This window comes from Primulina eburnea, chromosome 6 (genome assembly GCF_022965805.1).
Source record: "Primulina eburnea isolate SZY01 chromosome 6, ASM2296580v1, whole genome shotgun sequence".
Taxonomy (NCBI): domain Eukaryota; kingdom Viridiplantae; phylum Streptophyta; class Magnoliopsida; order Lamiales; family Gesneriaceae; genus Primulina; species Primulina eburnea.
Window position 1 is genome coordinate 28,115,136 of NC_133106.1, and position 144,179 is coordinate 28,259,314.

The 144,179-nt window shown below is 35.4% G+C and overlaps 5 protein-coding genes, 3 long non-coding RNA genes and 1 pseudogene across 16 annotated transcripts; 4 read left to right on the top strand and 5 right to left on the bottom strand.

The window, feature by feature from the left end:
• The first annotated feature begins 11,228 nt into the window (after nucleotides 1-11,228).
• On the top strand, nucleotides 11,229-14,485 carry LOC140834053 (uncharacterized). 5 transcript variants are annotated; one of them, XR_012118649.1, is made up of 7 exons: nucleotides 11,229-11,361; nucleotides 11,537-11,572; nucleotides 12,347-13,405; nucleotides 13,498-13,563; nucleotides 13,658-13,856; nucleotides 13,940-14,073; nucleotides 14,157-14,485. XR_012118649.1 is itself a non-coding variant. In XM_073198660.1 (6 exons), exons 2-6 carry the CDS (start codon nucleotides 11,570-11,572, stop codon nucleotides 14,002-14,004), a joined length of 1,392 nt encoding a protein of 463 aa, XP_073054761.1. In that variant the 5' UTR covers nucleotides 11,229-11,361; nucleotides 11,537-11,569; the 3' UTR covers nucleotides 14,005-14,485. The 5 variants fall into 5 exon arrangements, 3 of the variants coding, with proteins under 3 accessions (XP_073054761.1, XP_073054762.1, XP_073054763.1); XR_012118650.1 differs by having other exon boundaries at nucleotides 14,393-14,485; XM_073198660.1 differs by having other exon boundaries at nucleotides 13,940-14,485.
• A 1,713-nt stretch (nucleotides 14,486-16,198) lies between these two features.
• Nucleotides 16,199-22,857, bottom strand: LOC140834054 (ras-related protein RABE1c-like). 3 transcript variants are annotated; one of them, XM_073198663.1, is made up of 9 exons: nucleotides 22,701-22,857; nucleotides 22,392-22,567; nucleotides 21,212-21,284; nucleotides 21,035-21,135; nucleotides 20,361-20,426; nucleotides 17,505-17,602; nucleotides 16,934-16,996; nucleotides 16,756-16,848; nucleotides 16,199-16,582 (listed from the first exon to the last, which is right to left on the bottom strand). In XM_073198663.1, exons 2-9 carry the CDS (start codon nucleotides 22,462-22,464, stop codon nucleotides 16,499-16,501), a joined length of 651 nt encoding a protein of 216 aa, XP_073054764.1. In that variant the 5' UTR covers nucleotides 22,465-22,567; nucleotides 22,701-22,857; the 3' UTR covers nucleotides 16,199-16,498. The 3 variants fall into 3 exon arrangements, with proteins under 3 accessions (XP_073054764.1, XP_073054766.1, XP_073054765.1); XM_073198665.1 differs by lacking the exon at nucleotides 22,701-22,857 and adding an exon at nucleotides 22,663-22,677; XM_073198664.1 differs by lacking the exon at nucleotides 22,701-22,857 and having other exon boundaries at nucleotides 22,392-22,643.
• A 4,044-nt stretch (nucleotides 22,858-26,901) lies between these two features.
• On the top strand, nucleotides 26,902-28,429 carry LOC140834055 (SUN domain-containing protein 1-like). Its single transcript, XM_073198667.1, is given in 2 exon segments — nucleotides 26,902-27,125; nucleotides 27,128-28,429. Coding segments are annotated over 2 exon segments (1,263 nt in total). The 5' UTR covers nucleotides 26,902-26,995; the 3' UTR covers nucleotides 28,261-28,429.
• Nucleotides 28,430-36,997: 8,568 nt separating this feature from the next.
• Nucleotides 36,998-54,994, bottom strand: LOC140834056 (phototropin-1-like). Of its 2 annotated transcripts, XM_073198668.1 has the most exons (24): nucleotides 54,389-54,994; nucleotides 53,828-53,890; nucleotides 52,819-52,993; nucleotides 51,743-51,925; nucleotides 49,151-49,242; nucleotides 48,769-49,054; nucleotides 48,246-48,495; nucleotides 48,090-48,160; nucleotides 47,855-48,011; nucleotides 47,657-47,761; nucleotides 47,455-47,514; nucleotides 47,272-47,361; nucleotides 47,083-47,159; nucleotides 46,902-46,986; nucleotides 46,724-46,804; nucleotides 46,516-46,619; nucleotides 46,337-46,386; nucleotides 46,136-46,242; nucleotides 45,907-46,029; nucleotides 45,210-45,261; nucleotides 42,270-42,382; nucleotides 40,407-40,547; nucleotides 38,706-38,798; nucleotides 36,998-38,038 (listed from the first exon to the last, which is right to left on the bottom strand). In XM_073198668.1, the coding sequence occupies exons 1-23, from the start codon at nucleotides 54,918-54,920 to the stop codon at nucleotides 38,709-38,711; spliced, it is 3,087 nt and encodes a 1,028-aa protein (XP_073054769.1). In that variant the 5' UTR covers nucleotides 54,921-54,994; the 3' UTR covers nucleotides 36,998-38,038; nucleotides 38,706-38,708. The 2 variants fall into 2 exon arrangements, with proteins under 2 accessions (XP_073054769.1, XP_073054770.1); XM_073198669.1 differs by lacking the exon at nucleotides 53,828-53,890 and having other exon boundaries at nucleotides 54,389-54,992.
• A 3,578-nt stretch (nucleotides 54,995-58,572) lies between these two features.
• On the top strand, nucleotides 58,573-65,577 carry LOC140834057 (uncharacterized). Its single transcript, XR_012118651.1, has 3 exons — nucleotides 58,573-64,460; nucleotides 64,991-65,186; nucleotides 65,445-65,577. It is a non-coding gene; the product is annotated as an uncharacterized lncRNA (long non-coding RNA).
• A 1,426-nt stretch (nucleotides 65,578-67,003) lies between these two features.
• On the bottom strand, nucleotides 67,004-82,272 carry LOC140834058 (uncharacterized). Of its 2 annotated transcripts, none has more exons than XM_073198672.1 (14): nucleotides 82,128-82,272; nucleotides 81,433-81,531; nucleotides 79,923-80,050; nucleotides 79,674-79,827; nucleotides 79,452-79,561; nucleotides 78,917-79,000; nucleotides 78,796-78,844; nucleotides 78,556-78,647; nucleotides 71,375-71,507; nucleotides 70,948-71,030; nucleotides 69,495-70,876; nucleotides 68,899-69,009; nucleotides 67,980-68,799; nucleotides 67,004-67,037 (listed from the first exon to the last, which is right to left on the bottom strand). In XM_073198672.1, exons 2-13 carry the CDS (start codon nucleotides 81,523-81,525, stop codon nucleotides 68,231-68,233), a joined length of 2,988 nt encoding a protein of 995 aa, XP_073054773.1. In that variant the 5' UTR covers nucleotides 81,526-81,531; nucleotides 82,128-82,272; the 3' UTR covers nucleotides 67,004-67,037; nucleotides 67,980-68,230. The 2 variants fall into 2 exon arrangements, with proteins under 2 accessions (XP_073054773.1, XP_073054772.1); XM_073198671.1 differs by having other exon boundaries at nucleotides 71,375-71,513.
• Nucleotides 82,273-116,394: 34,122 nt separating this feature from the next.
• On the bottom strand, nucleotides 116,395-118,071 carry LOC140833415 (uncharacterized). The gene is made up of 4 exons (XR_012118467.1): nucleotides 118,010-118,071; nucleotides 116,769-116,852; nucleotides 116,541-116,648; nucleotides 116,395-116,461 (listed from the first exon to the last, which is right to left on the bottom strand). It is a non-coding gene; the product is annotated as an uncharacterized lncRNA (long non-coding RNA).
• Nucleotides 118,072-120,381: 2,310 nt separating this feature from the next.
• On the top strand, nucleotides 120,382-121,984 carry LOC140833416 (uncharacterized). The gene is made up of 5 exons (XR_012118468.1): nucleotides 120,382-120,595; nucleotides 120,681-120,771; nucleotides 120,870-120,996; nucleotides 121,106-121,184; nucleotides 121,856-121,984. It is a non-coding gene; the product is annotated as an uncharacterized lncRNA (long non-coding RNA).
• A 4,198-nt stretch (nucleotides 121,985-126,182) lies between these two features.
• Nucleotides 126,183-129,706, bottom strand: LOC140835445 (polygalacturonase At1g48100-like; annotated as a pseudogene).
• Between the last annotated feature and the right edge of the window lie 14,473 nt (nucleotides 129,707-144,179).

Genomic DNA, 144,179 nt, shown 5'->3' on the forward strand with positions numbered 1-144,179 from the left:
TCTCTTCTCCATTCAACCTCCATTTCCTCCTCTCTCCCCCTAGAGTTTTAAAAATTTTCTATCAAGAGTTCAAGGAGAGTTTTGGCTACTTCGCATAATCCAAGGCGAGAATAGTTTTTCCCTAGTTAAGACTATCCCCTACCGACAAAACGAGGCCAGTTTTATGAACTTCTTGACATTCCAGCAAAGTGACAAGTTTACATTTTCATTCTTATTTTAATACCTCAAAACTTTGAGGCAAAATTTAAAATAATAATGATAACAATAATGCTAATAATAATTCAATAAATTATAAAAACAATATATATAATAGAAAAACATTAAATCTACTTATTAAAATTAATTCAAATTTTTTATTAATAATTAATTAATGGATAATTAAATGTGACTAATTTAATGAAAGAATGTTGTTGGGTTAAGCGTGTATGAGTGAGAGTAGTATTGAGATGAGTGACATCCTGAGAAGTTTTCTCATGTGTCAAGCTGGTGACGTTACGCCACTTGATCTTGTTGGCTAAGTGGGCCGTAAAAAAGTGACATCAGATCTAACGGGTAATACTTTCTCTGCTGGGACAGGTCCGATTGTAAGAAAAGGATAAGAATGATCTCTAATGGATATGAAACAGCCATCAGCAGATAGACAAACGCACCTCCCCGAACTCATGGACCTACACCAGCCCGACCCTTTAGCACCCAAGTAGGTGCACTATATGCTGCCACAAGTATAAGGAAATAAAGTTAGAAACATGAGGTTTTTCTACCGTGAGTATTATACTGAAGTTTCTGCAAGTTTATTCAATAATAGAGGTAGGCAATTTTCCTGGAATTTACAGTAAAGTTTCATAAGCTACTGCTTGATTCATATATTGCATCACATTTTCCATTTCTTACTTTATTGGTCATATTGGATTTCAGGATTTGTTGTTTCTTGATTGGTTATCGATTTGATATTATTGATTGAATGACTGAATGAATTGAGTCTGGACAACATTATATGTACCCCGGATTGATAGTCCCACCAAAATACGATTTTGGCATGGAATGTGAGTCTAATGAATAACTTGTTTAAAACCTGGTATATGATTCATCTGAACGGTCCGGAAATGTTTGTTCACCTTAGCTCGTAAATGATAGTTTATTCGATCCTACTTTAGTACGTGTGAATAAACGTTGATAGGATCCACTTCTTTAGTCTATGATATTCAATTCAGATCTTGAATTGTCGCTGCATTTCACTTGACATGATATTTCACAACGATAAGTTATTGCTGATATGTTAGGATCGAAAATAAATTTAGGGGGGTGAATAAATTTATCTCAAATATTTCGGTTGGGTTAACAACACTGAAATTTGTTGTTCTTGTCAGTTGGGTTCTCAGTAAGTCAATCAGTGTGAACTCTGCAGAAGTAGGCTTGTTGAAACTTGTTTAACAAATCGTTTATTCAAGAAATTAGTTGGGGTGTTTTGAAGAGTAGTAAGGTAGGTAGAATGAAAAGTAAATAAGCACAAGGTTGTTTCTGGATGTTTGGAGATTTCAAAACTCCTACGTCACATCTTCTTCCTCACGGAAGATTTGCACTAAAAGACTTTGGTAATTACAAGTAATTTGAAATCACTCACTTCAGTAGGACTTAACACGTTGCGTAACTGAAATTCTTAGTAAAACTTCAATCTAAATACTTTGAGATGTAATACTTTTTGCTCTCAATTACACAGATTTCACAGAATAATTTTAAACATAAATTTTATTAAAAAAAAGTATCAGATAATGATTTATTAGTGTGTGTTGGTTATTTCAATTTGGATCTCGGAAAGCTTCTTCAGAGAAGAACAATTTGTTTTTATAATCCAAACATAGATTATGTAACTGTCTCACATTTAGAGTTTGTTCAATTGATATATTTATATCTTTATTTGGAATGTTAATCATTTCAAAATATATCTATTTCCAAATGCAGATGTCGTTGTTGCCATGTAATCAGCCTTTCTGACATGTTCTGGTAGTGCGTCGAAATCTAACATTCTGTTAAGGTTCAGTGACTGTTAGGACGGAGAGCTTTATTCGCTATTTCAGCTGGGATCTTATCCTTATTCACTTATTATACATGTTCTTCAGGAAATATATGGATTTAGACGAACTTATCAACTAGATAGACTATCGGTTTGAAATCGCTTTGGCTACCAATATCTTTTTTACTGTCAGCATAATTCTTTTGTTTTATCAGTCTGACTTTGTAATCAGTTAAGCTTCTTCTTATGAAATTCCAGTTTTCCTCCTTGAATTCAATTCGGTTAGGTTATGTAATTATCTGTTAGATCAGCAACCTCGTTCAATCACCCAAACTTAAATTTTTCAAAAATTATACATGTCATCTCATATTGAATTATTGTATTGTTATATTATTGTTTGATTTGTTAACTATATATAAGCTCAATTTATTCCCTCACTAAGTCACCAAATACTTAACCTTTATTTTATTTATGTTTATCGTAAATTCCTGATACATGATTTCACGACTCCAAATAGGATAAAAATTGAGAAAATGGAAATATTGTCTTAGCAATACCCTGAATTTTCCATTGATTTTTTATTTTTGTTATCTTTTGTAAAGTCGAGAATTATACATGTTTCCGCTACTCTAATTAAAATGATAATGAGAATATTATGATTCATGTTCGCACTTAAAATGCGTATGTCTTTAAATTTTTATAAGAATTATGCAAGATTTTTTCCTTCCTACAACTTTTATGCATATTCATGAAAAATTAATTTAAGTATGAAAACCATGAATTATTTTCTATCAAAGCAACGAACATAACTTTTACTCATTGAAGCATGGATGATTTTATTAGAATGAAAAAAATTATGAAAAGTATGAATGATATTTTGATGTTTTATGTGTGTGTGGTGATAATACATGATTAGTGCCCTGGGACGAGCTCCACGAAGGGCTTTTCCGAACTTACACGAATGAAGTGTATTAGCTTCGGCTAGTGCGGGATGTATCAAGCCATATTTCATCTACCAAGGAAAGGAATGTATGTTCGAAGTATTACATATAAACATGTCCTATGCAAGTCAGATTGTTTTCATATATATTTGTTAATATTTTGTATACCCTTGTTGAGTTTTTAGGCTCGCTATGCTTATATGGTACATGTGAGGATGTCGATGTTAATGATGTTGATGATGGGCAAGCGTCTCAATAGTTCGAAGAAGCAAGAGAATTGTGTGGCATGCACTCATCCGAGAACACTCCCCCCTCCTTATGAATTTTTAAGAATGAATGTATTTTTTTGTCATTGTTATATGTTTTGCATTTTTATGTTGGTTAGACGTTTCCCTTATATGTCGGCAGGAACATTTAGACATGCAATAAATGAGATGGGGCCAAGAAATGTTTATAAAAAAAATAAAACGTGGGCTGAACGTGGGCTGCTCAAAAATAATGCGAGGAATTTGAATACGCGTTTTTAACGCGTGTTCACACGGTCAAGGGGCTCTATAAATAGAGCTCCTCCCTTCATTTGGAAATTATCCCTTCTTCGAGTTTTCTCTCATCTTATAAGCATTTGAGTGCTTAGTTCTATAATATTTGTGAGGTGTTTGTTCTCCTGTATTAAGAGAGTGTGTGTTCTCTTTGGAAACACAGTGAGTGAGTTGTACACCACAAAATATTATAGTGGAATTCTTTTCATCTTGCCCGTGGTTTTTACCCTAATAATTTTTAGGGGTTTTCCACGTAAATCTCGGTGTCCAGTTTATTCTTTATTTTCGGGTTTTACTATCTCAAATTCCGCACGTGGGACCAACAAGTGGTATCAGAGTTGGTTTAAAATTTCTTAAAATTCTGAGTATGCTCTGTGGTTGCAGCCTAGACTGATCTTCCACATCAGAAAAGATTTTTTGAGATTTTTTATTTAAGGCAGGATTATTTTGTCCGGTCTACTAAAATTGTTGTAGACATAATGGCGGGAAGGTACGAGATAGCAAAGTTCAACGAAAGCAATTTTATGCTGTGGAAAATAAAGATACAAGCAGTTTTAAGAAAAGAGAATTGCTTGGCGGCTATTGGAGATAGACCGGTGGAGATTGCGGATGATGGAAAGTGGAATGAGATGAATGACAACGCTGTTGCCAATTTACACTTGGCTATAGCTGACGAAGTTTTGTCAAGTATCTCTGAGATAAAAACAGCAAAAATTATCTGGGATACTCTAACAAAGATGTACGAGATAAAGTCCCTACACAATACGATTTTCCTAAAGAGAAGGCTTTATACTCTTCGGATGGCAGAATCTTCATCGATGACCGACCATATCAATACACTAAATACTCTATTTGCCCAATTCACTTCCATGGGGCATAAAATAGGGGAAAATGAACGTGCGGAGCTTCTACTTCAAAGTCTACCAGATTCATACGATCAACTTATCATCAACATTACCAACAATATTCTTATGGGCTTTCTAAGATTCGACGATGTCTTAACTGCGGTTCTCGGAGAAGAAAGCCGGCGCAAGAATAAGGAAGACAGGTTGGTAACTTCGAAGCAGGCAGAGGCTTTGCCGATGATAAGAGGAAGATTCATGGACCGTGACTCCAGTGGGAGCCAAAGACGAGGTAGATCAAAGTCAAGAAGTAAGAAGAAAAATATTTAGTGCTTTAAATGTGGCGGTAAAAGGCACTTCAAGAAAGAGTGTACGAGTATTGATAAAAGTTTTCAAGGAAATGTGGCCAGTACTTCAGGCAGTGGTGAAATATTATTCAGCGAAGCAGCAACTGTTGCAGAAGGCAGACACAAATTTTGTGACACATGGATTATGGATTGAGGAGCGACGTGGCACATGACGTCTCGTAGAGAATGGTTTGATCATTTTGAACCAGTCTCAGGAGGATCTGTATTCATGGGAAATGATCATGCCTTGGAAATCGCTTGGGTCGGTACTATCAAAATAAAAATGTTTGATGGAACCATTCGCACCATACAGGAGGTACGGCATGTGAAAGGATTGACGAAAAATCTTTTGTCCTTGGGGCAATTGGATGACATCGGGTGCAAAACTCGGATCGAAAACGGGATCATGAAAATTGTGAAAGGAGCGCTTGTGGTTATGAAGGCGGAAAAAGTTGCTGCAAATCTGTATGTACTTTTGGGAGAAACACACAAAGAGGCAGAACTCGCTGTTGCATCAATTGGTTCAGGAGAAGAATTAACAGTGTTATGGCATAGAAAGCTCGGGCATATGTCAGAACGAGGGTTGAAAATTCTCTCAGAACGGAAGCTGCTGTCGGGACTTACAAAAGTGTCACTACCCTTTTGTGAGCATTGTGTTACCAGTAAACAACACAGATTAAAGTTTGGCACTTCTACTGCCAGGAGCAAAAGCATATTGGAGCTGATTCATTCGGATGTTTGGCAAACACCGGTTGTATCCCTAGGAGGAACGAGATACTTTGTCTCGTTCATTGATGATTTCTCTAGGAGATGTTGGGTGTATCCAATCAAGAAGAAATCAGATGTTTTCCAGGTCTTCAAAGATTTCAAAGCGCGGGTTGAACTTGATTCTGAAAAGAAAATCAAGTGTCTGAGGACTGACAATGGAGGAGAATATACCAGTGACGAGTTTGATGCATTTTGTCAACATGAGGGCATCAAAAGACGGCGGAGCGGATGAATAGGACCTTGTTGGACAAAACAAGAGCTATGTTGAGGACTGCGGGTCTAGAAAAGTCATTTTGGGCGGAAGCAGTCAAAACCGCTTGTTATATTATCAATCGTTCTCCTTCAGTGGCGATTGATCTGAAGACTCCGATGGAGATGTGGACTGGGAAGCCGACAGATTATTCTCATTTGCATACATTTGGAAGTCCGGTGTACGTTCTGTAAAATGAGCAAGAAAGATCAAAGTTGGATTCGAAATCCAAAAAATGTATCTTCTTGGGCTATGCTGATGGAGTTAAGGGGTTTCGCTTGTGGGATCCTACTGTTCACAAGCTTGTCATCAGCAGGGATGTTATCTTCGAGGAAGATAAAGTAAAGGGAGACAAAGGCACACCGAATTCAGAAACTACTATTATTCAGGTGGAAAATAAGACGGATGAAAGTCAAGTTTCTTGTGAAGCAGTACCAGAGCACGAAGAACAAGAACATGTTGAGTTTGAGGTTTCCAATGTGAGGCAGTCAACTCGAGACAGAAGATCACCAGGTTGGCTTTCAGATTATGTCACTGAAAGCAACATTGCATATTGTCTATTATCAGAGGATGGTGAGCCATCGAGTTTCCACGAGGCTACTCAGAGCTCGGATGTATCTTTTTGGATGATAGCAATGCAAGAAGAGTTGGAGGCATTAGACAAGAATAAAACTTGGGATCTTGTTACACTACCACGAGGGAGGAAAGCCATCGGAAACAGATGGGTCTATAAGATCAAGCGTGATGGCAATAACCAAGTGGAGTGGTATCGTGCTAGATTGGTGGTAAAAGGGTATGCTCAGAAAGAAGGCATTGACTTCAATGAGATATTTTCTCCTGTAGTTCGACTTACAACAGTCAGAGTAGTGTTGGCATTGTGTGCGGTGTTTGACCTACATCTAGAACAGCTAGAAGTGAAAACAGCGTTTCTTCATGGAGATTTTGAAGAAGAAATCTATATGCTGCAGCCAGAAGGTTTTGCAGAAATAGGCAAAGAGAACTTGGTTTGCAGGTTGAACAAATCTATGTACGGTCTCAAACAGGCGCCGAGGTGTTGGTACAAGAGATTTGATTCCTATATCATGAGCCTTGGATACAACAGACTGAGTGCAGACCCTTGTACGTATTTCAAGAGGTCTGGTGATGATTATATCATTTTGCTATTGTATGTGGACGACATGTTGGTAGCAGGCCCCAACAAAGATCAGGTCCAAGGATTGAAGGCACAGTTGGCTAAGGAATTTGATATGAAGGACTTGGGACCGGCAAACAAGATTCTAGGGATGCAAGTTCACCGAGACAAAAGTAACAGAAAGATTTGGCTTTCCCAGAAAACATATTTGAAGAAAATCTTGCAACGCTTCAACATGCAAGATAGTAAGCCAATATTGACCCATCTTCCTGTTAACTTCAAGTTATCCTCTGAGATGTGTCCTAGCAGTGAAGCAGAGAGGGTGGAGATGTCTCGAGTACCGTATGCATCAGCAGTGGGAAGTTTGATGTTCGCTATGATCTGTACAAGACCGGACATTGCTCAAGCAGTGGGAGCAGTTAGTCGGTATATGGTGAATCCTGGACGAGAGCATTGGAGCACTGTTAAGAGGATCCTTAGATACATTAAGGGTACCTCGAATGCTGCATTATGTTATGGAGGATCGGATTTTACACTCAAGGGCTATGTCGATTCAGATTATGCAGGTGATCTTGATAAGAGAAAATCTACTACTGGTTATGTGTTTACACTTGCAGGAGGAGCAGTAAGCTGGGTTTCAAAACTGCAGACAGTTGTGGCGTTATCTACAACAGAGGCAGAATACATGGCAGCTACTCAAGGTTGCAAGGAGGCAATATGGATTAAAAGGTTATTGGAGGAGATCGGGCACAAACAAGAAAATGTTTCTTTGTTTTGTGACAGTCAGAGTGCCTTGCACATCGCAAGGAATCCAGCCTTTCATTCCAGAACGAAACACATTAGAGTACAATTTCACTTTTTGCGGGAAGTAGTAGAAGAAGGAATCGTGGATATGCAGAAGATCCATACGAAAGAAAACATAGCTGATTTTCTGACCAAGCGAGTGAACATTGATAAGTTTGAGTGGTGTAGATCTTCAAGTGGCCTAGCAGAAACGTAAGCAGCAGGGAATGACAAGATTGAAATGATGTGTGGAGATGTGTTTGATTCTCAATCAAATCTCCAAGTGGGAGAAACGACGGCAGGAACATTTAGACATGCAATAAATGAGATGGGCCAAGAAATGTTTATAAAAAAAAAAATAAAACGTGGGCTGAACGTGAGCTGCTCAAAAATAATGCGAGGAATTTGAATACGCGTTTTTAACGCGTGTTCACACGGTCAAGGGGCTCTATAAATAGAGCTCCTCCCTTCATTTGGAAATTATTCCTTCTTCGAGTTTTCTCTCATCTTATAAGCATTTGAGTGCTTAGTTCTATAATATTTGTGAGGTGTTTGTTCTCCTGTATTAAGAGAGTGTGTGTTCTCTTTGGAAACACAGTGAGTGAGTTGTACACCACAAAATATTATAGTGGAATTCTTTTCATCTTGCCCGTGGGTTTTACCCTAATAATTTTTAGGGGTTTTCCACGTAAATCTCGGTGTCCAATTTATTCTTTATTTTCGGGTTTTACTATCTCAAATTTCGCACGTGGGACCAACATTATACGTAATGATATGTTTTCTATGAATGTTTGACATTGTGTATCCATGAAAAATCGAAGTTTTGTCACATGGAATAGTTTTGAGGTTGCCCTGAGTAAAAAATATATATATTTGTTTGTTTTGTTTGAAATGGTAGATATATTGTTTTTATGTTTCAAATTTTATTTTATTGAATTTTTTTCCACATTTATTTAAATGAATATATTGAACAGAGAAGTATGATATGTCACAGATAGGTACAGTGAGGACAATCTCTAAATCTAAGGCTTTACACATATCCCCAAATCTTCCCCATTTCGATTTTCCCCACAGGGACCGAACACGTTCGGAAAATTGTCATCTCTATAAATTCAGATGTACTAAACTAATTGTTAGGATCAAAAGAGTGTTTAGAAAAAGTTATGGTTTTAAAAACTCACAAGTGACTTCAGTTGAATTAGCAACCAAAGCCTGGTTTTCAATTAGCTAGGTGAAACAAACAATGAATACATAATTAGGATCTATGGAATATCTGTTCTTGTTTGTTGTTAGCTGATGAAGCCTGATGTAACTTAATAGAGATTATCAGCAACCACTTATGCATCCAACAGGATATTCAAACAACAAATAAACATCTAGAAAATAAATCTAACAACCAGCAATCATCGTTATCATCGAAACTAAGACAATTTTAACTCTATAAAATTTTAAAAAAGTTTTCGCGTTGAAAAAATCGCTAGAAAAACGTTAAAAAAATTGTAATTATTGATTTCATATGAATTACTCTATGACGAGGACAAAATCGTGGTACAAATTAAGCATATATTCATAATTAGGGGCTATGGACTATCTATTCGACTAAATATGGTGGTTCTGATAGTCATCACACTTATATGGTGGGATTTTTGTACAACGATAGTAGCAAATTATAACATACTTTTGAATCAGGTCGACATTACATGTAAATGAAGCAAACAAACGTTAAGGATATCAACTTGTATTGGCTTTTTATCAGACATGAGTCATCGTTTGGTGTGAAAGATATAAAATATTTATTTTTTCATGTTTATAAAAAAGTTGAAATTACTAACTTTCACTCTCAATTATTTAGTAATATTTATTTAAATGAATTCATTTATGTTTTGTGGAAGTTGAAACTATAACATGTACAAGGATCCTAGGAGTTGTTTTATGTTGGTTGTCTTAGGTACTAGTGTTTGGTTAATGATTTCAAAATTTAAATTAAATATAATTTTACTCTCATAATACATGAATTTGGTGTGTGAATGAAGGTAAAGGGAATTTGGAACCAATTGTTGTACTAGAACATGAAAATTATTATTTAATTTGTAATATGGAGCTTATGCTATATAATTGAATTATCTTTTCAATGGTGGCAAAAACTATCACTTCAAATCTTAGCACGTGAGTTTGGATTTTTTGATTTGAGAAAATTGGCATATCTTGAGATTTTTGAGTTGACATTTTCCTGCCAATGTTATCTCTTTCTTGTGAAAGTGAAAAATATCTATTATTGTTGTTTGTGATTTACTATTGTGGAAATTGAATTCTATTACTTTTCCCACTATAAATTATGTAAGAAGTATTGGAAGGACCACAAAAAACAGAATACCATCTTCTCAATGGCAAAAACTTGTGTGAGACGGTCTCACGGGTCATATTTGTGAGACGGATCTCTTATTTGGGTCACCCATGAAAAAGTATTACTTTTTATGCTAAGAGTATCACTTTTTATTGTGAATATGGGTAGGGTTGACCCGTCTCACGGATTATGATCCGTGAGACGGTCTCACATGAGACTCACTCCTTTTCAATAACCCAAAAGCTCTTTTAATTAAATTACGATTACAACAATGTTTTCCGTTGAAGCACTCTTTGTAATTCTGGGGAACAATGAGACCAGTACCCCAATATGCTAGATGATAATGAGTTCTCATGTACGGCGTTAGAAATCCTTCGACGTTTACATAACCGTTTTCACACAAATAATATCATCCAGTCAAGTAACATACACATTAAATTTGAAAGCATAAGGATTATGCAATGTAGTAACAACAAAATAATAATGCACTAATCTCTAGGGACCTTTAGTCCATTATGTTGATGCACATCATCTCATAGAACACGATCATCAGCTAGAGATCCTTTCTCAGCAAGTTAGGGCATAAATGAAATTCATATCACGGTCGCAGACGCCTAAAACATTTATCGAAATCGTGCTCTTTCTGATTCCGAATTTTGGTTTATTTTTGTTTAGGACATTGTTGGGTGCAATAATTGTCCCTGCTTGGTAGAGCGATCGAACCGTGGTGCTTGAGTTGTTGTGCGGTTTAAAAGATTTGAGTTGCACCATTACCACTAGTTATAACTATTGGTAAAGCGGTAAGCACTCGGTCATACAATTGGTATCAGAGCCAAGGTCACGGGTTCGATTCTCATTGATTGCAAGGAGTGCAATTATTGGGAGGGAGATTGTTGGGTGCAATAATTGTCCCTGCTTGGTAGAGCGATCGAACCGTGGTGCCTGAGTTGTTGTGCGGTTTAAAAGATTTGAGTTGCACCATTACCACTAGTTATAGCTATTGATAAAGCGGTAAGCACTCGGTCCTACAATCATGTACACTCACATATGTTCCATCTAATGCTCTAGACAACCCTATTTTATGTTGTGTGTAGTGGCATAAAATGAGACATTTATAAGTAGCAAAGATTTATTTTGTGTTACTTCATTTTGGTATTGTGATAGTAAAAGTGAAATTCTAATTTTGTTTGGGCTTAAAAAAAACCTTATAAAATTAAATTAAATAAAATTATATAATATAAATAAATAAATAATGTGCTCCATCTCCCATATCACCTCCTTTTGTCATCTACGCCTCAATCAATCAGACAAAAACCCTAACAGATTACTGACAAAGAAATAGATTAATGATCCTTGCCGAAGAGATCGCTGTAGCATTGACCAAGATTTTCAGTAGCTTCACAGGTGCGGCAATCGCTTTGTACCGACTGGAATCTGAGGAATCACGTTTCCTTTGTTGAATTTTGTTTTTTTTTTTTGTTAGTTTGTTTCAGTCTCCTGTTGTGGAGTGGAAGTAACTAATGAATTACATATGATGAATTTAATTAAATTTTTTATTGACTATCTTCTCCGATTGTAGGGACATAGCCCTTAGCCAAGAGGAAGCCACCAGATGGTACGCTTTTGTTTATTTTTTTCTTTGAATTTTTAGTGATATTTAATGCAGAGTGTGTGTGGATCGTGGTTGATTTTTTCTTTAATTTTCGACCTTCCTTTGTTTTAGAACGTGGGATGTTATTACATTATTTAATTGCGGATTTTTAGTGCAGGAACTAAATTTTCTGATATGACATCAAAATGCAAAATGCATTTAGTAGCTATTTAGTTTGTAAACATTTGACCTTGGCTTCATTGATAAAGTGGATCATTTGAGAAAGCGTGAATGGGGCTCGATTATTTTCACCGTTGAGTTGGGGTTGTTTCTTCAGCATCAGAAGTGGACTGGACAGTTTTGAATTTCATGATGTCATATGATTCTTGATCTGTGGCACCTTTAGGATATACCGGGTTTTAGAAAAATTGATGCAATTCTTTGATTCTACTAATGGCCAAAAATAGAAACAACCATGGAATCTGATTAAGTTGAATGTATTTTGGCATTTGCAAGGTTACTTTTGTAGTTTGGTGAATGTAAAAGATTAGTATGACAACAAACATGACCTTTCTTTGGTTATGAATTACCATAGACTTTATGGTATGCAAATTAGAAGAAGGATTTTTTGATGATGTTAATAACAAATGCGAGATACCATCAACCCAGATTTTTGTATTTTTGCTAGCGTTCGTAATGTGCCTGGATAACTTCTTCTTGCTTCAAAGTTTTTGTTCTTGCTTTCTAGTGTGGTTTTATTGAGTGGATGATCTGGGGATATTTTAATGTGATTTCCAGTCTTTCCAGGAGAAAGGTTTATGGGCTTCCAAGGGTGATGGGCATGTGAATGATGAAGATGTGATGTTCGATAGCTCATCTAAAATGGAACCCAAGCGATCTCTCCAATGTTTCTTTGATACCGAGCCAGCATTCTTTCCCATCAAAAAGCAGGCCGTGGAAGCTCCAGTTAGTAAGCCAGAATCAGGAATCACCATATCGAATGCAATTCCATGGGAAAATTCTACTGAATTTCAGTCAGTACCAAACCAATTCATGGATCGGCTGTTTGGGTCTGAGATATCTAGTCATGTTGACTTGTCTAGGAGAAGTGTTTCTAATATTGGCACGGATGCCGTAAATATGAGGAATAAAATTGATAGTGAACAATTTGAGAATGATTCATCTGATGGATTATCAATTTCCTATGTAATGGAAGATCAAGAAGCAGGAGTAAGTTACGGAGGAATCAGAAAAGTCAAAGTTAATCAAGTTAAGGACCCTGTTAATATATTGCATGGATCTTTGGAACATGATATAGGGATGTCCACAGGCCAGACTGACAATCATCAAAATGAAGACACCTTCATATCCATGTTGCAGCCATATGGTAAAGAAGATGGAAATGTCACATTAATCCGCCATTCCTTTGACCTAGGTGATGCAAATATTAGATTGATGGGTTCGATTTTTGGTAAAGGTGACGACAATAACATATCCATGAATCACTCCTATAGTAAAGGGGACACTAATACCATATCTTTTGGGGGTTATCAAGATGATTCTATTATTGAAGCCCTGACAAGGCCAACTGGTAGTTATAGCTTATTATGTGAACAATCCTCAGTTCTAACATCAGAAACACACAACAAAAAGGAAGTGAATTTCCCAAATATTGATCCTACCCTGACCACTTCCCAGCTGTTTAAATCTCGTCTGGACTCTACATCTAAGAACAAGATGGATACAAGACCTGGCAGGAAAGAAGCTCCAAACAGTTTTCCATCTAATGTTCGAAGTTTGATAGCGACTGGTATGCTTGATGGTGTGCCTGTACGGTACATTTCTGTCTCTCGGGAGGTGAGTATTTCTTAAGTTTGATCTTCTCTTATTTTCATAAATTTTATTATTATTTTTAGATGATTTATGGGAAGTATTCTCCCATGTAAAAGGAGCTTCCTGGAACTATAAAAGGCTCGGGCTATCTTTGCGGCTGCAAATCTTGTAATTTCTCCAAGGTAAGGTAACCATCTATGTATTTGTCCTTCCAAACAGACAGTAGCTATCTTCAATTTTCTAACATGTTTACAATATTTCCTCCTTCCATCAAAGGCGCTTAATGCATACGAATTCGAACGTCATGCAAATTGCAAAACCAAGCACCCAAACAACCATATATACTTTGAAAATGGGAAGACGATCTATCAGATAGTTCAGGAGTTGAGAAGCACACCAGAAAGTATGTTGTTTGATGCTGTTCAGACTGTGACTGGCTCTCCTATCAATCAGAAAGCCTTCCGCATCTGGAAAGGTAGTGACACTGTCATATTATGAAAAACTTCCTCATTTCCCAATCCACCTTCCTTATTGCTTATTCCTTCTTCCTGGCACTAGAATCATTCCAAGCTGCAACGCGTGAGCTTCAGCGTATTTATGGGAAGGAAGAGCTAAATCTATGACTGTCTTTTGGCATGGCAAGTAGGTCTAAATGTAAGATGGGATGTAATATGTTATTCATGTGTGCAGAGGTTAGTACTAAACCTTGGTAAGTTGGGGAAATTATAGAATTTGTTCTATATTGATTGCCAACTTGCATTTATTTATATCCCAGTGACTTTCCTTCCATAGCTCGAAGCCAAAATGTGACGTCTTTGTGTTGTCTGACGGTCATATTTATGGTAAGTAGGGAATTGTCTCGTGCAAAACTTGTGTTGCTCCATTGTAAGACATTTTTTTCCCGATGGCTACGAATATGATGCATGAACAATCAGCTGACCACATTTGTGTCTTGTTTTGTTATTACTTTTGAAATAGTTCATGTTCTTATTTTTGTTTTGATGCACGAAGTGGAAGAATGTATATGTTCTTGGTGGGCGGTGGCCTATGCTGTATGAATATTTGAAGTGCAAAAGTGCAGATTATTGATGATCTTTCTGGGAATTTTCGGGTGGTATTATCAATCAAAAAGAATTCTAGATTTGTCACGTCACTTGCATGGCTTCAAAATCCCCAGTACTTTAGAATTTTTATCAATTTCTAAGTTATTCTTCAAAAAGCATGTATACAATAATTTCAATATATAGTTTTATTTAAATTGTCAAATCTTTAAGAAATTACAATCGAAATTTGGCAATATCTCATATCTGTGGAAAATTTTATCCAAAGGAGACGAATGATTTTTGTAAAAGTGGACATTTAGGGCACCCACATTGGTGGGTTAATAATGGGTGTTAATAACACCCATTAATTTTCATGCACTAATGTGGGTGCATGTGTTAATAATCTTGGCTGACATAGCAGCCAAGAAATTCATCAGAATGAACGGCATTATTTCGAAATTTGCGACTGTTTTTCGTAAACCGTCGCAAACTGAAAAGCGACGATTTTTAAAAAACCGTCGCTATTTGCGACGGTTTTTCAAAAACTGTCGCTAGTTATGGGAAAGAGCTCTTTTCAATTATCGTAATTCGTTTTCAATGTATTTTGTGTTTTTTTAAAAAAAATTGTGTTGTATATTATTTTAAATAAAAGAGTCCAACATTTTTTTCATTTCTTAATAATATTTTAATGAATATTGGAATTAAGTTAATTTTAAAATAATAATACTATTTATTTTTAGTAATATTTGTTGTAAAATAAAAAAATATGAGTAAGTGGACAGTGGGACCCATAAATAATGAAACTTGATATTAAATGAATGTGGATGTGTGTTAATAATGGGAAAGTGTTAATGTAATGAATATGTGGCTCGTGGATCCCATAATTTTTGATGAGATGGAGAGTTATTAACATGAATTAATTCGAACGGATACGGATGCCCTTATTCTCATATTTGGGATCCATTAAGAAAAATGTGGACTCCACATTTATTGATAAAAGTTCATCATTGAATTCAGCATTAAGACTGTGCTAAGTGTAACGGTCTAACTCATTTGTGATAATTGTCCACATTGTCAAATAACGGGAGAGATAATGAACATTTAAATGAGCATGTGACAAATTCTTGTAACGTGTTTTGAAGTCATGAGGTCACGGGTCAGAATAGACAAAATCATAGGTGGGTTGGGTCGTTAAATTTGGTATCAAAATGACTCCGCGTGAGGTTGGGATGGTGGGACAATTCACAGCAAAGACGCTGAAACCCGAAAGGGAGTGAGAGGGTTCTTAAGCGAAATCTCACGTCGTCAAATCACGTGAGATATACTGGACATTTAAATAGGCGTGTGACAATCTCTTGTGACGTGTTTTAAAATTTTGAAGTAACGAGCCAAAGTGGACAATATCACAAGTGAGTTGAACCGTTAAATTTAGTATCAAAGCGATTCCGCATGAGCTTAAGATTGTTGGACAAACTTCATTGATGACGTTAAATCCCGAAAGATAGAGGTGAGACTTAGACGAAATTCCATATCTCCAACCCACGGGAAAATTGTTGGACATTTAAATGAATGTGTTATAACTCCTTGTGTGACGTTACACAAAGTGTAGCATCTCATTATATATATATATATATATATATATATATATATATATATATATATATATATATAAACTTCTTCCCTTGGTGTTGAAGTTAAAGCGTCCGTTTGTCTTCCACGCTTATTTATTTTATTACTTTTGACTTCGTGGGAATCACCAGTCAGATGCGATATATATTCACAAATATGAGTCTTCCAAGTCAATTAAAACTTAGTTGAAGGGTTACATTGTACCAAAATACACTAAAAGTAAGAAGACCACATTTAACGGTCCCTTGAAACTTTACAAAACATGCACTATCAGATTAACTGAATCGCAGCGCGGATGAGCATTTAAACGAAATCAAAAGCTAGAAACTGAATTCCGAATTCCTGAGGACAAGAACCTATTCATTCCAGAGCAGGCCACGTTACAGAGGAGAGAATTGCACTTTTCCACTACAACTAGCTTCTCTTTTTTCTTCTTTCATTCGTTTCAAGAACTACAGCAAGCTGATCTCTGGGCTAGTTGACCAGCTCCAGCAGAAGGGTCTGCCTGATTAATCTTGATTGCTGTAGGCTGCAGCATGTAATCAAAATATATAAAAGTTTTAACAATGACATTTGAACAATCTTTCAAAAAAATATAAAGTTTGCTCCAAAAATACATGAAATCAGCCATCTGCTGAATTTAAGGTTCATTCCTTAACTCTTGATTTTAAGAATTAAATCAAACCAAGCAAAGAAATTCACCTCAGTTCTGGAATCATTGTCTGAAAGCCTTTGTTTTATATCTCTTGCTATCGAAAAGAAAACTTGTTCCACGTTGAGATTTGTTTTCGCACTCTGCAGCAATGCAATACAAATTTCATTTAAATCTTCATTAACTGCATTTTTAAAGCATTCATGTAGAGGACATAGGGATGCTTACAGTTTCGAAGAATTGGATCCCATATTCGTCAGCGAGTGCTTGGCCCTTGGACGTAGGTACAGCCTAAAAGATATTCAATCATAGAATAATCAATTTAGTAAAATACAAAATCCAGGCTAAATTAGTTCAGTGCATAAGAAACTTATGTTAGACACTCTTTTAATACGGTTTCGTAGTACAAGGTAATCGTGACGTCTCTTATTTTTTCATTGAAATATCCAAAAATATCTTAAAACTTTAAAGCTCATTGTGGTCATATCCAAAGACTTTTGCCTAGAAAGCTGCAAAAGTCCCTTGTGTTTGAAAAATAGGTCAGAACATTCTCAAATATGAGAGATTTAGAAACCAGTAAATCACTTTATCGGTGATTTTAATACGCCTTTCTAATTCCTAGCGAGGAGGATTGTTTTACACAGACAAATGGATTCATCAAAATTGTTTTTTTTATGTCCCTTTTGTGTAATACAGTAGTATCGACAAACAAGGAATCATAAGTAAAAGCTGACATTGAGAACAAGGAAAATTACCGGAATCATTAGTAAACACTGAAATTGGGAACAAGGAAAATTACCCTTTTGCTTTCATCCATATCTGCTTTGTTCCCTACCAGTATCTTGTTGACATTATCAGAAGCATGTTGTTCAATGTTCCTTATCCAGTTCCTAATGTCTGAAGACAGAACCAAACATGGGTTAAGAAACCAGGAAACCACCAAATCAAGCAAAAAAATCTACATAATCATTTGGGAATAAATTTTCAACGAGTAAAATAATGTTGAATCTATTAATGTAAAACCTATAATATCTCTACTATATTCTAAGTTAGAGCACCTTATTGCTGCATTTTTGGTGACGCACCAGAGAGACTACTCTTCAATGCTCTTGATACACATTAAAAATCAATTATTAATTATTAGACGAACAAATTTTTGTATGTGAAATATGTGTTTTACAGAATATTCCTCTACTAAAACTATCTATTGTCTGTCCTTATTATATATAAAAAAAAGTATACAATGCAAATTAGTATTAACTAAGTGAAGGTAAAGACATAAGCAGTCTAGACTGTTCACAAAATCCATGTAAGTTAATTTTATATAGTCATAGTTTAAATTGCTTTTTATAATAGTTATCAATTAACTTTATAATAAAACGTATTATTCCAAAAAATCTAATTATGCACAAGAAAATTCATTCAATCAGATTTGTCAAAGTTGAGCGCCTCACGCCTCTTTCGCCTTAAGGCGAAGGCACCACCAGGCAAGGACCATGTGCCTAGGGTCCCAGGCGCAACGTTCATTAAAGCGAGCTCAGATGCTTGCCTGGACAAGCCTTGGAAGTAAGCGCTTCTGAGTGAATTTTTTTTTAATTACTTGATTAAAACAAAAAGCTCAAACCCAAACCTAGCAAACCAACGCCCCAACGCCAGAATCAGAAGAAGAGAACTCTGAACAGAAGAACGGGGTCACATCTTTTGGATGAAGAGGAAGAAAAAATTGATGTTGATCAAGAAAATGACGAAGACCAAGAAGAATAAAGTCCGAAAGCTCTGGGGACTTTGATGATTCGATGGAAGAAGATGAACTTGATGTAGATGATTGAAGAATCTTAATCAAGTTACTAATATTACTATGAACTTATTAATTAATTTTTGTTTTGTGTGACATTGTTACCTAATTATTTCATATTTATTATATTATTATAAGATAAATATATTTTTTACAAAAAATAAAAAATGTGCGCCTTGCTTCGGTAAGACGCACGCCTCGTGCCTCAGGCTCCATGGCCCTTGTGCGCCTTGCACCCTTGACAACTATGCATTCAACAAGAAGCTACTAAATAACTTTATAACAAAAATATGAAAATACAATTTGTCATGTATGCACATCATTTGTGTCATGTCGACAAATAGACATGAAGGAAAAACAAAACACAAAGGAGTGACATGATATTTTTTTGAGAGACCTTGCATTCCTCCTGTGATTCCATACACAATTACCTGGAATGTTTAGAGAATTAGAATACTACTTTCAAGATATTTAGGATAGCATGAAAATTTACCGTTTTGACAAGTCACGGTGGGCCATAGTTGTCAATTGCGTGTATCACAAAGGTTGCTCGTGGCTATAGCGAATAGCGTAGCGAAGGCTATTTGAAAGTAAAGCGCCGCAAGTATATAACTATATAATATATACCATATAGCAAAATCAATTCAACAGTTCATGCTTAATTAAAAAATATATAAGTTCAAAGCATATAAATCCTCAATTCTAAAAATAGAAAAACATAATCTAAAATTCATCTTCATCTTCTTCATCAAGATCGAGACAATCTTCTTCATTTAAAATTGCATACCGCTCGGCATCACTCTCTTCTTCACTTTCTTCATCAAAGTCAAATTCAACATTTTCATCTACAAGATTAAGTGCAGTAGATGTTCCTATTGGCCTTTTCCCTCTAGACTTAGATATGGCCACCTTCGAGCTTTCTGTATGTGTAGATGTGGTCTCCTTTGAGGCCCGCATAGATGTAGAGGTCGCCTTCGAGGCCCCTTCGGATTTCCTCAATGTATAAGGAGCTTCATCTACTCCAACAATTCATTGCCATCATCTACTTCACTTGATAAGATAGGATTGATGGTATCACGACCATCGTACCTACGCCTCAGAGCTTTGTTGTATTAATGAACACCAAATCATTCAGCCGTTTTTGCTGCAATCTATTCCTTTTCTTGGAATGAAGATGCAATTATTTATATAAGTCTGACGGCGGACAACCCGAAGTCTGGCGAACCACAAGCAACAGAAGAGGAGAAGCAGTAGAGAAACGTGAGGTTTATGTTAGGGTTGATTGGGATAAGCGGAAAAGATTGATATAGAAGAGGAAAAGCAATGTTGAATAGAAATAGATTTGGGCCTAAAAATTGATAAAAATGGCCTACAAAACATGCGTTAATTTAAAAAAAAATGTTATTTAGTTTTGTTTTACGATAGCGACGGCTATCGCCTCAAACACTATCGCGATCATAGCGACGATACCGCTCGCTACTTCGAAGTGCAGTGCGCGTAGCGTCCTGTAGCCATAGGGCTTCGCTTCGCGTCGCTACGCTTGGGCCTAGAGAACAAAAGGCAAGGAGGAGGGGGGATGATATACAAATACTTAAGTTGTTTGATTAAAATATGGCAGGCAACGTGAAAGAAACAGGGAAAGGAGGTCATTCTTGTCTACACAATGCCAGATATATTTTATGTTAGATCACATCATTTCGATTAAGCCATATCAACTAAAAGCTAAAATTCACAAGAGAATAAGGTTGATATGTCTTAAAACAGACCATTTGTACCAAGATATGTTTAAATTTTCCATAGGGAAGGAGGGAAGTGCATAGAAACTCATGTCAAATGGATAATATAAAAATAAAACCTTACTGTTAAAGGATGATTCATCTGTAACATCGTAAACCAACAATATGCCCATAGCTCCACGATAGTAAGCTGGAGAAAATAATGGGATTGAGAACAACAACATGAATAAATGTCTGCATGACTTATTAGTTTGGGATTGAGAATAACAAACATGAATAAATGTCTGCATGACTTAATATAATAATGAGACTGACAAAATGCTGAAATTTCACATGAACACAGATTCAATGAATGATTTCTACTAAGTTTTTGGAAGCTGAAAATAAAGTAACTCCATTCGAGTACTGCATGCACTTTAGAATTTTGATAGCATGCTATGCTGACCAGCTGAAGTTTCTTGGTCAATAAAATGCCTCAGTTGTCCTGATTCATCCCTTACATAGGTCTACATGCAAACCAAAGGAAATTGTTTTTTTTTTCTAAACGTTAATGTTAAAAATCAGTTGATAGGCATACAGCCTTTACTTTATTGTTAATCGTGAAGAAAACAGTAATATGGCAGATAACAGGTGAGGAGACACTTAAAACAGAATAAATCTTTTTTCCTCAGACGTAATTATAGAGGATAAAATGGTTTTATTTTAGTGTCTCTAAATTTCTTCTAATCCCACTGCCTGAAAAATAAAGAAAATGCATTAAGGTTTTTCAAGTGAAATAAGGCCCAGAAATGAGCTTACCTGTAGTGATTGTACGGAATCGTTCTTGACCCGCCGTATCCCAAATTTGGAGCTTGATCCGCTTGCCATCAAGTTCAACAGTTCTTATTTTAAAATCAATTCTGTGGAAATAATTATGAACACTAGATTATAACCACAAACAATAGGTTATAGTATGTTCAGCAACAAAGAACTCACCCAATGGTGGTGATGAAACTAGTTGTAAAAGAACCATCAGAGAACCGTAAAAGAAGACAACTCTTACCCACACCTGCCAGATAGAGCAAAACAGTAAATAAAAAATTGGCACAGATTCGAAATATTCTTTTGATATAAGAGTGTGAACTCGTGCAAATAACATTATACATAGATACTGGTCATGTAGTCCTTTGTGCTCAAGTATGACAAGGTTGACAACTGGAAGGGACATAAGATATACATTGTTCCACAATCAATGGTACATATGCGAAACATGACCTTGAATTTATTTCCCTAATTCTTGTTTACATGTTAATAAATGTCTTGGGCAATGAGCATTGCGTACACTAAATTATGAAATTCACCAAACACGATACATATTTAAATTGAGACAGTCCTGTTCTAAGTTCCAATTTAGTAAAGACAAATGATCTCTTAGTTCATAAACCATATCAAAACCGGATGATGTTCTCCGACCATGATAATTCTAAAATTGCTATTTCCAACTGATGCTGCCTGACAGGATGCCAGATCAATAACAAAGGTCATTCAATTATACGAAGATGAAAGCTGACATGCAAGCACAAATACAATTGTCACTTTAGTATTTCTGCTCTCGTCAAATGCAAAAATACAACCTGATTCTTAACACCCCATGAATTATATTTAAACCAATACAACTGATAAAAAATAGAAGAACACTCCGTTTAGTACCACTTGTTGCAGCTCTTGCGTTCAAGCACACGACATATCCTCACAAAGCAATTTTAACTGATTACGCAAGTTTTCTGATCGGATTTATATCAACTATAAATAAGCTCAAGGCAAGAAACTCTGCCAACAACCCACCATAATCCTAACACGATAGAAAAGTTCCACCCTTAAATTTATCTGATAATCAAGCATAAGTTAAAAAAATCTTATTTTCACAGTAAAGGAGGATTTAACCAACTAACAAAGGTCTTGTTACAAAATCAATTTAAAATTCTACCATAGAAGTACTTTCAACGCATTATTCCAACATTTTTCAACACAGTAACAACGAAAATACCATGAAGCAAGATCCCATAAAATCACTAGCTACAGATCCGAAAACAGACAACCTTTTCCGAACAAATAAGCTTATCAAACATTGGAAAAAAAATCCCAAAAGTAAAACTGAAGAACCAACAGCACTAACCGCTATCACCTATGAGAAGAAGCTTAATGAGGCAATCATAATCTGCTCGAGCCCTCGCCGGTGTAGCGGCCATTAACCCAGCAAATCAAATTCCGTAAAGTCGCAAAAAATCCTTTCTCAAAACTTCATCTCTCACAACTCTTGAATATTCATCTAAACATCAATTAAATATACCACTGGAAACAACTATGCATGAGTAAAATCGAAAAATTACCACAAAAAAACCTTAAAATGAGATCAAATTTTACGTATTTTTATACGTATACAATACGAATGTGCAAGATTGTCGAAGGGTAGAGAGAGAGTAACCAGGTGATGGCGACACGGATTTGACAGATGCGCACCGTCCGATGAGTGGTGCCGATTATGCGCACCAATAACAATGTTGAATTAAATTGGCTGTCATCTTATAAATAAATAAATCGACAAAAATATTCCAATTTGGTAAATTAACTTAAAATGTTGATTGCCAGTTCAAATGTCAGATTGTATTTGTTCAAGCTGAGTTGTTTCAAGTATTTTTCAATCAATTTATATCATTTTAAAAAATATATATTATTGATTTTGAGTTTAGATATGATATAAAGATATTTTAGAAAAATACGAAAATAAACAAAAAAAATTAGATATTTAGATTAAAAAAAAAACGATGAACCGCCCCGCTCACCAATGAAAAACTAACAACACCCATTTGTTTCGTTCGTCTTAAAGTCATCATTTTTGTCTATAATTATATAAATTTATGATTTCGTGTCTCTTGTAACTAATAGTTTATTAGTTGTATGATGAAGATAATATATTGTTTTAAATGATAACATGTACCAATTTTTTAAAGTATTTGATTTTTTATAAAATTTTGAACCTGAATTGTTTTGAGTTATCCTCCTCTTTTCCTAGACAAATAAAAAATCTATAGAGAATGTGAAGCTGTAAAATAATTTTTTTTTTATCTTAGTTTGTGATTGAAATAGTTTCTTTTATCTAAGAACAATTATAGACTATTTTTGAGATTGCAACACTAGCAAAGTTTATTCATTATGCTGATTTGGTGATTATTGTTGCATTGTCAATGCAATTAACATGCTGTAAAATATTTACTATAGTGTGACAGAAGTTATTACATCATGGATAATCAAGATCGGGACATCTAAGTGTTGCTAGTGTTACATCAAATACTTAAGCATACATTTGTGTTTTTACTGTTTTAATATGAGTGTTTACAAAGTACGTACTATGTCGGAAACTTAGGCTTCGTTTAGAGGACTTTTTTTACAATATTATATGAAGAATTCATTCCCAAATAAATTACTTGCATATTATTATTTAATTAAGAGATACACATTGTATTGTCAATTTGAGGATGGATCATAACGCATTTGCACGACTATGTTGCTTGATTACACATGTTGGAGGGCTTGTAGAATGTATGTTAGGGTTGAGCAGAAGGTGGTTATGTTCTTGTCCATACCAGTCCATCATAAAAAAAAAAATTAGAATCATAAGTCATGACTACATACATAGTGAACACACTGTCAGTACTCATTTTCACGAAGTTCTAAAACTAGTCTTAAAGTTGTACCCAATACTTCTCGTGAGGCTTGTCTTTGTTGATGAAAATTGTACTAATGAAATGTGAAAATGGTATGTTTATTCATATTTTGAACATCATTGTAAATCTGTGATAACAAACATATTTTTGAAAGTAACCTATAACTATTGTACGTAGAACTGTCTTGGAGCCTTGGATGGAACATATATAAATGTGCGTAGATAAAACTCTTACGTCACTCTTTCTTCGGAGATAAAAACTCATACGTCACTCCTTCCTCTTTAAGAAGGATTCCACTAAAAAACTTTGACTTTAAAAATTTATTGCAACAGCCCACTCCAATCATGTAGGGATGGCAATGGGCCGGGGCGGGGGCGGGTTTGCCATTCCCATCCCCATCCCCGAATTTCATCCCCACCCACATCCCCGTCCCGATCCCCGCTTTTTCAGGTTCGGGGAATCCCCATACCCGAAACTTCGGGGATCAACTTCCCATCCCGTTTCAAAAATATTAATATAGTAAGACAATGACGAATCTGGAGATTTTCTCAAAACAAAAGTTATTATTAGAGATAATATTAATATTAATATCAATATCAATATTAATACTAATAAGATTATTAATATTTTAAAAAATGATATTATTATTATATTATTAATTTAATAATACTATTATTTTATTATTGATATTATTTTTGGGGCGGGTTCGGGGATTTCGGGGATGGGGATAGTAATCTCATATCCGTCTCGAAATACATCGGGGATTTAAAAAAATCCCCATCCCCAAACCCAAACCCGAAAAATTGGGGATCCCCATCCCCGTTTCGGGTTTTCTCCGCGGGGCCCCAAACCCGTGGGGAAAGTTGACATCCCTACAATCAGGACTTATCACATTGATTGTTTTGAAACTCTTATTGATCACTTTACAATTCTGGATTTTAAGAACCCTCATTTCACCAGACAACGTGTACAATCAATCAAATAACCAAAAGGTTACCGATAAAATAAAATTGTATGTTTTGAGTAGCACAAAATTGATCCTTAAATGATCAGATATCTTTCTGCTGAGTGCGTGCTTAATGAGCGATGAAGTATATAAAATTTAAGAGCGCTCAGATCTTTGAGTGTACAAGCTTCAGTAGTGTGTCAATCGCGTGGTTGAAAAGCTTAAAATGATCGAAATTGTATCTGCATTCTTCAACTCTTTTTTATAAGATATCATTTCAATGGTCGGAAAAAGATGAATAACGTAAACCTGTATCGTTGGAATGATGTGTCACTATCAGGTGCAACTACAATATATGTTCTTCAGCAAACATTTAATGTTCTCTTTTCTTGTGTAGCTTTGAATCTCGTTCCTTGAAGAGTTGTTGTTGAGCATCTTTTTGTGGTGATTGTTATCTCCATCAGAACTTGAAGGATGTATAAGCAATCTTTCTATTTTGGGATAGTGACATTAATGCAAATCTTTATTGAGACTTGTGTGGGATATGATTGACTTGTAGTAGTGCAAAACCATTGAATATCCTGAGCCGGTCAAAGTGAGCAATAAATAGCTCTTTAATGAAGCGTTCGAAATATGTCCTGGAACATCCGGTTGGAATTCTTCTAGCGGTTGATGTTCTTATGCTTTCTGATGGTTGAAGAGTAGGCGGTTTGAAGATCAAGCAGTCAAAGACCAAGTGGTTGAAATGATTCCTGTCATACAAGGAAGATTGCAGCTGTTTCCTAAAATAGTTAAGTGCTCTTTCGATATTGTCAATCACCAAAACTCTACGGTAATAAGAATTTCTTAACATTAAGCCTACTGCTTTGAATATGTAGATGTTTTGATTTAGCAATGTTGATGCCATACATTTTATTCCTCAAACACGTGTTTTTTTCTTGGCTTTGAATGTGGATCTTCGGTCTCCCATTATTTTTCCATGAATGTATTATTTTTTTATTATTTGTGATTTGTCATTTTTTTTTACTTTGTTTTATTATTATTTTTGTTAGGGTTAAATCATTTTGCTTAGATAGTGACCATTTTTTTCCTTCTTTTTGTGGTAGGAATGGAGTTTAGAACAAGTAACAACAAAGGACATTACAAGGGAAAAAAATAGAGAAGACTAGGCGGGTGTGGATAACAAGAGAGGAAGAAATTCTCTTTCAAGCATTTGAAGGCAGCTATGAGTCACGGTTGGAAGAGAGCGAATGAATTTCGAATTGGTTATTTCAATTTTTCAGAAGATGTCATGAAAAAGAACCTTCCTGAATGCATATCAATTCAAAATTCATGTAATGACAGAAAAGTCTCATGATACATTGATGACATCGCTAAGCAATCGCAGAATAGGTTGAAATCAAATTGGAAAAATGATTGACCCCACGAATGAAGCATGAGAACTCTTTGAGAAAAGTATATACGAAAGACAATATGTACCTCATATATTCACTATTTTGTTTCTTTTATATGCATCAAAATATGTAAATTGACCTAAAGTAGGGATGACTAAATTACAAGAAATTTTAAACCATCCACATATATGTGATTAATTGTTAATGAGTAGGTTTTTTGTGAGACGGTCTCATAAATCTTTATCTGTAAGACGAGCGAGTCAACCCTACCGATATTCACAATATAAAGTAATAATCTTAGCATAAAAAGTAATGTTTTTTCATTGATGACCCAAATAAGAGATTTGTCTCACAAAATACGACCCGTGAGATCGTCTCACACAAATTTTTATCTTTTTTAATACGTTTGTCAAAACTTATAAAAATGTAATCTTAAATTAAATATATTAATTTCTTTCAATAATTTTTTATCCTATTAAAACAGTAATTAAATTAAGGTAAAATGATTTTTTTTGTAAAATTTATTTTTTTATGAATTTTTTTTAAATTTATGAAAAAACATTGTATAAGTTTATATATATTGGACGGTGGTAGTGTTTTTTTTTTTTTTAAAAAAATAGATTAAAATTTCAATTTCGTTTTCCCTCGTTCTAGGCGGTTCTAGGTCTAGGTTTCCTACGTTATTGGTTCCAATCATTCAATACCAACGATTCAAATGCCGGGATCCACCGTCTCCACTTCGAATCAAGTATCCACTGCTCGCCGGCGAGCATTAGAGAAGGATTTACTCACGCCCAATACCGATTTGGGAGACACGGAACCCGCGATCCAACAGACAGCAGAAAAATTCCACAAACCCAATCCCGAAAGTCTAACCTGACGCGGAGGTCATCAAAGCCACGTTGGCTAACCCTGGTAAGCATTCTCACTAAAATAACAGCATTGATGGTTGTTATGGTGGGTTTAATCCAGATGTCTGGATGGTCTGTCTTGAATTCCGGCCACAACACCGAGGGCTTTGAAGTAGTTTTAGGGGATTTTGAGGGGAGGTTCGCGGAGGTGCATAGCTTCGTTAAGACGGCCGTGAAGGCAATGCAGGTGCAGATGCATGCTATTGATCGGAAAATGGAGGATGGCGTTGGTTTGGTGAGGAAGGAGTTTGGCCAGAGAATGGAGAAGAATGAGGAAGAAATAGAGTTGAAGTTGAAGGCTTTGGACGTAAGAAGTGATGCTTTCGAGAAGTTTATTGATGGGTTACGATCGAAGAGCTTGCTTTCAAAGGAAGAGTTTGATGAGTTCTTTCAGGAGTTCATGAAGAGCAAGGATAATGAGGTAAGTAGTGATGTGGGTTTGGATGAAATTAAGGAGTATGCGAGGGAGATAGTGGAAAAGGAGATTGAGAAGCATGCAGCCGATGGATTGGGGATGTTGGATTATGCATTAGCGTCAGGAGGGGGGAGAGTAATAAAGCATTCTGAAGCATATGGTGTTGGAAAAGTTGGTGGGTTGTTAAATCGAAATAGGGTAGCTACGGGTTCGCAGAAGATGCTTATGCCTAGCTTTGGAGAACCTGGACGATGTTTTCCACTCAAGGGTGGTAATGGATTTGTCGTGATTCGGCTTAGGACTTCCATAGTGCCTGTGGCTGTGACACTAGAACATGTTGCTAAGAGTGTAGCTTATGATAGGTCCAGTGCTCCAAAGAATTGTAGGGTATCTGGATGGTTGGCAGATCAAGAATCGATTGACATGGGATTTGATACCAAAAAGAGGTTCCTACTGGTTGAGTTCACTTATGATCTTGCTAAGAGCAATGCTCAAACTTTTAAGGTGTTGGACTCTGTGAAGTCCATGGTTGTCAATACTGTTAGGCTCGATTTTGAATCCAACCATGGGAGTCCTTCTCATACTTGCATTTACCGGTTGAGGGTTCACGGTCTTGAAGCCAAGTCTTTACCATTGCAGGAAATGCAGTCTTGAATCCGCTAGTGAGTAGTGCCTTTTGTTTTGTGATATATCAAATGTGTTTTTTGTTACTGTTGGTTGTCTAGTTAGCTTGTTACTCTTGACATGTTTTCGTCATGCAATTTCTTCTCTTGATGTGCCATTGCCGTTTCGTATCTTCTATTACATTGGGTTTTCGTCTTTAGCAGAATGCACGAATAATTAGTTAAGATATCAGATGATAAGAGTATCAGGTGTAACACATGGTTTTCATTGAGTATAAACAGAACGTAAACATGGTTGAATGAAAAGGGCAAACACACAAGAAATTTGGAGTATACATCACAAATATGTAGTTCTAGGGGAAACTTGTGATTTTTGCGTGTTCGACTCATGTTTTAATTCTGCTTTATTAGTTTGTAAAACGAATAATTTTTTTCCCCTTTTTGAACAAAAATAATGTGTCGATAAATTTGAATCGGATATCAATTATTATTGAAATGATAAATTGTTAACTTTGATTAATTGAACGGAAAATGTTATTTTTAATAATTATTTCATGTTTTAGTGATGAACAGATGAACGAGCTTCATATTTTTCTGGTTGATAGAATTAATGAGAAATTACTTTTAGCAGTTTTCGATGTAAGATATAATGATTTTTTGTTGCTCTTGAAAAATTTTATTATTTCAAATGGCTTTTGGATTTTGGAATGATGTTCGAACATAAGCTGTAAACTGTAGTTATCTGTGAAAAATGTTTACTATATAGTATACTTTTTCAAACTTCTCGGCTGAACTTTTTTTTTTTTAAAAAAACCAACCCCGTGTTATTAAAAGAGTATGTTTTTTATAAGACGGTCTCACGGACTTTTATTATTTGGGAGATGGTTCATTCATGTCTATATTTATAATATAGATCGGAATATAATTTTTTAAATAATGAGTTTGATTCCTTTCTTAAGTCAGTCAAACTAGAATTATGGAAAATTGTATTGAAAAATTGTAGCAATTTGAGGTCCGAACTTAATAATCGTATTTATTATAGGCTAGAAAACACTTTCGCAAGATTTTGGATTGTGGTATTATTTAAAATTCATAACTTAGAAATTAATATTGCATCGATTTATGATATTCATCGAATTTAAAAAATAAAATCGTTCAGATAATATATAAAGACGAAATCAAATTGTGTGGTCCATCAAGTGACGTGAAAATGTTGGATTCCTTCCATTGTTTTTAATATATTTTATGGAAAAATTCTCTTAGAAATCCACTAAGCTAATTTAGTATATTTATATCTTATCTATAATTACTTTTTAAAATTTAAATTACATATAATATAAAAATTATTATTAAAAATTTAATTATAATACACAAAATCATTCAAAGTGATCGAACTTTGAAATCATTAAATACAATAATTCTTGCACTTAAATAAATTCAAGAATTCAATCAAATAATAATAATCAAATCATAAGTTCAAACAATAGACCCCTAATATCGATAACAACAAACTCGCTCAATTTAGACAATGAAAATTATATGATGAAGTGAATACAAGATACATTAGTTTTTTAACCATAAACCAAACCTGATATTTATAGAGAGAGCATAATCTTAATACCGACAAAACTAGGGGGTCGACACCCAAGATCGAGAACCGATCCCCTTAATTCGAGTAAGTCCACCGCTCTATGAGATACTCTTGCTGTCTTGCATCAGGACGAATATTCATTTTCTTATCATAGGTTCGATCGACCCTGGCAGCAAGGGTAATGCTCTGAACCAGTCAATGGATGACACATCACAAGTATTTTCTGTTAGTTAGGTTGGTCAAAACTTAAATAAAAAAATATTGACACATGTCAAAATTTGGATGGGATCAGGACAGTGCCCACAAAAATAGCGTGGAATAAATATGGAGTTGGGCTTTATGTGACGTACTAGACCTCTAATTCATACTTAATATATATATATATATTAAATAGGCAAAAACTTGTGTGAGACGGTCTCACGGGTCGTATTTGTGAGATGAATATCTTATTTGCGTCATCCATGAAAAAGTATTACTTTTTATGCTAGCAACATTACTTTTTATTGTGAATATGGATATGGTTGACCCGTTTCACATATTAATATCCGTTAGACGGTCTCACATGAGACCCACTCTATTAAATAAGGAAGAATGCTAATTTTTTTGGTATAAACATGTGTCGCTCGTAAGTGAGATTATCCAGACTATCTAAAGTTTTGTGTGATGATTAAATCCTTATGTACAAATATTCATGGAATTCGAAACTTGATGATAAGCCTATATTTTGAGTTTTTTTAGGATAAATATATAGGCCTAGATCCAAAAATTAAATATAAAGAGATATGTGATATTAAAATGTGTATTTCGAAAGTTGTGGGATATAATTGCGAAAATTTGGGAATAAAAACAAGATTATTGATATATATATGGATCAAGATGAAAAGGAGATCGAACAAGAGGATAATGCAATATTAAATTTTTGAAATTTTCATGTGTATATTATATATATAAATATAATTTTCGAAAATAGAGGTAGATCAGGAATATAGATTAAAATCTACAAGATAAGGAAATGGATGCATGAAAATTCAAAAGTTCACCTACCAAGATTTCAAGAAAATCAAGAGTCATTTCTTAAGGATAAATGATCGAAAAAATAAAAAATTATATAAGGGAAAAAAATTCGAAAATTTAAGAGCATAAAAGTTATACCCTGGAATAAAAGATCTACCAGATGCTTGAAAATTAGGCATGGAATTTGAGTTTCCAGGCCTAGCAAATGTATGATTTCAAAAATCTATCTAAGGAGATAGATAAGAGAAGATGAATTATCCTAGATTCAAGATTTAATTCAAAATTTTAAACACGAAAACAATACACGATCATGATAGGAGGAGCCTCCCATTTGAAAATCACACCTAAAAATTTCCCCAAATTTTCGAAAGTTTCTCTCTAATGCTCTCAATAATTTCGAGATTTGCTCTGCAAGTTCCAGTATCGAAGCTCTGTTACAATCCACATCTAAGGAGGATTCAAATATTCAAGCACCGAAAATTGTTCTTCACATCCATATCTAGGTAAGTGGGCTTGTTTTAAAAACATAATTTTAGTTGTTCCTTGTTTCGTTTTTGAAACTTTTCGATAGAGCACAATTCTTCTTTCACCTTTTCTTGATACGATTATCGTATGTTTTATGTTTTGGTACTGTGAGGATTCAAATGGATATGGTGGGAATACCAATATGAGATGTGTTTATGCCGTTTACACGGTTGGATTGTAATAGTTATATTGTATCTCCCCCTTAGAAGATTAGACATTAGGGACTAATATCAGTAAACTATGGAAAGTAGATGCATTTCAGTGCCTAGACCAAGATATACCTATGTTTATGGTGATGATATGTCATATGAATTATATTATGCATGATATGTTGTTTTCGAAAATCATGTGTATTTTATATCTATGTGCTCGAACTACCCCCACTTGCTGAGTTATGACCATATCACTTGTAGTGACCCGTTCCAGAATCACCTACTAATCAAGAACTAAGCATGCAACTAACTTAATTAATACCAATCAGAGATAATAGCGGAAAAGGTCAACAAACGATAGTTATACAACCCAATCGAAAATAGAACAACTCAAAATATATTCGGTACAACCATATCGAAATAGAATAGCACTGAAAACCAACCAGCTACTCACTGTCCTCCTCCTGCTCTTCCTGAGCCATCCAACCTGATGCCTGCCCCGTGGGAATGGGGTGTCCAAGATAAACAACACCGAGGACGTGAGCGATAAGAACGCCCAGTACAAAAGCATGAGTATACAAGCCTATATGAAATGCACATGCTATGATATGATACCAGGGTAGTCAAGAAACAGGAGTAACAAAGGATCTCAAAATGCTCAGTCTAGAGGCGCCAAGTGGATAGTGCCGCGCGGTACTCCTCTGGGTCACTGCATCCACTACAAGAACAGACGTGGACCTAAAATGTCCCGGATCACCGAAGCCCTCCCGACCCGTCGGCCACTGTGTACTCTCGGTGTCCATGCGTCCACAAGACAAGACAGGGCTGAGCGGCCCCACAAGATATAGCTTATCTCGAAAGAGATACAGCTCAACAGTAAAGGCTATCTCGAAGGAGATACGGCTCAACATGAAATGCAACATGCATCATAAAACGTGACATAATAGCATGCATCATATGACATATAATAATGCAGCAGATAATCATGCAACACATATAAGGATGTATACTCGACCAGGATATCTCGGATAGTACTTTCGTACCTCTATCACAGCAAGCCTAGCCTTACGCAACACCGCTAATCAGGTCTAGAACAAGCCTACGCATCAAAAGCATACCCAATGAACAATACTACCATGCTCAACTAGCAAAACCAGTACTACTAAAGGTTTAGGGTTTACCTTCGTCCGTCGACAGCCCTTTGATGTCGATTGCCTCGTAACTCAGGCGTCACTACGCTACTAATCCTGGCAGCTCTTGGCTAACGCTCGACCGACAAACTAACCCTAGAAACCTTCCAAACCTCTCAAAATGAGACACAACTTCAAGAATTGACAATACAAAATGAGGAAATCCGAGCACTATATATAGGCTATGTTCGGATCCACCGAACCCACTTCGGAACGTCCGAACTCCTACGTGTCCATCGGCTCTTGACACCTCATGATCGGATCCACCGAACCTACACTTCGGATCATCCGAACTTGCATGTAAACTGACGTGTCGATCAACTCTTGACACCTCATGATCGGATCCACCGAACCCACTTCGGATCGTCCGAACTCTTCGGTGCTACCGAACCATCTTCGGTCCGTCCGATCATGACCACGGTCAAAATTACACATTAAACCTTCTTAATCACCATTAATCCGTTAATTACCCAATTTGGAATTCGGGCTACTACATCACTTATCATTTACCCTCCCTTCCAAATAAGTCCGAAGATCGGATAGAGGAAGACGAACATGATCAATTTTGGTCCTAGTGATGGATGAAAAAAAAGTTAATTTAGTTTATGTTCATTTTAATGTTTATTTGATTTCCCGTTGTAAACACTTCCGCATATTTTTATCATTTTAAGAATTTACGTTGTAAAGATAATTTTATAAATGATTATAAGTAATAAACTGGTTTTAGTTTATACTTTACCACGGTGCTTGTTGTTTTCAATTGAGTGGTTGCAAAACAATGCTGGTGTCCACTAATCCCAGGATCAGGGCGTGACATTTAAGTGGCATCAGAGACGCCAAGTTCATAATTCAGTTGGGGGAATTTTTTTAAAAAATTCGTTTAGGCTTTCGAAATCGCGTTTTTGTCGTTGTAGGAAAATTTCGTGTAGCCTATAACTTTTCGTAGGAAATTCCAAATTCGATTCCGTCAATTTTTCTGTAATCCTCTCGACATATGCTTTAAATCCATATGTTTATCTACAAACTCCATTTTGGGAAATTTTTGGAGGAAAAAAGTCAAACTCGAGCCATAAAACGACCTCAGTACTCGTTGTTTTCTATTTTATATGATTGGACCCATTTTATCTACAAACTACAGATCAGTTGTTTTATCTGTGTTATTTGTTAATAAACCATGTGATTTAGGGGCGAATACACGTTACTTGTTTTCAAATATTAAAGATCAGGGATTAAAGAAATAATGTTGGTCATTGAATCGAGGGTGCAACTTTTCTTGGGTAACCGGATTCGCATCACACAACAACAGGTTATTCTATCATCCACCAGATGTAAAATCAAGATAAGGGGCAGCAACCAGAAATTGCCTCCAGTTCTCAATGAAGTTGGCTTGTTGAAACATTAGAAGTTTACACATACCTCTAAAACAAAAAGGTGTTCAAAATCTTATGGGCACTCAAAGAATAAATGCCATTGGTTTACTAGAATCTAAATTTGATGAGAAAGCTCTTCAAAATCTGATGCATGTTCGATTCCAAGGTATGAAAACTATGAATAATTTCCATCTTAGCAATAAAGGACGCATTTTTGTTATGTGGAATCCGGATAACGTGGACCTCACTGTTATTAATATGACTGCACAATCTGTGCATGCTCGGGTTTGTTGTTTGGTGACTAAGAAAGAATTTTGTATCTCATTTATTTATGACTTCAACTCTATTGTGCAAAAGAGAGATATGTGGAATGATTTAATGTTGTTTGGGTCGAGCTGCTCTTTTCCATGGATACTATTGGGAGACTTCAACAATGTAATTTCACCTAATGAAAAACATGGGGGATTGAGAGTGAAAAACTATGAAACTAAGGGCTTTGTTGATTGTGGTACGATCTTGGATCTGATGGATTTATAGCACACATGCTACTTCTTTACTTGGATGAGCCCGACGGTTTGTAGCAAACTTGATCATGTTCTTGTTAATCAGGCTTGGTTGGTTTCTAATCTCAACGGCTATGCTAATTTCCAGCCACCTGGGTGTTTGTCGGATCACATACATTCCATTGTGTCATTACTTGAGACACAAAAACGCAAGGTTAAGCCATTTAAGTTTCTTAACATGTGGGCACTGAGTGATGGGTTTTTGGACTTGGTTATGGAAAAATGGAGATTTAATGGCCATGGGACTTACCAATACAGACTCAAGTAGCTTCTTACGGGCATGAAAAGGCCACTTCAGTCTCTCAATAGGCAGCAGTTTAGCAATCTCGACTAGAGCGGCAAATGATAAGAGGCAACTGGAAGATGTATAGCGGATAATGATGGATTCTGGTAGTATGATAGATGAATACAAAACGGTAAAGAGGCATACCGAATTGTTAATGGAAGCAGAGAGGTTATTCATTGCTCAAAAGACGCAGATTAGTTTTCTCAAGCAAAGGGACATGTGTACTAAATCTTTCACAATTTGATTAAATGAAACAACAAGCGGAAGGCTATCATCACTAGTACGAACACAGCTGGTGTGACAGTGACAGTGACTGATTCAGGGGATATAGCAAACTGTTTTGTTGAGTTCTATGAAGACTTATTGGGTAACAAGCTTGAAACAGTTTCATGTGATCAATATTTAATTAGGAAGGGGCCGTGTATCTTAGAGAGTGATTGGCCTGCCCTGACTGAGAGAGTTTCAGTTGTGGAGATTGAGAGAGCTCTACACGATATAGACAATGACAAAGCACCGGGGTCAGATGGGTTTGGAGCATTTTTCTTTAAAATCACTTGGAGCATCATCAAAACAGATATGTGTGCAGCAATCTCTGAATTGTTTGAGACAAGACGCATGCTCCGACAGTGGAACCACTCCACAATTGCTCTAGTGCCGAAAATAATGAATGCAACATCTGTTAATGATCACCAACCGATTTCTTGTTGTACGGTATTTTACAAACTTATCTCCAAAATTCTTGTTAACATGTTATGTGGGCTGATGGGAGGCTTAGTTGATAGAGCACAAGCTGCCTTCAATAAAGAGCGCTCAATTGTGGATAATATTAATCTGGCACAAGAGTTGTTGAGGAAGTACGCTAGGAAGCGTGGGATGCCTAGATGTATGCTGAAGATAGACATTCAGAAAGCTTATGACACAGTTGAATGGGACTTCCTTCGTGGTACTTTATTCTCTTAACTTCCCTAGCTTATTTAGTGATTGGATTCTGGAGTGTGTGACAACTGCATCTTATTCGATGGATGTTAATGTCCAAATGCATGGTTTCTTTAATGGTAAGCATGGGTTGAGACAGGAGGATCCACTTTCACTGTTGTTGTTCACAATATGCCTTGAGGTACTATCTAGATCCCTGAAGCTTATGTCCACGTCTCCTTCCTTCGGTTTTCACTCGAAATGTGGTAATCTTAAGATCACTCATTTAGCTTATGCCGATGATTTGCTACTCTTGTCCCGTGGAGATGTGCGTAGTGTTTCTATGATTATGTAGTGTATGCTTGACTTTGGAGATATGGCAGGGCTTCGAATTAATGCACATAAATCTAACATATTTCTGGCTAGTGTGAATGATGTTGTGAAGCAGGATATCTTGGGGATTAAAGGTTTTGTCAGTGGTACACTTTCGTTCAGATACTTAGGGGTTCCTTTAGCAGCCTCTCGGTTGAAAGCAGCGGATTACATCTTACTTGTTGATTCCATTGCGAGGAAGGTTAATTCTTGGCCAGACATTCTTTATCGTATGCAGGAAAATTGGAATTGATTTGATCAGTTGTCCAAGGGATTGAATGCTCCTGGCTTTCTATACTGCTGGTACCTTCTTGTGTGATTGACTCCATCCATTCAATCTGTCGCAAGTTTGTGTGGCCGACGAAGCACCCCACCGATTGCTTGGTGTGATTGACTCCATCCATTCAATCTGTCGCAAGTTTGTGTGGCCGACGAAGCACCCCACCGATTGCTTGGAGTACGGTATGAAAACCTCTAGCTGATGGAGGTCTGGGGCTCAAAGACCTCAAAGCGTGGAATAAGGCGCTAATTGCAAAGACTTTATGGAGGATTCATTTGAAAAAAGACACACTGGATTCGGTGGGTAAACCACATCTACAGTTGCTATGGTGATGTGTGGAATTGGAGAATGGAGAAAGATGACTCACCGCTTGTTAAGAAAATACTGAATGTTCGTGATCATCTCCTTAGTGGATTGGGTTTGGTGGATTCGGTAATAACGAAGCTTCAATCATGGTTCGATGCACCAAATGGAATGCCTAGCACATATGATTATTTTGTAAAAGATAAAGGTAAGTGGCCTTGGAATAACATATTGTCCCGATGATGCATTCTTTCGAAGCACCGCATTGTGCTATGGTTGCTTGCTCCTCGCAAGTTGCTAACACATGATAGACTTGGGTTTGTCGAAGACAAAAAATGTGTGCTTTGCCAGGAATTCGAGGAATCGAACACACACCTATTCTTCAAGTGCAGGATCTCAAAACTGATTTGGGATGGTGTGCGGGAGTGGCTAGGCATGAAGAAGATTATGGGTACCCCAACATCGATTCTAAAAGCTTTTCGAGAGACATACAGAGGGAAGTCTACAATGAATAGAATGAGAGTCACGGCTCTTGCAGCGATAATTTACCATGTCTGGAATTTGCGTAATAAAGTAATGTTTGAAACTGAAAAACCTTAGGTTGAAGGGATAATAAGGAAGATTCAGATTCACACTTACAGATGTTTACCTTCTTCCTCTGATTTGTTTTCTAGTTGGACGTAGATAGATTGCAGTGTTTCGATTTCATGAGTATCTCCTGGGGATGTCCCATGTACTTGTATTTGTAACTCTTTTGATCTCTTTTAATAGAATTACTTCATTAAAAAAAAACAAATCAATTACATATTTCATTTTTCAACAAAAGTAAACTTTAAAGGTGCATTTAGGTTAAAATATTTGAAATTCATTATCTAAGTATATCATATTTTATATGCTTTTGGATTCAATGGATTTGAAATAACTTCATCTTATTTTGAACTTTTAAATGTATCGATGTAGTGGATTACAAATTCTCCAAAAATATAGTCATTTGAAATCTATTGATTTATTAATATCCCCGTATTCCAAATCACTCAATCCAGACGCAACCTAATTACTCTAGTAATATTAAAATATTCTAAACATACAAATTAATTCACAATTTTTACAATAGTATTATTGATAAAACCATATGATACATAAATTCACACTACTACAACTATTGAAGGTGGCAGAAGCTTCGATTTCTCCAGGGAAGCCGTTGCGGATTTATTGATTTGCATGTGTTGAGTCCATTGAATTTCAATCCTAATGATAACATGCATTTAGTTTTAGTTTAGCTGGTCAAAAATTACAAAATTAGTTTTTTAAAACATAAGGTTTGGATGAAAAATTTGATTTGGCGAGTAATTTGAAAGTATATATGGATTTCAAAAGATTTGAGAATATAATTAATACTCAATTTCTCACATGTCAAATTGAAATAAGGTGTATTTGGATCGAACGATTTGAAAATCAGATTTGAAGTAGAAAATTTCCAAATCTAAGATTTGGATCCAACGCTCTTTTTAGATTTGAATTTAATAGGGAAAATAACTCTTTAGTTCACCAAGTTTTCAAATTTTGGTGGTACACTGAGTTTTATTTCTTTGACTTTATGTCCTATGTCGTCAGAGTGCCAACATGGCTCCAAAAAATATGACGTGATATTGAAAATTCTAACATGACTGTCTACTTGTCCAAGATACGTTAAAAATTAGACTAAAATAACCAAAAATTAAAATTTCGTATATCAAAATCAAAGTTAGAAAACAGAATGGATCAAAATCCAAGGTCAACAAAATTATTTTCCCAGTTTATTTGATGTCCAAGAAAAGGTCCAAGAGGACAAGGAGACAACTTAAATAAAAAATATTACCAGACAAAGTTGCATGCAACACTTAACTTTTAAATTAGATGAATTAAGAGGAATTACCTTTCAAAACACATTTTTTTGCAAATCATCTAATCCAGGATCGACATCTTTTTGTTCCTCCTCGAATAAGGGAACATCCAGTGTAGGAGGATTCTGAAAATTTTAATCAGAAAAATGTGAGATAAAAATTATCGTATAAGATTTCTTAGTCGTTAAATATCTATTACATTAAAATATTAGAGAATTATCAATTTCTAAGATCATGCACAACCAAAAAAACACCTACATTCAAAGAATTAAACCAATTCATAAAGTGTTCAAGCCACTACAAAAATGCTTGTCACTAATTACTTATCAACTATGGTTTGACAAAAACTTGTGCGAGACGGTCTCACGGGTCGTATTTGTGAGACGAATCTTTTATTTGGGTCACCCATGAAAAAAAATTACTTTTTATGCTAAGAGTATTACTTTTTATTGTGAATATGAGTATGGTTGACCCGTCTCAAAAATTATGATCCGTGAGACGGTCTCACATGTGACTCACTCCTATGGTTTTACCCTCCGTGGAAGTTTCTTAACTAGGTCCCTATGACTAGGAACGAAAACCGTTTAGTCTTTAAAGATTGTCGCTGAGTTCAACAACAATTAACTGAATCGTCGCAAAATTTAGTGAAGGTCTTCTTTAACTACCGTCGCTGAGTTCGAACTTGAAATTTAGGCATGACCATGGTTCCAAAATCGGCGGTTTGGATTCCAATAAAGTTGGAATTGTAAAAAAAAACTGCTTAGGTATAGTTCCTGAATAAAAGTTGCAATAAAAAAAACCGTCGCCTTAAACCGTCGCCTTAACGGTTAGGCGACAGTTTTAGCGACGGTTTGGTAGTCCGTAACCGGAGGTCGCGTCGCCTTCTATCAACAACGTTTTCTCAATAACTGTTACAAATTAGCGATGGTTTTGTTGATAAATACCGTCGCCAATTTAGTGACGGTTTAACTAAACCGTCGCTAATTAATTAGCGACTGTTTAGTAAAACCGTCACTTATATTAATAACGGTTACATACAAACCGTCGCTAATTTAAGTATTAGCGACGGTTTAACTTAACCGTCGTTATATTAAGCGACGGTTTTTGACAAAACTGCTTAGGTATAACGACGGTTTATCCTATAACCATCACTAATCCAACCGTTTGTTTTGTAGTGTTGGAATTATAAAAAAAACTGCTTAAGTATAGTTCCCGTTCATGGCAGTTTCACTTTAAACAATTAAATTTTAATAGGCAAGGAAAAATTAATGATATAAATGGTGATTTAATCAAACTAATTGAAGTTAAATGTTTCATAAAATATTACGAATATTTAATTTTCACTAAACATTAATTAAAGTTATAAGTTCATATTTTAATTTACACAAATTATGAATTTTAGTTATATAAATTATATTGTCTATATATATGACAAAGACCTTAAAAGTTTAACACTATATTAACCAGAACCTAACCATAAAACCTCAGTTCCGTTTCGGTAAAAAGGTTTTTGAGAGACAGTTCCGGTTTCGATCGTTTGTAGTTTCAAGAAACCAAGGTTGGGTCTACCAAAACCTCTTGATATTATTATTTCAATTTACCAATTCATGCATTTATATATATATATATATATATATATATATATATATATATATATATATGTGTGTGTGTGTGTGTGTGTGTGTGTGTGTGTGTGTGTTGGGGGTGGGGGGTGGGGATGGAGGAGTTATTACCGTGCAACGAATAAGAGGCCAATTGATCCCGCGGAAGAATGGATGTTGCTTGACTTCATTAGCCCCTTCTCTTGATCCTAACCTGTTTTTGGAATCTCTGTGCAATAATCGATACATCAACTGTTTTACTTGGAGACTAACCTGTTGCATGCATGCATTCATAGAAAAAATTTGTTAATTAAAATTTGCTTGTTTGCTTCACTAATTTCGTCTTTATATATATATATATATATATATATATATATATATATATATATATATACACACACACACACACACACACACACACACACACACACACACACACTAGTAAGAGAAGCATCCACATTCTATGTGATCGATAGTCTCAAGATTATATCTTTTTTCTAACTCGGATTACATAAAATTTATATGAAATAGATGTACAATGGCAGACAAATGGACGAAAAGTGGTTTACCCGGCCAAAACAATATTGAAGGAGGAAAATTAAATTTTCAAATATGATGAATTAAAATCAAATTAAATTTTCAAATATTATGAATAACATTAATTAGGACAACATGAGAGAATTTTTTGACGTACCAAAATAGTTACTGTAATAGGTTCGACCTTTAAAAAATAGTAGAAATATAGCACAAAATAATTATAGTAGAAATATAGCACAAAAATAGTAGAAATATAGCACAAAAATACCCAAGAGACGAGACTACAATACAAGGGGCTTCCTCACCAGGGGTGGAGCCACCCTTGGGTTGGGTGGGCTCTAGCTCCACCAGTAGTTTTAATTTTAAATTTTTTTCATTTCATGTTGAAAATAGAATAATTTTTTTTATTAGTTTTAATTTTTTTTTTTCAGCCTCATGTTTAAAAATTTTAAACGGAACAACTCCTACAAATCATACTTCATTATTGTCTATTGATTGGTTCATTGTCGTATGTTTTGAAATTATGCGCTTCTGAGGTAAAAATTTGACAACTCTCAAATTATATCAAATATTTAGTTACGATTATTTGAGTTGCAATAATATTGACTTGTGATATATGAATTTTGGAGTTTGAATTTTTATTCTAAAAAAATTTATTGTTGCACATTTTTGGCATAATAATCAGTTGGTTGAAATGTTTGATGATTATTGATGTGTGATTATTATTGAGCTTATATTGTGATTTTTCTATTTAGAATAACCGAAAATTGAATAATTATGACTCAGAGAATGAAGAAAAGAAAAGCTATAAAGTTATTTTTAAACGAAAAGAGCAAACATCAACAAATAATGGGCAAACATCAATTACAGTCTATGAGTTAACAAAATATCGGTTTCAACCAAAATAACAAACCGAACTTGATTACTTTATAAAATAGTTCGGTTTAAAATTTTTAATATATCGGTTAGTTTGGTTCGATTCCAGTTTTAATATAAAACTTCGGTTAACTGAACAAACCGAATTTTACAAAAAAAATTAATATTATCAAATTTTTTAATAAAGTTTATAAAAATATAAATATTACAAATTTCTAATAAAATTTATTGAACAATAGAACTAGAGTTAAAAATATTTGTTTTAATTTATTTAATCAATTTTTATATTACATTTTTTTTATTTAAAACATTTTTTTTTAAAAAAAGTTTAAAATTAATTATGTTACCGACCGATATAACTTCTTTCGGTTTGGTTTCTTCAATTTTCGTACTAAAGTTTAGTCAGTTCGATTGTCGAAAAAAGTTCGTTTAATTCGATTTTAGAATTAGGTTTGGTTAAACCAAACCGAACCTACCAGCTCTAGCTATTTTTGAATCCTAGCTTCTCCTCCATTCCTAGTGACTACTTTGTATCCATGCTGGTACATGAAAATTGTTTACTCAAAACAGATGAAACATCACCTCTTTACTTCTTGGAAACCTTAAATCCTTGTGCAGAACGTTTGCAAACGTCTTCTGCCTTGTCTTTCCCCTGAATGGTGTGTATCCATACAACATTTCATACAGCAAAATTCCTACAAAAAGAAATAACAAATCGAACATGCGTAACAAAAAAAACGTCTACAAATTTAATCGCGAATGAAAACTATAGCTTTCGCTAAGTGAAGTATACAAATCTCTTAGTTTGAATTTGAATATCAGCGACATCTATGAACTCCCCCTACGGGTAGTTCTAGCTTTTCACAGCCGGGGAGTACGAGATGTGTGAAGACCACGAAAGTTTGTAAGCATGCAAGACAAGTGCATCTAAACGCAAACATATATTTCGAAAATTTGAAGACATGAGCATGCAATTTGTAATAACTCTTCTACGCAATTAAAGAACTTTTGACCAAGCCATCCAAACCTTGTAAAATTCGAAAATTAAAGCTTAGTAACTCCCATAAAACTTCTGAAATGCATGTAGCCACCAAGCAATCCAAATTCAAAAATTTAGGGAGATAGAAAGCCATTTTGTAACCTCCATCTTTTTTTGTTGGAAATTTGAATCAAATTTAGAGTTTGAATAAAAATTATGTCTCATGAATCTGGGGGTGTCTTTTGGCTCTCTATATTATTGAGTTAGTTGTGGCTCATTATTGTGGAAGTGTTTTTTGACTTTCCATATTCTTGAGTTAATTGAAGAGTTTTGACTCTTCATATTTTTGGGTTAATGAGAAGATTAATTGAGTTAATTAATCATGTATGACTTTTGATGTGTATTTTGGGGTTTATATATAGTGTTTTCATTTCTTCGTTTCAAATATATGAAAATCTTGTAGCTTTCAAGCATTCTCTTGCATTTCATATTGTTAGCTTTCCATTTGGCCTCTGCTAAATTTTGGTGATAAAGCAAAAGTACGTTTTCAGTTCGCCGTCGTATTGTCTCGTGCTAAGTCACTGCTGGTTGTTCCATTGTATTCTGGGAAACAAACGTCCAAGACGATCCTCGAAGCACATACAGGAGGGGACAAATCTGTTTTAAGAACATTGTACTTCGTAGAGGCCTCGGTTTGGTTTACTTTAAACTTTGCTCTACTGTGTTTTCTTCACCATTTAGTTAACTGGTTTTTACAAAAGTTTACCGTAATTTATCGTTCGACATATTCTGCAACACTTTTACCATCATGATAAGCCATTAGGAGGCTGATTAAGGAGACATAAAAACCAAATTTAATGGCCCTTTTATGGCTGATAAACATTTCATTCAGCTGCCTCCATCCGCTATATAAACCCCTCCAAAGTTGTGACAAAGACAAAAACATTCCACAATTTTTGAGTGAGAGAGATAAATTAGGTGCTGCAGAATTTCGAGATTCAGTAGCTGTTTAGGTGTCGAAATTCTGCCACATTTTCAAGCAAAAGGTTGTGCCACTCAAACGAGAAGTCAAGCAAGGAAGTGCTGCCTGGAGTCCTGTCTAGTTCGAATCAATGTGCTACCGAGGTGCTGCCCGTCTTCAAGCAAGAATTTGATCCAAGAATTCAATATTTTCACTCATTTTTTGTGTGATCCAAAGGTAAGTGGGCTTTTGGGTATTTATATTCTTTTTATAAAATTTGCACGCTTAAATTTTTGTAAGTGAGCTTATATATATGTTTTAAAATAATGATATTCTTGTTTTTGAAACTCGATCGTACACTGCGCGTTTCATGTCCTTTGATTTTGTATATGTTTGGTTTTGCATGATTCTTTTGCTATGCTATGAAATCTTGAAAATGCACTGTTAAGATTCGAATTAAAAGTGGTAAGGAAATTTCCAAATTTTGATAAGATAAGTAAGACCTTGATATGATGGGTTATAATAACGGATATATGACATCGCCCCCTTAGAAGATAAACAATTAGGTATACCATGAATAAAGAGATAATTAGCAGTGCCTTGCATGAGTTCATGTTTCAGTTATGATCTGATTCCTTGTTTCGAGTTATGTTTGTCTCATGTCTTGATTTATGTTTCGACCTGTTCTACGACATGTCACCTTGAAGTAATTTATATGTACATTTTGATATTCTTATGTACGATTGACCCCCACGCCGAGTGTTTCACCAACACACACCCATTTATTTTTCTCCCAGATAAGGGTGAAGATCAATTGGAAGATGATGAACAACATATGTTTTGGGGTTGGTGATCAAGTTCGAGATATGAAGTTTCAATTATCGATTTAGTTTTATTTTCCTTTACGTTATCGATTCCGCATTTGTGTTATGTACTGTAAAAACAGTCCCAATTTATATAATAGACCTTTTAGCTATTTTATGTATTACGTGGCTTGTTGTTTCATGATTTTAAATAGTTAAACGACGATGATAACTCATCTCGGTTTTGGGACGTGACAAGATATGTTATTGGATCGCAACTTCGAATATGGAATTCAAAGGGATCAAATAGGAAATAACACTCTACTAGAAAGGCTGAAACTTACAAAAATAAGCCAACTACTCACTTATGGGCTATTTGAAGAGGCGCAGGTTTGGAGACTTGCCTTGTTTTAAAAGAATAGTTTGGAAAAGATTATCTAATAGTATGAAGTATAAAAAAGAAGTTCTTTTTATATACATTCTTGACTAGAAGCTTTATCAATCGAAGGCACTACTACACGTTATTCTACCATTGAGGTAAAAGGACTTATTTGAATAAATTCCTCAACGGGACGAGTTTCAAGGTAATCCTCACGTCCAACATATGTAACGAGGCTTCCTAAATAATATGGCCCTCCCTAAAACAATGAATATTTGAAATTTCTGATACTATAAATTTTAGACATATATTTATGCAAAAAGTTGTGAAAACTTTGAAAACTGAGTGATCTGTTAAATACTGTTTAAAGTATAAAAAGATGATGAAAGAATAAAATTACCAAGAGCCCACCAGTCTACTGCACTAGTATGGCCTGCTCCAGTAATAATTTCCTGTTTAGAAGAAGCCAGGTATAGCACAAACATCATAAGCAATAAAAATTAAAAAAAAGTTACAGAAAATTTTATCAGTGAAAATTCATAATTCATTTGATATAGACAAGAGTGGAACTTTTTGATCATAAGTCAGTATTATAACCATAATATGATGCTTGATCACTGCATTTTTCTATCTCGATCAAGGTACACTAGCACTATAAATCTCGAAATCTACGGGTTACAAAATATTTGTAGGCCTCTTGGTTATTTAAAACTAAAAATCTCTTGATTTCGAATTTAAGCATTTGCATTGTCGAAAAATCGAATTCAAAATTCGAACATAAGAGTGGATTTTTTTAATTAATAGCTGCACTGATTAGTTTTCTGAGTAGAAAGGGTGTGTAGGTGGCTTTTGGTGAATGAATGAATGTGTTTGTTGATAATCCAGATTGACCTCCCATGGATTTCTGCCTTTCTGGTGATTAATCTTTAATTATATTTATTTATAACTCACTATTGTTTTCGAAAATATACTACCATGATCTATTCCAATATATATAGATCACATATATCCAAAGAGTTTCCGCAGCCAATCCAGTGAATCTCCTAGAATATTTGGCCAAGAACCAGTGTAAAATCTCCATCATGAAACATACTAACCGGAGCTATGTATTCTTCGGTACCAACAAAAGAATTTGATGCCCTCATCGGTTCGGCTACAAAGATTGGATCCTGTTTTATTTTCTTACTCTTCTTCTTTTCCTTAGACTCCGGAATCAGAAGCTGTACAAGTCACAGTTCACCGAATATCTTTATACTGATCGATCATATAAATATGTACGGCGTAAAATGATGTTTGATATTCAAAGCAAGGATGAGAATTATTAACCTGTGGCTTGCAAAATGTTAAACAGGACAGATCGAAGTCTGTCAAAAGAACGTGGCCGTTGTTCTGAAGTAATATGTTTTCCGGCTTTAAATCCCGGTAGATTATACCTGAAAACAATGGATGTTTATTCAGTCATATTAGAATATTGATGGAATTTCTATGTTTTATGTGTTCCATTTTGATATATGAATATAGTTTTACCTTGACAGTGAAGATACTCGAGCGCTATGACCACTTCTGCAGCGTAAAATCTACAACAGATATATATTAGTTACATTATTTGATCATAGGCGAGTAGATGTTATATTTGAATGAGTTGGTATAAAGTTTGCTGTTTGATATTTTACGTTGTTTTCGAATAAAAGTATGATCAAATGCACCTTACTGCATCTTCTTTCAATACTTTGGTGGGCTGTTTGTCAAGAATAAGGAAGAGCTCTCCACCGGGGCAATAATCGGTTATCAAACATACATGAGTTTTGGTCTGCAAAATGCTTCAAAGATTCACAAAATACCGGGAAAATTCGAAGAAAAACTAGAACAGAAATTTTTAGTTCTTGTTATGGTGATCTTTTCATTTTATCCAACCTGAAATGAAGCATACAATGCTGGAAGAAAAGGATGATCCAACAAATCTAATATTTCCCTTTCTGCACAAGCCCTGTGCACCTGAAGTATACGAAAACGAGCCCGAGAAATTTGAAGACAATAATGGATAATATTGGACTGTACAACAGTCTAGAATGCATGAACATCGGAAAAGTACCTTGTTTCGGTTGAGCATTACACCCTTATCCATTGCTTTCATGGCGAAGTATAGCCCAGTTTCACATAGTTCTACCAGATGCACACTGAAGCAGGTTTAACAAATTTTATTTCGATCATTATAAATGTTGCTCAAGAAGGAAATGGGGAGGCAATAAGCCTCGTTTTATAGCTAAACGCACCTCCCGGTATCACCAGAACCTAGTGGTCTTATAGGCTTGAAGTGTTTCAAGCCAATCTCTTCTCCATTTTCCAAAATCTGAGTAAGCAAAAACGACACACTCGAGGGATCAAATCATTATTAAAAGATCGAGAAACTTGGGGAAATTGGACTTTTTTTTCATTTTTTTACATAAAAATTTTGTTATTACCTTTTGAAATGCTTTCCAAGAAGGACTATCCCTCCTATGGGGCTTTGGATGAACGGTTTTCGAATGATTTACCCACAAATCCTCTGGTTTCTGCACGCAGGATAAAAATAGGAAGTTCCATCATTGATCCGATGTCAAAAACATTTTTCAAAAAACATAATCCAAGCATAAATTTCGCTCTACCGTATTGGCATCTGGAAGCTCTCTCACGGCATCATCAACATTTTCTGCTGTTTCTTTCACCTAACAACCAGACAACAAACAAGAAATGTCATCGTCTTTGCATCAAAATAAGACAATGCACTTAAATTTACCTTATTTTTAAGCACCACTGAGATTATATGACATAAAATGGAAAGCAAAAAGAGAGTTGAAATATATATACCAATTTCGCACTTTCTTTGGCTGTTGTTTCAGGGATACAGTTATGAAGAGGCTCTACGTGTTCACTTCCATCGAGCTGCACCCCGATAAAGTACTGTACCTCTCCCTACTTACACCAAAAGATTCAAGATTCGAACTCACAAGCTGTAAATCAATTGAAATATCGCGAAAATCAGAAAAAGATCTGGTAAATTATCACCTTTTGATCTCGCATAGGCTGCAAGTGGAACAGATTCCAAAACTTTTTGCCAGTTTTCGTATAGTTGATCAGCTGAACGGTTACTTCTGTTTGATTATCAATGGCTTCCCTGATTTTCCTGACCGTTGCTGGATCGGTTTCAGGGCCCTGAAGAAATCTGTAAAGAATACACAGCAAAGCAATTATACATAAAACTCTGACAAATGAAGAATCCAGTTTTACTTTAAATGTTTACCTGCAGTTTTTCCCCAAGATTTCTTCTCTACTATACTCTGTCAACTCCAAGAAACTATCAGACGCAAAAATCTAACAAACAACATGTATAAAATTATCATTAGCATCAAATTTCCAGGATTACATAAACACGAGTTTCCAATATTTGTGCGCTTACAATAGGATTGTCAGGCAATCGTGGATCAGTAATAACAAAATTTTTCTCGATACGTTCGAGGGTGGTGGCTAAATCGATACCCTTTCTCATTTCCTTCTTTCTCACTTTGTCATCAACACTTTGAGGCCTTCCATCACCATCACTCTCAGAAGAAGAGTCATAGTCGTCGTTATCATCATCATCTACCAGGTCGAAAGTGGGCTCGATATGGTCTTCAGCAGGAGTAGATAGCCGCCCTTTCTTTAAAATCCTAAGTACAATATTTGGTCACAATAAAAAAGTTCATACTCATGCAAGGAAAAATATCTAACTATTCAACAACGTGTAAACCTCTCCTCTGGACTAGACTGTAACATACTAGTAGTCTAAAATGTGCTTGCAATTCTAATAACCATGATCAAGATACATGCAATCCATGCATTAACTTTGAACAAAATCGAGGGCGTGTTCGTTCGCATTTATACACAATGCATGGATGAAAATTCATGCAATGGCTATAGAAAGACAAGAGTCGAACTCTTACTCTATGAAAGAGTTGCGACGATTTTTTTTCTGAGGATCCTCAATGACTTCAACAATTTTTTGCATGGAAGGTCTTGAACTGGTATGAGAATGTCGTCGGGGGTGTATAGGGTAGTCATAACTTTTCTTCCCCGGAGCCTCAAAGATTTCCATGTCGCTCCGGCCGCCGCCTGATTTTCTAATGAAAGGACGATTACTCGATTCGCTTAGTGCCCTTACTCTTGGTTTCTTGTTCATTGCATCCACCAGCTCGGTTACCGAATTCGAGGCCAAATCCTTCTGTCGGGCTTCACAAATATTTTCAAAAAATAAATTATATGTTTGTATTATATTTAAAGCAAGAAACTTTCGTCGATGAATCAAATATGTAATACAAATATTACCATCATAGCGGATCAATGACTCGGGAAGGCCATTGGGTCTGGTCATTTTCTCCTTGGCTCCTTCTGTGTGCTTGCTTACTTCCACTTGCATTCTGCCATAATCAAATTAAAAATAGGAAAAAAAAATTATGCAACAATAACTATATAATATATTTATTGAAAATTATATGATCATACTTTGATATATAGATTTTCTATTTGAAACAAGTTCAAATTCAATTTTTAGAAAGAAATTTGAATTTATTAATGAGAAAAATTAATATTTTTAAACAACTCTTAACCATGGAATTGGACATCTGGATCCGCATTTAGTAGTGGGAATTTTTATTAGAAATAAAAAATTAAATGCTAAATATTAATTAGGGATATCTCAAGTATTTCATATAAAATATACACCTATTCCGAACAAGAATTTTCCGCAATTATTGACATTAGATTAAAAGGGCTAGTCATGAAATTGCATCCCTAGTCATAAAATAGGAAAAATTATAACTCTGATCTTTTATATTATCAAAACTTATTCTCAACCCATAATTATTATTTGTAATTTTAATTCTTTTTACTTTACATGATGTGGAGGTGATACTAACCTAACGCCGCCGACATGATGCTCAATTGTGCAATGTCAAATCAACACTCACAGAAAAAAAAAAGAACTAAAAATTCAAAAATAGAAAAATAAAGGTTTCTGTCCTAATTTCGACAACATATCAAAAAGCGACAAAGATCCACGACGAAAATTGCAATTTCTTGTAGGATAAAATTTAGAATTTTTGGAGTCATTTTCGGTATTCATATATATAGGAGAGCGCGGTATGTGGTTCTATGGATAATCTTTTGATCCTCATCAGATAAAATCAGTCATTCGGAAGACAATCAAACATTGTTATTTCCTCAATTCTATTACTTTTTCCTTCTGCTACCATAGAGGTGTATGTTTTCATGCTACCAATTTCAATAATTAAGAGCAAGCATAGCGTGTTTAATAATGGCAAAAACTTGTGTGAGACGGTCTCACGGGTCGTATTTTTGAGACAGATATCTTATTTGGGTCATCCATGAAAAAATATTATTTTATATGCTAAGCGTATTACTTTTTATTGTAAATATCGGTAGGGTTGACCCGTCTCATAGATTAAAATCCGTGATAATGTCTCTCACATGAGACCCACTCTTTAATAATTGTATTTAAGAAACCGGAAATTCTAAAGATAAATTATCTCAATTTTAAAAAATCTTAATATATATAGAAATCAGATGATAAGATGTGAAATTTGGCTACGAAAGGAAGAAATAATTGATTGGGATAAGGAGAGAATGTATGTTCTGCAGGTACATTTATTCTGATAGCCACTGAGGCATGTTACCAGGGACCATATATCCACTACATATTTAATTTTCAGAAACCTAACATAATTTATTGCTTCAATATAAAAACACATATATACTTCTAAATAATACAATATGAGTAGACATCTTGTGAGACGTTCTTACGGATATTTATTTGTGAGACAGTTCAACCATGTACATATTTACAATAAAAAATTATATTTTTAACATAAAATAATAATTTTTCAAGGGTGACCAAATCGAAGATTTGTCTTACAAAATTGACTCATGATATCATCTCACAAGAGTTTTGTTTACCTAATTTTGCCACCGATCTCTTAGCCCAATGACACCCAGAGTTCGAATTTAGAATAAGGTCTTCAGTTCGAGACTCACGTTAAACCTCATCCCAAAATAATAATAACTTCATACTCCCTCTCAAAAGCTCTTGTGAGACTGTCTCACGAGTTAATTTTATAAGAAATATCTTTTTACCCGATCCAATTTATGAAAAAATATTATTTTTTATTGTAAAAGTATTATTTTTCATGATAGGTATGAGTCAGGTTTTACTCGATCCAATTTGTACAAAATATTTCTAAATGATGGTGAACAATTCCCATATTTAATTGGAACCCTCCAAACTAAACTCATAATTTCCAAATATCAAATACTATATATAAATCTCAATTTTTAAACCATAATATAAAATTTTGCTTAGAAATTGAAATTATTGGGTTTCCCTTTCCGCTAACTATTATGCTGATTTTAGTAAAAAGTCTATGCATTTAAAACTGTCGATTTCACCTTTAGTAGAACTTAGCTAGGCTATCTTTTCACTTATTTTTTCTTGTTTTTTTTATATTTTAAAAATATTTTAATTTTTTTTTAAAAAATAACACTATCATCTAATTTTTAGTCTTTCTATATTTTGTAACATAACCATCAATTTCAATTCGACTCTTCACTTCACCAAAAACTTTTGGAAATTAATTATATCGCGACAGGATAATGTATCATTATAAATCAATCCCGGTATCGAGTAATTTCTAAAAAACTAATGGAATAAATTAGTGTATTTTGGCTAAATTTATGTTAGATAATGTGAAACATATTGTATCCAACTATGATTTTATATTGGTTAATTGTGTTTCATCCAATATATAATATTTTAACTATTTATCTCGGGTTCGATCTGATATTTTCAAGAAAATTTTTGGTAACTTTATAATGTGAAAAGAATTGAAAGAAACAAGTTATTACCCAATGTATTTGAGGACTTTTCCAGTTTCATCCTTGATTGGTGAAATAGTTAGCAAATTCCAAAAGGAAGTCCCATCCTTCTTGTAATTAAGCAATCTACCACACCAACTTGATCCCCTTTGTAATGCCTCCCTTATCTTTGCAACATCATCTGGATCTGTATCCTTCCCCTGCAAAAATCGACTAGACCCGCAACCAAAATGTCGTAAATGCCCCTATCGACCACCAAGTATCCGTCAATTTCTATGAAATACATCGATAAATATTGTATCCGATTCATTGTTGTGATGTGTATCAGTATTTTTTTTTACCAAGATTTCGACATATAATATTATTTTTTAATAATATATTGAAGGTTAATTTGTACAAACACAATCCAAAAAATCTTGTAATGGGAAAAAAAAAATTTATTGATTCGAGATTCAAAAGTAATGAATTAATTCAAGTGGCTTTGTGCTACTTGATGTGTCACAATTGTGAACAAGTATATGATAAACATATGGGGCTTTTCTTGTTGAATTATGAATGACATTATTAGTAGAAGAATGTCCTAGATGTGACCACTCAACATTCATTATTTAGTAAGAACCTTTACAATTTCTTCACAAAATCATGTTTTCAACATCAAATTATAAGAATTTAGTTTTAAAAAATGTTTACTTTGCTAACTACGTGATACCCTTGTCCTACATCTTAAAAATTAAAGATTTAAAATGAGTTTATAATGGGCTACAATGAACTTCTATAGCAACTTGTGTTAATCATTTTCGTAAAGCGAAGACGGATACGAAGTAGTTGCTATAGGGGCGGGCCTATTGTGCAGTCACGCAGACGCGAGCCTGAGCCTGAGCTCGCAGCGTGACAAACTATCCCTAAAACGAGTTAAATAATAGGGTCGCAAATTATAATTACCTCGTCATTTTTCCATGGACCAAAAAAATGAATAATTCGAGTGAAAAAAAATGTCATCTTTGGTCATAGAAAAAAGAAGGGAAAAAAAAAACCTAATAAAATTCAAAAAAGAAAAAGAAAAGAAAAGAAAAGAATATTGTATAAGCATTAAAATATATACTTACCAATTCCTACCAATAACCTCCTTAGCAGTGTAGCCTGTCATCTTGAAAAATCCAGCGCTTGCATACATTATTGGGTAATCTGGTTTGGTCGCATCAGACACCACAAATGTTTGTTGAAATGTCGACAATGCATCCTTAATGTCCTCGGATACTCTTGGGAAACCCCTCTCTTTCCCTAAAATAATTCTTCTTTCGCTTACACAATCATTTATGGAAAACAAATTTCTACGAGGGCGTTGAGAATTCATTAATATTTACCGAGTTACGGAGGTTTTTTTTTTTTTTTAGAGAAATGATCATATGAGGTCCACGTGATCAAACAGTATTGATGCTTCAAAACCTTATTTGTATTAATCGTTTATGTTTTTACACAGCTAGGTACCGATAAAGATCATCGCTCCATCTGATATTAGGTTCCATTTAGATAGAAGAATTCGATCTGGGCAGTCTTTGTAGTTTGTTACAATTGAGTGTCGAACCCAAGATCTTGTTAAGATCGTGATGTCAGACAAGTCATTGATTTGGACAATGAATATTCGGAGGAAGGGTTTCAAATCAATCTTAAATAGTAATAATTTGATAGACGATGAATTAGAAATTTCTTTAACTAAATATATCTGAAGTCTGATTTAATTTTACCCTATAAAATTTTATTTCCATTACAGCAAAACTTTATTTTAAAAAGTTTTTGAATTGCATATGACTGACTGATGACAATTATGCTTGAATTCCTAAATGTTACAATCTAAGAACGTGCTAGCAAAGGATGGGACCAATGAAAGGTTCGCCAATATATTTTATCCTTTTTCCTATGTGCATGTATCTATATTAATTAACTTCTGGACCCGTGACGGAGCCAACGGAGGTGTGTAAATGCGACGGCTCTCAATTTTTTGATTTTATCGACTAGAGATCTAAAAATAATTATATTTTTTTCACTTTCCTCTTCATATTCGCTCTTGCTCTCTTAAAAATTTGTAAAAAAAAAAAATAATAATTCCCCACCAACCTCCATTTTCTGGATCTATCTCTGCTTCGGATGTTTCATAATTTTGTTTACACAAAAGTATACCTTCAAAAAAAAAAGCACAATTTTTTTTAAAAATAGAAACAAATGTTTCAAACAAAAAAAATTTAAAACACAAATAACTATTCATGCAATCAAATTAAATACAAACAAAATATTGTTTACTTATTTATTAGAGGAAAAAATATTGTAAATTAAGTTTGAAACGATTTCTCGAGTTCAAAAATCGATAAAATAAACTACTCCGTCTTAAAAAATTATAATAACAATATACGTAATGAGTATATATGTAAATTAAAACTGAATCCATATGATCATATGAATGAGATTTTGTGCTTAGACCACAATATTACGTACTCAACTGTGGTGATCAAGAACGTCTCGATTCATGTTATTCAAGAATATATTTATCCATCAAATTCTTACTCACTTGGTTTTTTTTTTTTTTGGACAAACTATTTTGATGAATCTGAGAATCAGATTTGAAACATTTTTCGGGACACACACACACCAGAAAACAAATTTCATAGAATGGAATCGAACCTGCTCCGTCATCTGTGGAATCTCCGGAGGTCCGGATAGAGTTGCCGGAATCCCTCCTTGGATTCCCGGATTTGCTGTTCGGCTCCTCACCTGAGGTCCTAACCTTAACTCCTTGCGGCTTACCAGTTTCCTCATCAGTCTTCAGCACCAACCCCCACTCCGCTGCTCTTTGCGCCGCCGCACCAACCTCTCCGGGGGACTTCGCCGGAGACTTAACACTGTCGTAGTCACTGAAAATCTCCGCTATAGTCTTGGAAGCCACCGGAGGGGCATGGATGTGGTGTTGAGGCAGCGGTGGAGGAGTAACACTAGTCTCCTTGAGGGCCAACCATGATGTGATTCCTTCAGTATGGGCAGCGGCGTCGTCGTCGGGATTGTTAGTCCGAGTGGTCCAGGATTGGCGGGGAGGATTGGTGGTCCTGGAAGGATAAGAAGAGGGATTGAAGACCTCGAGGGATCCTCTGGAATCCCTGGGCAAAGGGGGTATCAAGGATGGTGTCTTGTGGCGTGAACTTTGTTCGGATGATTCCATGTCTGTGCATGAAAATGGCACTTTGTTGTGTACTAACTTCGGATAAATTAGTATGTGAGGTCAAGATAAGGTGGATGACAATTTTTCAGAAATTTATTAATATAAAATCTTCTTGGAGGGGCAAAATGGGAATTTTAACTTGGTCCTACCGACATAAAACTTGTGAAGACTCGAGTACATACATATATAGTTTGATTGGATCTTAGATACTAATCAGAGCTTGCATGGCTATATATATATATATATATATATATATATATATATATATATATATATATATACCTATATGTTGTTATTGTATCATATTTAGGAGTGGGAAAAAATATCGAATTATACAATATATTGAGATTATCGTATCGAGAATTTCAAAGCTACGTCATCTCCACGTCAATATCTCATCGGTGTCACACTAGTATCACTTTGAAAAATGACTAAAATTACAAAAATAAAAATAAAAGATGAAAAGACTAAAACTGAGAATAGACAACATCGAACATAAAAATATAAAAAGACTAACATGGTGGATCAAAATTACAATTTTATATATAAAAAAACAATATTTTATGTCTTCGATCCCCTCTCCTTCCTTTTATTGGATTTTTTTGATCCATGCATCCTTACTTATGCTATGCTAAATATTGTGAGGGAGAACAATTCCAAGTATATTTTGTGTTGCAAATTCAGTTAACCCAATTTTTATAAGTGCTATATGCACATTCAAAATGGATTGCTAAAAGTTTCAAATAATATTATATTATAAATGATTTTTTGCTCTGAATATCATCTGATTTCACCTTCATTACGAGTTATCTATATATATATATAATGATATTCGTTGATTACTCTATATATATTCATTATTATTTTATACCAATAATTAAATTAAAATGAATTATTTGAAATATTGGATAACATCAAGAAATAAATTTACCATTGAGATGAGATGGAAATAATTTCCCTTCTAAATTTTTTTAAAAAAATAATTCAATTTTTTATATATAATAATCGGGGGTATTGCTGGGTTTTTGCAGTATTGTTTGCATAAATTTGTGGAGCCATCAGTTTGACAGAACACCAGGACCTCACATTTTCAAGGGCAATTTGGTCATATGGGTAAAAGGTCAAATCACCAGCAAAGTTAGTCACATAAAGTCAAAAACTCAACTTCAAGCCAACTGTAAATTAAATTGGATTCTATGTCAACTGAATATGACACGAGGATGGACAAATATAACCAGTGGCGCCTAGTTCCCTCACTGCTATTATTTTTAGATCTATTTAGGTGATCGTCTAATGTAGTAAATATTTTATTTTAAATTTTTTTAAAAAAATTGTTCTACATATTTTACAATCAATTTATATAATATAACGATTTAATGCCATTAATTTTGAATAAAATATAAAAATAAACAAGAAAAATTAGATATTTAACGTCTTGCGGCCACCTTTGCACCGGTGCTAGGCACTTACGCAATGGGTGTTCGCGCGGGATTACCACATGCAGTTTTCTTCGAAGCAAAGAAGGTATAAAATATGATTCCTTAAGCGTTTGCTTCTGATTTTTCCCCCCAAAATCATTTGAAAAGGCCCGGCTTACTAAAGCATTTATCAAGCCAAGTGCTTCTGCATACACTCATCCTCATCAGAAGAAAGGGAGCATAAACGAAAGATGGGGATTGAAAAAATATCTGAATAATTCATCTTTAAATGTATGGTAAAAAATGGCAGACTCTAAAGTCACAAGACAGAGCAGATGGTAAGGCAAATAACATAACAAAGATGTCAGCAAAAAATATCATAAAGAACTGATTTTTCCTACTATGTGTTGTGAGAAGATTCGGAAACTAAAAGTCACTATGTTGTGCTTCTGATCATATTTAGGACTGCTCAAGGCAAATAACACAACAATCTTGGCATGAAGGTTAGAAACAATACTCAGAACTCTCAACCAATGGTTGCATATTCGATCGGGATATATGAGATGAAGGAACCTTGCTTTATGCTAATCATAACCGACTGGTTCTTGCAGTCACTATCAGTGATACCTAGGGAATCATGGGGTGATGCTACTAGACGCTCTTACCATGATTCGATGGGTTTAATCAGAAAATAATTTCAGACATTCTCTTGACCAAATGTTGGTGTATGAAATGGGGCAAATCGGGGTAACCCCGAATAAAGAAAAATTTCCTGAATCACAAAGAGTTGTGAACTCACGGCTAGCTGTATCCCTGAACCATTGAGGGTCACACAAATACTGGATCATTTGTTCCCATTGAGAGAACAATAAATTGAAGGAGTTGAATTTATATAAAATAGTTGAGAGAAAAATAAATTCAAGGAGTTGAGTTTATATAAAATAGTAAATTCAAGGAGATGAATTTATGATAATTAAATTTTGAGAAAAATAAATTCAAGGAGTTGAATTTATGAGATTTTAAATTCAAGAAGTTGAATTTATGATATTTAAAATTTGGAGAGAATAAATTCAAATAGTTGAATTTGTGGAATATGATAATTTAATTTATTATACTCAAAAGTTGAGTTTATTAAATATTAAATTAAATATAGTGGGAATAATGTTTGATGGACTTGTAGGAGTACAAGTCCAACATACTAAATAATTAAAGTTGTTAATGGACTTTGATTAATTAATTAAACTAGTTGAACTAGTCCAATTAATTAATCAAACCCATTAATGTTAATTATAGAAATTAGGTCATGACTTGATTATAAAAGACAGTAGAGAAGCCATATCCCTAGCCTCCAAGCAAGCCTCCACTTTCCTTGAAAGCTTTCGAAAATTCCTTTCCGTTTTCTCTCAAATTTTTCAGCCACCTTGAAGATTTTTAAGGGTTGAGCCGTTTCTCGAATTTTGATCTTCAACGTTAAAAGTTCTTCCAAATATTCTAGTGCTATTTGGAAGAGGAACGAGTAATCCGACCGTGGACCTGATTCGAAGATTTAAGAAAGGAGATTTGAAGAACGTACGTGAGATTTACAACAAAAGCTACATTCGCTAACACCGGCGTAGTTGGAGCCAAGTGAATTTGTAACGCCCCGAAAATTTAAAGATCCATGCAAATTACCACATGCATGCAATTATTAAATTCTCTTGTATTTTAATTAAATGTTTAATTGCATTAATTAATTATGTTGTGCATAATTACATGTTTAAAATATATTTTTTTACATGATTGCATTAAAATGTATTTTAAAGGTTATTCGAGTTGCGATCGAGGAACGGAGACCGATGGCTGAAAAATAGAAAATGTTTTTATTGGGTAATTATTTTTAATTATTTAAAATAAGGGTGGTGGTTTTTCTTATTTTTGAAAATAAATGGTTTTTGAGGTGATTTTATACGCCGGGACGTAAATTTTATCGATGTTGGGTTTTCAACTAAAATACGAGCTTTTTGACAACCCGACTAATAAATTCACAAATTTATTTAAACAAAAACTTTGTTAATATTTTATTAAATCCTAATTAAGATTAATGGGCCTAATTTAGTGGCTTAATAGGCCTAAAGCCTAGTTAGTAATTTAATTATCATATAATCTGTTTAAACCACTTCAAACCCTACACCTTGCACCTCAAATACACGGCCACACACTTTTAAAATTCAGAAACTCTCCCCACCACCCCCTTTTACACGATACAACTTGCACACCACATAGTAGAAGGAATTTTCGAAGGTTCAAGGGAATTCAAGCCAAAGGTTTCACTCCGTTCTTCGTCGTCAACGATTTTTCGTGCGTATAAAACGCAAAGGCACGCCATAATTCTTCTTTATTCATCCTTTACACCATAGTATTTATTTTATTGTGTTTTGCATGAAAAACAAGTTGCACCTTATTGTATTTTCGTTTATGCATCAAGGGTGATTTTAAAACATGAGTTTTGTTCCAAAAATCATGAATTACTTGTACATAAGGGGATGCCATGATTAGGAGTTGAACGGGGATGGTTTTACACAAGTTACATAGCCCTAGAACACACACGAAAAGGCAGCACACTAGGAAAATAACAAGCTGGAACCATCTTTCTGATATGAAGTTTGAGAGGCTCGATTTCATGGGTTAAGAGGGCTGGGCTTGGTCTCGGCTTGTGCAGGGCTAGATAGGGTCTTATATGAGCCAGGGGTAGAGTCCTAGCACGCTAGGACTCGAACACCAGGGCTGGGAAGGAGTCCTAGCAAGCTAGGACTCCAACCCGTGAGTTGCAAGGGTAGCAGTGCAGGTTTGTTGCTGGTGCAGGGAAGAGAGGGGCTCGGCCAGGGGGTCTGGGCTGGGATAGGTTAGGTCCTTAGGGTCCTAGGAGGGTGATTGAGGGTATGGTTGAAGGGGTGGCTCGATGGTTAGAAGCCTAGCATCAAAAACGTGAGATTGAAGCTCATGACAGCAAGTAGGCGAGAGGTTGCTGTCAAGCTTCAGTGGGTTGCTGCTCGCGTCCAGGGGCTTGGGTTGGTCTGGGCTTGGTCTGGACGTGGTACAGGGGAGGTTAGGGAATCAAATTCTGAGTTTTCTACATAAAGTTATGGATCATACAAAAATTTCTGAAAATGGCAACATCAGAGCACGGGGCCGCCTCAAAACAGCGCAGATGCGTGAGTAATTTTGTGTGGAGCAAAGAAAATTGTATAAAGCGTAAAGGAGATTCAACAAGGTGCAGGGACTCTACACTCACTATCTGGGGGGAAAAACACAAGCACGACAGGGTTAGTGAATTGCAACAGAGCGCGGGTGTGCGGCTCGATTTGTCTAACATGACCAAAAACATACGACACGATTTTTTTTACACTTTCCCTACAAGATTTATGAATCTAGATGCTCTAATACCACTTAAATGTCATGTCCCGAGACAGAGGTGTTTTTGGCGCCGACGTTGTTTAACAATCACATAATCAAAATCAACAAGTCTAGTAGTCAAAACCATTCTATTACATAAATAACTCAAAATAAACTTGTCTTTACAGCCGAAAAACTCCCAAAAGAATAAACCAAAATATGTGAAAGAGCTTTACAACTTAAATCAAATAAAATAAAAATAGAATCTAAAACAAGACTAAATTCTATAATCTTCGTCACCAAACCCAAAACATATTTTGCTCATCAATCTCAATTTGTTCCTTTTTTATCTGAAAAAGAAGAGTAAGAGGTGAACGTTTGGTAAAATACTCAGCAATCACGAAATGATCGATGTATAATACATATGAGTACTTAACTTTTTGAATATCAAGAATATCGAGACAAGACATATCATAATGAATCACAAATGTAAATCACTAATATTTCATCTTATTTTCCATGATTTACTTATGAGTTCTTAATTATTAATAATCTAAAAGGTGAGGCAACATATTTATACCTACCGTGTGGGAGCCATATAACGTTTTTATACTCACCGTGTATGGGTCATATCATAATTCAAGAATTCGTTTCCATATCAGAATTGAATCATAGTAGCTCTTGGAATTATTTCTTATAAAAACATAGAACAAATGAATCATTCAAGATCAGATCTTTCAAAAACTTATACATAGATTTTAAAAAATAATAATAATTCCCTCACCGATTATTCTTCAGAAAAATAAATATGAATACAAGGTGATTTTCCAAATATTCTTCCTCTGAGAGAAAATCTGCAGTGTTTTGCCTAAGCTCTTTATCTAATTTTTTAAAGATATGAGTCTAGGAGCATTGTGATTTTCGAATGTATTGAGGTCTTATTTTTAGATGTTGGGGCAATCGAGATAGATGCGCTGTCTTCATCTTGAAATTTTGAAATATCATAATAATCGTGATCCAGATATTAAAATTTTATTCTCGATTGCGGATAGATAATGATTATAATCGACTTATCTTGTACATATTCTATCTTGAAATATACATCTTGCTAAATGTACACCAATTTCGAAATTCGTATATTTATCAGGTTAATATTTCGAATTTCTTGGACTCAATCCCATACAAACTTGAATTTTTTTCTAGTGATTTTGAGTATTTAAAATACTGAGTTTGAAAATTTTCGACCTCGACGTTATGCTAAACCATTCAATCGTGGTGTTGCTGGAAGAGTCAACTGTGAGAGAATCTCATTTTATTTTTGATAGTCTTGGAACTCAATACTTACGTATTCTCTACCTCAATCAAAACATAGTTATTTAATACGATTTCCTAGGTTTTTTTTTTTAATTTCAGCTCTAAATTATTTAAACAGTTCAAATGCTTCAGATTGTATTTCATTAAATACTCATACTTAGAGTTGTCATGAGTAAAGGTAACGAAGTAGGGATGATGATATTTCAGGGTAACACTTAGCAGACTAAATACATCCGTATGAATTAAATCTAATGAGTCATGTTCATGTTCTACATTCCATTTAAAAGGAGTCTTGGTCATCTTTCCTTTCAGTCAGGATTCACAAGTAGGTAGAGAGTATATGTCTGACAAGTCAAGCATGTCTTCTCACACTAGCTTGTTCATTATTATTTGGAAATATGATAAAAACTATGCGGAAGCGTTTACAACGGAAAAACAAATAAAAAGCTAAAACAAACATAAATTTGAATTAAATTCTTTGATCACCAGCCCCAAAACTGGTCATGTTCCTTTTCCTTTATCGGATCTTCATGCTTATCTGGAGAGGGGGAGTGAGAGGTGAGTGATATGATCGTCACTCAGCAAGTGTGGGCTGTTCGAGCATATACATAACAAATATACATGATTTTCGAATAAAACATACCTTGCATAACATGAATCATATCATCAACATAAGCATATCTTGGACTAGGCACTGAGATTCATCTATTTTTCATGGTCTACTGATATTAGTCCCTAATTTTATTACTTTAAAGAGGAAAGGCCGTATATCTTAGATATTGGTTTAAGATATTATATGTGCGTAAATCGCGTAGTTTGGAAAATTGATATTCATGTAGCAAACCCCGCAACTAGCAGTAATGTGCTATGATGATGTTATTGGGCCCTGATTTAGCTCAAAGGATGATCCTTCTAGAGAAATAGCCTTTTCTTGCTGCATGAATGCTTAATATGTAGTAAGAACATTGACCAACTCATCAAAGGTTGTTTCAAGCTTGTTCATATTAAAATTCACCACCAACAGTTAAACAAGAAAAGGAGCAACAACAAAAGTTGTATGTCAATAGCTCGTTTTAGATACCAAGTCCAGACCCACAAACTGCTCATGCACCGAAGTCCCATCTTGTATGAGCTCTTTGACTATGAAGTGACTAATAGAACGAGTTTGTACACCCTACAACTCTTGAAAATGCATGTAGATGTTGAAAGAATTTACGAATCCATCAAACCACCTTTGCAATTAATGTTGGTGTATCATTTTCTCATATTCAAGAATCAATAAAGTTCTAAATTTTTATTTTGACATGCAAAATCGTGACTTGGCACTTGTATGTTTCAATCCAACATATGGTGTTTATCGATTGTTTACGTTTATTGTCTAAACCCTTAGCTCCAACTACTATGAATGTTAAGCAGATATAGTTCTTGTTATCAATCCCTACGAACAATCAACTTGAAGTTACCTTTCTTCAATCGCCATATAGAGTAAACTACTAATTCCATTGTTATTCTTCTAGATCGCTCTAGAAAATCTATAAAATTCTTTGAGCTGAGAAAGGGAAATGACTGGCGGGGGCATGGTGGTAGCACGACGGTGCAGCGACAGTCGGTGGTGGAGAGAGGTGGTCGGCCAAGAGGTTGTTCAAGAACAAGGAGGCTGAATATGAGTTGGAGAGGAGAGAGTTTTGGTTGTCAAACTTTGATGTGTGATCTTCTATTTAAAGATAGCATGTATATTTTAGAATCCTTATAGGATTATTTCATGTGTTTTGAATAACTAGGACACCTAATATTTGGTGTTTTGTTGGGACACTCCGAATCAACATGTCAAAACTTCTAGTAGTTAGAGTTTGATTAGGGCACTCCAGTTCAATGAGTAAAAACTTCTATTGAGTATTTTTCCAAACTAGGACACCTACTAGTTAGTGTTTCAATAGGATATTCCAAGCCTAATAATCAAACCATCCATGATCGTGATTTTATCATAATCTCGATCCACAATCAGATAGCATCCTTGTGGCGAGTGCAAACATCGGTATAATGATGTAAAATCAAATTTTTCGAAAACCACTAAGTCAAATCAACTCTTCAATGTCAATTTGGTCGAATTCAAACGTTCAAAGTCCACTCTATCAAAGTCAACTAGTAAAAAGAATCAACTTAGTCATAGTCAACTAGTCGAAGGCATTTAACTACTGACTCAAAATTTGACAGCCAACAATTTTGGAACACCTTCATAAAATTCAAGAAAATGAACTCACTATTTACCGCAGTGCTAACTTTCAAAATTTTCAAATATGGAATTCGATTATAAAATATTTTACAAACCAAAATTTTGATCTACATCAAACTTAATAACAAAATTCAAATCTTTGAATTTGCTCTCTCAATGAGAATACAGAAACCAATACTTATGCGACCTTCAATAATTCGGGGATACAACTAACAGTAGGTCCACAAAACATGTGGTTCGAGAAAACATGTGTCTCTTATAAGAGCTTACCATAATTAGCCATATTCTATGCATCTACTCATTGATCATATAAATGTTAGAACTCATTTCTAATAGAACCCATCAAATCAAGGTAAGAGCGCCTATTAGTATCGTCTCATGATTCCCTAGATATTAATGATAGTGCATGAAAAAACCAATAGATTATGGTCAGCGTATTGTAGAGCCCAAAATCAGTACACGTAAACCCTTGCATTTATTAAATAGTTAAAATTATTATTTAATTTTTAAAATGATTTTTAACCATGCATGATTTACGATTCACATTATTTTTAAATTTTTATATGTTTATTTGATGTACGTTAAAATTGTTTTCTTCAGTTTTGTGTTTCAGGCGAATATTCGATGCGAGATCGAGAAAAGAGACCGGTGACGATTTAGGCGATTTATGAAAATGTGGTATTTTATTTCAAGTCAAAAAATTGTTATTTTAAATGATTTGTGGAATTTTAAGCATTTTAAAGCCTAATTTAATTTATTAGATGACTTTAAGATTTTTAAATTTTTCAAAAATACTAATTTGAATAGTTGGAGATTTTTTAATTCGTGAAAGTATATCAAATGTGTATTTTATTTAAATTTAGGGGTGATAATAAATTAGTGGGGAATTAATATTTTATTTAGCATGTTAATTGGCTATTAGTATTTTTAATTAATCAAATTACCCCCTAATTAACTCCCTAACCTATATACATACACGCACACACATGCCACACACACTCACACGCACACTTGCATTTTCTCTCTTTTTGATAGAACTAGGGTTCTTACAGTTTTAGTAGCAGCCACCCCTTCCCCTTGCAAATTTATAAAGATTTTCACTCATTTTTGAGCAATAAAACGTGCATCAATCGTCTCCCGGTCATCTCCTGTAGTTCACCGCATCGGGATTCATTATCTTCGAGGGTTTAGAAGCAAAGAAATGTATAATCTTTCATTTTTGCATCGATCTTGTCATAGTAAATATTTTAATGTATATTGTGTGTAAAAATCCATTTATGTTATGCAAACTTTGAGCAAAATTGTTTGAAACGATATTTGGAACGATTTTTAGATCTCAAAAACCGAATCTGCTGTCATTTCGAATCATGCGAATTTTTTTATCTATTTTCTGGAAAACTTTCAACATATAAAACGTAGTACTTTTTGATACCTTCGATTTGATAGTAAATTCGTAATTTTCAGACAAGAAACGAGTGAGTTATGATCATTTTCGTGTGATTACTCGAACGGTGTAAAAAAATGTTTTTTTTTTAGGATTTTAAAGCCCAACCGAGTGGGCGGCGCCCGAGCGGTAAGATTTTACCGCCCGAGCGCCAAGCTATCTGGAAAAAAAAATTTAAACTTTTTTTTTATCTTGGACAGACATGCATAATATATTAGTATGTTCGACGTGCAAAGAAAATATTTTATGTTTTTATGTTTGCTAATTGTCTTGTGACCAAATATGAAAGGGTTTGGAAGTCGGAGAACGTGTTCGGGACCTCTCCACCCTGGTAAAGTATGACCGGATTTTGATCAGGATTGGAAAGCGGGAAAGCGGTAAAGTATGACCAGAGAGCAATCCACGGGGTAAAGTATGACCGGGGATCTTATGTATGTGGTAGTGGACATCTCTGCCAGCCCAGTACTGTGGTTTAGTCTGATCAGGTGCACTGTTATGGTTCACTTGCTTTGAAACATATCTTTACGCAAAAAGATGATGATATGCATGTTTAAGTATGTATGTTGCAATTATGTTTATGAAAATGTTTATAAATCGATGGGACGTCTATGGTTATGTAGGTATGTTCAAAGTTAAGTTATGTATGTGTTACTTTAAAATGCATATGGTTTTATTATACGTTACTTTATATTTCCAGTTTATACATGTTGAGTCTTTAGACTCACTAGACTTGATCGATGCAGAGTGAGGATGAGTTTGAGGAGACGAGAGGCGGAGACTAGTGAGATGGCTCGGACTAGCCGGAAGACTAACCCGAGGACCGCTTAAGTTTAAGGATTTTTACGCATGTTATTTCATTTACTCTGATTTTAACGAATTATATTTTTCGCAAATTTTAAATATGTTCAAAAGCATGGTACGCTACGTGTACATTACAGTCCATTTATCTCATATATCTCAATCTAATTAGTAGCCATTGGAGGAGCTTTGGAAATTGTACGTGTCTTATATAAAGCTAGAACAATCTCTAAAACTTATTATCCAATTTGAATATTAGGAACAATGAGTTAGTTTTGATCGAGTATTGTGGATAACAGATTACGAGAAATCATGTAAAAAATTTATATATTGAGGATAATACAGATTAACATTGTTGAATATTTTAATAACTTATAATAAGATATAAAATATGAAATTTAATTTTATAAATTTTTTTCTCACTATTTTGACATTTCAACCACGTTGAATCGTTGTCGACGGTCGCCATGAATTTCTCCAATAGCATCAGCCATATTAATTGGAGATCCACCCAGCTCACGTCATGTATGTCAGTGGAAGTCACATATTTTTGGCATCCAATCCTCTCCAATAATTGAGCAAGACAATGACAGTGTGTAACGTTTATCGTTCAACTATCGTCAATGAAAGGCAAGAAAAATTTACTCTTTTTACTATTCCTTTTATGCCTTGATATAAATTTCAAATTATATTTAAAATGACGGATTTTAATTTTGAAATTTTGTTTCATCATTAATTTAAAATCATGTAATGTTTGTTTGCTTGTTGAATTCATAGAACTATATTATAATTATATTAACACACATACATATATGGTTAACTACATATCCCACATATCCTAAATAATAATAATAATAAAGATGATCGATCACCATCACTATTCAATCCACGTGAACCAAATAAACACAACATTTTTCAGCTCACATGTCCAACATATCTAGTCTAGTATGTTAAATGAGAAACCTTCGCTTGCAAAATTCGTTTTCGTTAGAATCTAGGCTAAGAAAACAAATGCCCGTACGAGTGCCAATTGGCTTGTTATAGCGTGCAACTGGTGATGCACATCTTCGGTTGAGAAATATGATATATCCTTACCAACATATTCTCTGTGCATTGATAAACATAATATTGAAGACAGAATGGGATGATTTCATATATTTAGAAAGGATGAAAATTACATCTACAAAACAAGGCCATTACAAGACAAAGACAGATGACCAAATGGCCAGTTTCTTGTACTAACAAACATTATAACACTTTCGAGATAAATAGTGCATCGCTTGCAACTCTCCCACTTCATAACGTTGTAAAAGAAAAAGGTTTTCGAGTATATGTGAAACATCAACAGTCTTCTGGTCATAATTAAGTAATATATATATACAAGCAGCATATACTAGTAAAAGCTCTCACCTTATCTGAAATAACTGATCTGATTCTTCAGTACAACGGAAACAGACGCTCAAAAACTGAAGGATCACAATGTATATCATTTGGCGTGCAGCCCCTTACTTCGTGCCTCAATCTTAAGCTCCTTTCATCTGCAAATTAGTCGTAAAACTAAGAACGAGATCTCCTTGCTACAAAAAGTTGAAAGATTTTAATTTTATTTTTTATAATGGAAATGGGTCAGGGGTGTCAATTCGCGTAGGTTGGGTGGGTTGAACAATAATACTATTCAAAAATTGCTCAACTCGAACCCAACACGAAAACTCTCGACCCGAACCCGAATCAACCCAGTTTTGTATTTTTTTAAAGAAAGTTAAATAAAATTCAAAAAAAAATTAATATAAATACATAATACTATATGATTTAAATTTGAAAGTTTAATTGAAAAAATAAAGTATATTTACTAAATCAAATAAACAATTTAAAAAATAAAAAATGTTCAAAATAAATATTAAATTATGAAAATTTATGATCTAAATATACAATAAATATTTTTTCATACATACAATATATAAAAATGTTGGCAATATTTATTAATTATATTTTTTAAAAAAATTAAATTTTCGAGTCAATCCGAGTTGACCCGAACCCAACCCTATAATTTTTTCGGGTCAGCTATTGGGTCCAACCCAAACCCGAAAACCCCAAACTCAAACATTATTTTTTTGGGGTTGAACTCTGTCAGGTTGGTGGGTCGTGTCTGATTTTGACACCCCTAAAATGGGTTATGTACAAAGTTGTTCAGTATTTACACACAAAGGAAAAAGAAAGCATTGATAATCCTCGAACTCAAGTAAAATAAGTCGAGTGAAAATAACACTTAGCTGGAAAAAGATATAACTTTATCAAATTTTGCTAAAAATGTTTTTTTCCCCACCTTGGACAAGAATCATATAATTTACTAATTTATCAACGAGAGGTATGAGACTATTCGATGCCCACAAATCATACGTATGCAACCAGAGGATCACTGGCTAAACTTACAATTTAATAAAGTCGAAAGGAGCAGAAAGAATAAACAGGTCAAAAATTACCTGTTGGTTTCCAGACATTGTTTGGGAAGGTTTGATCTTTCACCAACCTGAAAGTTGCCAAGTAAGACTAATCACCAATCTCATCTCCTTGAACCGTAACATTCTTGGAACTTTCCGGTGCGTTTATGAGATGGGATGAGAGCTAGTTAATGGGTCATTTGTATTTTATCCTTCACGTGAATTCATCTACATCACACACGATAATCCTATTTCATCACCCATACAGTTACCAGCCAAGGAAAATAAGACACTTAAATCCCATAACTCCCGTTGTACATATTTCCAGAACCGGGCATGTGGATCTTTGAATCTTCATAACCACCATATAACTTATTAAATCCCAATCTCTCGCTTCTGAGAAGTTCTGCCATACCCAAATTATTTGCACCAGGGCCCTCATTCCACCCATTCCATTGGCCATTAGAAGTTATTGCATTTCTAGGCTGAGGGTGGGTAAACTGAGAGAATGGAGAGAAATTGTTGGATAGGGTTTGCTCCATAACCCTTGAACGAACTCCATAAACATCGGAGATGGAGGAAAAACCATCCCCAAGTTCGTTAATTCTCTGGTTTGTGTGTGGAGGAAGAGATCTTTGCAAAAATGATTGGAGCCTTGCCTCCTCGAATGTATTCAACTGTGGAGAATAACAGGACTTTACATCTAGGACTGGACTGTTGATGCCACCTGGAAATGTACCGTGGCGAACTTCCAAAATTGCAGGATCCATGAATTCAATATCACAGTTAATAAAAGTATTGCTACTGGGAGGTGTCTGCCACTGATTTCTTGAGAAAGAGGAGGCATCATGTATATGATTTCCTGCACGATTTAAAACGAACAGAAAAACAAAAAAAAAGGTAAGTTATGAGCAAAAAAATAATCCTTACATATATATGCTCAGCCTAAAAAACTTGTTACCAGATAATGTGCCCGAAATCTGATCTGCCCTTTCATATGATGAGAAACCTGGAGGTGGGATTCTACTAGACGCTGAAAATCCTGGAGGGGCGGATATCTGAGATCTTGAAACTGTTAAAAGAATTGGCAAAAGAAAGAACTGGATGAGACAGCGAAAGGACTGAAATGAGATAAACAGTCATCCCATCATTCTCTTAATTCACTCGACATCACAAATCAGGTTCTTCAATTAACATATGACAGAATACGGAAAATTCAGTAGGCATCTACCCTCGTCGATGTAAAATCAGTGTATACACTTCTCTATCCATCCTATATTATAACAAATAGCATTTACCAAAATCTATTCCTTGAGACCATCCAAAATATTGTTATGCTATTCTTGGGAACAACTTACAAAAAGAGTATATAGCTAAATGTCTTGGTACTTGCTTAATTAGATGACAATCAAACATGAACTACACATGAAACGGGAACTACACATGCTCACAGTCATTCCGTAAGCAATGAAATTTCATGATATAAAAACTGCATTTAAAATGAAAGCCAAGTAAACTCATTAATGAATAAGGAAATAAGAATCAGAGAGAACTTACCAGAAAGCTTATTATTGGAGATATTAGAATGACTGTCAGTAAAAACATCAGATTCACTTCTGCCTAAAAATGGAAAATTATTGCGAGGAGCAATCTTATCATTGTCAAGATGCATGATGTTGCTATAAGGGACATCATTGCCAAAAGGACGCTGCTTGAATTCTTTTTCCAAAAAATTACTAGACCGTCCAAAATTTGTTACTTGGTTCGTGTCCTCTCGAGCAAATGAAAACCTTGATTGGTTGCTGTTCTGTATTTTCCATGAACCTGATACTCCAAAAGACCCTTGGGGTTTATCAGTTTCACCCCACAGTTTGGCAAGGTTTTGAGGTGATGTTAAAGATTCGTCCAATGAATCAAAGTCCATGGACAAAATATTCGATATAATGCTGTTCTCCCCCATATTACCAGCACCAATGGCCACTTCACCTTCATATCTCCCTAACAGTAACCTTTTATCCTCGCTCGGAAATAAATTAGAAAATTCAACATCATTAGAATCGAGACTGTTGAGCCTGTTATAAGGATGCCCACCAGACTTTAAAGGAAAATTAGAAGCAGAAACTATCAAGTTATCTTTCTTATCTACAACTGGCCCACAAAAATCAATGCTGATAGGACCATCAGCGGTATTTAACACAGAAGGAATAGTGGAAAGCTTTGTCACATGAAACGAACTGAAAATATCTGGTAGATGATTTATGCTGGCAGTAAGCTCAGGATCCTTGAGCCTTTGGTTGTCAAAAGACAACAAGTCATCTTCTGTCTCACATATGTTAACTTGTGTCGGCTGAGAGGGAATTCCCAAACCAAAGTCAGACAGGCTATCTGTGACACAGAGAGCATTAGTCATATTTTCAGATCTTCCAGGTGCCTCAGAAGTCGCTGCCTCTTTAATTTCCTTAGCATAGTTATGGATGCCCAAGGACATAAAATCAGAGCATGTGTTCTCAATAATTTCATCAGTGGCATCCATATAATTGTTGTTTAAAGAAGGCCCAAAAGACTTTAAGGAAGAACCGACCATCTTAGAAAGATTATGGGCTGACTTAGTTGTATCAGCGCCATGCAGCTGCTGCTTTAATGGGGATGTTGGGGGATGTGCGGAAGTAGACGAACTCTTAAGCACTGCAATGCTATCTGGTTTTGATTCTTTTTTAGCAGGCACTAAATTTTCCAGCTTTATTTTATCTGGAGATATGGAGTTTTCTTCAATAGGAACCAATTTTTTTCCAGTATTGGTTTGCAATGAAGAAACCTGAATCAGGCTTGCAACTTTAGCAGAAGATGCCACCAGACTGTTACAAGCATCAGGTTTAAGTGGCCCATTGGAACAGGGTGTAAACGTAGAAATTGGCTGATTATTGAAAGAACGAGTTCCCCTGGAAACATAATAGAACACTGAGAGACAGTGAAAAATAGATAAAGTAAGTATAGCCAAAGAATGACATACCACAATGCTCCAGCTGGAAGAGCAGCAGATCTACCTGAGCTACTATGTGGTGGAGATACTACAGCACCACTAGCTGAATTGTGCTGACCAGGGTGACCAAACATAAATCAGTTGGAAATATAGCATAGAGGTGTTTTAAACAATATATTTCAATTATAATTACAACAGGAACCCTAACAGCCACCATCAATCTATCATCAAAATTATCGACTAAATAGGTTATAGATAATAAAGTCAATTACTTGACAGACAGTACTCGCCAATATTAAAACCAAAAATTTTGTCTTCATGGACTGAATGCAGCAGCCATGAGATATTCCACGGACTAAAAAATAAATAAAAGTTGAAATACCATAAACTGAGCCAGTAAGCACCATCAGCTGGAAGGCAAGTGCTTTTGTGAAGATTGAAGAAAAGGAGTTCTTACATTTGTATTTGCAGCAGTTTTGTTGATAAGCTTCCCTGAAAGGGCAGGGCTGTTATTGCAGTTCTCATCTGCCGGTGGTGGCAACACATTTCCTGAACGACTACTATTTGTCGCACCAGTAATTTGTTGAACTCTACTCCTTTAAAATAATAGTGTTAAGTCAATTTAACTACAACATAAACAATGATGAAACTCACAGAAAATCATAAAAAAGCAGAAAATATTTTTTTATACATAACACGTGAAAAATAGAGAATAATCATAGTTTTCGAATTAGCTCTGATGCACAACAAAAATTAGCAGAGATAAAGACATAACGCTAATTTAAAACTGGTGAAACATAAACAAAAAATACTTTTCAAAATCAGCCTTGAGCCTCAATGAGGAATATGTCGTTCATAAATGAAATCTTGTTCCACACAGGGTCAGTTAAGAAATTATTTTGAAACAAATGTCAGCTACTTGGCAGAGCAAACATTTCACCATACAGAAAAAAATTTACAATCACTTCAATTTTTTTTTTTTTTTGATACGAAACATTATTTTTATTTAACTTTTTGAAAGAAAAAAAAAAAAAAAAAAAAGTTACAAAGGAAGTGGATGAGACATCCACCGGTTTTTTGAAGCTAAAATAAAGATAAAAAAGTCAACTTAGAATGAACCGCCAATCCCTAACAAGATCAGATATAAATAAATGATGAAAAGCTTGAACTCTGGTAGTCCAAGTCGCCACTCTGAATCTAATCTTCTCCCATAAACACTCCGTCGACTCTTCTTTGTCACTGAAAATTCTGCTATTGCGCTCCGTCCATATCGACCAAAAAATGCAATGCACAATAATATACCAGAACAGTCGACCTTCCTTCTTTTTCAGAATTCCATTTTCCATGACCAACATATCTCTTGAAGATTTGGGGAAAACCCACTCGAAGCCCATGTGTTGCATAACCCTGATCCAAATTGTCCTCGTAAAAGAACAGTGTAGCAGAAGATGATCCTGATTCTCGTCATTTTTTCTACACAAGGTGCACCATTGAGGGGACAGTACATTATTCGGCTGTCTCTTTTGAAGCTTGTCACAAGTTTGCAATTTTTCCAAAGCAACTATCCAAGAGAAAACCTTTACCTTTTGTGGGATTGGCACTTTCCAGATGTTGTCGTGGAATTTTGAGAATTGATTATTCGAATCTTGGAAGAAGGAGTGGTAAAGAGATTTAACAGAAAAGACTCCCGACGAATCCCCTAACCACACCGCTGAGTCAGATGAGCCTACACTCAAAGAAACTGGCTCTAGAATTCCTAAAAGGTTAGTAAACTCACCCAACTCGACATCGTTCAACCCTCTTCTAAACCTGAAATCCCAATGAATAGCTGAATCGCCTTGGATAACAGGGACCGTGAAGTAGTGGGCAATAGAATTGTTGACAGACGAAGACAAACGAAAAAGATTTGGGAAAAGATTTTTGAAAGACACCCCACCCACCCATGTATCCTCCCAAAATCTCAAAACATTCCCTCCCTTAAGCACGGTTCCAATCAAGTGTTGGCAGGAAGAATGGGACCGAGAAATGAACTTCCAAGGGCTTCTGAAAGTTGAATTCTTAGCCGCCTTGATATCCCTTCCATTATCAGCGTACCCGTAAATGCTTCCCACAACTCTTTTCCACATAGAGTCCTCTTCAGTCGCACTTCTCCACCACCACTTCCCTAAAAGTGCTATATTCCTCAGCCGTATGCTGCTTAAACCTAAACCTCCCAATTCTTTCGGCCTGCACACAAGAGTCCATTTAACAACATGACAATGAGCCTCCCCATCCGCACCATCCCAAAGAAAGTTCCGCATTAGAGTTTCCATTCGTTTTGCTACTTGTTGAGGCACCATAAACAGTGACATGAAGTATGTAGGATGGGCGCTTAACACCGAAGAAATTAAAGTTAATCTTCCACCCCGAGATAAAAATGATTTTTTCCAGCTAGCCAGTTTCGTTGACATTTTGGAAACGATCGGTGCCCAGAATTCGAGTTTCTTGGGGTCACCTCCCAATGGTGCCCCGAGATATTTGATAGGCCATTGTTCTTTCTTGCATCCCACCGTGTCAGCTAGCTCATCGGTCTCTTGATCAGCCTGGTTCAATCCTAGCAAAGAGCTCTTATCGAAGTTTATTTTCAGACCTGATTTTGAGCAGAATGTTTGAAGTAGTTCCACTACTTTGATCAAATGAGCTGCATTTTGGACGAGGAAAAGAGTATCATCCGCAAATTGTAAGTGTGATATCTCGACTTTATCTTTGCCAACCTGCAGTCCTCGCACAGCGTTTGATGATTTTGCATTATCAACCAATCTCCCCAACCCATCAATCACTAGATTGAAAAGAAAAGGGGATAGGGGGTCACCCTGCCTTAGTCCCCTTTCCCCCTTGAACTTTCCTCTTGGTCTACCATTGATGAAAACAGAATATGAAACACTCGAAACGCAACCCATGATCCATTTCCTCCATTTATTCCCAAACCCTTTCATTCTAAGCACGAAATCTAGAAATCTCCAATCTACATTATCATATGCTTTTTCCAAGTCAACCTTCAAAATCCATCCCTTTTTTTTTTTCTTCTACACTCCTCGACGACTTCGTTGGCAATTAGGCAACAATCTATTATTTGTCTTCCTTGAATAAACGCACATTGACTTTCCGCCACTGTTTTGCTCAATACTTTCTTCAATCTATTTGTCAAAACCTTGGCCAAAATTTTGTACAGGCTTGTAACTAGACTGATGGGCCTAAAATCTTTGACCTTCGTTGCTCCATTTTTCTTCGGAATCAAGCAAATGTAGGTCTCGTTTGTTTTACCATTGACGATCCCATCATTGTAAAATTCCACAAACACTCTTGTAAGATCATCTTTGATCGTATCCCAGCTTTTCTGATAAAATGCCAAAGTAAACCCGTCCGGCCCCGGAGCTTTTGTACCGTCACAGTCAAACACTGCTCCTCTGATTTCATCCTCTGAAAAAGGTTTTTCCAGCTGCTCGGCCTCATTCATGTTAATTGGCATCCACTCCACTCCATCTAAACCCGATCCATCCCCTTCAGATTTCCTGTATAATTGTCTGTAGTAATTAATGATCTCATTTTCAATCTGTAACTCATCCGTGAGCAATGACCCGTCGTCCAACTCTATCTTGTCTATAATGGCTTTATTCCTCCTGTTTTGCAAAAGAGAATGGAAGAATCTTGTGTTCTGTTCCCCATCTTTCAACCATTTCAACTTTGCCTTTTGAGAGTCCATTTGTAATTTTCGAATAAGCATAGTCTCCATCTCGCACCTTACCTCTCGCCGCTGCACATTTAAAGAATCCGACCACCTTCCCGCCTCCTCTAGTTTATCCAACCGGGTAAGCTTATTTTGAAGCTCTGAAATTTTCTCATTAATATTTCCGAATACCTCTTTATTCCAGCTTAGAACCTTTATTTTTATGTCTTTTAGCTTCAGCATGAACTTATAACCTTCCCAACCTTGATGATTCCCACTTTCCCACCAGTCTGCCAAAGACTTTTGGAAGTTGTTATGTGTCAACCAAACATTTTCAAATCTGAAAGGAGATGGTCCCCAATTGTGTTTTGTGGTGTCTAAAACTAAAGGGTGGTGATCAGAAGTTACTCTCGGCAGTACTGACTGCCTGAAAGTTTGGAAGATTTCCTTCCAGCCCTCTGTAATAAGGAACCGATCCAATCTTGAACATATTGGGTTGTCCCTGAAATTTGTCCAAGTGTACCTCGCATTGAGTAATGGAGGATCTAGCAAACCCAACTCCTGAATCAGAGTGTCAAAGCATTGCATACTTACTGTGTTTGTGTTGCTGTTTATTTTTTCGCTCAAATTCCTGACAACATTAAAGTCGCCTCCTACACACCAAATATTCCCACAGATTGTGTGCAAGCCTGCTAATTCTTCCCAAAATAGATGTCTTTTTCTCGGATTGCAAGGTCCATACACTGCTGAAAACCACCACTTACAACCCTCTTTCCATTGTAATAGAATAGAAACAGAGAAATTCCCAATGAGATTATCACTGACCTGTACCACTCTTGGATCCCACATAACTAGAATTCCTCCTGATCGTCCCTCCGAAGGTAAACTTACCCAGTCAACAAATCTTGATTTCCAAATACTTGAGACAAAACGACGGTCCACTTCACTTTTCTTTGTTTCTAACACCACCGCAATATCAGGATTTTCCTTTCGAATGACCATTCTCACTAACTCCCGCCTTCTCGCCGACCCTCCCCCCCTAATATTCCATGAGCAAATCTTCATGGAAAACGTACGCAGCCCTTCGACGATGATCCTTTCTCGTAGTTGATCCCACATTTCAACCTAGCAAGTTCTCTACTCATCTTACCCGGTGATCTTCCTAATTCAATTGCACCCGCTGAGCTACTGAACGCTTCTCGAATGACACAGACAGCATCTGATTTTGTCCCCCTTTCATAGCATTTGGAATTGTTTTCCTCGGACCCATACTTAATGAGAACACTTGACTGTCCCTTACTGCCCCACCCCACAGAACCCAAGCGACAACCCCAATTGATAGGAAGACGAAGGAAATAATTATTGAATGTTAAAGAGAGTGAAAGTTTTTGCGATGTTAAGCTGGAAAGTACCTTGCCCACTGAAGGATTAGGATTATCTAGAATAGAATGCTGAAAGAGTTGCTGGTTATGTTCTTGTGAATCGAATAACCCTTTAATGTCCGCACTGAAAGATTCATTGTTGACTATGTAGTCCGAGAGAGAGGAAGCGTGACTTTCCGATTCAGAAGCATCAAATTCGTCATCAATTATGTCATCCTCTGATTCATTTTGAATGGTATCTTCAAAATCTTCGTCATGAACCTCCCTCTGCTTGTTGTAATCTGTGTTGTAGATTGCCTTCCTGAACAGCTCATTGGCATGGACTGTTCCCCCGACTTCAACCACATCAGAAGCATCAAAGGTAGCATTGTTTGATTTTCTGCAATAGCTTTGTTGATTAACTTGGAATGTTGAACTCTGCCCATTTTCATGTCCTGATAAGCCCATCTCTTTGTCTTCTGAATTTGATAAGGATAGGACTGGAGATCTTTGAAACTCGTCGATCGGTTTTGGAGTAACATTATGTATGATTTTCTCCGCCTTGTTTGCAATGGACTGAGTTACCGGTAAGGTTGACTGCTCTGCTGCTTCTCCGTTCTTGTTCCGAAGACCGTGACCCTGTTCAATTCTTTCTTGTAGTCTGGTTGTGTTCGTCCCAATATTATCCATGTATTTGCCATTATCAGAAAGTCCCCGACCTGCCACCTTCTTCTTGCCGTTAATTAATGCTTGGGCATATGTCTGCTTTGCATAGTTGTCGAAGGCCTGACTGTCAAAAGTTTGTGTAATGATTGTGAGTTCCTCGTTGACCCCGTTTAAGGGAATCATTATTTTGTTGTTGATGAACCCATCTCTTGATCCTTTAACCTTAATCTTGGCTGCCCCTAAGTCTCGAAGACGCCTTGTGTCCTCACTAACCTGTAGGAGACCCCCACATTTTGCCCCGATCATTTTGAAGTTGTCCAACGACCAATGGTTCCAAGGGAGCCCCAAAATTTTGATCCAACTGTTGCAGCACTTGATTACCGAACGTGTGGAATTGATGTTTGGCCTCCATACCTCAAAATCAAGTGTCACTCCATTTTCGAAAAAACCTCTTTTCAAATTAATGTAAGTCGAGAATTCCTCTGTGCATTCCGGCCACCAAACCGCTTTGTTAGCTTGAAAAGGATGTACTTCGATCCTTCTCTTCACATCTTTTCCCAGTAGCCTTTCAACCTGTATCCACGATACGTTGACCCTTCCTATAGTGATGATAATGGCTTCGTTCCAATCTTTTTTTGTAAATTGCCAGCCATTATCCTCGTTAGGCTTCTTCATCCCTTGATTGAAAGCCCATCCTTTCTGATGAGCTCGATTCTGCTTGTCTGTATCTCTGTTTTTATCTTGACCATACGCAGCTGGTTGTTGTTCCAGTACCTGTTTTTCACCAGACAGAAGGTTAATAAGAATTTCTGATATCCTTATCCATCCTAGACCCTGAAAGCCACATGGAATGATGATATTTTGTTTCTTCCCCTTTGAAAAGAATCTCGAAATCTCTATGAAATAGCCTCTTTTGTTCACGAAGCGTTGTGCTATGACCGTCGCACTCCTGGTCCTTAGTCGATTGAAGTCCACACACGACTGGGGATTAAGGATGAAGTTTCTGAGCTTAGAGTTGATCCATGTAGCTTCCTCACGAGCTAGATCCATCAGATAGCTCGCATTCCTTGTTTTTTCACACCACCGAATCGTCGAGCCCCCATTAGCCAACTTAAGTGTGAATATCTTAAATTCGATTTTGACTGTCCCCTCTCTTACCGTCGTCTTCATGGCATGAGACATTTTCCCAGTGTTGAAACTGAAAATCCGACCCGGTTTTGAAATTAATCGTAAGAATAGTAGCCAACTAACTCAGCCGGAAATAGGGTTGAAACAAAGAAGCTCGGCTGGATGAAGGAGACCAACCGAAGGTTAACAAGTAAGAGACGAAAGGAATCGGAAGAAAAGAAATACGAGAAGAAATCCGGCGGCCGGCGGCCGCCGGCGGGTTCAGATAAACGGGGCGGCGGCGAGACTCAGGAGATGAGGTTGTAGATGATACAGAGGTTGAGGTCGGCTGAAAGAAAGGAAAGTGAGAGGGAAAGCATTTTCAAAAAATTCTCTCACTTAATACTACACTCAGCTTTTCAGACAATTAAGTTTTTACAATCACTTCAATTAGTTCTCCGCAATACAAGTATTTACTCGACTGATTATTTGTGCAATATTTAATCTTCACACATAGAGCCCGAAAATGACTGTAATAGGCACATACAGCTGGGAGAACACCACATCATCACTAGTTTAAAATGAATCAATAAACCGACATGGCTGCCACTGGAATGTGTAAAAAAAGTACCAAAATATAGAAACTGCTCAAATAGTTCGTATGTTTAAAAACAGAGACTTTTATTTCGCACGAACATAACACGAGATTCACGCATGTGCACAAAAACATAAGTAAATGGATCAAATAAATATGCAATGGGAAAAAAAAGGAACAGAGAGCATCTGACATGGAAATACCTTGTGTAGGCTGATATTACTTCATCTTTAGTAAAGCTATCCTCTTGTGAACCAATTTCATGCAAATATAAACAATCAGGATTGCTGCAGGGCTGGAAAAAAGGTATAATTTTTCATTAGGAAAACCAATGGATTCACCAATATGCAATGGGCACATATTCTGATAATATCTTCAATGGACAATTCAGAAGTCTTAGTGATATTTTTCCTAATTTGACTTGAAAAGGTAAATATATTTACCATATTCCTCAGCCATGCATGACAATATTTAGTGGTTCCAAAGCATGCCCTGCAGTAATGGCTTTCAAAAGCTATTGGATCACACGAAGCAATAAATATACAATTAAAGAATAACACTTACTTCAAAGGTCTACCATCCAAAGTAAAACCATTAACTGACTGGATACACCGAATGGCTTCTTCCTCCTTTGAAAATGTTATATATCTAGGCCAGAAAAAAGTAAATGTATTCAGGGCAAGACACAGAAAAGAGAAAATAATATGGGTTCTTACTCAAACCAAATATGGCAAGAGACCTGACACCATATGAGGTTGGTGCTTCCAAACATATAAACAGTATGGAGTTAAAATTATCCAAGTTCAGAACTAATTAGACCACAAGATATAGTTAATGATTTCCTGGGAACAATATTAAGATGATTGAGTTCCTTCACAGAAAAAGTATATAAACATTATTTTTAAAAAAATAAAAAAGACATCATTTTCACCAGCACTTGAGAGCAACGATATCAGACACAAACTCATCCCAAATCCTTCAAAACACAGAAAGAAGCTGCTCTGAACATAAAATTGCACAAAACGCCAAAATATTTTAAAACTTCTAAAAACAAACAAACATTACAATTTTGAGTTTAGCATGGTTATTTAGAACTTACACACTGCATGTACTATTTGCAAAATGTTGTATGGCACCAGTCGCGGTTCGTGATATAGAAACCTTCAGCACCTTTCCATACTGACCAAAATATTCTTTCCGCTGAAGAAGCTGCTAACATGAATATCAATATCGATAACAACACAAAATACCAATAGGTAAACAAAAGAAATGAAACCTGAAGAAGACTCGCAATATAAAATAAGCACAGGAAAATACTAACATCCTCATCTGCAAAATTAAGTTGCAACCCCACTACATAGACGAGATTCCTTTGGATAACTCGTACACTGCCCAGTTGCTTCCTTCCCTCAGAGGTTTTGCTCTTCCCCTTATGCGACTTGAGCTTCTTCTCCACGCTCATCTCTGAAACCAACCTGTCATAACCATCAAAATATAAAATTAAGCATAGATCACCATAATCTAAATTTAAACACGTGAAAGGTATCATCATCAGCATCAACTCGTTTACTTTTCACAATTTGACGTCATTCCAACAATTTTTTCCTTGTTATAAGGAGTACGACATGCTGGACAGCGTCCTTCTGTCTCATCTTTCTCAGCCATATCTATTATTTGATGCCAGCACCAAACACAAATCTGAAACATAGAAAACATTCATGGCACCAAATCAGAAAACCATTATTTTCCCCCAAAAGGCGCATTAAATAGCATATAAAAAAGTTGAATAGCAAAAATGTGGTAAGAAACAATAAGATAGCATTCACACCCAAGATCTGTCGATAAAACCGTAAAATCCATTCCCAAGAAGGCCAGAAAAAGAAGTTCTAGACAATTATGAAATTCCCAAACCTCATGTTATAGATTTTCCACTAAAATTTTCATTAGCTAGTTAAAGTCAGCAATTGTTTCCTTGTCATTCACATTAGAAAATAAAACTGTTGAGATGGTGAAAAAGAACACCCACCAGAAATGGATAGAAAAGAGACAACAAATCATGAATACTGTTCAAATTTTCACATAACAAGTTACTGGAACAATAGCTCTAGCAGCGGTCACTTTAATAGCTATAATATAATTTAAACTACAAAAAAATCCATCCGCAAATTTTTCCCCAAACATTGTAACTGTGTTTAAAGCATATATTAGTTTTCATGAAAAGGCAACCGGTGTGTTTCGTACATGAAAAGGCAACCGGTGACATTGACTACAATTAGAGTAAACATGAATTAAGAACCTTCATACTCACACAGCCGATACCAATTCTCCCTATTTTCAAAGTAAAATAATCTCATTCACCCTTCAGATACAATAATTTGAAGTCGGGTGCCACCTTGACTTCTAGTGTGGTCTTCAAGAGCAAGGGCATGACAAAATGAAACTTTTCGCAGTAAAAATACAACCATAAATGTGAATACAAAATGAGAGATATCTACCTTGTACAGCTCAAGGACATTTGGACAGTCAAATTTATATTTTAGTTGTAACAGTATAGAAAATCAAATGGACAATGCATGACTTTAAAATGAGTTCTTGGACAGTAGGATATATCTCCAGGAACTTAACAGGTCAATTGCACTTCTTCAGAGATTGTGTGCACGTGAATCAGACAAACATGCAAGAGACTTGCGAAAAAAGTATTGCTTCAAAAACTGTAAGAAACATGCAAACAACGGAAAATAAATGACAGTATTCTTGCCGTAGTAAATATCAAACAACAAAATCATAAATATCAAACAACAAAATCATCTCACACTGTCTATCCCCAATTCCTTAATTCTTCTCTCTTTATTAATACACGGGGAACTTGCTTGAAGCCTTGATATGTTTACAAACATGCCCGACAGGAGAATCATTTGCTAAGAATGTGAAACTCAAATTACGAATATTTAATATTTAATACAAGGTAAAAAGCACAGGAAATATTAAACTTAAAACACTTGGTATTCTGGCCCAGATTCCATTGATGGAAAGAAATATTTATCTCTTAGTTCCACTTTATTATGCACGAGGGGATGTACCTCATAGCCGCACTTGCATGGCTTCAAGTGCTGATCAGTTAAATCCATCTCCTCAGCACAGAGGGGACACATCCTTTCTCCTCCTTCACTCATGGTTGCCTGAAAACATATGTAAAGTTTAACGAGCTAATACCCAACTGTCGCACTAGTATCTTTACATATTTCTCGAGAATCAGAAAAATATTTACCAAGCATAGCTGCTAAATTGGAAGTGTTTCCACACATAGTACTCTAAACAATGGACAAGACATAAACATGACTAAAAGCCCAGCAAATAATTTTAAAAATAAAACCTAAAAATTAACCAGCGAACTAATTCAACTTAAGAATAAAATTCAATTTCACCAAACCCATCTAAAGTCAAACATAAGAATCTTCGTCAACGACCAGGGGCATCCACCTCTCCCAAATCCATTTCACCAACCTCTCCACTCAAAAATCCAAAACAAATCGACCAAGAATTGTACCGATGTAAAATTTCAGTTAAATCCAGAACAAATCTATATATAAAAAAATAAATCAAGCACCGAAATCCAAAAAAAAAGAAATCAAAATCCAAACAAAGCAACTCAACTTAAACCAACAATCAAATCAAGCAAAGACCCAATCGAAACTACTAAAGTTTCAATTTTCCATCTCTTGCATAAAATTAGGGATCGGGGAAAGGAATTCAGATTGGATATTTCAAGACTTACAGAAGATGATTGGATCGAGAAATGAGGCGACGCGATGAAGAGATATAGGTGTAGATACAGAGAGAGAGAGATGAGCAAAAAGACTGAAACTAGAGAGAGAAATTGAGTGAGCAATACAGAAAGGAAGAAAATGGATGATGGGCCATTTATGATTTGGATTGGATAAAAGGGTCGGGTTCGGAGTTACTTCTAATTTCTAATTTTATTATTAGTTGAATATACATACTAACACATACAATACAAAAGAAATAATATACTGTACACACATGGCAGCTCCTCATACGAGCATCGTTAAAATGACATTTATATATTAGATATACAGTTTTGATATGATATGTCATATTTAATATATAGATATCATATCATCGATGTTCACATAAATACTTACAGTTGATGTACAGGACATCACTTTAGCGAAATTCACATAATTATCCACAGTAAATATACAACATATCAAAATTATATATAGTATATTATTATAAATGTGACAATAAATTTTTTTACTATTTTACTCTTGCATAATATCTGTGATGTAATTTTGATGTTATGTATTTATTAAATTACTTTAATTTCTCTCTAATAAAATATTTTTATATGTACCTATAATTTTGAATTTTTAAAATATCATATCAATCCTAACATATATATTTTATAAAAATATTTTTTAAAACTTTTTAATTGTATACAAATAATCTCTTGTCTAATATATGTAAACACACACATATATGAATGTTATAAATTTAATAGAAAAAGAGTGTGAAATCTTTCGGTTCTCTTACTTTTTAATATTGTCATAAAAAAACTTGTTATGAAAAATCACATTGGAAAAATCATAGATAAAGGAAAAATGTAGAACTTGTACTACTCCCTTTGTTGCAACATTACTTGAAAACATTATTTATTTGTTGTATTACGATCTCGTACTAAATTTCTCAAAAGTTGATGTAATTAATGATTTTATGAAGAAATCGACCATGTTATTTTCAATTAGACCAAAAATTCATCTTTCAGCCGGTGAAAAAGATTTTTTTTCAACATCAAATGATCGAACAAACTATCAATATATTTAAGGTACAAATAAAAAAAGTGGCATTCATGACAATGAAAGTGTTTACTCATAGTCAGACTTCAAATCTTTACGAAAACTCTTATGTAACAAATTGTTATTTTTATTTTATGATTCATATCACACAAAAATAAACTCATTTGTATCATAGTCAGCTTCCAATAATTAGTGTTCAGAACTAAGAATTCAAACATATTTAATTTTATTTCTAGATAATCTTATATGTTGGTTTGATGATTAAAATTGGTATTAAAAGTATGATTAATTGACAAATTACATGTTAACCTTTGACCATTATAAATCATATATATTTAGTTTCGCAGAGTGAGGGTGTGATTGTAGTTATCATTGAAATTTAATTACACTTTCGCATTTAATAAAATTTAAATTTAACTATATAACTAAGAATAAAATTGTGGATTAATGGCAACGACGCCAAAAACTTGATCGAGCAAAACTTGCACGGTAAAAGCCTTGGTCAAAATGAATAATGTTCAAGCTCAAAATAATCGCAAGTGCATTATGTCAAGTAATAATATAGTGTACCAGAGTACGAATATCGTTCCACTAGATATTGTATTTCGCAATTGTTATTCTCAGTTATTAAAATCTTTAGCAACGCTAAGATTAAATAAAAACCAACAAAATGATTCACAAATTAAATGATTAAAGAAATAAGCTAAATGATTAATTAAATATTCAATTATAAATGAATTTGTTGGTAATCCCGATTCACCTACCCATTTTCATTTACTTAATTCGTTCGGCAGTGATCTACGCTTCCGACAGGATTTCCTATCCAATTGAACACGTCTTCTTAAGTTATGCCAAACTAATTCTACTCAGTGAAGTAACTAAATTTCTTTAATTATTTATCAAAGGTAAATTGCATGTCATTGTATGAAATCCCCTAACTTTCGCTCTACCAAACAATGACTATCAATGTGTATCCGACTTCATATTTTATGTAAAAATCCTTGATTATGCTACTCGTTCCTATCACGGACTATTCTCTCGAACTCATGACTCGCAATGTGATATCGTTATTAAAGTTAGATACACTTCAACAATGCAATAAAAATAATATCACAATCAAGGATAAATCAAAAGTCGATATATGAACTAATTAAACTCGGTTTTGGGGTAGGATTCCCTTAAATCCCAACAAATAATGAAACTTAGCTACTCGATTTCAAAATTAAAATAAGCAAACAATGTTTAAACAAGAAGAAATTAAACTAGAAATACGAATCGTGACGGAAATGCGAATAATTGAGCTCGAAAATTTTCAAATCTTCACTCCAAGCCTTGCTCCAAGCTTTTTCTCTTTTCCCAAGCTCCTTGGCTGCTGAATAATCCTTGAAAATTGTACCTAGGGTTGTGTTTTGTGCAGCCACCACCTTCCAAGTTGAATACCAGCAAATTAGGAAATTTGCCTTATTTTTTACTCGATCAAGTTTCACCGCCCTAGCGTGAGGTCTTCTGTTGATTCTTCAGCCTCTCGCGCTGAGGCGGTCAAGTTTCACTGCCCTAGCGAGATGTACCCTGTCCTCGGCTCATTTCTTGTTGAATTTTCTTCTTTTGTGTCGTTCTTCTGCACATTCGTACAACTCTGTGACATGTGATCATATGCAATAATTTAAGATAAAATAAACTAAATGCAGACTTCATGCAACCAAAACGATGCAAAATAAGGCTCACACGATGCAATAAAATACGTAGATATGACCTCTATCAGGTAACGAATTACCAAGATGAGATTACTGCATTTTTTTTTTGTAATCGAAATGGATTTTCCCACGATCCATCAAACTTGTCTGATATCCAGATTAGAGTTTTTCTTTATATTGATGTTTATTGGAGGATATATAAAGAGAAAACTCAAGTTAAGTATTAAGATATACTTGAACTAAGCTATGTATGATGTGATACACGTGTTTCATACCATGTGTGCTGAAGTGACCATATGAATAATGAATAGTTGAGTCCCAACTCATTGTGTGAGATCTGTAGGTTTAGATACAAGCCAAATCTTATATCCTTAAGACTTTCAACTGTTTCTTTTATTTTATTTTGGTGTTGCTATTTTAGCATGATACCAATAGTTATGGATGATTCGGTAATACGGTACATGTCTAAGAAAGCAGCTAAAAATATAGTTATAATGATTCTAGTGGGAAATGAAAATTTATTTTGACACTTATTTTGTATTCACAGACCGAGTAATTATGTTTAACTTACTTGTTAGAACATAATTGTGAATACAAGAATATACAAATAATTTTTGAATCAAGTATGCTTTTATTATTATTATTTTGGGACAAAGAGATACGTTGATTAGTGTAGTAAAATAAATCTGAGTTATATCGAGTATAATGTCCTCATAAATACTTTGAAATGAGATGTTATATATCCTCAACAGGTGTATGGCTATGAGCTCTTATTTAATATGCTCGTTCGTCACACAATCCATTTGCTTGTATGAAATTGGTGGTATGATTATCAACAATTAAGACAAGAAGTCTAGCCCTCATAGGCGACTGAGAGATGTAAGAAAAAAAATTAAAGTGGGTTAAGGGATTGTCCGTGAGGGCCGACCCAACCCGACCCAAACAATTCAAATTAGTAATTTGAAGGAGTGGTTATTTTCTAGATATAACTTCCTTAATCCTGCTTGACTAAAAAATAATCATCTATAACCAAAGAGAGGGGCCGAAGACTTGCTAGCAAAGCAAAAGAAATATATCACCATTGTTTTATGCATTTGGTTTGTGAAAATCGATTCTCTTGTGTTCTTGATCGGCGTCAGACCATCAAAGCTTATTAATATCATCGAAGAAAGTTAGTAAATCAACTACAATTGTCACGCCCCGGGACGGGGGTTGGTTGACACCGGCGTTGCTCTCAAATATTACATTCGAAAACAACAAGCCTCAAAAGTACAGAATCTCATAAATCAGTCTTTTATTCATAATACGAAATAAATCAATTGTCTGTTACAACTCGAATACTGATGTTTTACAGCGAAAATGTAAAACCAAATATTACAGTATCTTAACAGATGCAGCGGAATAAAAATAAACATAAACTGAGAACAACAGTCTTCTTCACCAGCCCCAGAACTGGATCTGTTCCTCTTCTTCTAACATTTCTTCAGTACTCTTATCTGAGATGGGTTTGGTGGGTGAGTGATATGATTGTCACTCAGTAAGCAGGGGCGGGAATAACTCTCAGTTTTCGAAATCGTTTTCAACAGAAACAGTAATACAATAATATACAGAAAACTCGTATTTTCATAACAGAAATCAGAATTCGAAATTTACATGTTTCAGAACAGAAATCAGAATTATTAAGCACTGAGCACGTTAGTGAATTTCATGGCTAAACTGATATCAGTCCCCTATATGTTCTCTCCTCTAAGGGGTGAGGCCAGAATCAGAATCAGAATCAGAATCAGAATCAGAATTCAGAAATGTTCAGAATATATATTCCTACCATTAGTTCACTAGGGAGTTTCAGTGCTTCAAAATCAGAAATCAACATACAGAAATTGAACTTTAAAACAGAATTATCAACAGATTTCAAGATATTTATATATAAGCCCACTTACAGTAATTTGCTTAGAGGTTTCGGTTGAAGTCTGGAAAAAATGCTTTCTCTCGCTACTGGTTTCTACTGCTCGAAATTCAGCACCCTCTTAACTCGAAAATTCAAGAGATAACTCAGGATTTGTGTAACACCAATTTCAGAGACTTGAGGTGTTATTTATAGGCCACAATCTGACTGTTAGGCTCCCTATTAATGGCCATAATCTGCCATTAACAATCTTTATTCTGTTTAAATGGTTCAGTTACAAGTCATGGCTGAATTGGTAACTGTCTGCTGCTTCTTCGCTCTTCTGCTGCTGCTGCTTTCTCGCTCTTCTGCTGCTGGATTCTGTCTGCTGGAAAATACATGTCTGCTGGAAAATATAAACTTCTGAAATATTAGCTTGATGCTGAAATTGCTAGCTTCTGCTGGAATTTTCATTTGCTACTGAAGTTGCTAGCTGCTGAAAATTCGGGTTCTCACATCCCTCCCTCCTTATTAAAAGTTTCGTCCTCGAAACTTGGCTATATTTGATCTTCAAAGAGATAGGGATATTGTGTTCGCATCTTTTCTTCCAACTCCCAAGTAGCTTCTCTTTCGGTGTGGTTGGACCATTGTACCTTGACATATGGAATAGTTCGTCGCCTCAGTACTTGGTCTTTGTGATCCACAATTCGAATCGGAATCTCTTCATATTTCAGCTCTTCATTTAGATTACTCTCCGCCAGAAGTGGTCCAGCTTCCAGAATGTGACTTGGATCAGAGATATATCTTCTCAACTGCGATACGTGAAAAACGTTGTGGATCCTTGACATATCGGGTGGAAGTGCTAATTTGTAAGCAAGTGTTCCCACTTTCTCAAGAATCTCAAATGGTCCGACGTATCTGGGGTTAAGTTTCCCAGCCTTATTGAATCGGAATACACCCTTCATGGGTGACACTTTGACATATGCCTTCTCTCCAACTTCAAATTCCACGGGTCTTCTTTTCATGTCAGCCCAGCTTTTCTGTCGATCTTGTGCAGCCTTGAATCGCTCCCTGATCATAGCAACTTTATCCATTGTTTCTTGGATTAGTTCGGGTCCAACGATGGATTTTTCCCCTACTTCATCCCAATACAGTGGTGATCGACATTTTCGTCCATACAGAGCTTCGTATGGTGCCATTCCAATGCTGTTGTGGTAACTATTATTGTATGCGAACTCGATTAAGGGCAGATGTTCGCTCCAAGTACCACTGAAGTCCAAGGCATATGCTCTCAGCATATCTTCTAGAGTTTGTATTGTCCTCTCAGTTTGGCCATCAGTCTGCGGATGGTAGGCCGTGCTAAGAGTAACCTTAGTCCCCATAGCTTGTTGAAAGCTCTTCCAAAATCGAGATGTAAATCTAGGATCTCTGTCTGACAGTATGCTAGCTGGAACTCCATGCAATCGTACGATCTCATTCATGTACAATGTGACTAGCTTATCCAAATTATAGTTCATGCGGACAGGTAAGAAATGCGCAGATTTTGTGAGTCTATCTACGATTACCCATATCCCGTCATGCCCTTGTCTCGTCTTCGGTAAACCCACAACGAAATCCATAGAAATATGCTCACATTTCCATTCTGGAATTTCTAGAGGTTGTAGAAGTCCTCCAGGTCTTTGGTGTTCTGCTTTTACTTGTTGGCACACGTGACATTTGGAAACAAACATCGCCACGTCCTTCTTCATTCCACTCCACCAGAAATTCTTCTTCAAGTCCCTGTACATCTTGGTACTGCCAGGATGGACTGAAAATTTTGACTTATGTGCTTCAGACATCACTTTTTGTCGAAGGTGGTCGATATCTGGTATGCACAAGCGTCCTTTCATCCACAAGATTCCTTTGTTGTCTATCTCGAAATCTGGTGATTTCCCTCCTTTGGATTGCTCTTTCATTTTCACCAAAGCGGAATCTCTATCTTGACTCATCTTGATTGTCTCTCGAAGACATGGTTGTGCTGAAAGTGATGTCAGGATTACCTTACTCATATTCTTTCGACTTAAAGCATCTGCTACTTTGTTGGCTTTGCCTGGATGGTAGCTTATTGTCAAGTCGTAATCCTTCATGAGTTCGATCCATCGCCTTTGTCTCATATTTAGTTCTTTTTGAGTGAACAAATATTTAAGACTTTGGTGATCGGTGAAAATCTCACACTTGGCTCCATAAAGATAGTGTCTCCAAATCTTTAGTGCGAACACCACTGCAGCTAATTCAAGGTCATGTGTTGGGTAATTCTGTTCATACGGTTTCAACTATCTTGACGCGTATGCAATCACCCTTCCCTCTTGCATGAGCACACATCCTAAACCTTCTTTGGATGCATCACTATAGACTGTGTAGTCCTTACCTTCCATAGGTAATACTAGCACTGGTGTGGATATAAGCTTCTTCTTCAAAGTCTCGAAGCTTTGCTCACATTTTTCACTCCATTGAAACTTAGAGTTCTTCTGTGTGAGCTTGGTGAGAGGTATGGCTATTGAGGAAAATCCTTCAACAAATTTTCGGTAATAGCCTGCTAGTCCCAAGAAGCTTCGTACCTCTGTCACATTCTTTGGTGTAGGCCAATCCGAGATTGCCTCCACTTTCTTAGGGTCCACAGATACTCCTACTGCTGATATTATGTGTCCCAAGAATGCGACGCTCTCTAGCCAGAATTCGCATTTCTTGAACTTGGCGTATAGTTCCTTTTCTCTCAACTTCTGTACGGTGATACGAAGATGTTCTTTGTGGTCTTCTTCACTTGACGAATATACTAGAATATCGTCGATGAATACCACAACAAACTTGTCTAGAAATGGTTTAAACACTCTGTTCATGAGATCCATGAATACTGCCGGAGCGTTTGTTAATCCGAACGGCATCACTGTGAACTCATAGTGTCCATACCTTGTTCTGAAGGCTGTCTTCGGAATCTCGTCTGTCTTGCCCTTGAGTTGGTGATAGCCTGACCTTAAGTCGAGCTTGGAAAAGACTGAAGCTCCTTTGAGTTGGTCAAACAAGTCATCTATCCGTGGAAGCGGATACTTGTTTTTGATTGTGATCTTGTTCAGCTCTCTGTAATCGATACACATCCTCATGCTTCCGTCCTTCTTCTTTACAAATAGGACAAGAGCTCCCCACGGAGATGCGCTTGGTCGGATTTTCTTCTTGTCCAGCAACTCTTGAAGTTGCTCTTTGAGTTCTTTTAACTCTGCTGGAGCCATTCGGTATGGTGCTTTTGAGATTGGTATAGCATTGGGCATTAGGTTAATCTCAAATTCCACTTCGCGATCGGGAAGTTCGCCAGGGAGTTCTTCAGGAAAGACATCTGGAAATTCTTGTACTACTGGAATCTCTTCAAGCGTGAGTGTGGTTTCTTTCTTTACCTCGCTTAGCATAGCTAGGTAAACTTCTTCTCCACTTTTCATGGCTGCCCAAGCTTGAGAAGCAGAAAGAAGAGTCTTTCGTTCTTTGGTCTTGCCATGAAATAAAAGTTTCTCTTGGTGTGGAGTTTGGATGGTTACCGTCTTTCCATGACAGTCTACTAAGGCATGATTCTTGGCTAACCAATCCATTCCAAGAATTACGTCGAATTCCACCATGTTTAGTTGAATAAGGTTTGCCTTGAAATTCTGATCTTCTATGAGAACACTAATATCCCGATATAGAGTGCGAGTTTCTAAAATTTGATTTGCAGGAGTTGCTACTCTATATGGTTCTTCTATGTTATCAGGCTTAGCTCCTAGCCTCTTGGAAAATCTCTTAGACATGAATGAATGCGTAGCACCACAATCAAATAACACATAAGCATGTATATTATTGATCAGAATGGTACCGGCTACGACATCATTTGAGTTGTCCGCCTCTTCTTGACTGATAGCATAGACTCGAGCATTGGGCTTGTTCTCCCTAGGTTTATTTGGAGTTGTTCCACCTACTGGACCATTCCTTGGATCTGACATAGGACATTGAGCAATGCGATGGTCCATCTTTCCACAACGGAAACAAGCTCCAGAATTCCTACGACATTCACCAGTGTGTGTGAATCCGCAAGTTTGGCACTTGACTCCTTCTTTGTTTGATTGAGAAGAAGTGGTTCCTTTGGATGGAGTACTGGTAAATTGGTTGCTCGAAAACCTAGGCCTCTTGAATTGCTGGCCCGATTGGTACTGGCTTGGCTGAGGACGTTTGAGTTTGTTCTCGCCTTCACGCCTCTTGATGTCATTCTCAGCCCTGATGGCGGCTCCCATCAATTCATCAAAACTATTGGGCTCGGTAACGGCAAGGGCAGATTGAATACGGCTGTTCAATCCCTTCTTGAAGCGATGCATCTTCAAGGCCTCGTCTCCCATTATGGTTGGGGAGTAAGTTCCCAATGAGTGGAACTTAGATGAATACTCCATCACAGTCATGTTTGGTTCTTGAACCAAGCTTTCAAATTCTGACAGCTTTTGCACTCGAACTGCTGTCGGAAAGTACTGCCTCAGGAAAGCCTCTCGGAACCTTTGCCAAGTGATAGGTCCCGCCTCTATCATAGCTGGTGAGACTCCTTCCCACCATTTGGCAGCTTTATCGACAAGAAAAGGTGTAATCACCTCTACTCTGATCCTTTGGGGAACCTCAAGTAGTCGAAGATGATTTTCCACCTCTTTCATCCAATTCTGTCCGACCTCTGGATCGGTGCTTCCATCGAAGTTAGGGACTCTTGCTCTTCGGAGAGCCTCATAATGTTGCTTAGTCTCATTCTGAGTTGGAGGTGGTGGTGGTGGCTGGTTAGCATTAGGGTTCACTAACCCTTGTAACGTGGTTGCCACAATCGTGGCTATCGCCATTAAATCCACTTGGCTGAGGCCAACTGCTGGTGGCTGTTGTTGTTGTTAGTGTTGTTGTTGTTGGTGTTGTTGTTGTTGTTCATTCTCATCGTTGCGGTTGTTGTTACGGTTGTTGTAGCGAGGGTTGCGGTTGTTTCTCACTGGTCTTCCGTCCATTTCCTACAATTATGGAAGTTCTAAGGTTGATGACAAAATAGAGACTAAACAAAAGAATCACAATGATTGAGTAATTGCTCCAAAATTAAATATGAACCAATGGATAGAAATAATCTTTTATTGATTCTTCAAGAAAGTGCAATTACAAATGAACTTTGAAAATGAAACAGAAATGTAAATGGGACAAGTGTCACAGGACTACTACTAATGTTCTAATCTATCACTTCTCCCAAATCTAAATCCATATGATCATCTTCAACGTCTTCTTCCTCTTCTGGATCCTCTTCAGGTTCTTTTTCATGGTTGGCTATTACTGTTTGTAGATGTTCAATATGACCATGCAGAACTGCATTCTGGTCGCTAAGAACTTCAACAGTACTCTGTAACTCATGAATTTGAGCATCAGTCTGCTCACTATACTGATTGTGCTGGTGCACGAGTTGATGATTTTGATCCTTAAGAATTTGGATCTTGTCAACTAGTGTGTCACGTAGCTCGATGAATTCTGCCACCGTCTCTTGGGATATTTCAAACTCCTCTTGAGTCTTTCTATTCCTCTCTTCTGCTTCATGCAGATAGTGATCATAACGTTGAACATCACGCTCTAAGTGTTCTGCTCGACGCTCCAATTCATCTTTGTCCAACTCTAGACAATAGTTATGTAACGAACCGTATTTTACACTACTTAAAATTTGCGGAAAAATTAAAAATTTTCTTAAATAAAACATTCATACGGTCGTCACTCAACATTCATAAAAATAAATCTCACAATCATCCGTTACCAATAAAATTTTGCTAAAATAAACTGTCTCAAAACGTCTCACGTTCAAATCAAAACATCAGAGTATTTTAAAAATTTGCATAAACATAAACTTGCGGTCCTCGGGTTTAGCCTGCCACTCAGCCCAAGCCTGCCCCTTGGTCATCACCTCCCGTCTCCTCAACATAGTCACCTGCATCGATCAAGTCTAGTGAGTCTAAAGACTCAACACGTATAAACTGGAATAACGAGTACTACATAATAAGATCGCATGCAACTTTAAAATAGGACATACATAATTGAAACTTGAACTTGCGCATTAAAACTTGAACATACGTACATACATACTTCGACGTGCCATAACTCAAACTTTCATAAACATACTACATACGTAAACATAAATAACGTCATCATTTTTGCGTAGAGGATGTTTCAAAGCAAGTGACCCATAACGTAAAAGAGCCTGATCAGACTATACCACAGTACTGGGCTGACATGGACGTATCCACTGCCGCATACATAAGATCCCTGTTCATAATTTAACAGGCCAGTTGATCCACGTTCATAATTTAACGCTTCACAACCACGATCTAACCCGTTCATAATTTAACGGGCGGATTGGTCCCCGTTCATAATTTAACGATTTCCAATCCTAACATAACTTGGTCACAAGACATTTAGCATACCTCAAAAACTTAACATATTTTATTGCACGTCATACATACTTACTTGGCGTTGAGGGATTCGTTGGGCTTCGATCGGGGCCGTTGCTGCAACATACTAACATAAACTTGTGTGCTCAACTCACATAACTTAACGTAGAAATCATACTTACTCTCGAGTTCGATCATTACTTAGGACGTTCTAAAATTTCCCATGACACGACCTCGATAATCCTTGCCCTAAATCATGACATCAACCTCAAAACAAACTATATTATTTTTCCCAAAAAAATAGAAGGACACGGACCCCGTACCTACATCCGTGTAGGGGTCCGTGTAGGTACTGGAAGTAGACACCGAAAGGAAGCAAAGGCACGGACCCCGTGTCAGGGTCCGGGTGAGGGTCCGTGTAGGCACTGGAAAAAGACAATAAGTGAAACCCAAAGGCACGGACCCCGTGCCCTCATCCGTGTAGGGGTCCGTGTAGATACTGGAAAAAGACGTCGAGGAGAAAACAAAGGCACGGACCCCGTGTCAGGGTCCGTGTAAGGGTCCGTGTACCCACTGTGATCGCGAACTTACGAAAATTCTGAACACCCAATGCTTATCCTTCTAGACTCGATTATACGGACCAAGCACCAACACCTCGAGACTCATCCTAGCATACCATAACATAAACCCAAATTGTACAAACGTTTCAAAACAACAGTGTTCGCTCTACGACACCCACGACCCAAAATATGGCAATTGACATCAAACTGTCTCCTACGACTTCCAATTAGCTCGAGTGCCTATCGACATGAAACGTAACCTCAAAAACACTCTTAACATCATTACTAACATACCCGTACGCAGCAACAATCGCCCGTCGATTTCCAACGAAGCCTGCAACTTAAAACTTCAAGAAACGTATCAATAACATAATTTTCTTAAATTTCAGTTTGCGCAGTTGCACGGAAAATATCATAACTCACTCATTTTTCGTCCAAAAATTTCGAATCATATATCAAATCGAAGGTATCGAAAATTTCTACGTTTTTGCCGTTGAAAGTTTTCCCAAAATATGAACGGAATAATCGCAGTTTTGACATGAACAGTAAAAACGAGTTTTAGATCTAAAAATTTTCCTTCGCAATTGATCCGATTCATGATCTGCTTAAACTACTATCATCTTACATAACTTTTACGCATAAAAACAATGCAATACAATATATGACTTGATCGACACAGCAAGAACAGATTATACGTGCCTTTTTGATATTTAAAAGTACCGTACGACGACACCGAAGCGGAGATGGAGCGAGGCTTGATCCGGGACGATTGTGACGCTAAAATTCTTTGAAGAAAATTCACAAAGCTTGCTGGAAAAGTTCAGAGGAGGGGGCGGCTGCTATGGGGAGAAAAACCCTAGAATTTTCTCTCTTAAAAATAAAAAAATCTGAAACGTAAGGTGAGTGTGTGTGTTTAGTGTGTGTAAAAACGTGTAAGTGTGTGTGAGTGTGTGTAACGTGTGTGTGTGTTTTAATTAGGAGAAACTCTAGCTAAATAGACTATTTAAAATACTAATAAAAGTTAACACACACTAATTTAATCAAACTCTACAATTAAAATAATTACACACCAATTTTAAAAGTTTCAAATTCTTGAATATCTAAATACACAATAATATTTTAAAATATTAAAACTTGATAACTTAATAAATTTCCCCATCCTCAACTTAAAATAAAATACCACATTTTAAATTGCCAAAAATCGTCACCGGGTCTTTTCCTCAATCCCGCTTCGAATAATCGCCTGAAACATGAAACTCGAAAAACGTTTTAACGTGCATCGCATAAACATAATTAATTTAAAATAATGCATTTAAATAAATCATGCATCGCCGAAACTCATTTAAAATTAATTTAAATGATTTAATAATTAAATGAATGCATGGGTTATACGTGTATTAAATTTGGGCACTACAAGTTATGTTGCTTGAGTTTCTCTAACTTCCTTTCTAGGCTCTTAATGTAGCTACTCTGGTCAGCCATATCCTACATCCAAAAACATGAGATTCAAGGTTCAGATATGATCTCAAGAATATAGGTCGAGTTATAGACAAATACTGGAATGAATAGAATCAGTACTGCCTATACAATTAACAACAGAAATAGCTCAAAAATTTTCGGTCTCTGAATTCTGTGAAACTTTTACTAAAAATCCTTCGTATCAAGAAAATGAATGGTACCAAGTTTGGTGTAAAAATACTAAGCCATTTGGAAATAAAAATTCCTCAAAGTTTCAAAAAGTTGGAAAATTTTACGGAAATGATGATATCCCTATCTAAACGATGGATTTTGGGCTTCGTCGGTGGTGCTAGAATGATGAATGGTTCTAGGTTAGGTTCTCCTCGTCGAGAGCTTTCCAACGCCGACTTTTAATGGTAAAAATTCTTCCTGGATCAAAAGTTATGGCCGTTTGAAGTTTGCGCGAAAAACACCTCAACTTCTATGCCATTTTGCGAGGTCTACTGCATTTGCTTGCTGGAATACACTGTCTACTGCAATTCTGATGCTACTGCAATCAGTCTGCTGCTTTTCCAGCATTGTCTGCTGCATTCCGAGTCTACTGACCCAGTCTTCTGCATTCAGATCTACTGGTTTCCTTCTACTGGTTCTGGTTTCGGCTACTGGTCTTATCCTACTGTTTTTCGTCTACTGGTCTACTGAAATTTTTTTTTTTAAACTCGTTTCAGTAGTCTATTACAGTAGCTTTATTTTTCAGTAGTCTATTTCAGTAACGGAACTTATTCTCAGAAGTCTATAAGAACTTATTATTTCTAGTTTCTCCTCCCCAGATTATGAAACCCGGTTCTGCTCTGATACCACTTCAATGTCACGCCCCGGGACGGGGGTTGGTTGACACCGACGTTGCTCTCAAATATTACATTCGAAAACAACAAGCCTCAGAAGTACAGAATCTCATAAACCAGTCTTTTATTCATAATACGAAATAAATCAATTGTCTGTTACAACTCGAATACTGATGTTTTACTGCGGAAATGTAAAACCAAATATTACAGTATCTTAACAGATGCAGCGGAATAAAAATAAACATAAACTGAGAACAACAGTTTTCTTCACCAGCCCCAGAACTGGATCTGTTCCTCTTCTTCTAACATTTCTTCAGTACTCTTATCTGAGATGGGTTTGGTGGGTGAGTGATATGATTGTCACTCAGTAACCAGGGGCGGGAATAACTCCCAGTTTTCGAAATCGTTTTCAACAGAAACAGTAATACAATAATATACAGAAAACTCGTATTTTCATAACAGAAATCAGAATTCGGAATTTACATGTTTCAGAACAGAAATCAGAATTATTAAGCACTGATCACGTTAGTGAATTTCATGGCTAAACTGATATCAATCCCCTATATGTTCTCTCCTCTAAGGGGTGAAGCCAGAATCAGAATCAGAATCAGAATTCAGAAATGTTCAGAATATATATTCCTACCATTAGTTCACTAGGGAGTTTCAGTGCTTCAAAATCAGAAATCAACATACAGAAACTGAACTTTAAAACAGAATTATCAACAGATTTCAAGATATTTATATATAAGCCCACTTACAGTAATTTGCTTAGAGGTTTCGGTTGAAGTCTGGAAAAAATGCTTTCTCTCGCTACTGGTTTCTACTGCTCGAAATTCAGCACCCTCTTAACTCGAAAATTCAAGAGATAACTCAGGATTTGTGTAACACCAATTTCAGAGACTTGAGGTGTTATTTAAAGGCCACAATCTGACTGTTAGGCTCCCTATTAATGGCCATAATCTGTCATTAACAATCTTTATTCCGTTTAAATGCTTCAGTTACAAGTCATGGCTGAATTGGTAACTGTCTGCTGCTTCTTCGCTCTTCTGCTGCTGCTGCTTTTTCGCTCTTCTGCTGCTGGATTCTGTCTGCTGGAAATATAAACTTCTGAAATATTAGCTTGATGCTGGAATTGCTAGCTTCTGCTGGAATTTTCATTTGCTACTGAAGTTGCTAGCTGCCGAAAATTCGGATTCTCACAACAATGATCCTAAACCAAAGTATGAATTTATTCGATAATCGTATACGATATTCGAGTTAGATTTCCGTCAATTTTTGAATTCGTCATCTACTTAGTTTCAAATATTTTGCAATTGATCTCATCTTCTGTGGAATTTAGACATCACTAAAAAAAAAGGGAAAATGTTAAGTAATTTCAAGTTTTGATAATGCGCCCTTCTATAAGAAATAAAAATCAGAAGAACTAAAATTAAGTAGTCACTAAGTTCAGATCACTAGCGTACTTATCCTACTGGATAGCCACATTGATAGCAGTTTGTACGCTAGACAGCTGGAGTTATTCCTACTCCAAATCCTTTCCTCTTGTCCTTAGGATCAATTTTTGTAGCCCGGATTGAGTAGTTGCAACATTAGGTTCGACAATCTACACTCTACTCATCAAGCTAGAAATTGGTATAGCAGGAACTGGGGCTGGTCGAATTGTTTCTGCCACATGCTTGACCAGCTTGGTCTTCTTCTTCATTGGTTTCTTCGCCTCTTCAAGCTTCTTCTTCTTTTCTTTGCAGTTTTTATCTTCGGGACAACAAAACTTGAGTCAAATGGACTTGCTCCTTTGCATCATCATCATCATCATCATCATCATCATCATCTTCAGAGTCAGATTCTGAAGACAATATATATCATCTTCCTCTTTTCGTCTTTCTCTGGTGTCTTGGCTCTCTTGGTCTAATTTTTGGCAGCTTGTTCCTCCCCTTACTCTTGCTTGATGTCCAATAACTCAGCACCAGTTGGCATATTGTTCTTCTCGAACACTTCCACAACATATGCATTCAACAACTTGATCGAATGCATTGACTTGGCATTAACAAGCTCAATCTTGTGGTGTTCAAGCAGATGGCAGATCTAGACAACAAAGCCATGTGATTGATAATATTCCCCTTTCACCATGGAAGCAAAAATCCTGTACAGAATATCTGATCAGTTTATGTTGATTCTCAGACCATAGAAGCCATAACATTGAAATTCTCAACAATTATGGTATCAAAAGATTCAGCTTTGGCCAAAAACGATTTTTCTTGCATGTTGAGGAGAGAGGACTTCCAGATATTGAAAACTGAGTTTTCCACATCTCTGTGTTTCCATCAGGAATGCTAGCACAAGTATACAGCCCCACGATATGATTCTAAGAAGGCTTTCTTAGAGAAAGAAAAGTTTGCTCATCCTACGTTACACAAAACAACCCCATGCCCCGTCCTTGCAGACAAAAAGAACTCATCAAGGGTCGAATAAGAGAAACGAGTTCCACAAACTTGAGGGAGATTAGTAATGTTAGAAGTTATCAGGCTTATTTGTTAATTTGACAAACATTAGAAAAGGTAGACACAATTAACATAAAAAAAAATTCTCTGTCTTTCTTAATATTATTATAACAAAACACTCTTACAATATCAAATATACCAACAATTTTTAGCTCCACTATCTTAATTTTATCGGTAACTTTAAAAACTCATATTGTTTTTTAAGAAAACTTTATCGTTATATATATATATATATATATATATATATATATATATATATATATATATATATATCACGTAATTTTTTATATCAACTGTTAAAAAAGAAACGAACAATACCATGTTCATACACATATTAACAAAATCACTAATGAGTAAGTGTGTCAACTAGGGTGATTTAAGTGAGTATAGGCCAGATTGAAGTAAGGGTATCACAAAAATTTTCAACGAAACCGAAACAAACAGAGAACTCTAAACTCGAACCGAACAAACTCGAGTACCCGGCTAATCCGATCAACCCGCCAGCAAGATTTGATTTTTATTATTATTATTTTATTAATTTTCAAAATAATAAAATTTCAAAACATATAATCATATTAACTTTTTTTGTAATGCTCTAAAATTAAATATTTATTAATTTTGGTATTTTTAGAATAAATATTGAGTTGTTAAAACAAAAATTATTAATTTTACAAAAAACTAAATTGTGTGTTGTAAATTTATATTAGAAAATATCAGATATTACAAACATTTTTTAAAAAATACATATTGAAATTAAGTGGTACACGGAGTTGAAATAAGTCTCTCATATAAGTTAATACATATATCTAATCTTCTAATCTTCTACGCGTGAATCCGAGCAAATTGAAGGTTAGGTCCCAACAGGTGTCATGGGCCTGCCTTTCCACCGCAGCACATACCAGGGACAATACTACGTGGGATGGGCTCCTCTCTCCACCCTAACACACAGCAGATGCAGCTGCAGGTTACATTGACGGTTGGCTTCTTTCTTCGCCTCTTCTCTTCGTTTTCCTCGTCTTCTTTCGTTCTGGAGCCTTGGTTTTCGGTCTCCGACCCTTGAAGGTTTGCTTGGTGTGTTGTCTTCATCCTCCTTCCAGCAGTTTTTCGGTCTTCACTCTGCTGCGTGGTGTTCCTCCTTCTTGGCATTGGTAAGCCTCTGTTGTGTTAGCTTTCTTCCTTCTGTTTTTTTTTTTGGCTTAAGCTCTTGGGTTTTCTTCTTTTGTTCTTGTTCTGGCTGTATGACTTTCAGAGTTGCTTCGTTTCTGGTGCAGTCTCATGTTGCCTTGCTTAAAAAATCCTTGTTCTTAATTATTTGAGTTTTCTTTATTTCTTTAGATTTTTATTTGAGTTTTTAGGCTGATCTTCTTTCCTGCCGTGCCAAAAGTGTAGACCTAAATGACTAAATGCTCCCAGGTAGACCAGACCACCAAAACCAAACCATATTTGAAAAACCATAACAAAAAACGTTTTTCGGTTTCATTCCGAAAAGGAATCTGAACCAAGGACCGGTACCTACGATTCAGTTATGGTTCTTAAAAATAAAAAACTGAAACTAGAACCATGTGTAGCCGTAGATGAAACCGTAAATCAATTTTAAGTTCATAAAAATAAGAAACTGAAGCAGAATTACGTTTAACTGTAGCCGAAACCATTCATTAATATTAAATTTTATGATCTTGTGGTAAATATGGATAATTTAGTTACACGATTAAACTACCTAATTTATATGCTTTTTTTATTTAATCTAGATTTTGTAAATAATTACATGCTCATGATATTTGTTATATAAATACTGAATAATGAACTCTTATTAGTTTGATAACCATGTGAGTTATATTGGTATGAATTTTCTTGATTTCAATTTTTGAAGGAATAAATATCAATTTGAATTGGTTCAAACCGTAACGAAACTGGAACCGAAACCGCAGCTGTCGGACCAATTCAAAGGGTTTTGCTTCTGGTTCCACCTTTCGTCGGAATCGGAATCGGAAATTCGAAATATAACCGCAACATCTAACAATTTTCCCTTTGAGTGTGTGACTTTTTTGGCCGCACTTGATGAAAACCATATTCCTTCCATATCTTATACAACAACGATGCTGTGATTTTGGGAGATACTAAAATGTGAGATGTTGATTTGTCATCTTTGCGTTTAATATACCAGCTAGGGATACTGTTTGGGGAGCTCTCTAATAGCCAAACCCCCCGTCACTCAACTCCCAGCATTCTCTAGCATGCTCCAACAAAGTTGATACGGCTATACTTCCTCCTTTTTAGTTAGGGTACCCACTTTAAAAATGAGAATTGGACGACAGACAAAATATATAATTGACTATAAAAATTTGGGAATGATGCTGTTATGTGCAGTTTATAATTGGAAATTACTGGGATCTAAAATTTGTTCTGTAAAGCTCTAATTGCGTTTAACTACGCAAATGGCATTGAGGAGACGGACTTAATTATCAACGACCTCCACCAAAACAATCATATACATTAAATGAATAATAAAACAGTTGTCTTGTAGTATCGAAAATGTTTAGTTGTAAAATATGTGTAAACTTATTAAAAGTTTTATATTATACTTTATCAAACCTACGTATATAAAAACTGCTTTCCATTTCTTACTTCTGTGTATTTACATTTTATTTTTTTTGCAGTGCATCAATTGTCTCTGTGCATTTCTTTTACTTACATGATACTGAATTTTTCTTTCTTCTTACTACGAGCTCCAAACAACTTTTATTCATATACTTTAATTTCTTTTATTAATCCCTCATTGTCGTAATTTATTCGATTGTCTTACGAATCAAATATCTGAACAAATTGAGGTTACCAAATTCATAAATATGTCTACTAAATTCTTAAATAAAAAAAACTTTATATCTGTTGAGATCCTGTCTACCTCAACAAGTTTTCAAATTTCTTTTATTAAACTTAGGTTTTAAGTACTCTTATTGATTGTTTAATAGTTCATATTACTTTTAATATTTAAGTAAAAGTTACTAAATTTGCGCATATGCGCGAGACCTACTGTCTCGACATACTACAGCTCGCGCATATGCGCGTCTCGTCTCTGCGCATATGCACGAGACCTTCTGGTCTCACACTTCTTCCTTGCACATGCTCGCGCATATGCGCGCCCTATCTCGCGTATATGCGCGAGGTTCTCTGCCCATCTCGCGCATATGCGCTCTTCTTCTCGCGCATATCGCACATAATACATGTCTTCTCAATTCTTATCTCGGCGTGGTTCTTCATAATCATATCAATTCATCAATTAATCATCTCGGATTAACAAAATAAAATCTCGGGCACTACATTTCTCCCCCCTAAGATATGATTTCGTCCCCGAAATCACAGGCAATCAAATCATATCAAATAAGAAATGTATAATAGAAGGTAAACATGAAACTCACATCGATGAAATAACTCTGGGAATTTCTGTCTCATGTCTGATTCAGTCTCCCAAGTAGCTTCTTCAATGCCATGTCGACTCCACTGGACTTTCACAAGCGGAATAGTCTTTGTTCTGAGTTGCTTTTCTTTACGATCAAGAATCTGGATCGGTTTTTCAAAATAACTCAGTGTTTCATCAAATTCGGCCTCGTCTGGCTGAAGAATATGTGAAACATCTGGTAGATATTTCCGCAACAGAGATACATGAAAGACATCATGTATTCTAGATAGAGAAGGCGGTAGGGCGAGTCGATAGACACGATCTCCTATCTTCTCCAGAATCTCGTACGGCCCAATATATCGTGGAGACAATTTCATTTTCTTGCCAAATCTGACAATGCCTCTGAAAGGAGAAATCTTTAGAAACACTTTGTCTCATGTCTCAAATACTAGAGGTCGACGACGAACATTGGCATATTTGACCAGTCTGTCTTGAGCTGTCTTCATTCTCTTCTGAATCAGCTTCACTTTCTCAGTCATCTCTCGAATCATATCAGGCCCAATCTCAGGTACCTCAGAAATATCGTCCCAATAAAGAGGGGATCTGCACTTCTTGCCATACAACGCCTCAAACGGAGTCATCTCTATACTCGTCTGATAGCTGTTGTTGTAAGAAAACTCACAGAGGGGCAAAGAATCTTGTCAACTAGTGCCAAAATCTAGCACTATAGCTCTAAGCATATCTTTCAATGTCTGGATAGTCCGCTCTGACTGTCCGTCAGTCTGTGGATGATATGCGGTACTAAGGTTCAATTTAGTACCTAGAGCTTGCTGCAGACTGTGCCAAAAGTGCGAAGTAAACCGAGGATCACGGTCTGATACAATCGAGTTCGGCACTCCGTGCAATCTGACTACTTCTCTGACATAAATCTCTGTCATCTGGTCATATCTATACGTCATCTTGTACGGAATAAAACATGCTGATTTGGTCAATTTGTCAGTCACGACCCAAATCGCATCACAACCTCGGGAGGAATGTGATAGCTTCGTCACAAAATCCATGGAAATGTGATCTCATTTCCATTCAGGAATAGACAAGCTGTGCAACAAACCTCCTGGTTTCTTTCTTTCGGCTTTCACATGTTGGCAACTCAGACATTTGGATACAAACTCTGCAATGTCTGATTTCATTTGCTTCCACCAAAACTGTCTTTTCAAATGATTATACATCTTTCTCCCACCAGGATGAATACTGAATCGACTACTATGCGCTTCTGACAATATCTGTCGTTTCAAATCTGAAACATCTGACACGACAAGACGATTATTCACAAATAATACTTTCTCACGAACCTGATATTCTGATCGATGCCCTGTTCTGACCATCGAAATCGAGTTCTGAACATTCTGATCAACTTTCTGAGCTTCTTTAATTCTCAAAATCAGTTCTAGTTCAAATTGAACATTATAAAGTCTCAATGGTTTACAATCTGTCTCAAATACTAATCCAGATAAATGACAATTTTCTATTAAATTCGAAACACCAATCGTCGATAAGATAAAGAACATACATTCGACTTAGTGCATCAGTTGCATGCATTTGATTTCCCCGGATAGTATTTGATTACACCAATCAAAATCTTTCAACAAATCAAGCCATCTTCGCTGCCTCATATTCAGTTCTGACTGTGAAAAAAGATATTTCAGGCTCTTGTGATCAGAATAAATCTCAAACTTCTCACCGTATAGATAGTGTCGTCAAATCTTCAACGCAAATACGATGGTCATCAATTCAAGATCATGAATTGGGTAGCGAGACTCATGTGACTTCAGTTGTCTCGAAGCATAGACAATCACACGTTCTCGCTGCATCAAAACACAACCCAATCCTCTATGAGAAGCATCACAATAAACAATAAAATCACCGGTACCTGACGGAATAGTCAATATCGGAGCACTGGTAAATCTCTTATTTAATTCTAGAAAACTGGACTCACACTCCTCTGACCAAACAAACGGAGCATTCTTCTGAGTCAGCTGCGTAATAGGTTTAGCAATACTAGAAAAATCTTTGATGAATCTTTGGTAGTAGCCTGCTAAACCCATAAAACTGCATATCTCTGGCACTGATGTCGGTCTAGGCCAATTGATCACGGCTTCAACTTTACTAGGATCAACAGAAATATCATTCCCAGGTATAATATGACCCAGAAATACAACTTGTTTCAGCTAGAATTCATATTTCGACAGCTTGGCATACTTCTCAGTTCTCAGAATATCCAACGGTTCTCAAATGCTCGGCATGATCATTCAAATTCTTTGAATAAATCAGAATATCATCGATAAAAATAATCAAGAAATCAGCGAGATATTTCTGAAAACACGGTTCATCAGACCCATAAACACAGCTGGAGCATTTGTTAAAAACAAACGGCATGACTATAAACTCATAATGGCCATACCTAGTTCTGAAAGTTGTCTTCGATATATCAGAATCTCTGACTCTCAGCTGATGATATCCAGATCTCAGATCGATCTTGGAATACACAGAAGAACCCTGCAACTGATCAAATAAATCATCTATACGAGGCAAAGGATATTTATTCTTTATCGTAGCCTTGTTCAGTTGTCGGTAGTCAATGCAGAGTCTCATTGAACCAGTCCTTCTTTTTAACAAACAATACTGGAGCACCCCAAGGCGAAACACTCGGTCTGATGTAACCCTTGGCCAGTAAATCTTCTAACTGATCTTTCAATTCATTCAATTCAATCGGTGCCATTCTGTATGGAGGTTTTCGAAATAGGAACAGTACCTGGTACCAACTCAATGTTGAAAGCTATCACCGGGACTGGAGGCAATCCCGGAATCTCATCTGGAAAGACGTCAGCAAACTCACATACCACTGACAAATCTGCCAATGATGGGCTCGATTTCAGTACGTCTACTGAATACACAAGAAATCCTCTGCTCCTTTCTGTAATAATCGAGTCATAGATACCGCAGATATCAAAGGAATTCTAGATCTAGAATCCCTTACCGTCAAATTTCCATTCCTTAGCCATCTCATGTGTGAATCTCACAATATTATGGAAACAATCTACGGTAGCTCTGTACTTGGTCAGCATATCAATACTGATAATACAGTCAAAATCAGACAACCCAAGTACAATACAATCTAACTCAATCTCATGGTCATCATACTGTAGCATACAATGTTTCACAGAATGCACCGAGATAAGACCTCTTCCCAAAGGTGAAGAGACAGATACAACAGCATATAATGACTCAACAGGCAAAGCATGTATCAATGCACATGTTCAGATATAAAAGTATGGGATGCACCCGTATCAATCAATACATAAGCAGGGTAACCACAAAGAGAACAGTTAGCTGCAACAATATCGTCTGGTGCTTCATGTGCCTGTTCCTCAGTCAATGCAAACACCCTGGCCTGTTGTCTAGGAGGTTGGCTAACAGTCTGGCTTCCTCCTGCCTTGGCTGTGACTGGGAAGGTGCTGGCTGGAAAGAGTGAACAACAGATGATCGTCTATCAGTCTGAGCCACTGATCCAGATGAATCTGCTCCCTGGGATCTTTGGGAACCTCGTTGTGGACAAACTCTAGCAAAATGTCCCTGCTGTCTGCAGATATTGCAAGTACCAAACACTCCTTGGCATTGCTCTGTGGGATGTCTGCCTCCACAAGTTCTGCAATAGGCCCATGTATAACTCTGGCTCTGTCGTGAACCACTGGAGCTAGATGAACTGCTTCCAGACTTCTTAAACTGTTTCCCTCTGGCTTTTATATAATCTTTCTTTTCACCACTGTTACTGCTGCTATCAAATATGGGAGGGGGTTGGTGGAACTGAGGGAAAGGTGGTTGCTGTTTCGGTACTGGGGCAACATACGAAGCTCTTTTCTGCCTAATCAGGCCAGCTTCAGCTCTTTTTGCTCTGTTCAAGACATCAGCAAAGTTATTTGGTCTTCCAGTGTTAACTAATGTAAAGATCTCAGGATTCAGTCCATTGATAAACTGATCAGCAACAGCTTCATCGTTCTCAGCAATATGTGGAGCAAAACGTAACAAGGTAGAGAACTTGGCCACATACTCTTCAATATTCAACTGACTCTGTCTCAGATTTGCAAACTCTGCACCCTTGTCTTTTCTGTACGAAAGAATATTTTATAAAATTTAGTTTTAAAGATTTTACAAGTGATAACCGTACCTCGATGCTCCCACGCTCTCTTGGTCGTGAGCCACCAATTCTTCGCAACATCATGTAACTGGTGCCCAATCAGTCTGATTCGGCGCTCATCTGTGTAATCCAATGAATCAAACAACATCTCAATGTCATCTAACCAACTCTCACAATCAACTGAAGTTTCAGTACCCTTCAGAGTCGGCGGTTTAAACGACTGAAACCTCTTCAGTAGTGTTTCCATCGGTGTTGCTGTCACATCCATCGGATTCACAGAGGTACTACCCTGTTCTGGGATTTTCGAGGAGGCATATCTGATTATCAAAAGGGTTAGAAATCAAATTTGACAAAGCTGTCTCAGTCCTCCTCTGATAATCTTACCTTTGATCAAGAATCGGTTCTGATTCATTCTCAGATAATACCTGCTTCCAATCAATCAGATAATCAGGTAACCATGTATTTCAAAGCAGTAAAACATGCAATAATAGTAGCATACAATGTATGTAATTCAACATCATAATCAATCGCATGCTAGCATTGCAAAAGCAAGGAAAGAGAACTCAATCTACCCTGCTCATTCTCTTCTATCTCAGTCTAAAGAACCTACTGCTCTGATACCACCTGATGTGGGGATCCAAACCTAATTCGTCTTCTTAAATCATCTTTGGGATTAATTGGATCGATTAATTAAATTTGGGTCTAATTGTTTTTTTAAAATACATAAGTGCGGAACATATGATAAATAGTCTTATTTCAATTACAAGATCCATAGTACAAATCTTGTACAACATAAAACCATAACATACCAAAATAAGGTTCAACAACTACATATCAGTGTCGAAACCAATTCTACTTCTAAGTTCGGATCTTCACTCTATGATCTCTCACCCTCTTCTCGACCCTGATCCTGTCCCACCTATTGTCATGAACACATACAAACACAACAACAGTCGGATAACTCTAGTGAGAATATAATTCTCAGTATAAATAAAGTATACATTCATTTCATATAAACATATACAAAAATATATAACAATTATCAACCAACATGTATCAACCAACATGTAATGTAATCCAGAATCTAGGAAAACATGAATCAATTCAAGTCTGTAAGTCAAACTCTATGACTCTTACCCTCTGACTCGACTCTGATATAATCTAGGGATCGTCGTTCTCGGATGTCAGCACATTATATCGAATCTCTGCAATAAGAGTCGATCTACTCCTAATCTCATCGATATAAACCAAACATCCAGTGTCTTGGCACCTCTGCCAATGACTAGGCACATCTGCACATGACTCTTTCTCGATATCTATCTTCTTTTCTCTGCTTTTCTATAAATAAATAGAACAAGCATATACATTCAAAGAATACAAATGTATTAAACAATAAGTAAGTATGTGGTTTTGGGAAACTCAAGTCGAATCTAACTCGAGTCGTATCTCCCGGTTTAACATTGATTTATACCTTTCTTTTTTCCGATCTGACGAAGTCAAAGTCTTGAATTCGAAACTGTCAATACTCAATCTGGCAATGACATATTCGAGGAATACAATATCAACATATACCCCAAGCAATACCAGATATAATCAGCACTCAATCTAATTCTGTTTCGACGGCATAACATCGCAATCTCGATATATCCCGATAACACAATTTCAGTAGACATCAATCTCAATATCACATAATAAATTTATAACATAATCTGATACCAAATATGTATAACATCAATCAAATCAAATCTTATAATTCATAACAATTTCATACGGTATCCGTTCTTCAATCTAATTTTGATTATACAATGACAACAATCTCAGGACTACATAACATAGATCAAATCATGATTCCTCAAGTATATAAATTGCAAACCATGCTAGAACTCAATAAGACTTACATTCTTGTGAAGCCTTTGTCAAGAGGAACACGGAAATAAACTCAGATCAAAATTCTGACGGTCAGATCTTGTAAAATCAGAACTCTAGTACATGAAGAAACTTGAAGCTTTCTTCTATGGATTCCTCGATTTTCTTGCTATTGAATTAAAGTAAATGAAGTTCTTTACATAATATATGCATGGTGAATCCATGTGGCTTATTCTTTAATCTGCACGTCTAGCGCATATGCGCGAGACCTACAGGTCTCTGCGCTTGTACATTTATCAGCTCGCGCATATGCGCGCCCTAGCCCCGCGCATATGCGCGAGACCTACTGTCTCGGCATACTGCAGCTTGCGCATATGCGCGCCTCGTCTCCGTGCATATGCGCGAGACCTTCTGGTCTCACACTTCTTCCTTGCACATGCTCGCGCATATGCGCGCCCTATCTCGCGCATATGCGCGAGGTTCTCTGCCTATCTCGCGCATATGCGTGCCTCTTCTCGTGCATATGCGCGAGGTGTTCTGTCATCGCACATAATAATGTCTTCTCGATTCTTCTCTCGGCGCGGTTCTTCATAATCATATCAATTCATCAATTAATCATCTCGGGTTAACAAAATAAAATCTCGGGCATTACATTTACATACAATGTATGTAATTCAACATCATAATCAATCGCATGCGAGCATTGCAAAAGCAAGGAAAGAGAACTCAATCTACCCTGCTCATTCTCTTCTATTCCAGTCTAAAGAACCTATTGCTCTGAAATACATGGTTACCTGATTATCTGATTTGATTGGAAGCATGTATTATTTGAGAATGAATCAGAATCGATTCTTGATCAGAGGTAAGATTATCAAAGGAGGAGTGAGACAGATTTGTCAAATTTGATTTCTAACCCTTTTGATAATCAGATATGCTTCCTCGAAGAATCTCATAACAGGGTAGCACCTTTGTGAATCCGATGGATGTGACAGCAACATCGATGTAAACACTACTGAAGAGGTTTCAGTCATTTAAACCGTCGACTCTGAAGGGTACTGAGACTTCAGTTGATTGTGAGAGTTGGTTAGATGACATTGAGATACTATTTGATTCATTAGATGACACAGATAAGCGCCGAGTCAGACTGATTGGGCACCAGTTACATGATGTTGCGAAGAATTGGTGGCTCACGACAAAGAGAGTGTGGGAGCATCGAGGTACGGTTATCACTTGGAAAATCTTTAAAACTGAATTTTATAAAATATTCTTTCCAGTATCGTACAGAAAAGACAAGGGTGTAGAGCTTGAAAATCTGAGACAGAGTCAGTTGAATATTTAAGAGTATGTGGCCAAGTTCTCTACCATGTTACGTTTTGCTCCACATATTGCTGAGAACGATGAAGCTGTTGCTGATCAGTTTATTAGTGGACTGAATCCTGAGATCTTTACATTGGTGAACACTGAGAGACCAAATAACTTTGCTGATGCTTTAAACAGATCAAAAAGAGCTGAAGCTGGATTGATTAGGCAGAAAAGAGCTTCGTATGTTGCCCCAGTACCGAAACATCAACCACCTTTCCCTCAGTTCCACCAACCCCCTCTCATATTTGATAGCAGCAGTAGCAGCGGTGGGAAGAAAGATTATATAAAAGTCAGAGGAAACAGTTTAAGAAGTCTGGCAGCAGTTCATCTAGCTCCAGTGGTTCACGACAGAGCCAGATTTATACAGGGGCCTATTGCAGAACTTATGGAGGGAGACATCCCACAGAGCAACGCCAAGGAGTGTTTGGTACTTGCAATATCTGCAGACAACAGGGACATTTTGCTAGAGTTTGTCCACAACGAGGTTCCAAAATATCCCAGGGAGCAGATTCATCTTGATCAGTGGCTCAAACTGATAGACGATCATCTGTTGTTCACTCTTTCCAGTCAGCACCTGCCCAGTCACAGCCAAGGCAGGAGGAAGCCAGAATGTTATCCAACCTCCTAGACAACATGCCAGGGTGTCTGCATTGACTGAGGAACAGGCACATGAAGCACCAGACGATGTTGTTGCAGGTAACTGTTCTCTTTGTGGTTACCCTGCTTATGTATTGATTGATACGGGTGCATCCCATACTTTTATATCTGAACATGTGCATTGATACATGCTTTGCCTGTTGAGTCATTATATGCTGTTGAAATCATTGTTAAAAAAATATATGGTTTTGGGTTAACACAAAGCCTTTATCTCAGGCCAGTTTGGGTTTGAAATCATTGTTAAAAAAATATCTGGTTTTCCATAGCGTTGCACTAAAGTTAGAGCGACCATGTACCTCTTACGCATATCCCTCGGTCCTCCAATAAAGGAATAAGGCAATATTATACGTTTCTCAACGTCAACACCCATTTCATACCCATGTGCGATACCATCTAGTAAGCCACGGTATATGTCTTTTCGCAAACGGCCTTGCATATCTTTTGTTCTGAAGAAATCTAATTTTGAAGTTTCAATTTTGATGTACATTCAACCACATATTGTTGTAAGAGCCTACCGATATATAATAAGAAAGACTTGTCATTCTCTCGTATTTGTAACTTATAGCAGTAATACTCACTGCATGACAAGATTAACCTTTGGCGGTTTCCCTTTGCAGAACCTATATGAGCGGTAAAATTCCGTTGTAAGTTTAAATAAAGCTAAATATTGCATTACTAAATTCTAAACAGAATATCAGCGTAATTATAAATTGAAGTTACCTTGAATTTCATTATGTGTAATGTAATTTGCATTTATGGATTCTGAATGTTGTAGAGGGCTTCTTCGTTGCATCGTGGCCTAGGGGCCATCCTGAAGGATCGTTTGCAGAGCACTTTGAGGTGCTTCAAACAAAATATTCTCCAAGATCTGTATTAGCTCGTGTTCTAAGAATATATACACCTATGAATTAGATCGAGCTTGGTATGGAACCAAGCGGAAAACACTCGAAATAATCATTCATTAAGGAACACTGATATATTTGTATATCTTGTGTAACTGAATAACCAAAATCCTATATTAGTTTTTGCATTCATTAATTCAGTTATGGTGAGAACTGAACCAACGGATGCTCTAATCAGTTAAATTAGTTTGAAAGCAATAGTTAAAAGAATAAATACACAAGGTATGTTTATGGATGTTCGGAGACTTCAACTGCTCCTACATCACCCTTTCTGCCACCTCGGGTAGGATTCACTAGAAGACTTTGATCTATACAAGAACTTGTACAAACCCACCCAGCTTAGGACTTACCCACTACCTTAACTGAACTCCTAGACTAGACTGAAGGCATCACCTTCCAGCCAACACTTCTTTAACGTCTAGGTGAGAAAGACTACATACATAAGTTTAACGTCTTTGTGCAAAAATGTATTTGAGTGGTGATGTTTGTGTGAGTGTGTGTGAGAGAACTGATATTTGAAAAGCTACCCGAAAAGTGTTCTCACACACTGAGGGAACTAGACTTCTAAACTAAGCTGATAACACGTTGAAGTGTTCCCTCACGACTGGGCTGAATGTTTCTCTCTTAAGCTGATATGACTCTTAAGTGTGCCCTTTCTTTTATTTCTTCTACTTCTTTTATTGAGTCTTCACTGATCTTCTCTTCTATTTATAGGCGCAAAGTTATATCGTTCAGTGAGACGCATTGATGTATCAGATGCAATTTGAATCGGCTTTTTGGACTTTGTGTCTCGACTTTTTGACTGCCCTTCTGAAGCGTTTTGTCTTTAATGCTCTAATGCAACGTCCATTATTGTCCTTTGACTGGACAATAGCTTTGTACCTTCACGCACAGCTAGAATCCACTCTGAATAAGCTGGTCTCGATCTACAACTGAAATATTCTGACTGATGCTTTGAACTGGTCTTCAGTAGGGCTGATGAAATCAATTGACTCGTCAGTTGAACTGATTTCACTTTTGTTCGGTTGAACTGATCTCAGTTGGGCTCTTCATCAGTTGAACACTTCTTCAGCTGGCCGGGCTTCTGAGGTTCTCCTGCTGAGTCACTTATCAACTGAACAATCAGTTGAACTCATTTACGACACATCAGTTGAACTGGTTCAGTTTGGTTGATCAGTTGATACTTTCAGTTGGTGTCTTCGACAACTTCAGTTTTAGGTTCGTAACTGATTATTTCAGTTCAGCTTTCTGCGTACTGAGGTAGATTATTAAACAACAAACAAACCAGTTTTGTTCACATCAAAATCTAGATTGCGAACTTGAAATGTTCCAACACATCTTTTTTTGTCTGTGATCTAATCTTTCAATTTTCCGATACCAACCAGGTTCTCCGTTCGGGAAAATAAGAGGATACTGCATAGGATCGTAAAAAGCAAAATATTGTTTAATTATTTGAGGTTGGCTGTCTGGTGGATATACCTGAATGTGTTGGCTTGTTAATTGGTTATCATCATTAGATTCGAGCCATATTCCAGCAATTTGAGGAACAGTAGATTTGTTAAGAACACGTTGATAGGATCAACTTGCAAAGCAATCTTATATTTGTCGAGGTTAGGGAAACTGTTAAGAGATCGAAAGAAGGTTTCATATGGGTTTAATGTTAAGAAGAAGGAAGGCACGCAACAGACTTAGAATCGAGAAATCGAAATAAGAGGCAGGACGCCGGCAACACACCGAATAAATCTTTTTGTTAGGCTCTGCGCGCTGCAAGGCGGGAGAGACGGAGACCAAGGCAACCTGAGGAGGAAAAGAAGTATGTTAAAGAGAGCAAAATAAACGATGCTAAAGCAGGACAAAGAAGATGGCCGACCAAAGAAGAAGCAGCTGTAAAAGGCAGATGCACAAGACAAGAGGAGAAGAGAGCAGACCGAAGAGTCGTAAGAAGCCCACCGATTTGTAGAAGTGGAGAAGAAACACAGTAGAGGCGATAAAGCGGAGCTGGAGAAAGGAGAAATCAAACAACGCGCCTAGCTGAAAAGGTTTGGACGCTACTCTCTGAGATGGGGGGAAGACAAAATCCAAGGCAAGAGGAAAAAAAAGGAGGAGTAAAATGAGGAGATGCATAAAGCAATTGCAATCGGCAGGTCCAGGGTGAGGTGGAGAAAAGAAAGCAGCACACGTGGTTTTGAGTCTAGGAAGTTGTGTTGTAAGAGACACATGTAGTGGGCGTTATCGGGAACTGGGAGGAAACTGGCCGATTTAAGCGGGTTCACGCTTTAATATAAGTAGACTAGGTATGGGCATCTCAATTCTTGAGGTTTACAGGATAACATATGAGTATTTATTTTTTTATTCAGAGGAACTAATCACGTGTTTATATTTCTGTAGGTCTTATCTAATAATGTAAATTTAAAAGCTATAATCATCATGAACATAGTATTTTTTATGTCCTTATATATTTGTACTCAAACGATTAGTATTTCAAGTTGACACTGTGTTTAACAAAGTGAAAAATATAAAAAACTAGGAATTTTTAAAATTGAAAATAATTAAGAAAAAGATTGAATTGGTGTTCAAATAGGAGAAGTTTAATAACATGTTGCAAATTGAATATATTGTATTGCTTTACCTTATCTACTCCATAAATAATTATTATAAATTCGAAAATAGAGTATCCATATTTTTGTATTGGTTGTAAGGGTGTTACATTTATGATGATGTTGACGCTATGAATTTATGAATGTGGTAACTTTAACTTAATAAAAATTGTAATATGAGACATTAAACAATCGATAAGATCACAAAATTTTTTAAGGTAATCAAAGAAAATTTGAAAAATTGTTATGTAGACAAGATGTCAATATGTTTAACCTTTTTTTTTGAGAATCTAGTTGACGGATTTATGATTTGTAACCTAGGTTTTTTTTTACGATATATAAACATGAGAGTAAATATTAAATCACGAGACAACTGAATAAGAGATAACAATGATGACCTAATAAAAAAATTAAAGTATATGAATAAAAATTATTTGGAGCTCATAATAATCTAAAGTTTATAATATGTTTACGCACAGGCACAACGACTAAGCATTTTCAATAACAAAAGATAAAGATTTTATTATTCATTTAATGTACATGATTGATTTGATGGAGTTTGTTGGTATTTAGTATTGCCTCAATGCCTGTCACATAGTTTAGTAGGAGCAATAATTTTGCTTCCATGTCAGGCATTCTTCGTAAGATGATGTCTCATATTGGGCTGGAGTAAACTCTTCCTATTAGTTCGCCTGCTTTTTTTTTTTTGAAATAGATAGTTATATTAATATTGTTTACATCGAATACATGTATAGTAAGGATTGTTTTCTATTGAGTTTGGTTCACATACTGAATTTGTAGTTAGCAAAGGATGGATATTGAAAATTTATAACATAACAAATATGTTAAGCGTTAGGTAATTAAGCATATAAGTATGTATGCGGTAAGAGAAATTACAAACAAAATCTATTGTGAAGATTACATGTAATAAATTTGTACATGTTTGTGTGCAATATATGTAAGGTTTAAAAGTTTTAGTTTCATATTTAAAGTACTATTAATATATCTTTAATTTGCTGAGCAGATTTAATTTTTTCCAAAAAGACAACAAAATGTAGGTATCACACTATATTTTGTAAAGTAACATAACCACATCATAATTCACATAAAATTTACATTATGTTTTCCAAAAGTAGAAACCCAAAAAGTACAAAATGTGTTGTTCTGCACTCATCATTATAAGCATACTTGAACCCTTGTGGCTAACTGCTGATTCGAACCTGAGGAAGAAAGCCAAATACAATTATAAAAAACAAGCTGCGTGTTTAATTTGTTTGTCTGACTCCTAAATATAGGTGAGGGAGATATTAAAAGCGATTGGATTTTGAATGAGATGAACCGAATGATTCATAGCACAAAATGAATTCTAACATGAGCACTCCTGGTTTGTTTAACTATTTTAAATGAATTTTGTGTAACCTAAAAGAGAAAGGATCAGACAGCTAGCCAAAAAATATTTTGGTTATATTTTTTTTTTTTCTAAAATGAAATAGACACCGACGTACAACCTCTTGTAGATCAATATTAGTAGCTGGTTTTAAAAAAAACTAAAGAAAAGCTACGAAGAAAAACTGTAAAGAAGATGTAGCAATCTGCAAAATGTGAAACATGCAGTGCAACTCAAATATAGGCTTATATTATAGGTGACTGAATGTTGATTTTTGGAGCTGAACAAACCACGTGAGCACGTAGGTTAGCAGAACACAATGGCTGACAACAAGTTAGTAGTTGATAAAAAACAAAAAAAAAAGATTATTTGCCTAAACAAAAAGCCATGCTTCTTATTTTAGGTTTCAAAGAAATAAATCCGTCGAGGACAATTCGGAGGCAGACATTTAGAAGTCATGGCTACTTTATTATTTTTCTTCCTTTCCTGCTTTGTAGAGTGTGGGAACCTTGTTCATAAAGATCTGTACCTACGTTTTTCATCCCATTGTTAGTGTTAGATTCTTTTAGATGTACATGCACGTGTAGATTAAATAATTAGGAATGGTCTTTGTTCCTACTTTTCACACAGACACATCTACATAAAATAAAATATTCCAATTTTTTTTTAAAAAATATCGTATTACTATAACGTAACATACAACATAAAAAAGATTTACTACTTCCATCCTAGTTCATTTGATTTTCCTAAATTATCCATAAAATTTTAAGAATGTATTCAAGCTCTCAGTGGGTTATGAGTTTTTTTTTATTTAGTTTAGCAACAACTGATCCAGCATACCTAGTGTTATTCTCGCTAACCTAGCTTAAATATTCACAATATCTCCATGTAATATAATCAGACAACAATTGAACTTATGAGGCCTTATGTCAGTTAAAAAAAAGATGATTCAATCAGCTAACACGAAGAGAAAACATGGTATTTTCATTATATTCTGTGACGTTGTGTTTGTTTTAAGGTAAGTAGTAGATATATTTTATATATACAAACTCATTTTTTTGATTCATTTCAGTGTATATGTTTCAGAAGATCCTAGGCATGTAAATCATTTGGATAATAACATTTTTAAGAAATTACCAACAAATCAATTTTAAAAGTATACACAATGTAAGTACCTTAATCATTTATAGCATGCTTCGGGCTTTTTTGTGTTATATTTTTTTCGAAGTCAAAGCTTCTTTTGGTGGCTGAACTGATTCGATGCTCAGCCAGAGTTGTTGGAATATGCGCTCTTTGTGGTCGAAGTGCTTGCCGGAGATTCGGGCACGGGTATATACTGGTCACCAACTCTTTTTTAACCTGTGAAGTCAAGTTTTTTTCTTTAGAGCTGCACGACACTAACTATGATTCATCTGATGGAAAACACGCTATGACTGTATTTCGTACGAATAATCTCTCTCTTGTTTCATTCCTTGATGACTTTAACTTGAAAAAGGAATTGAAAATCTTTGAATTTTTCATTAATGGGGTTGGGACTAAAATCTCTTCCCTGTTTTAGATAAGAAAAGCAAAAGTTAAAAGATTGTATCCATCATTTATTGAACTGAACTGTTTGCAACTGAATATACCTCTTGGGCTGCTTCAACGAGCTCTTCGCTTGTCATGCCTAATAACATTTGTGATTCCCGGTGTTCCACATATACAGTCAAGTTTCCAGTTCCGTCAGATAATTCTGCCTGGAAGCGTAATGTACACAGATATAATTAGGCACAACGTAAGTGAGTGATAAGTTGTAGTAAAAGTAATAGGTTTAAGTACGGCAATGTTTAGGTTTTTAGGGTACAGGGGTAACATACAGTGGTATCGGGCTTGGGAAAGTATTGTTGAAGTAAAAGCAAGTGAATTCGTATCCGTAAGCAGCTTCACAAGATTTGGCACAACTTGGAAAGGCTAAAAGTACAAACAGTGCTGCGAATCTGTCATTTTAGGCCCAGATTTTACCCAGAAAGATTTAAGATGTGAATGAAATGTTTTTGTATTAGCACTTAATCTTGGAACTTAAAGAAATTTAAAAGAATATACGGATAAAAGTGCAATTAATGTTTCGGATAAGCTAAGGATTTGGCTGATCTTACGAATCTGGAAATTAAATATCTGATCAACGCTTTGGTATGCTTTCTCATACAATTTCTCAGAAATAACAGTATCTGCATATTATCTGTTAGATTTTACCTTAAAAAATGGTTGTATGTGAGTGATAACAATCCACAATATTAAGATTACGCCAAGCTTGAATAAAATACATTAATAAAGAGTTGGAATTTTAGGAAATTCTAGCCACACTCGGGACGAACAAAGATACCTTTTGTTGTACAAATAAGATTTTTTCTGTCGTATCCCATAAAACGCTTAATAAGTAGGAAAAAATTTACCTAATAAAAAAGTTAGCTTAAATTTCAGCTACTTTGGTTTGATGTTATTCTAAGTAGATTAAGAGTAGGCTGAGCAAATATAAGTTGCGACAATGCTGAGATTGTGGGAGAAACGAACATAAAACTTTGAACATGTTGTTTTTATGTTTTAGAAAAGTAATATATGCAATTTGAAAATGATAATATTGTAAAATATGTTGTGCGTAAGGTTAGTTGTAGACAATAATAAATCAGAATGTTTTCTCATAGTTAGTATGGCTAAAAAGTAGTATAGGCATAAATAACTATAGTATATTTATAAACAATAGTAAAATTTTGCGTAAATGAGTGGCAAAGATGTAAGGAAAGTTGGAGGTAATAAAATGGGTGAACATCAATGAGCTAAAAGACAACTGGAATTAACAGATTAAATGTAGGAAAGAAGGATAAGTTTAGAAAGTTTAGAATGAAAGAATAAAAAGTGAGGTTCTCAATTACCACAACCGCAAGTCTTCAGCCTGTGAGATTGGAAGATAAAACAAAATAGTACTACTTGGTATGGTTCCGATGGATAACCTTATAACAGAATATTTTTTGTAAATAAAAGCGTTTGTAATTAGATAAAATGCATTGTAATATAGCATCTACTTATTTTACAAAACATAAGCATAAAATAATGTTTTTACCGTAAAAAGTGTTTATAGAAAGACGCATCCCTAAAACTATAGGCATGTTGTGAGCATTCTTTATCAAATAGGGTGCCTCAGTTTGCAAAAAAATTTCCCATAATGTAAGGATCAAAGATCGTCGCTTGTATGCATAATGAAAGTGTACTTTTACATTTAATATAAGTGGAAGAAACATTAAAATAGAGTAAATCAAAGTCTAGGATCAGAAGTAAATAGTTTAATCTTCGCTGATGATCACAAAATCTTGTAAATTTCTTATAGTTCTTTCAACAAACCGTTGTGGGAATACATGTATAACACTGCATAGCAAATCTGGGAAAAACTTTGTCAATAAAGCAAGAAAAAGTATATCATATATTAGGTACACATAGGAAAATAGGTTGTTGAAATACTCGACTGATTTGCCTAGTTGGAACATCTGCCAGTTTAGGGAACTCTACAAAAGGAGTAAGCTGGTAAATATAGTCAATTGGTATACGCTTATGTTCATCTGTACGTCTGGTGTAAGTGCTTTGGTTAAGTATCATTTGATGTTTTGAAGTTCCTAGAATTGGGTGTTTCCCGTTATTTCCCTAATCTTTGCATTACCCACATAATAAGTGTTGTATAGCTCGAGTATTACTCGATCCTTACTTTTCTTCTTACTTGATGAGAATTGGTGATGGAATTGAGGAAACTAACGACAAAGCTGAAATCCAAATAACTAATACGGTAAACATCTCATTTACAAATGATTTTACATCTTTAAATGCACTAATTAAAATGGTATTCCCAAAAATCGATGACTGCAATATAGACTTCTCTTTATTTGTTAAGCGCGCCATACTTACTACAAGAAATGATTTTGTTCACGAGGTCAATGATGTCCTAATTAATAAGTTTCATGGAGAATAAATTACATATTTTAGTTGTGATGATAACATAAGTAATTGTATTGTACCAAATCAAGGAGAATTGTTTCACTCCTTGACTCCTCAAGGACTTCCTCCTCATAAACTAACTTTCAAAATAAATGCACCAGTCATTTTGCTAAGAAACATAAACCCAACTGAAGGACTTTGTAATGGTACACGGATTCTTTGCAAAGGTTTTAACACAAATGTTAGTTATGCTGAAATCTCAGTCGGAATCCATGCAGGCAAACCTGTCTTCATTCCTCGTATAACATTAGAGGCTCCACGCGATGATTTTTCAACTATTCCATTTAAGAGGAAACAATTTCCATTACGGCTATGTTATGCGATGACTATTAACAAAGCACAAGGCCAAACTTTAGATTTCGTTGGTGTCTATTTGAAAGAACCCGTTTTTTCACACGACTAACTTTATGTGGCGCTTTCCAGAGCAAAAAACATAGATAAATTAAAAGTACTTATCAGGCCACCCGTACCATCGATCCAAAGCACTGACTATACAAAGAACGTTGTATATCAGGATGTTCTAGCTCCAATGACATGCAAAAAATGAACGTATATTAAATAAAAATAATAATTTGCCTAGGGTTTACCTATATTAAATAAACTTTGCAGGAGCTAGAACATCTTGATATACAACGTTCTTTGTATAGTCAGTGCTTTGGAACCATGGTATGAGTGGCCTGATAAGTACTTTTAATTGATCTATACTTTTTGCTCTTGAAAGCGCAACATAAAGCTGGCTGTGTGAAAAAACAGGTTCTTTCAAATAGACACCAACGAAATCTAAAGTTTGGCCTTGTGCTTTGTTAATGGTCATCGCATAACATAGCCGTACTGGAAATTGTTTCCTCTTAAATGGAATAGTTGAAAAATCATCGCCTGGTGCCTCTAATGTTATACGAGGAATGAAGACAGGTTTGCTGCATAGATTCCAACTGAGATTTCAGCATAAATAACATTTGTGTTAAAATCTTTGCAAAGAAGTTGTGTACCATTACAAAGTCCTTCAGTTGGGTTTATGTTTCTTAGGAAAATGACTGGTGCATTTATTTTGAAAGTTAGTTTATGAGGAGGAAGTCCTTGAGGAGTCAAGCAGTGAAACAACTCTCCTTGGTCTGGTACAATACAATTACTTATGTTATCATCACAACTAAAATATGTAGTTTCTTCTCCATGAAACTTATTAATTACGACATCGTTGACCTCGTGAACAAAATCATTTCTTGTAGTAAGTATGGCGCGCTTAACAAATAAAGAGAAGTCTATATTGCAGTCATCGATTTTTGGGAATACTATTTCTATTAGTGCATTTAAAGATGTAAAATCATCTGTAAACGAGATGTTTACCGTATGAGGTATATTTGGATTTCAGCTTTGTCAGTTAGTTTCCCTCAATTCCATAACCAATTCTCATCAAGTAAGAAAAAAAGTCGGGATCGAGTAATACTCGAGTTGTACAACACTTATTATGTCGAGAATACAAAGATTAGGGAAATAACGGGAAACACCCCAATTCTAGGAACTTCAAAACATCAAATGATACTTAGCCGAAGCACTTACATCAGACGTACATAGGAACATAAGCGTATACCAATTGACCATATTTATTAGCTTACTCCTTTTGTAGAGTTCTCTTAACTGGCAGATGTGCCAACTAGGCAAATCAGTCGAGTAGTTCAACAACCTATTTTCTTATGTGTACCTAATATATGATATACTTTTTCTTGCTTTATTGAAAAGGTTTTTCCCAGATTTGCTATGCAGTGTTGTACATGTATTTCCACTACGGTTTGTTGAAAGAACTATAAGAAATTTACAAGATTTTGTGATCATCAACGAAGAGTAAACTATTTACTTCTGATCCCAGGCTTTGATTTAATGTAATTTAATGTTTCTTCCACTTATGTTAAATGTAAAAATACACTTCATTATGCATACAGGCGAAGAGCTTTGATCCTTACATTATGGGAAGAATTTTTGCAAACTGAGGCACCTTATTTGACAAAGAATGCTCACAACATATGCCTATAGATTTAGGGATGCGTCTTTCTATAAACACTTTCTACGGTAAAATCATTATTTTATGCTTATGTTTTGTAAAATAAGTAGATGCTATATTACAGTGTATTTTATCTAATTAGAAACGCTTTTATTTACAAAAAATATTCTGTTGTAGGGTTAACAATTGGAACGATACCAAGCAGTACTATTTTGTTAGATCATCCAATCTCACATGCTGAAGACTTGCGGTTGTGGTAATTGAGAGCCTCACTTTTTATTCTTTCATTCTAAATTTTCTAAACTTATCCTTCTTTCCTACATTCAATCTGTTAATTCCAGATGTCTTTTAGCTCATTGATGTACACCCATTTTATTGGCTCCAACTTTCCTTACACCTTTGCCACTCATTTACGCAAAATTATACTATTTTTTATACTATAATTATCTACGCCTATACTACTTTTTAGCTATACTAACTATGAGGAAACTTTATGATTTATTATTGTCTACAAGTAACTTTACGCACAACATATTTTACAATATTATCATTTCCAAATTGCAGATATTAGTTTACTAAAATATAAAAACAACATTTTCAGAGTTTTATGTTTGTTTCTCCCACAATCTCAGCATTTTCTCAACTTATATTTGCTCAGCTTACTTTTACTCTACTTACAATAACATCAACCAAAGTAGCTGAAATTTAAGCTAGCTTTTTTATTAGGTAATTGTTTTCCTACTTATTCAACGTTTTATGGGATAAGAAAGAAAAAATCCTATTTGTACAACAAAAGGTATCTTTGTTACGTCCTTAGTGTGGCTAGATTTTCCTAAAATTCCTACTCTTTATTAATGTATTTTCTTCAGGCTTGGAGTAATCTTAATATTGTGGACTGTTTGTCACTCACATACAACCATTTTTTAGGGTAAAATCTAATAGACAATATGTAGATACTGTTATTTCTGAGACATTGTACGAGAAAGCATACCAAAGCGTTGATCAGCCATTTAATTTCCAGATTTGCAAGATTAGCCAAATCCTTAACTTATCCGAAACAATAATTGCACTTTTATCCGTATATTCTTTTAAATTTCTTTAAGTTCCAAGATTAATTGCTAATACAAAAACATTTCATTCACAGATTAAATCTTTCTGGGTAAAAGCTGGGCTTAAAACGACAGATTCACAGCACTATTTGTACTTTTTAGCATGTCCAAGGTGTGCCAAATATTGTGGAGCTACTTACGGATACGAATTCACTTGCTTTTACTGTAACAATACTTTCCCAGACCCGATACCACTGTATGTTACCCATATACTTTGAAAACCTAAACCATTGACGTACTTAAACCTATTACTTTTACTACAACTTATCACTTACTTACGTTGTGCCTAATTATATCTGTGTATATTACGCTTCCAGGCATAATTATCTGACGAAACTGAAAACTTGACTGTGTATGTGGAACATCGAGAAGCACAAATGCTATTAGGCATGACAGGCGAAGAGCTCGTTGAAGCAGCCCAAGAGGTATAATCAGTTGCAAACAGTTCAGTTCAATAAATGATGGATACAATCTTTTAACTTTTGCTTTTCTTATCTAAAACAGTGAAGAGATTTTAGTCCCAACCCCATTAATGAAAAATTCAAAGATTGTCAATTCCTTTTCCAAATTAGGACATCAAGGAATGAAACAAGAGGGAGAATATTCGTGCGAAATACATTCATAACGTGTCTTCCATCAGATGAATCATAGTCAGTGTCGTGCAGCTCTAAAGAAAAAAACTTGACTTCACATGTTCAAAAAGAGTTGCTGACCAGTATAACCATGCCTGAATCTCAGGCAAGCACTTCGACCACAAAGAAAGCGTATATTCCAACAACTCTGGCTGAGCATCAAATCAGTTCATCCACCCAAAGAAGCTTCGTCTTCGAAAATGATATAACACAAAAAAGCCCAAAGCATTCTAAGGTACTTACATTGTGTATACTTTTAAAATTGCTTTGTTGGTAATTTCTTAAAAATGATTTACATGTCCATGATCTTCTGAAACATATACACTGGGATGAATCAAAAAATGGGTTTGTATATATAAAATATATCTACTACTTACCTTATAACAAACACGTCACATAATATAGTGGAAATACCATGTTTTCTCTTGGTGTTAGCTGACTGAATCATTTTTTTTAATTGACATAAGATCTCATAAGTTAAATTGTTGTCTGATTATATTACCTGAAGATATTGTGGATATTTAAGCTATGTTAGCGAGAATAACACTAGGTATGCTGGATCAATTGTTGCTAAACTAAAAAAAGCTCAAAACCTACTGGTAGCTTGAATGCATTCTTAAAAATTTTATGGATAATTTAGGAAAATCAAATGAACTAGGATGGAAGTAGTAAATCTTTTTTATGTTGTAGGTTACGTTGTAGTAATACGATATTAAAAAAAATTGGAATATTTTTTTTATATAGATGTGACTGTGTGAGGGGTAGGAACAAAGACCATTCCTAATTATTTAATTTACACATGCATGTATATCTAAAAAAATCTAACACTTAAAATGGGATGAAAAACCTAGGTACATATCTTTACGAACAAGGTTCCCACACTCTACAAAGCAGGTAAGGAAGAAAAATAATGAAGTAGCCGTGACTTCTAAATGTCTGCCTCCGAATTGTCCTTGGCGGATTTATTTCTTCGAAACTTAAAATAAGAAGCATGGCTTTTCGTTTAGGCAAATAATCATTTTTTTTTTGTTTTTATCTACTACTAGCTTGTTGTCAGCCATTGTGTTATGCTAACCTACGTGTTCACGTGGTTTGTTCAGCTCCAAATCACATTTTGCAGATTGCTACATCTTCTATACAATTTTGCTTTTTAGCTTTTCTTTAATTTTTTTTAAAACCAACTACTAATATTGATCTACAAGAGGTTGTACGTCGGTGTCTATTTCGTTTTAGAAAAAAAGATGTAACCAGAATATTTGTTTGCTAGCTGTCTGATTCTTTCTCTTGTAGGTTAGACAAAATTCATTTAAAATAGTTAAACAAACCAGGAGTGCTCGTGTTAGAATTCATTTAGTGCTACGAATTAATCAGTTCATCTCATTCAAAATCCAGTCGCTTTTAATATCTCCCTCACCTATATTTAGGAGTTAGACGAACAAATTAAACTCAGTGCTATAGTTTGTCCCATTTTAGATTACATATATTGATCTACCAACAGAAAATGTCTTTTGCTATTTTTCAACAGCATTACCAGGCTGCCAAAACAACTAACATTTTCTTTTCAAATGTGTTCAATAATATTTAGTTGATTGTGTATTGGATCCAAAAGTATTAAAATTCATATATTCGGCTGCAAGCAGTAATTTCTCTTTACTGATTAGAATAAAAGAGGTAAATGTTCTGAGTTGTTTTCTTTGTGTTAGATGTTTGCCTTGCAATGAATTAAGGTGATATTATTAGATATTCTCATTGATTCTCTTTACAATTGGCTACACGTCATCTTGTTTTTTTTTTTTTATGGTATTTGGCTTTCTTCCTCATGTTCGAATCAACAGTTAGCCACAAGGGTTCAAGTATGCTTATAATGATGAGTGTAGAACAACACATTTTGTACTTTTTGGGATTCTACTTTTGGAAAATATAATGTAAATTTTACGTGAATTATGATGTGGTTATGTTACTTTAAAAAATATGGTGTGCTACCTACATTTAGTTGTCGTTTTGAAAAAAATTAAATATGCTCAGCAAATTAAAGATATATTAATAGTACTTTAAATATGAAATTAAAACTTTTAGCCCTTACATCTATTGCACACAAATATGTACAACTTTATTACATGTAATCTTCACAATGGATTATGTTTGTAATTTCTCTTACCGCATACATACTTATATGCCTAATTACCTAACGCTTAACATACTTGTTATGTTATAAATTTTCAATATCCATCCTTCGTTAAATACAAATTCAATATGTGAACCAAACTCAATGGAAAACAATCCTTATTATACATGTATTGGATGTAAATAATATCAATATAACTATCTATTTCAAAAAAGAAAATGTAGGCGAACTAATAAGAAGAGTTTACTCCAGCCCAATATGAGACATCATCTTACGAAGAATGCCTAACATGGAAGCAAAACTATTGTTCCTACTAAAATATGTGACATGCATTGAGGCAATCCTAAATACCAACGAACTCTATCAAATCAACCATGTACATTAAATGAATAATAAAATCTTTATCTTTTGTAATCGAAAATGCTTAGTCGTCGTACATCTGCATAAAAATATTATAAACTTCAGATTAATACGAGCTCCAAATAATTTTTATTCGTATACTTTAATTTCTTTTATTAGGCCATCATTGTTATCTCTTATTCAGCTGTCTTATGATTTAATATATACTCTCATGTTTATATGTCGTAAAAAAGCCCTAGGTTACAAAATTCATAAATCCGTCAACTACATTCTCAAAAAAAAAAAAAGGTTAAACATATTGACATCCTATACACACTAACAATTTTTCAAATTTCTTTGATTAACTTAATTTTTTTTTTTTTTTGATCTTATCGATTGAACACCAATTTAATCTTTTTCTCCTATTTGAACACCAATTTTCAACTATTTGAACACCAATTCAATCTTATCGATTAAAAATTTCTCCTATTTGAACATCAATTCAATCTTTTTCTTAATTATTTTCACTTTTATAAATTCATTTTTTTTCATATTTTTCACTTTGTTAAACACAGTGTCAACTTGAAATACTAATCGTTTCAATACAGATATACAAGGACATAAAAAATACTATGTTCATGATGATTATAGCTTTTAAATTTACACTATTAGGTAAGACCTTACAGAAATATATAACAATATTAGTTACTATGAATAAAAAAATAAATACTCATATGTTATCCTAGTAAACCTGGGTAGGACACCTCAAGAATTGAGGTGCCCATACCTAGTTATATTAAAGCATGAACGTGAGCTAAACGTCCAGTTTATTCCCGGTGACAAGTTACGCCCATAACACGTTTCTCTTCCACCACATCACAGACCATGGCCAATAGCACAGTAGGATTGTCTCTGCTCTACACCACAACACAACACTGCAGGTGTGTTTGCTTCCTTCTTGACCTTTTCGTTTTCTTCTTTCCTTCCTTTGTCTCTTCCTCCTCCTTGTTGCAGTTTATCATCTAAACTCTGCTGTGGGGAACTTTGCTTTAAAGCCTCAGTCTTCGTCTTTCCACCATTGCACCACCACAACACAGCACTGCAGGTGGGTTTGCTTCTTTCTTTGCCTCATCGGTTTCTTCTTTTCTTCCTTCGTCTCGGAGCCTCGTTCTCGGTCTTTCCACCATTGCATAGATTAAAGCCTAACAAAAAAAGTTTGCTTGTTGTCTTCTTGTTGTGTTGTCTGCCTCCTTGTTACAGTTTCTCGGTCTTCACTCTGCCGCGTGGCATTCCCCTTTTTGGTATTGGTAAGATTCTACTTTGTTAACCTCCTCAAGAACCTTTATTTCAGAGCAAATTGTATGTTTTAAGACCTTGAAATCGGCTTCTAACTTCGTGCCTACCTCTTTCAAGATTTTGTTGTCGATTGAATTTCTATGTTTAGTTTGATAGGAAATAAATAAAAAAATATTCAAAAAATAATGTCCTGATGAAAACATATTCAAAAAATACTGTCCTGATGAAAACAAATTACTCTCTATCGCCGTCTTTTGGTAGGCGATTTTTCTCTCTCTGTATCGAAAACCTTCTTTCTTCGATCAAAATACGAATGAGATCAAAAACAAATCAATAGTTACATCCATACACATAGAATAGGAAGAGATATTTTGTTTTGGATCTTTCAAATCATTTCCGCAGAAACTAGATGCGGCGAGCTGCCTAAGGTCTTGACCACTCTCGGGCTATTCTAGTCAGTGCTTCTACGCCCCTGACCTGCTGGGTTGGGTGGCCGGGTTAGAACCCTCCTCCAAAAATGACTTCTCCGGTGGGAGACGTAGGTCCGCTCCTCGTTCACCACAAAACATGTATCAGGTGCCCACATATATAGAGTCAAAAGAGATACCCTGCTCTGGGGGGATGTCCTCAGTCCCTCTTTTCTCTTCCCACTCCCTCACTGGAAGGGTCTATTAGAGTAAGGGCTAGTGAGCCCAGATTTTTAGGATGGAACTTAGTCCTTAGTCCTTGTTAGGCCCAAGTCAGTGCAGTCTCGATCTTTATGAGGGAGGGAAGAAGATAAGAAAAAGCGAAGCTCCCCAGGAGTTTACCAAAGTAAAGTACGACTTTCCTCTTTCAAAGTGAATCTAGGGTTTTTGTCGTTTCTTGACTTTTGTTTTACAACTTCAAACGTGCAGCTCTTGAAAAGCAAGAAATCTGCATTTCTTGGCAAAGACCCTTTTAACTTTTTGTAGCAAGCACTACGTGGTACAGTAATAAAGTTCAATGTTGCTCTTCCGAAAATGGGTGATGAAGGGTATGGCTAAACCCAAGACCCTCCCCATGAAAAAAACTTTTACCCATTACCCGTCTCACCCCGGTTAAATATTCTTCGGACCCTGCCACACCTAGAATACGAAACGGGGCCAGGATAGACCCGTGAGACCCGATTTTTTTTAAATAAAAAAGTAATCTTTCTTCTCATATGACTGAATTGTAAAACAGATAAGTCTTTAAATACAACATTGTGGAAAATTAATTCATGTCTTCGACCATACTTAATAATAACATACAAAGTATTTTCACGATATAAAGAATTACATAAAAAAAAGGTTATTAGCTCTCCAAAAAAATCTTGACATCCCCAAAAATAAGTTATAACATAATTTAAACAGATCAATATAAAATCAGCAAGTAGCCAATATTTCAGACACATTTTTTGGGATCATCTTCCTCTTAATCAAGAAAGGTGGGACAAGTTGGTAAACTACTTGTAAAATAACTACAAAATTAAATAGAGAAAGTACATTGAAAAAATAAAATGTAATTTTAAACTGTAAAAAATGTAATTTAAAGAGAGAAAGTAGAGTAAAAAAACTAAAATAAAAGTATAATAACAAAATAAAACTGTCATTTAATTTACCTTTCACCTCAAAACCATCTTCACGAGCACATCAATGCCTCCAAAGTCGTTGGATTAAGTCTACTAAGATGAGGACCAACTATTCTTCTACTATTGCTAAAATCATATTCAAATGCAACAGTTGACAGAGGAATAGCTAAGACCGTTATGGTTGAGGTGAGCTACAAAAAAAATGAAAATTAATAAAACTAAAAACACTAGAGTATTTATATCCACATATATGGGGCGGGTATTATAGGACCCATGACCCGTCCCATATCCGGACGGGTCTGAAAATTGGACGCACCATTGCGGCCTGCGGGTCTAGGTGAAACTCGGACCCATTGACATCCCTAGTGATGAAAACAGCACTATCACATACCTTATCCCATGACTCGGCCCACAAGTGACGGCTTCTATATCCACATTTGAACAACTTGGACCTATTGTCATCCCCTGTTTCATAAATCATTTTATAACTCAGTCGATTAATTTATATCAGTAATTCTTTGGTTCATTGATTTTGCATCGATTTATATTTATATATATGTTTGTGTGTGTGTGTGTGTGTGATTACCATTGCCTATGACAGAGTTGTATATGCCAACAGATTTGGTGTTCTCAGTGTGTATTCCATCTGTGTTCGGGCTTAACTTAGGGAAAGAGATCGACATCTTCTCGACTAGGACACTTTGACATCCGTCGAATTTCATGTGAAAATGTGGGTTGTTTTGGATCCGCAAACCGGTCACCACCAAGTTCGAGCTCATGAAAAACCGAATCAACTGTAAATATATGCAAATGAAATCGATTTCATTATTTGCTAATCACCGTTCGACAATTTTGAAATTGGAGATTATCACTCTTAGCTGGGCTGTAACATGGTCCGGGCAATATTTTTCCATTAGGACCCTAAAAAGGACACATATTTCGCGGCAATTGCTGTCATTTTCTGTTCCAAATGTTAGGAATATTGATCTAAATTACAAAATAAACAACGAATACAGAGAGGATACAATTTAATTTCGTATGTATGCATGGTGTGTATGAATCATGATTTAGTTACCTTGTGAGGTTTGCATGGAAGATCCCACCGCTTCTGACCATTTCTTTCAATTGTCCCAGTCCAGTGAAAGTGAAGCCGTCAAGCCTTCACAGGCACGGTATTTAATAAATTTCCCTAGTAATTACTTCGCACATTGCACATTTTTTTATTCAAAATTCGACACTATTAGGAAACAACTCTGATCTTACCTGAAAAACGAGCCCCGGCTCGCAGGGTCCAGAAAAAATGGTTGAGGTAATAAATAACATCTGATCTGATGTGACCAGAACCACTCCATTTTCCACTAGGCATGCCTCCTTCCATGCAGCCTTGAAGGCATCCGTGTCATCGTTATCTCCGTCTCCAACTGCACCATATTCAGACACATTGAAAATGCAGCTCGTGCTCGAGAAGATCCCGGGTTGGGGAAGAGGCGAGTCGGCTGGAACAGTGGGAGATGGTCTGGGGAATCGGCTGGGGTAAGTTCAGGTGATATTTCATCTTATGCTTCTTGTTCATGTGATTATGAAGTCTCCCTCCATCCACATTGGCTACATTTTGGATCAAAAATTGTACATTCAAGATCCATAACACGAATAAGCATTGTATGATTTCCATTGTGCACACAAGGCAAATGAACCAAGAAAATGATTATCTTTGTACCCTTTTCTGAGACTGAGAGTGACTTACTGTGGGAATTTAATGCAACTTATTTTTTTCCTCTCTGTCAAGAGGAAGAATTAATTAAGAAGATGAAAGCTCAAATAAAATGGTTGTATTGTGTTGTGTTGTGCACATTAGCAACTGGCAAGAAACATATGGAAGTAGAGGCTAAGTTTTATATTGAACAAGTTTATTTTTCGAATTCCCTGACATTAACCCATGAAATCAAACATGATTTTAACTATTTTTAAAATTTATTATGTTTTGAACAAAAAATAAACCCTCCATATTAACATCTGTGGGGCTAACAAGTAGTTTATAACTTCAAATATTAGAAAATGGAGTACTAATTTGCGGTCTTTTTTTTCTTTGTTTCCGTAGATTTTTTTAATATAAAAAATCAATTTTCTTATTTTCAAAAGCATCCGCTGTAAAATGTCAAAAACCGAACTAAGTGTCGGCTTTCTAATTATTTTATGACCTTGACGAATGTATATAATATTGATCACTATTTATTAAATTCAACAAAACCAAATATACGCCGCAGCATAATCTTGGAAAGATGATTAAACCATCAGTCTGAACTTGGTTTCTAAACCGATCTAGGTATACTAAAACCTTGTAGCTGAGCTAGCTCGCTGGTCGCTATTACTTCATTCGTATGTATCTATTATCAAATATTAAATAGGATGAGGCGACAAGTACATAAAAACTGTTTCGATAAAAAAAATATGATGCCGAAAATATCCTAAATCCGAGCTTCAACTCAAATGAAAAATAATCAAATATATGCAATGAATATTTACACTTGTTATATTGTACATATTTTGTCGTTAGTCAGTATTTTTCGGCGTTACGATACATTTCAGTATAAATTTGAAAAAATTAAAGACTAAAATCGTAAATTGATCGATAACAAAATAAAAAATAAAATAAAAAAATGTGTAAATTACGACATTGAACATGTTATTTTCCACGTAATGGGAAGATTAGATTTTTTTATCATAATATGTGTTGATGTTAACAAACCAGACAATAATATTTTGGTGGAGTTACTATTATCATTTTGGTGGAGTTACCATTGTCATTTATTGGTATGTGCAAACCAGTCAATAATATTTTGTAGCATTTTCCGAAGTTCATAGGCTGTTATCCAACCCTTTCTTATTAACCACACATGTATTTTTATTTTTAAAGTTAGCTAAGAACATGAATTATTTTCATTACGAAAACATATATTCGTTTTCAAACATGATCTATTTTTTATAACAATGTTTATTTCATTGACCCGTGACATGAACAAATGATGATTAGCTTTTTTTAACATCTAAGGTGTCAGAAATACACCAAATGCTGTGGTGCCTCAGGTTTCTGACTAAAAATTATAATAATTTACTACCTGTTAGCAGATATGGATGACTAACTTGCTTTTATTTCAATCGATAAAAACAACAGCAAATTTATTATAAATTATCTATGACTCAACACATTTCATGTATTATATGAAAATTCACTTGACACCTTCTATCTTACCTTATAAATTCTTATATGTGCTTTAATTACATGAAGCTTAACATACTTGCTACGTTAATTTCTCAATATCCATCATTTGCTAACTACATGTTTAATATATCAACCAAATTCAATGGAAACAATCATCACTGTACATGTATCGACTGTAGACAATGTCAATACAACTATCTATTTCAGAAAAAAGTTGAAGAACTAATAAGAAAATTTTACTCCAACCCAATACGGGCCATCATCTTATGAAAAGTGCTTAACATGGAATCAAAGCTCTTGCTTTTACTAGACTATGCAACAAACATTGAGACAACCCTAAATACCAACGAGCACCATCAAAACAACCATGTACATTAAATGAATAATAAAACCTTATCTTATAGTTAACGAAAATGCTTAGTGGTAGTCCATGTGTGTAGACATATTATAAGTTTTAGATTATGCTTGCTTAAATAAACGTATATGAAAACTGCTCTCCACTTCGTTACTCTGTGTATTTATTTTTATTTTCCTTATAATACATCAACCATACCTCCCTGTTAATTTTTTTTGCTATTTAGCTGTCTTTTGAATTAAATTAATTCTCATGTTTAACTATCTTAAAAACTCGAAGTTACAAAATTCATAAATACTTCAACTAAATTCTCAAGTAAAAAACGATATATCTATTGAAATCCTATCTACATCAACAAGTTTAAAAATTTCTTTGATTACACTAAGATTTTAAGTGTTATTATCGATTGTTTAATTGTTCATATTACAACTAATATTTAGGTTAAAGTTATTACGTTCAATAAATTCATTTGTGTCCACCATGTCATTAAGTGTGGTACCCTTACAACCACTACCATGATTTAAATATTGATACTCTATTTTTGAATTTATAATTACCTATTTATGGGATAGATCCATGATTAAATTTTAAAATGAACAAACATTGTATGTCCAATTTGAGAAATGTTATTAAACTTCTCCTATTTGAATATCAACTCAATCTTTTTTCTAACTATTTTTCCTTTTATAATTTTTTTGTATTTTCATATTTTTTACTTTGTTATACAGAGTGCCAACTTGAAATACTAATCGTTTGACTACGGACATAAAAGAAAATAAAAAATTGCTATACTCAAAATATTTATAGCTTTTAAAATTAAATTATTAAATATAACTTACACAAATAAGAACACATGGTTGGTTAGTCTAGAGATAAATATAAATGCTTATATGTTGAACTACAAACTTGGATAGGGTCACCTCTGTTTAGTGTATTAATTATAATAATTTAATAAAATAAAGTAAGAAAAAAAAAAGAATTGTAAAATTAATTAGTAGGTGTTACTTTTTAAAAAAAAAAATTAGGGGTGACTTATTTATTTTTTTATTAAAATTTTTTCAATTCATATCACGCCAATGAAGTGGGCGTGACATGAATTGAAATAATATTTTTTAATTAAAATTTAAAATTATGTCGGCGTGACATGCATTTACTTTTTTTAAAAAAAGCTATAATTATTTCAAAATTGCACGCTTCGACAGTACATGTATTAAAAGCTGCAAAAACACATCTCTAATAATTTCGAATGCATTATAATATCGTATATTTCTCTCTATAAATTGAATACTTCATTTCCTCATTTCATTCATCTCTTTCATATTTTTTTCGGTAAGTTCTCGTAAATGTTTGAATTTAGTTTTTCACTTCCTCCAAAATTTTATTGATTTAATTTTTAATTTTTTTTTGTTTTTGCAGATAAATTTTTGCTCCAAACGTATATTAAGGTATGTATATTAATATAAATTATTTATGTTAAATATTAAATTTATAAATGAAATCATTATTTATGTTAGACTAATTTTGTTGTGTTATTTACTTTTTTTTACAATTTTAATTATTACGTGATTTTTTAGTTATTATTAATTTTTGTAAAGAAATTTCTAATTCATTTATTATGATAAATATTATGATAATATTCATTATCATTATTATTTTTTTAAAAAAAAATTAAAATTTATGTTATATACTATTTTTTCAGTTATTATTATTGTTTTATAATAATAATATAATTGTATATTACGATAATAATAATTTTAAATTTGTTTTTTCATGTATATTTTTTATTACATTTAATATAAAAGATTATTTTTAAAATAACAAATAAAATCACGTAGTTTTTTGTTTAAAAATAAAATATCACGTTTTATAATTTGATTTTTCGAAATTTCTGAAAAAATACACTATTTCATATAATCATGAGATATAGTAAAAGTTTTATAACGGTTTATTGTATTAATTGTAATAATTTGGTGTTGAAATGAAAATGTATCACGCCGTGTGAGTTGGCGTCCCTGTTTTTTAAAAAAAGGCATGTAGGCGTGACTTGCATTATTATTTTTCCAAAAAAATAATAATAATTTGCATTATTATTTTTATAAATATATAATAAAGTATCTGTTAAATAAATTGCATTATTCAATACTTGTTATTTGTTTTTCAATCGAAATATATGTATAAATTTTTATTATTAAAATAATTTTGTATTTCTAAAACTTGTAGATTATGAATATATTATTTTTATTTTTTGAAAACTGGTTTACTTATAGTTAATTTTTATATATTATAATTGTTTTTTAATTGATTTTGTAGTTGTTATTTTTAAACAATATTGTGCTAGATAATAATATATTATTCTTGTTGTTAATTGTAGAATGTCATTGCATGCTGGACTTTTTGATGGTATTGTTCTTTATCAGCAACAAACACATATATCTAGTTTTATTATACCAGACTAGGATAATATCCTAAGAGTACCTAAATCGGATAATTTAATTTGAGAATTGTTGAAAAGTGATTTAATACACCATCGTGTTCGATCATGTCTACATGAAATGGGTTTTTACGGCATCATCTGTTGTAGTGATTTTGTTTACGATAATCATTTGATAACTGCTCTTGTCGAAAGATGACGCCGAGAAACTCATACTTTCCACCTTCGAGTTCGCGAGGAAACAATCACACTACAAGATGTTACGATAATTTTGGGGCTTAATGTTGACGATGAACCTATCATTGGGACTGATGTATCCCGCAAGTTTATTGTACGACAGGGTTTACTGTTATGATTGATTAGGTTTTGTACCACTTCAAACAGAATTCAGATCAAATAGTTTAAATTTGATTACTTTGTATTTACATTGTACACAAACGGTAATTGATGAAAACAGTACAGACATAGAAGTCGCACAATACTCTCGATGTGTTGCGCTGTGGGTTATTGGTGGTTGTCTGCTACCTGTTTCTGAAGGTTGTGCTGTCAAATTGTTGTACTTACATTTTTTGCAAGATTTGCATAAGTTTCGTAGTTGTGCAAACGTTGTACTTATATCACGAGTTGTGTCATGTATCTGGATCAGGGAAACAAGAAATCGCAGATCTTTTATACATTTTACAGGTATGTTTATTACATTTTTATTTAAATATATAATATTCTTTGTACTCTCCACAACTTCGTATTCACGTCGAGCAACTCTAACTGAGAAGTCCTTAATTGCTGCAATAAAATGCTTCTTATCTTTAAAAACCATGTTCGTGCAAAGTTCTTCTCGATCTGCATTGTAACAACTCAAATTCAAAGCAGATGGGATTCCAACAGAATCAGGGCATTGCTCATCGTATATTGTACTAAATAATTGAGGTACATCATATAAGGCTGGACCAACATGATCAGGGACAGATTGACCAATATCAGAAAATGTGGCATTTTCGTCATCACGCTCAGCTTCATCTGTTTCACTTGCAGTTGTATTAGGTTCAGTAACAATCTCGGTGGTGTCAAGATGAATATCTAATGACAACTCACATAATCTTTGTTTTTCAGGCACGAAAGGTGTCAATACATGACCCAATCCACCAGTGTGTGCATTCAGTGACCAATCGATACCTGCATGATTTGGGTCAACTGAGTACCATCCTCTTGCACCAGAATCCCATCCTCCTATGGAAATCGGCCAGCAAACATTTTCTTCTAAGGTGCCCATAATATCCGATCCCATTCCCCAGTACAATACTCCGAATTAGAAGGATTTTCATCCACTGCTCCGAAAATAGCAGCTGTAGAAATAGCAGCTGTAGAAGTATCAGCTTCATCATTAAATCCCATTGAATTGAACCCTTCATTTATACATGGAATGTATGATGCAGGAACCTCGACATGTTCAGTATGCTCGATGGAATCTGTTTCAATATATAATTCAATATACTGCATTCGTTACTAGAATCCAGCATAAACTGTAAATTTTTGTCATCATTGATGTCAAGATACACTTCTACACAACATGACTTGTCCATGTAAGAATATTTTGTTCATAATTTTAAGTTAAATTTTGAACTTTCTATATTTTTTAGCTAATACACTATTTCCTTCAATTCACGAAAAGTAATAGATTGTGATACTCGTGTTGCCCTGTAGGACCGAGTGCTTACCGCTTTACCAAATAGCTATAACTAGTGGTAATGGTGCAACTCAAATCTTTTAAACCGCACAGCAGCACAAGCACCATGGTTCGATCGCTCTACCAAGCAAGGACAATTATTGCACCCAACAATCTCCCTCCCAATAATTGCACTCCTTGCAATCAATGGGATTCGAACCCGTGACCTTGGCTCTGATACCAATTGTAGGACCGAGTGCTTACCGCTTTACCAATAGCTATAACTAGTGGTAATGGTGCAACTCAAATCTTTTAAACCGCACAGCAGCACAAGCACCATGGTTCGATCGCTCTACCAAGCAAGGACAATTATTGCACCCAACACGCCCTCAACGCGGTGGTACTATATTTTACTGTTTGATGTTCTATCACAACATTACCGCCTACGAATAAAAGAACCGACACTGAATCCATTCCTACATAAAAGTTAAAAAGATCATATAACAGAAAAAGTTGATAGTAATTTTTTTCAATTACAATTGCATAACAAAATATAGAATATAATAAATAAGACATACTAAAATTTGTTTACACATGCTTTGATTTTTATTCTGATTAATCATAATAATAAATTAATTGTCTAGCGATACTACTACTGTCAATAATAATAATAATAATTAGTATTTTAATAAATTATTAATAATAAAATAATTATGATTATAAAATTCTTACATTATAGGCGAAACAAATTAACAGTAATACTTCTTTTATTCATATAATACTATATAAAACAACAACAACAACAACAACAACAACAATAATAATAATAATAATAAACGAATAAATTTTACTACTTATTCGTATCTAATAAGTTAAAAATAAGAATACAATCTTTATAAGAATTTTTTTATATTATTTGTGTAAAATAAATTAATTGAAATACTAAATTTTTTTATGTACGTACTACATTTATATGAAACAACAATTATAATTAAAAATAAAAAAACGTATTTTTTATTTGTATCTTATAAGTTAATAATAATACAAATATAAATTAATTGTAATATTAAAATTTTTTATGTACTATATATATAAAAAACAATTATGATTAAAAATAAAAAAAACGTATTTGTTATTTGTATTTTATAAGTTAATAATAATACAAATAATAACAAAATAATTATTTTTATAATAGTAAGTTTAGATACAATGTACGTAAAATAAAATAATAATAATAATAAAATAAATTAATCATAACATATTGAAACGTAATTAATCATATTAATTTAAAAATTAATATGTAATATTATGATTAAATAATAATTAATATTAAAAAAATTACATAATTTAAATTAATACTACCTAGAAGTTTAAAATCAAAATTTTATCTGCAAAAAATAATCACAAATAAATAATTTATCAATTTCAATCAAACTACAAAATTTAATTTGGAGTATAAGTACCTTGTATGTTGAAGTAGAAATTGATATTGAGCAGCTCCAACAATTAAATACATTCAACACTGAAAAAAATGTATCACTTCAATCGGCCGAAACAATTTGAAGAACACTTCAAAAAATTTCAGACCAACGAAAAATGAAGATAGCAAATTTTCTCTATACATTTACCAATACATAAGCAAATTTTCAATGTTCGGTCAAAAACACGTCATTTAATAAGACGTGTTAATTGATTTGAACTATGTATGATACATTCCATCACTCTATCACCACATATTACTTTGAGCTGCTTGTTACTTCCCATCACTCTACCATTTGAAAGAATAAAAAACAAGCAAATGGCTTTGATTTTAGTATATTTTGCATTGTTTTTTTATGTTACTAATTTTGATGGTACATGGTGTTTTGACTTATTTTATAAGTTTATGTTGTTTTTAATTGGTTATATTTAATTTTTTTTGTTTTTTTTAACAGAGCTAGAGAAGATTTTTGTGGTTGCAAAGAAGTCACGAACAAGGAGCGCAATACCATAATGAAAAAGAGTAGCAAGGTTGTTGGACCTACTCCCAAGAGGAAATTGATTCTGCAATCCAGTGATTCCGAAGCAACGACTCCTTTCCCTCTACCCAAGAAAGCCATTACTACCAAGGCCAGACCAACACCTATACCAATTAAGGCCAAACATTTTTTTTTCAGTTGTCAAGAGCTCCCCCTACTGAAACTACTACTGTAGAACAGTCAGCTGAAAAGTTGAAACTCATAGTTGTGGCGGTTCTCCCAGGAAAATCAGCATGCCAACAGCTCTCCCTCCTCCTAGACCAGCAAAAGGATTAATCATCCGAGATTCAATTGAGTCGGCTCAGTCTAGGTTTCTTTCCTCTTACTCACTAGCTGCTGATAAAGGAAAAGCCAGGCTAACTGAATCTTATGTATCAATACCTCTTTCGGCTATTCAGACTCAAATATACCTACTGATAGATGAGGTCAATGAATTTTCCGAGGACAATATTCAATTCTTTGATGATTGGGTAGAGTTTCAAACAGTCGCCTTCGCATCAAATCTAAAAAAAACAGGTGTTGAAACTATTTATAGCTCTTGAAAAGACGGTTCTCAATCAGGTAAAGAAGGTTATCATAGCAGAAGCGATTCAATGACGCGGATATCTTCTGGATCTCCTGAAAATTCAAAAGCTATCATCAGTGTGTGCTGAACAGAGATCCAACTATAATCCTCTCGGCCCAACTGTGTTTTATGATTTAGCAGTAATCAATCAACTGGATATGTATCTGTTCTCTCTCTATATATGAAAGTCAAGTTCTGGGAAAATGATAATAAGATGTTTGAACCAGTGACACCGAAGAGTCAGAAATCAAGCAGTTCTTCAGAACAGTCAGCTCTTAAAAAGGCATATGAAACTGATTCAAAAGAACTCCCTCCGGTTAAACCATCAGTAACTCCATCCTCTCCATCCATAAGGACAATATCTCCATCAAATGTATAAGAAATTGCGCAATCGATTGCACGACAACAAATTGACGATACAGACGATGCCATTCCTCTCAGCTCACTTCCTTCTGCTTCTGCCTCAAAGCAGTCTGATTCCATTGTTCATGTTGAAGACATCCCCTCACCGAAGGATATTCTGCTACTAGAGTCTGCTGAAATTGAATTTATCAGAGAAATCACTCAAGAAATAATTGAAATAACAATGGGTGAGCACAGCAAATCAGAATCATCTGATCTGAAAGTTGCCATGGTTGATCATACATGACTCTCTACCAGTAAGGCTCTTGAATTAGTTGGTGCTGTTGGAAATTTGAATAAAAAATTACATGTCTTGAATGTGGGAGTGCCTTTTGGTTCTCCACATTCTTGAGTTGGTTGTGGCTCATTATTGTGGAATGTCTTTTGACTTTCCACATTCTTGAGTTACTTGAAAACTTGTGGCTCTTCATATTCTTGAGTTAATGGGAAGATTAATTGAGTTAATTAATCTTACATGACTCTTGGTATGCTTTTTGGGGCTTATAAATAGTGTGCTCATTTCCCCATTTCAAGTGCATGAAAATCTTTTCTCTTTCAAGTATTCTCTTGCATTTCATATTGTTAGCTTTTCTTTTGGCCTCCGTTAAATCTCGGTGATAAAGTAAAGGTACGCTTTCAGTTCGTCGTAGTAGTGTCTCGTGCTAAGTCACTGCTGGTTGTTCCGTTGTATCCTGGGAAACAGACGTCCAAGTTCATCCTCGAAGCACATCCCGGAGGGGACGAATCTGTTTTAAGGACACTGTATTTTCATACAGGCCTCGGTTTGCTTTATTTTAAGCATTGTGCTACTGTTTTGTTCATACTACTAGTTCGTTGGTTTTAGTATACCTTTCTGTTTATTCCATACATTTTGTATAACAATCTTAAAACAGATTACTCATTACGTGTTGTTTCAGATATGGCTACTGAAACCAACGTGCAAAGGGAAACTGGTCATGTTGTCCCTCCTCAAGTTGTCCCTCATGGTACCCCACGTGCTGCTGCGGTTACTGTTCCAGCAAGTCACGGTGAAAAACCTGAGAAGTTTACTGGTGTGGACTTCAAAAGGTGGCAGCAGAAGATGCTGTTTTACTTGACGATGCTGAACCTGGCTAGATTCCTCACGGAGGATGCTCCTAAACTCAACGAGGGTGAGGGAGATGTTGAATCTGTTAGTGCAGTTGAGGCATGGAATCATTCTGATTTCTTGTGCCGAAACTATGTACTAAACGGATTGGCAGATTCGCTCTACAACGTGTTTTGCGAAAAGAAAACGGCTAAAGAGCTGTGGGAATCCCTTGACAGAAAGTACAAAACCGAGGATGCCGGGGCCAAGAAGTTTCTTGTTGGTCGCTTTCTGGACTTTAAAATGGTGGATTCAAAGCCGGTTATAAGCCAAGTTCAAGAACTCCAAGTGATTCTTCACGAGATTCACGGTAAGGGGATGACTTTGAGCGAATCATTCCAAGTGGCTGCTATTGTTGAGAAGCTACCACCAGCTTGGAAGGATTTCAAGAACTATTTGAAGCACAAGCGAAAGGAGATGAATGTTGAAGAGCTCATTGTTCGACTTCGCATCGAGGAAGACAACAAGAGTTCGGAAAGACGATCATTTTCTCCTGTTGCCGCTAAGGCAAATGTTGTCGAGCATGGCCAAAGCTCGAAAAAGAGAACATTTTCCTCCTCCAGCAAAAGGTTGAACATGGGACCCAAAGGAGGCGTGTCAAAGAAAAAGTTCTCCGGAAAATGCTACAACTGTGATGGTATGGGTCACAAGGCATCTGAATGTAAGAAGCCGAAGAGAAACCGAGAGGCGAATGTGGTAGATAACATTGCTCATGAGGTTTCGAACATGAATCTCTGTGCTGTAATATCAGAGGTTAATCTGGTGGGTTCGAACACCAGGGAGTGGTGGATCGACACTGGTGCCACTCGCCATGTTTGCTCCGACAAGGAGATGTTTGCTACTCTTGAGGAATCTGAGAATGGGGAAAATGCTGTTCATGGGAAATTCCGCCACTTCTGAAATCAAGGGTCAAGGGAAAATTGTTCTGAAGATGACATCTGGAAAAGAACTGACTCTAAACAATGTGCTGTATGTGCCTGACATCCGCAAGAACTTGGTGTCCGGGTCGCTTCTTAACAAGCATGGTTTCCGCATTGTTTTCGAGTCAGATAAAGTTGTTTTGTCAAAGAGTGGAATGTTAGTAGGCAAAGGTTATGTTTGTAATGGTTTGTTCAAACTAAATGTAATGGCTATTAAGCCAGTCATGAATAAAGTTAACACTTTTGCTTACTTGCTTGAGTCTTCTTGTTTATGGCATGGTAGACTTGGACACGTTAATTATGATACAATTCGTAGATTAATTAACATGAAAAGCATTCCTGCATTCCAAATTGACAAACAACACAAATGTGAAACTTGTGTTGAGGCAAAACTAACGAGATCATCTTTTCGAACTATTGAAAGAAATAGTGAACCACTTGATATAATTCACAGTGATGTATGTGATTTAAAAGGTGTACAAACTCGTGGTGGAAATAAATACTTCATCACTTTTGTTGACGATATCACAAAATTTTGTTATGTATATCTCCTCAAAAGTAAGGATGAAGCTATTGACAAATTTGTCCAATATAAGAGTGAAGTTGAAAACCAACTTAGCAAGAAAATTAAGGTGCTAAGAAGTGATCGTGGAAGTGAATATGAATCACCATTTGCTGAGTTTTGTGCTCAACACGGTATTAAACACGAAAGAACTGCACCTTATTCTCCTCAGCAAAATGGCATTGCAGAGAGAAAGAATCGCACATTGAAAGAAATGATGAATGCGTTGCTATTAAGTTCTGGTTTACCACAGAACATGTGGGGGGAAGCTGTTCTAACAGCAAATTACCTTTTAAATAAGGTGCCCCGAAAGAAGCAAGATAAAAGTCCATATGAGTTATGGAAAGGTAGAAGTCCTTCCTACCAATATTTGCGAGTGTGGGGGTGCCTTGCCAAGGTAGCAGTACCCACTCCAAAGAAAGTAAAGATAGGACCAAAAACTGTGGATTGCATTTTCATTGGATATGCTCAAAACAGTAGTGCGTATCGTTTTCTTGTATATGAATCTCAAATACCTGATATTCACAAGAATACGATAATGGAATCAAGAAATGCTTCGTTCTTTGAACACATGTTTCCATGTAAATCTAAGGAAGAACCAAGTTCATCCAAAAGATTATATGAAACAATTGATGAAGAACAAGAGCTTGATCAAGACATTGAACCTAGACGTAGCAAGAGAGCTAGGACTGAGAAATCCTTTGGTCCGGATTTCATCACTTTTATGATGGAAAATGAACCTCAAAGCTTCAAGGAAGCAATTAGTTCATCTGAGGGACCTCTATGGAAAGAGGCTATCAATTCCGAAATGGAATCCATTTTACAAAACCATACGTGGGAATTAGTAAATCTTCCTCCGGGAAGCAAACCACTAGGCTGTAAATGGGTTTTCAAAAGGAAAAAGAAATCAGATGGAACAATAGATAAGTATAAAGCCAGATTGGTAATTAAAGGTTACCATCAACGTGAAGGGCTTGATTACTTTGACACATATTCTCCTGTATCGAGAATAACCTCTATTCGAGTGATACTTGCGATTGCCGCCTTGCGGAATCTTGAAGTACACCAAATGGACGTAAAGACTGCTTTTCTAAATGGATTTAGAAGAGGAAATTTACATGGAACAACCTGGGGGATTTTCTGCGACCGGGCAAGAAAATAAGGTATGTAAACTGGTGAAGTCTCTGTATGGCTTAAAACAAGCACCAAAGCAATGGCACGAAAAATTTGATAAAGCCATGATGGAAAGTAGATTTAAATTCAGTGAATGTGACAAATGTGTATACATAAAGAACACTGAATTTGGATATGTCATTTTATGTCTTTACGTAGATGACATACTTATCATTGGTAGTAATGATAAGATGATCAAATCCACTAAGAAATTATTGAACTCAAGATTTGACATGAAAGATTTGGGCTTAGCCGATGTGATCCTTGGAATTAAAATCCATAGAACATCAGAAGGGATAGTCCTAAGTCAATCGCATTATGTTGACAAAATACTTGAGAAATTCAATAATGATGACTCTGCATTGGCTAAAACCCCGATTGACACCAGTCAGCATCTATCAAAGAATCGAGGTGAGAGTATGTCTCAATTAGAATACTCTCGAGTCATTGGAAGTCTGATGTACTTGATGAGTTGTACAAGACCAGACATAGCCTATGCAGTGAGCAAATTGAGTAGATTCACGAGTAATCCAGGAGTTGAACACTGGAAAGCAATTATCAGATTGCTAAGATACTTAAGGTACACTCGTGATCATGGGCTGCACTATACCAGATATCCAGCTGTTATCGAAGGATCCAGTGATGCAAATTGGATATCTGATATGAAAGACTCAAAATCTACAAATGGATTTGTATTCACTTTAGAAGGTGCAGCAATTGCGTGGAAATCTTCTAAACAAACTGTAATATCCAGATCCACAATGGAATCTGAGTTTATAGCTCTTGACAAGTGTGGTGAAGAGGCTGAATGGCTGCGTCACTTCTTAGAAGATGTTCCAGGATGGGAAAAACCTGTGCCGGCTATATGCATACATTGTGATAGCCAATCTGCAATTGGAAGAGCACAAAATACAATGTATAATGGTAAGTCTAGGCATATACGTCGTAGACACAATACCATTAGACAACTACTCTCAACCGGAGTTATCTCTGTTGACTATATAAAGTCAAAGGATAATATAGCGGATCCGCTAACCAAAGGGTTAAACAGAGAATTAGTTGCGAAAATGTCAAGGGGAATGGGGCTCAAGCCTATAGAATAAATTGGTGCGAAGGAAAACCCAACCTACGCTGACTGGAGATCCCAAGAACTAGGTTCAATGGGACAACCTAATCGCATTAATTTGGAGAATCACTGTGGGGGCTATCCCTAGTCCATTCCTATTATGAAACAGTGAATGTTGAGGATAAGCTTACGGCTTTTAATGATTCTGATGAGAAGAATATAGAATCACCTATGTGAGAGAGAAGTGGGGCCGCTTCGAAGGAATTGCAAGGCTCAATTCTAGACCCTCTCGCAGAACCAGGCGTGTGTTCATGGCCAAAACGAACACAATCATGAGAACTGAATAGTATCAGGGAGAGTCTTGTGTGAAATTTATCTTAATTTACATAAACGGCAGAACAGTTCAAGGACATCATGTCTACTGGTCAGCTAGTAAAGCAAATATATTTCATGAGGGAAGGTTCAAAGGAAAACACCTACCTATCATATGCAGGATTCAACTGTAGAACTTTTTCACCGAGATGTATATCAATTTTCATTCATGTGGGGGATTGTTAGAAATTTGAATAAAAAATTACATGTCTTGAATGTGGGAGTGCCTTTTGGTTCTCCACATTCTTGAGTTGGTTGTGGCTCATTATTGTGGAATGTCTTTTGA

What these genes read in the sequence shown, in the direction of transcription:
- LOC140834053 (XM_073198660.1), top strand. An exon ending in ACATTTCTGTCTCTCGGGAG is followed by an intron (nt 13,406 to 13,497) that starts GTGAGTATTTCT and finishes CCCATGTAAAAG; the next exon opens with GAGCTTCCTGGAACTATAAA. An exon ending in AATCTTGTAATTTCTCCAAG is followed by an intron (nt 13,564 to 13,657) that starts GTAAGGTAACCA and finishes CTTCCATCAAAG; the next exon opens with GCGCTTAATGCATACGAATT.
- LOC140834054 (XM_073198663.1), bottom strand. Translation starts at nt 22,464, where the DNA reads ATGGCCGCTACACCGGCGAGGGCTCGAGCAGATTATGATTGCCTCATT. An exon ending in AGTTTCATCACCACCATTGG is followed by an intron (nt 21,136 to 21,211) that starts GTGAGTTCTTTG and finishes TTATTTCCACAG; the next exon opens with AATTGATTTTAAAATAAGAA. An exon ending in ACAATGATTCCAGAACTGAG is followed by an intron (nt 16,583 to 16,755) that starts GTGAATTTCTTT and finishes TACATGCTGCAG; the next exon opens with CCTACAGCAATCAAGATTAA.
- LOC140834056 (XM_073198668.1), bottom strand. Translation starts at nt 54,920, where the DNA reads ATGGAATCATCCGAACAAAGTTCACGCCACAAGACACCATCCTTGATA. An exon ending in TTCCACAGATGACGGAGCAG is followed by an intron (nt 53,891 to 54,388) that starts GTTCGATTCCAT and finishes TTTTTTTTGAAG; the next exon opens with GTATACTTTTGTGTAAACAA. An exon ending in AGTAGACTGGTGGGCTCTTG is followed by an intron (nt 42,383 to 45,209) that starts GTAATTTTATTC and finishes TTCTTTTTGTAG; the next exon opens with GAATTTTGCTGTATGAAATG.
- LOC140834058 (XM_073198671.1), bottom strand. Translation starts at nt 81,525, where the DNA reads ATGAGTGAAGGAGGAGAAAGGATGTGTCCCCTCTGTGCTGAGGAGATG. An exon ending in CTTCCAGCTGGAGCATTGTG is followed by an intron (nt 70,877 to 70,947) that starts GTATGTCATTCT and finishes TTATGTTTCCAG; the next exon opens with GGGAACTCGTTCTTTCAATA. An exon ending in GATTTCGGGCACATTATCTG is followed by an intron (nt 68,800 to 68,898) that starts GTAACAAGTTTT and finishes TAAATCGTGCAG; the next exon opens with GAAATCATATACATGATGCC.